The following is a 123360-nucleotide window of genomic DNA, read 5'->3' as shown; positions in this document are numbered from 1 at the left end:
TCCGAGCCTTTTAAAAGTTCTCTCTTTTTACAGAAATGGACCTGAAATGGTCATGTTTTGTTGGTGCTTTTCAGTTACAGATCTGTGTGTACTACACATGTGCTAGTTACGATATAAATTGTGTTTTTTACTGTTGATCCAAATCACAAGAGTCTGAAAGGCTCTGATCTAACAGTAACAGAATGTTACTCAAGTTTGCTTGCAGGCGGTTTGGTTTGGGGGTCTGAAAATCAGGCTTCTCATTTATCAAAATCCCTCCCTCAGGCTTGGGTATGCCTGTCGAGGGACTTGGATACTGGATGATGACTGCCTGCAACTCAAGAAAGCAGACTCTTGACAGGAGAACTGGTGCTTCATTCAAACAAACATGCGGAGTGCCTACTCTGGGCCAAGGCCCAGGGTGGGTCCTGGGGATAAAAAACCAGTTCAAAAGCCCCTGCCTTCAAGGAGCTCCCCCATTTCACTGGGAAGGTAGATATACCCATTTTTGTGAGTGAGGTGAGTTATGTAAGAATTAAGAGTGGAGGGTGCCTGGGTGGCTCAGTTGGTTAAGCTCAGTTGGTTACGCAACTGCCTTCGGCTCAGCTCATGATCCCGGAGTACCGGGATCGAGTCCCACGTCGGGCTCCCTGCTCAGCAGGGAGTCTGCTTCTCCCTCTGACCCTACCCCCTCTTGTGCTCGCTCTCTCTCAAATAAATAAAATTAAAAAAAAAAAAAGAGTAGACACGATTTGGAAATGTGGAGAGTGAGATGGCTAGCATCTGGGTGGGGTCCAAAATGCTTCACCTTTGACATTGGGTATTGAAGGATGAATAGGAGTTTGCCAGGCAAAGAGAAGAGAGGACATATCTGGCAGAGGGGTCCACGTGTGCAAAGGGGGTTCGTGAATAGGCAGGGGGTGTTGTGGGACTTAAGGGTCACTCAGGGTGGCTAGAAAGCAGGAGGCACTGGGGAGACTTAAGGGAGACAAGATGAGAGGCATTTCTCTCAGATCCCCCCTGCCCTCCATACCGCCCACCTCGTTCCCCTGTCAGCCTCGACTGCAAGGCCCCCTTGCCCCCAGAGCCCCCAGTAGCAGCATGGGGAGCCAGCAGGGAGCTTGCTGGAACGATGTTTCCCTGCATGTATGTATTCTTGTCTCTCCATGCTCCTGGCCTGGGCCCGGCAGAGCTGGTGGCAGGCAACTCTTTTGCATTTGTTTTGGCAGCTCTCTCTCCCAGCCTATTTGTTGTTTCTACTCCATTTCTCTCACTGCTTGCCAGTGGGGCTTCCCTCAGGGGCAGGTCCGCCGAAACAGCCCCTAGACCTCGCTGCTGAAGGAAGTGAGGGTCCGGGAGCTCACCCTTTTGCGTGTGTGGGCAGGTAGGGGGCGTGGGGAAGGCTCCTGCATCTGCTGGAGTCCCGGCACGGTGGGCAGGGCTGGGAACTCCGAGTCCCTCCCGTAGGGAGGCCAACTACCACTGGTCCCCTGCCTCCTATTGACTGAAGTGTCTTCCATCAGGGCTGGGGATAGGGGAAGAAGGTGTGTCCACATGAGTGCCCCCCCTTCTTTTTACTCAACAGTGGCAGAAGCCACAGTGAGTTTGAAGTGACCCCCAACTTCAGATCCGCAGAGGCCAGAATTGAAATGCTTTGTTGTGGAGGAGGATGCAGACATCTGCTCATCACCCATAGCATTATTGAGCACGCGTTAGTTGTAGGGATCTGTGTTAAGCGCCTGGCCTTCCCAGAAAGGTATAAACTGGTCCTCAAAAGTCAATAGGGCGGGGCGCCTGGGTGGCTCAGTCGTTATGCGTCTGCCTTCGGCTCAGGTCATGGTCCCAGGGTCCTGGGATCGAGCCCCGCATCGGGCTTCTTGCTCAGTGGGAAGCCTGCTTCTCCCTCTCCCACTCCCCCTGCTTGTGTTCCCTCTCTTGCTGTGTCTCTCTCTGTCAAATAAAATCTTTTTAAAAAAAAGTCAATAGGGAGTATGGCAGGATTTTAAGAAGACAAGTAATTGGCATAGTGCTTGGAACTGTCCCTGGCATTAGTATAGGGCTCTTTAAGCTGTAAAAGCTGCTATGGTTGGGCGCCTGGGTGGCTCAGTTGGTTAAGCGACTGCCTTCAGCTCAGGTCATGATCCTGGAGTCCCGGGATCGAGTCCCGCATCAGGCTCTCTGCTCAGCAGGGAGTCTGCTTCTCCCTCTGACCCTCTTCCCTCTCATGCTCTCTATCTCTCATTCTCTCCCTCTCAAATAAATAAATAAAATCTTTAAAAAAAAAAAAGCTGCTATGGTTAGTATGAGTCATTTTGTGAAAAAATGGTTTCAGGCCTCTTCGTGGGAATAGGGAGAGGGGAAGAAAGGTGATTTGTGTGTGTTTGATTTACAAGGCCAGGCTACTAGTTCTGTTAGCTTTTATGTTTGTGGTTTGCCCGGCAGGGAAGAAGACAGGCCCTCAGGACACATGAACTGGTTTGGATGGGGTGATGACCCACCTAGGGAGGTCCTTGTACTCTGTCTCAGGTGAGTTCCTGGTGTTTGGTCAGGAGCTGGCAAAAGAATGGCATGTTCTGTAAACTCCTGAACCTCTGGAGAAGTTGGACTAAAAGTCTGCGCTCAACGTAGTGCCCCAGGGAGCAGATGTCCAACTGCATGGAGGTTTGGGGTGAAGTGAAAGTGATCCCACCAAGAAAGATGTCTGGACACGACCATTTAAGACTCTGCCTTCCTGGGGCGCCTGGGTGGCGTGATCCCGGGGTCCCAGGATTGAGCCCTGCTTTGGGCTCCCTGCTCAGGGGGCAGTCTGCTTCTCCTTCTGCCCCTCACCCCGCTCATGTTCTCTCTCACTCTCAAATAAATAAAATCTTAAAAAAAAAAAAAAGACTCTGCCTTCCTAATGGCATTATGGGTGCTTTTTTTTTTTAAACCTGTTGTGACTCTTTTTTTTTTTTTAAGATTTTATTTATTTATTAGAGATCGAGCGAGGGAGAAACAGCATGAGAGGGGAGAGAGTCAGAGGGAGAAGCAGGCTCCCCACTGAGCTGGGAGCCCGATGTGGGACTCGATCCCAGGACTCCGGGATCATGACCCAAGCCGAAGGCAGTCGCCCAACCAACTGAGCCACCCAGGCGCCCTATGGGTGCTTTTTTTTTCCTTTTCTTTATTTTTTAAGAGATTTTATTTATTTTTTTGAGAGAGAGACACAGTGAGAGAGGGAACACAAGCAGGGGGAGTGGAAGAGGGAGAAGCAGGCTTCCCGCGGAGCAGGGAGCCCGATGCGGGGCTTGATCCCAGGACCCTGGGATCATGACCTGAGCCGAAGGCAGATGCTTAACGACTGAACCATCCAGGCACCCCTATGGGTGCTTTTCATTCTTATGTTTTGGTTTAGCCATATTTCCTAATTCTCAATGATAACAGATCATTTTTGTAATAAACAGTAATTTTTTACAAAGCTTGTTCCTTTGCTCTGTTCTCTAGGTGGGGTGATCAGGGCAGTTAGTTATCAGACTGATGAGATAATCTCAAGGAGAAGTGATTTCATTGCCCAATCCAGTAACTAATAAATATCGCCGCGCGGACGGATGCAGCTTGCTGTCCACTCTATAACAAGCCTCTGCTCTAACGAGAAACACCGTATGTCTTGCTACTGCAAGCCGAGGGTGGACCTTCGCTTTCATGGGACCTCCTCGATCCTTTCCAGTTCAGAGTCTGTGAATTTTGTTCGCTGCAAGAAAAATACACTTTCCTGAAAGTATTAAACTCATTTTCTGGTTCATGAAATAAGACAGAAGCAGAAAAGCTCCCTTATATACAGATCAGGGGATGCCTATGGGGTCAAGCAATAGGTTCTGGGTATTTGTTGGTTCTCAGTGAACCATGAACCATTTGGGAAAGTATTCACTAAATTTGGATGCTTACGAGTATGTCTAAGGCCTCTATAAACTTCCCTTGAGGAGATCTTGGCCTGTATTCTTCTAAGTAGAAAGAGCCTATAGGCTTGGGCGCCTGGGTGGCTCAGTCGTTAAGCGTCTGCCTTCGGCTCAGGTCGTGGTCCCGGGGTCCTGGGATCGAGCCCCGCATCGGGCTCCCCGCTTTGCGGGAAGCCTGCTTCTCCCTCTCCACTCCCCCTGCTTGTGTTCCCTCTCTCTCTGTCAAATAAATTAAAAAACTTAAAAAAAAAAAAAAAAAGAGCCTATAGGCTTGATACCTGCCTCTTAACCCACCAGCAACTCCCACAGACTCCATTTCATGCAGTTGTGTTCAGGGGCAAGTTTCTCCAAAGTGCAGTCAGCGCATATACCCAGAGATACCTCCATTCACACCCCACTATTCTTGTGATGTCTTCGGGCGAGTTGCTTGGCGGGGCAGCTACAAAGGCAGAGACGGTGCCATGAGCCTGTGCCCAGCTCCCCAGAGGGAACAGGGGAGGGTGCTGGAGGGGGTCTGGAGAATATGCCGGAGATTTGGTCTCTAGGCCTCCAAAGTGAAGACAAGTAGGAGGTATACTAAAGCAGAGTGAGTGCAGTAATAACAACCAGAATTTATTGATCACCCTCCTCCAGGTGTTACATAACCCACGACAGCCGTGGGAAGCAGTTACTACCGTCTGCCATCCGTAGGCTCAGAAGTCAAGTCACACGTCCAAGCCGGCTGCTAGCAAGTGGCAGAGCTCAGGCCACTAATCTGGGCTCCCCTGTTTACAGGACAACCCCCTTTAAGCTGCTGGGCTACAGAGCCAATGCTTGTTGAGAGAAGACACCTGGATGTCCGGTTCTCCTGGCTACTTTATGGCCCAGCAAGCAGCCCTTGCCTCAGTTTCTCCAAATCGGCCTTTGGACAGGACTTTCTTCGGTTCTCCAGCAGGAATCTGTTCTCCAGTATTCTTGCTCCCTTCCCAATTCCCCAAGGGCCAGGAAGCCCTCCCCCACCACACCCTCCCCAGTCCCTGGCCACCTCACTTCCCAGCACAGAAGGTCTTGTGGGCCACTGGCTGAACTCTCCAGCCAAGCCGGGAGCCACTGAAGGGAGGCCCAGAGGCCCCCCTTTGTCCCCAACACGACTCCAGGCAGCTGGGGCTTCGTGCTGCCTCGGGGTCTGGGGCAGCTCAGGGGAGCTGTAAATTTGCTTCTCCTTGGACTTTCAGTCTGAACTGGCTGCCAGGAAGACTCCGTGGAGCAGAGCCTGCCTCCACCCCCGCCACCCTCCTGTCACAGCCATCCCTTTTCAGACCCTGCCTCAGTGGCTGTGCTCAGGAAGCAGATGGAGGCTTCACAGGCCCCCGAGATCCCAGAGCTGGGCTGTCCAGGCTGGCTCCCGCAAGCACTCAGAGGATGAATGGCTCACTTCCCCACTCTACATCTCCCATTCTCTGGCTGAGGTGCCTGGAGTGGAGGGACCACCTCATACCAGCCACACATAACCATAAATAGGCAACTGCTGCGTCCCTGGGGGGTCCCAAGGTGAACGAGTCCCGCCATACACTGTCCTCTGCTCATTTTGATGAAGAGGTCACCTGTGCTGCATGACTTCAGAGAGTACCATTCCTAGCGAGTCTGTGTGAATGGCGCCCCCTGGAGTTGTGCAGTGCTCCATCTTGAAAGCTGTGTGTGGTGGCCCAGCCCGTAGGAGGCCTAAGCCACATCCCTAAATGATGGCAGTGCAGAAGGAGAGAACTTTCTGCAGGGGCGATCAGGGAAGCCTTCACAGAAGAGCTTAAGGCTTGGGGTTGGGCTTTGAGGAACGGGGAGGGGGGGAGATAGTGTGAGAAGGTGATGCAGGTGGAAAGCACAGAGTGAGCAAAAGGCAGGAAGCATCTAACCGAGTTCATGCCATGGAAGGATTGGGAATGAGCAAAGTGGGAGAATAGGCTGCAGAGGTAGGTGGATGGCAGAACACAGAGGGTCTTAGTTCTGGGGCCACTGGGAGCCATGGCAGGCTCCTGCTCAGGAGCATGACACGAACGAGTCTATTCAATGGGAAAGCTGATGGGGATTGACTGGAGCGGTCAGGGAGGAGACCCTCTGCAGTGGCCAGCACCATGCCAGAGGCACACAAGGAGGCAGATGGAGGGGGCACTGGCAGGGGGTGGGAGGTGTTAGAGGGGGAGCCCCAAGGAGCTTCCTGTTTTTTCTCTGTTTTTCAGGGTCCTGATATCAAGGGCAGGTAGCTGGACCCTGCTGGGCAGTAGCCAAGAGCACCTGGGTTGAAGATGGCCCCCAAACTGCCCTCTGGTAGGATTACTACAACTTCGGGGGTGGGTGTGGGGTGGACCAAGATCCTCTCCTGCCCCTTCTCTCCCAAGCTGCGACCAAAGGGCTCTCTCCAAAAGTCCCAGAGGATGAGCCAGCACCAGCCCTGTCCATCAGGCCCTAGCACCTAGGCTCTGGTGCTTATGGCCCATCTCCCCTCCTTCCTTGAAGGCAGGGGTGAAGGCAGGCCTCCAAGTTGCTATGAGGGAAGCAGCAGGTCCCACAGCCCACAAGGCTCCTCCTCTCCTCCGTCTCCTTAGGCGGTGTCTACCCACCCACCCCCAATCTGTCCCCGGCCCCTCTCCATGGTCAGGTCAGGGCAGTGACGCAGGAGTCAGGGGACCAGAGAGCAGAGGCTGGGGGGGGGGGTCGGGACAGAACGCATGTGTGGACGTGTGTGGACGTGAGTGTGTGTGCGCTTGTCCCACAGCTGGGATCTGGGAGGGAAGCAGAATCGGGCTCCAAAGGCCAAGCAGGGCTGGGAAGCTGCCTGGGTGCTGAGAGGGAAACTAGGACCCGGGGCATAGCGGGGTGTGCAGACTGAGAGTCAGTATGCCAGGGCTGAGGAGGGACCCCAGAGCAGGGCCTGGAGGTGGGCAGAGGGCAGAGGAGCAGGATCGGAACAAGTCAGGCCCTCGTGACTTTCCACGGAAAGCACACCAGCCTCTGCATCTTGCTTCTCCCTCTCCTGACCCCCTCTTTAATCATGCCCTCCCCACCTTAGGGTTCCCTCCCTCACCTCCATCCGCCTTTATTCAAGTCACCCTCAGCACGGCTTCCCCGACTGCCCCATCAAAATGTGCAGCCTCCTCCAACACTCCTGGTCCCTTCCACGCCTGTTCTCCTTGGTCCTTTATTGCCGTGGTCTTTTATTTTTCATTTTTGGGGTCATCCCACCTCGCCACTAGAATGTCAGCTCCACCAGGGCAGGCCCTCTTGTCTGTTTCATTCCATCCCCAGATCCCGGCCACCATGAGGTACTCATATATATTTCTTAGATGAATATTCATTTCTCAAATGAATGAATGAATGAGTGCTCCCCACTCTTTACACTCTTTCCTTTTTTAGAAAAATTTTTAAAAGATTTCTTTATTTATTTTAGAGTGCGAGAGCATGCCTGCACACATTGGGGGGAGGGTCAGAGGGAGAAAATCTTCCCAGCAGACTCCCCACTGAGCTTGGGGCCCATGCGAGGCTCTAGCTCAATGACCCAGGAGATCACGACGTGCTGAAACCAAGAGCTGGATGCTCAACTGACTGAGCCACCCGGGCGCCCCAAATCCAAATTCTTGAGTGTCATTCAAGGCCCTTCACAGCCTGACCACTTCCTAACCAGCCCTCTGGCCTAGTCTCCTCCACCTCTGCAGTCCACACCCTCCATCCTGACACACCTGACCCCCCCCCCTTTCCCCTTGCTGAACCAGCTTCATCCCCATCTCACATCTCTTCCTATTAAAATCCTACGGGCCCTTTAAGGCTGAGCTCATGTCACCTTCTGCATCAAATCTTCCTTGATTCCCCCAGCTAACAGTGAGCTCTGCCTCTTCCAAACTCTTCCGGCTAGGCTCTGAACACTCCGGTCCTCACACACCACCACACTGTGTACCCATCTTATCTCTGCTGAAAGCTATAAACTCCAGGAGGCAGGAACTCTCAAACACATCTTTTCGTCTTGCAAAGTGTGTAGTCAGCTGACCTGCACAAAGAAGGCACCGATCATTGTGTGAATAAAATATCTTTAATCTCATGGAACTGGGAAGAAAGTGAGGGAAGACACATAACCACCTGTATTTGTAGGACTTTGGAACTGGGACTTCATCACCCCCCTTTGACAGGTCAGGGCACTGAGGCTCAGGACTGAGACCACTGTCCAAGGTTGGAGAGGCCAGCCAGCCTCAGACTTCTGCTCTAGGGAGCTTGCCCCCCTGCTTCCTAGAAGCCCTGAAGGCTTCGCTGCAAATCTGAACCACCTCAGTCTGGGGGATAGCTCTCTTTTAGAGTTCTAACGAATTTTGCCATGCAGGCTAACCTATATCACAGGTCAAAACCAGAAACAACAAAAAACAAGAAGGATGTCAAAGTGCATGCAGGTCCTGCACACATATCCTGTGCCCTAAACGTTCAATTTCTGGGTTTTTGGAGTCCTAGAAAAGTAAAGAGTGGGGGCTAGAAGACCCCCAAGTTTCTTACTCCGTGTGCCCCCATCAGATTCCTCAACACGAACAAAACCGGCTTCTAGAACAAGTACTGGGATTGTGAGAAGGCAGGCAACTTGCCTCCGCCAGCCCCTTCCCGGCGTCCAAAGCCAGCTGCCTCGCAGGAACCGGTGCTCTCAGCTCTGAACCCCCGCCCAAGACTGGGACGCGCCCCCCCTCCCCCACCGGGCGGAGGGAGCGTCGGGTCCCCAGCCTTTCCCACAATGGTACTCCTCCCGCGGGTGCGCACCCAGCCGCGCCTCCCAGAACCCGGGGTCGGCGGGGCAGACCCGTGCCCTTAGCTCCGCGCCTGCGGCCGCTCTGCTCCCGCCCCAGCGAGCCCCCGACCCAGGCGTCCTGCCCCGGTCTGACCCCTCTGGCCCTTACCTCTGGCGACCCCTCACGCACGCAGCCTGCCCCCCACCCCCACACACGCACGCACACATGCTGATAACAGCCCCGACCCCCCGGCGGAGCCGCAGTCCCCGGGCCAACCCCGGCCGCTCGCCGCGCACCAGTCCTCGCGGACCCTGGCCAAGAGCCTTGCGCTCGCTCTGTGCGACCCCGGCTCGGCAGCCCCCTCCTTCGGGCCGTGGGGACGGCCCTGCTCCACCGCGCTTCCCGGGATGAGGGCTCCCGGCAAGGGCGCCGGCCGAGCCCCTGGTCGCTGAGGGGCCGGGGGAGGCGCGGAGATGGGGGCGTGCGGTGAGTACTCGCCGGCTGGAGGAGCCCCCGCCCGCCCGGGCCCCTGTTTGAGCAGGAATTTACCGCTGGGGCTAGTGGCCCCGAGGTGGCTGGGTTCAAGGACCGACAACTTGCCAAGGACCCCGGAAGGGCAAGGGGGGTGGGGCAGCCTCCACGTGCCGGCAGGGCTTAGGGAGCCCCTGGGAAAGGTGAAATCTGACCTGGACACTGGGACGCAGTTTCGGGGTTCGGGGAAAAGAGGGGGCTGCTACGTGCGTGGGGAGAAAGCTGACACCTGGGTCTTGGAGCAATCACCGGGATCTGCGAGAGGGGAAGCCTCTGTCACACCGGGATTGAAGTTTGGCCGGGAGAAGTGGATGCCGGTAGTTTGGGGAGGGGGTGGGGGGTGCGCGTCGCAGCGGGATTGAATGAAGGCAGAGGAGGCAGAACCTGAGCGCTGGGAAGGTGGGGGGTCGGGAGCGCCTCGCTGGGGGCAGAGGAGCGGGATGTGTGAACCTGCCCCTCCAAACCCACACACTCAGCCCGGCACTCTTTTCTAGAATGTCCTGCTCTGCTGCTTCTGCTGTCCTTGCTGCTGCTTCCTCTGGGCCTCCCAGTCCTGGGCGCCCCCCCTCGCCTCATTTGTGACAGCCGAGTCCTGGAGAGGTACATCCTGGAGGCCAGGGAGGCCGAAAATGTCACGGTGAGGCCCCCTCCTCAGGACATTCCACAGAACTCACTCTCAAGAGCCCAGGGGTTTCCTCCAAGATCCAGGAACTGGAGTCCCTTCCTGGCACTTGGTTCAGGGATGGGGGTGGGAAGCCAGAGCCCCCAGGAAAAGTGATACAAGTGGTAGCCCCCAGTGCATACCTGGAAGCTAGGTAAGGGGCAAAGGTGGAGGGAGCTTTTGGGGAGGCTGAAGCCCCTTACCCCAGGTCGTGCATTTCAGATGGGCTGTGCTCAAGGCTGCAGCTTCAGTGAGAATATCACCGTCCCAGACACCAAGGTTAACTTCTATACCTGGAAGAGGATGGACGTGAGTTTGTTTTTTCCCTCTTCTTGGGGAGTCTCATCTTGGGGAACCTGAGGGGATGCTCGGGAGAACGACAGAAGAAGATGAGGGCTGGACGCAATATGTTCGTTCATTTGTTCTCTGTTCTTTGTTCATTCATTCATTCAACCAAACTGATTCTAAGTCTTCACTTTGCTCAGCTTGGTGCTTGGGGCTGCTGAGAGGGAGGGGCTTGTTTGGGCCACTAACCCCGAGTCTCCATTTCCTTTAGGTCAGGCAGCAGGCCGTGGAAGTCTGGCAGGGCCTGGCCCTGCTCTCAGAAGCCATCCTGCGGGGCCAGGCCCTGTTGGCCAACTCCTCGCAGCCATCTGAGACCCTCCGGCTGCATGTGGACAAAGCCATCAGCAGCCTGCGCAGCCTCACCTCCCTGCTTCGGGCGCTGGGAGCCCAGGTGGGTGGGAGCCTCCCTCACACGCACTTTCGTTGGAAGGGCCCTGCTCATCCCCCCTCCGGTTCTGTCCCGAATCCCTTCTCCCTCCAGGGTTCCCCCGGTGCTGCACGGCACTGCGATAACTTTTTTGTTCTCTCCTTGGCAGAAGGAGGCCATCTCCCTTCCAGAGGAAGCCTCTGTTGCTCCACTCCAAACATTCACTGTTGATACTTTGTGCAAATTTTTCCGAATCTACTCCAATTTCCTGCGGGGAAAGCTGACGCTGTACACGGGGGAGGCCTGCAGGAGAGGGGACAGGTGACCAGGTGCTCCCACCCCGGGCACGTCCACCACCTCCCTCACCACCACTGCCTGTACCACGCCTCTGCACCACCACTCCTGACCCATCGAGGGGTGAGCAGCTCAGCACCAGCCTGTCCCATGGACACTCCACGGCCACGGGTGACATCTCAAGGGCCAGAGGAACTGTCCAGAGCTCAACTCAGATCTAAGGATGTCACAGGGCCAGCCTGAGGCCCCAAAGCAGGAGGAAGTCGGAGGAAATCAGCTTAAGCTTGGGGACAGAGCCCTGCTGGGGAGACACCCAAACTCACCTTGGTGCCCTGCCGAGCAGTGATGCCAGGACAAACTGGAGGGCAAATATCTCTTTTTGCACCTATGAGGCAGGGACAGGAGGGACTGGAGAATTTAGGTGGCAAGCCATGAATTCTCCAGGTCTCATGGATACTCCCACGACAGCGAGAGCCACTGGACGAAGGGTGGTGGGAGCCATGAAGATGGGATGGGGGCTGGCCCCTGGCTCTCATTGGGCCCAAGTTTTGTGTATTTTTCAATCTCACTGGCAAGAACTGAAATCACAACATGGCTCTTGACTTTTCTGTTTCCCCGGGAGCTCCCTACTTCCCTGGCCCTGCTCCCATGCTGGCAGCAGGCCACAGTCCTGGAAAACTAGAGGTGGAGGGGGTCGGGCCCTACGTGCTGCCTCGCATAGCCTGGCTGACCTCTTGACCCCACTGGGCCTGAGGCCACAAACTCTGCCCACGCTGGTCAATAAGGTGGTTCCATTCAAGGCTATTCCTCAGTAGGCAGCTGGTAACCCTCTTTCGTGAGCTACAGCTGCCATCAAGGAACCAGGAGCCCCCAGAGGGGCTGGTGGTAGCTTCCAGTCCTGGCCACTGGGCCCTTATTTATTTCTCGCTTCTTCTCTGTGGTGCCTCTGGCTAAAGCCACATTCCCGCATCAGCCTTTGCCACCTCTCAATCCAGCTGACCCCTTTCCTTGCCTGGGGATGGTCACCATTAATGCTCTCCCCTGGAACTTGCAGAAGGAGCCATGGTCCCCGACAGCGGTCTCGCTGAACACTCACTCTGTGCCCAGGGCTATTCTAGGTGGTTTGCTTACATGACCTCATTTTATTCCTTGCACAACTCTATGAGAAAGTTTCCACTGTCATTCCCATGGAACAGATGAAGAAATAAACTAACTGCCCAAAGCCAAGACAGCAGGAACCCCCAGTGCCCCCAGCTCTTACCCCTTTCCTCTTCTGCTTATCCTTCCTCATAATCCCTGCCTGTGCCCTGTTCCCCTGGGATGCGGGACACGGAACAAACTAACTGAGCTTCCGCTCTCCATCCCTACTTCTAATTTCACCCATTACTCCAACAATCCACCTCAAATTCCTTCTCAGAAATAATGCTTCAGCTGCAGCGTACCACCCGACAGCAGTCCTGACCATTCTCATGTATGTGGGGATCAGTCTTTCTGCTCCTATCACAAAACTTAGAGAAGTCAGCCTGCACCCCTGAAAATATGCAAAAGAGAGAATTTCTGCCATCTGCAGCAGGGCAAATTATGGGTAGGCTTGGAGGGTATTTGCCATGTATATGTGGGTGCTGGGAGCCGTGGTGAAGCGCGGTGGGAGGAATCAACGGAGAGGTGGACCCAAAGGAGAATTTTCACCCTGGCCAACCCAGCTCCTGGGGTACAGTGCCCTCTTCAGGCCCTACTGGGAAATGTTAGCAAAATCTACAAGGGAAAGAACTCTTAGGGCTCTGATCTTTGCACATTCCAATAAAAATTTGTATTGCGGTTTCCACAGATGGCATCTGGTTCTTGTCCCACTGCTGTGAATCAGGAAGGGAGGAATCTGTCTTTCTCGATAGCAACGTCAAAACTAAGACAGGTATCCTGAAACCCAAGGCATGCTGCTAATACCCGCAGCTAGGACCCAAACACAAGGTTTAGGACTCATAACCCCCAAGCACACCTTAGCCTGATGGGCCACCTAGACATCCCCAGGCCCACCTAGTACCTGGATCTTTTTTCCCCACAAGTCAGGGCCACCTACCTTATTCCTTGACTTCTCTTCAGACTACTTACTGCTTTCTATTACAAAAAAAAAAAAAAAAAAAGTCAATGGAACCTGAACTATATGCCCCGGGCCAGTATGTTAAAACATTAAAAACATAACTCATTTATTCCACATTTACGGAGTGCCAACTATGTGGCAGCTTTTGCACCAAGTGTTAGGAAAACATGAAATGACAGTCTATGCCTTTCGCAGCCCAGGGTCCTCCCGGGATTCCCCTGGAGGCGAAAAGACACGAGCTCATTAAGGGTATAGCCAGCTTGGTATGTGACTGCATGTGGACAGGCCCGGGACGGGAAGGACCTGGTGAGGGCCCATGTCCCTGCAGAGAGACACACATACACAAGGAGGGTGTTGTCAGATTTCAGAGGGTCTTCAAGTGTGGGCTGGGAATGTGAACTTTCTTCTGTGCTATTATTATGATGATCAACAACATATTAAACTCTGGTGCCTGCATGATCTGCTGCGATTCTCACCACAAGTCCACGAAACGGGGGGCCCTTAGGTATCATCAGGTATCATCCCCATTTGCCAGATGGGGAAAAATACAACCAAGTTCCACCAGGGAAATGGCGGAGCCAGCTCTTCTAACTTCCTGGCAGGACGGGAGCCAGGGCGGCCCAGTTCTGAGTCAGCGGGTTACATAATTGTTTAATGGAGATGTCTTCTGTTGGTAGAGCGCTTTGCGATTGTAATGTAAGATGTATGTAAGATCATGGGTGCTTTCCTGGGCATTTTCTTATTTATTCTCCTAACTGCACGAGGAGGGCAGAGATGGTAGAGGATCTCCATTTTGCAGAGGAAGAAACCGAGACCCGGAGAGATTATGGGCCTGGCCCAGGCCGTAAGACACTGAGGAAGATAAAGACCAGGAGCCAGGCTCTCTGACTTCTGTTCCCTCTTCTAGCAGAAGCAGGGATCAGAGGGAAAGGAGAGTAGAGGGAGTGGCTGGAGGGGAGAAAGAAGGAGGCCCATCCATCTCAGCATCAACGCCTCCCCAAGGGGCGTCTGGCTGGCTCAGTTGGTTGAGTGTCTGACTCTCGGTTTTGGCTCAGGTTATGATCTCATGGGTCATGGGATCAAGACCCTCGTTCAGCAGGAAGTCTGCTTGAGATTCTCTCCCTCTGCCCCTCCTCAAATAAATAAACAAACAAACAAACAAACAAACAAATAAATAAATAAATCTTTAAAAAAAAACAAACAAACCTCCCCCCCACATCATCTACTGCCTTGGGCTCCCACTTTTTTCCCCTCCTACCCTCCCCACCACCCAAGTCTCCCAGTGCTCGGGACCAACTCAGCCACCTCCTGCAGCCCTAGCTCCCACCCTGACTGCCGCCTATTGGCCCAAACTCCCTCCCTGGGCCTGAGCATCAGGCTGACCAAATGCACCGATCTGACCCCAGCCCACAGACCACCTAAGATTTTCCTGGAACTACTCAGAATCCTCTAAGCATCACAGCAGACAAGTGTTGCTGGATTTGAATTAGCTAAATGGGGCCTCTTAGACATTGGAATCTAAGCTGAATGTTAACTACGTTTTTCCCAGCTGGTTGAGGCTAATTCCTCTAAAATTCCATCATAAAATGATGTTAGGAAAGATGATTGGCAACAGAAAAGCAGACAGTAGTATGGTTTCCCAACTTATGTGAGTCATGCCCAAATGTCCATGAACTCTCACTTCTTGATTTTTAAAAATTGATTAGTAAAAAGAATTACATGACCCGCACGCAATTTCCGCTTTAAAAAAAAACAACAACAAACTTAGCTATGCTAGTCTCTCCATTTTGCAGAAGAGCAAACTAAGGCCTGGAGAGGGTGAGTGAAGGGTCCAAGGATACATCGCGAAGCCAAGACTGGCGTAAATTCTCTGGAGCACTTCCGGGGGTTTTTATTCCACATGCCGGGGTCCCTCACACTATGCCTGCAGCTGCTAGGCTTGACAAGTGACAAACTCTCGGGGGCCTTGCGCATTCCCGACCCCTCAAAATGCAGGGCCCCGTGGTGCCTTTCCACGCCGCCATCCTGTTCTGTCCTGCCTTGCACACCAACCCCCGCCCCAGACAGGTTGGAAGCTGGAACTGTCCATGGCGCCAAAGGGAGGTCAGCGGAAGCAGCCCTCAGAGGACTTATTGCCCAACCAGGAGGGGCTGTGGATCAATTGGCTTTGGTGGTTCTTCCCTGGGTTAACCATTTCCTGGCTCTTTCCCTCTTTTTTTTTTTTTAAAGATTTTATTTATTTATTTGACAGAGAGAGACATAGCGAGAGAGGGAACACAAGCAGGGGGAGTGGGAGAGGGAGAGGCAGGCTTCCCCGCGGAGCAGGGAGCCCGATGTGAGGCTCGATCCCAGGACCCTGGGATCATGACCTGAGCTGAAGGCAGACGCTTAACGACTGAGCCACCCAGGCGCCCTCTTTCCCTCTTTTGATTGCTCTCCTAACCTGGTATGGAGGAAAGGTCGATCAGGGTCGCGGCTGGGCATCCTTTACATGTCCCGCTCTGATGTCAAGAGGCAGAGGATCTCTCTCTCTCCCCAGGTCTGACCCCTCCGTGGTCCTATTGGTGCTCATTTGAGCAGGAGTCCCCAGGACTGTGAGGGGGTTTGGGACTTTCGTCTTCAATGCCTGGTGCAAGACCCTGCTGGCCCCTCCCTGACAGCTCGTGAGAATGGCTGCCCCAGGCATCACCGTCACTTGCCAGGGGCAAAGGCCCGGTGCCCTGGGCATCGATTTGATGGCAAAGAGTAGGGGTCTGCCGAGGTGAAGGGAGGGAAACCGAAGGTTTCTAGGAACACCTGGGTGTGCTGGGATATGAAAATCTGGATTCGTTTCTCCGGAGCTCAGTTTCTACACATGGAAAATGGGGACAACAATTTCGCAGTGAGGAGGACATGAGGTCCAGTGAGGTTAGCCTGCAAGAATGGCTGTTTCTGGCTCCCGGAAAGTTCTCGATCCACTCATGTCCACACTCCTGCTGTCTCAATGTTAGCGTCCAACTACACCATCATCTCTCACCCTTGACAGCCTCCTCTCCTGTGTCCCCAGCTCCAACCAGGTCCCCTTGGGTCCACAGCTGCTCAGGCTGCCCGAGCTGCCAGTCAGATCAAGTCACCCTGGTTGTTTAAAAACTTTTGGTGGCTCCTCAAAGGTTCTCCAAGACAGAGCCCCTGCCTCCTCCCAGTGTTACACACACACACACACACACACACACACACACACACACAGGCCATTCCTTTCTTTTTTTAAGATTTTATTTATTTAGAGAGAGCACGTGTGTGTGTGTGTGCGTGCGTGCGTGTGTGCATGGTCTGGCTGGGCAGGGTGCAATAGGGATAGAGGGAAAGGGAGAGAGTCTCAAGCAGACTCCACATTGAGCTCTGAGCCCCACGCAGGGCTTGATCTCAAGACCCAGAGATCAGGACCTGAGCTGAAATCAAGAATCAGATGCTTAGCCAACTGAGCCACCCAGGCGCCCTCCCCTCCCCCCACCAGACCATTCTTCAAAAATGTCATTCTTCCTCTAAGCCTGGAACGTTCTCTCTTCCTGGATGTGCCTTTCCAACTTCTTTGCCTCATTACCATGTCTTTGTGGTTTAGAAAGCCTCTCAAGTGTCACCTCTTTCCAAAAGCCTTCCCTTCCTGTCTCCAGTGACCTGGGGCAGGGACCCCCTCCACACTCTCTCTACCAGAGTGTTTATCTGCCTGGCCACCGGCCAGCCCCTTAGGGGGTGTGTGTGGAGAGAAGCCCTGATGATTGTAAAGTGTGCTGCGGCAAGGTGGGAAGGAAGGCCTGGGCCAGAGGAGGGCGGCCCGCATGAGCGCGAGCTGGAAGGTAGGGGTGAGTTGGCTGTGGGCAGGACTGGCATGGAGCCCCCCCGAGAGGGGTACTGCTGTGGCCTGCTTGCCACCAGAGCCTTCTCCACTCGCCTCCTATTTCACAGACAGAACAGAGACCGCTATGGGCTCCTGGCTGGCTTAGTCAGTGGCACCTGCGACCCTTGATCTTAGGGTTATGAGTTTGAGTCCCACCTTGGGTGTAGAGATTACTAAAAATAAAATCTTCAGGGGTGCCTGGGTGGCTCAGTTCGCTGAGTGTCTGCCTTTGGCTCAGGTCATGATCCCAAGGTCCTGAATTCGAGCCCCGCGTCAGGCTCCCTGCTCAGCGGGGAGCCTGCTTCTTAGTCTCCCTCTGCTGCTCCCCCCGCTTATTCCTTCTCTCCCTCTGTCAAATAAATAAATCAAATCTTTCAAAAAACAAACAAAAAACAGAGGCTGCTAAACATGCCTCAGCGAGGTCCCCTCCCCACTCCCTCCCTTCCCAGAGCTGGCTTGTCCCTCCTGTTGTCTGTGTTCTGGACTCTTTGGGCTCTTTCATTTGATAACATGCAGCTCCTCTTTCCACCATCAGAACATACGGATCTACCATCTACCATCCTATCTTTCTTAAGTCAGGAATGAACTTTAACAAACAGTGTTAGAACGTCAAGTGATATTTTTGAAAAAAAAATTTTAACTGTGGAAATAGACTCATAACATAAAATTTATCTTCTTAACCATTTTTAAATCTTAAAATCTTTTAATCAAAGTAATCTCTATCCCCAACATGGGGTCGAACTCACGACCCCAAGATCAAGAGTCTTGTGCTCCTCCCGCTGAGCCGGCCAGGCGCCCCTCGTCTTAACCATTTTTAAGTGTTCCGTTCAGCATCATTAAGTACATTCACATTGTGCAACCATCACCGCAGGCCATCCACGGAACCTTTCATCTCCCCAAACTGAAATTCTGTCCCAGTTTGGGACAGAATAGGGAGCACTAGCTCCCTATTCCCGGCAAACGCCGTTCTACTTCTCGTCTCTATGAGTTTCACTGCTGTAGGTACCTTGGATAGGTGGAATCCTATGCTATTTGTCCTTCTGTGTCAGGCTTGTTTCACTCAGCATTGTGTCCTCCAGGTTGTAGCCTGTGTGAGAATTTCCTTCACTTCAAAGATGGAATGATATCCCATTGTATGAATACACCCTATTTTGTTTGTTTTGTGGACTCTTGGGTTGCTCTCACCTTCTGGCAATGGTGAGTACTGCCACTATCAACATGGGTGTCCAGGCATCTCTTCAAGTCTTTGCTTTCAATTCTTTTGGGTCTACGCACCCAGAAGTGCAATTGCTGGACCCTATGATAAGCCTATTTTTAATTTTTGGAGGAGCGCCATTCTTTTTAATACCTCCATAATATTCCTTCATATGAAAAATATTCCTTGACTATGATCCAACTGCCTATCTGCTGGTAAACATTTAAGTAATCTCGATTTTTTTTCCCCATTATAACCCATGCCACAGTGATCATCTTTGAGGTGTGCCCAGATTTGGGCAAATACACACGGATTTCTGTGGGGAGATTCCTAGAAAGGTAAGGCGGGGTCAAAACCATGCACGCTAGAAAGTTTGAGAGTCACTGTCGCATTACCTTCCAAGAAGTTTTCCCCACCCTACAGTCTTAGCGTCAGAGTGTTTGAGTGTGTCTACCTACATCCTGGCCAACGCGCAACGCTTTCAGTCTCTTAAATGGTGGTCACCATCACAGTTGTAGTTTTGATTAGCATTTTCCTTAGTACAAGTGAAGCACAACATCTTTTCTGATGTTTACTGGCTGGTGGCTCGTCTGGCACTCTGGGACTTGTGTTTTTCTGTTCTTTGCCATTAAGTGTTTCCAGTTCCACCTTATTTGACCAGCCAATCGTTTATGCCGCTGTTGCCCCCTATAGAATTTTAGGTTTGAAGTGATTTTCTGTTGGAATTCTGCAGACAATGTTCCACGGCCTCTTAGAACCCATGGTTGCTATTGAAAAGCCTGACGCTGCTTCCTGATCCTTTAGTATGTGACTTGCTTTTTTCTATCTGAAAGTGGTTAGGGTCTTCTCTTGCCCCCTGCTACTCTCAAATCTTATGACATGCCTTCCGTGGGTGTCCTTGCATTCATCATGCGAGACCCCTTCTAATCAAGAGACTTGTATCTCGGTCCCGAGAAATCTTCTTGTGTGGTTTCTCTTAAGCCTTTTCTTCTCCTTGGTTCTATTTTGAACTCTTTTGGTTGGATGTTAGACTTCCCGGACGGATTCTCCGAGTGTCTTTCTTGCTTTCCTTCTCTCCTGCTCTCATTTCATTTCTCTCCGTTGGATTTTTACATTTCCACCCTTGTAGTTTCCATTTCCCAGAGCGCTCCCGTGTTCTCTGTCTGGTTTTCACGGCATCCTCCGAAGGCTGTCAAGTGAGGAGGGTCAAGGGGTGGATAAAGTGGTCTGGGCTTACTGTGCCTTCCCCTCTCCCCTGAGAGCCGCCTCTGAGGTCCCGCATGGCTCCTCCAGTCTGGACTCTGGTGCTGCTGGTGGGGGCTGCCTGGGGCCGGGGCCACATTCCTGCCCCTGTCCGGTAAGCTGGGCTCAGGGGGGATTAGGGGTGGCTCCGAGGGAGAGCGAGGGGCAAAGCTGGAGGGGGCAAGCAGGGTAACCACAAAGGGCATAGCCCTGGGAAGAGAATGATAAACAGGAATGGTGGGGGGAGCCCTGCAGCCCAAGAGCCTGGAACTGAGGGGTGTGAGCAGCTCAGCGGGAACGGGACAGAGCCCAGACGTGAGAGAGAGGGAGGAGGCACGGAGCTGGGGAGACAGAGAGGAGAGAGAGCTGGGGCTCTCAGAAAATGGGCCGAACCCAGAGCAAATTCAGCAGATAGGACACTTCAAGTAGAGGCAGCGAGACATGATGGATGGCTTGGTATCCTGGAGCTTGTCTGGGGGGATTTGAGCAAGTAGAACTTGAACAAGTAAAGGGGAGCGCTGTTGGGTTTGGCCCGTGCCACCTGGGGAGGGGAAGCTGGCTTCTCTGCGGGGTTCAGAGGGCTCGGAGGGGCCATCCCTCTGTAACTCATCTATATGTTCAGTGGCCTGTAACTGAGGCAGGACCACCTGCCACCCACCGGGCAGCCTGGGACCCACAGAATCCCCACTCTCAGTCTGAAGGAAGGAGCTTCCCCAGGTGCCAACATTTAAGTACTGCTGTAGGATCTCCAAACACAGGAACTGGTTCCTCCTTGAGCGAGCCTCTACCACTCATGGTACCTCGGGCACAGAGGAGCCGAGGGAAACCGCGGGGATGGGAGGAGCTCGGAGGAGCTCGGAGGGGAGACGCTTTTTCTTTTCTTTAGGAGATAGATGAGAATTTAACATGAGGAGGCTGGGTGGCCTTTTGAAAACCTTAAAGAAGACAAGTAAATATACGCTCACTGCCTACACTTTGGTACAATTCGGCGAACACGAAAGGAAGTCTTCCATGAGTGACCGCTCAGAAAGCTCACGCTCATCAAGGTTTATGATTCTTGATAATGACAAGTATTCCCCCTTTTTTTTCTTTTTCTTTTTTCTTTCTGCAAACCAACCCCAAGGAAAGAGAAGCCTGCGGACTGGAAGGCAGTTGCTCGCAGCTCTAGGGATAACTGTGAGTTGGAAACCAGCACCGTTCAGATCTCTCTCTGCCCTCAGGGGTGGCCACCTCCAGTACCCTTGGGGCTGAGTGGTGGCACAGACATGTAGTGAATGTTAGAGGGTGGAGGAAACATGGAGGAGTAGAGGCCAAGCCCTACCTGGGACAGTCACGTTCAAATTGACAACAAAATGTATGCACCCAGACAAAGCCTGTCCCCCCCCCGGGGAGAATCCAGCCCCTGGCACCTCAGTTTGTGACCCCTGTCCCAGAAGTCATTCTGCCCTGACCCCCACCCTGAATTTCTCCTAAGAGATTCTTATTTCTCAGATTCTCTTTTAAGAAGCTCTGCTCTGGACCCTAAATCTCCTAGTGGCTGCCTTCTCTGCACTTAGCAGCTCGGCCAACCCCCAGACCCCAGTTTGGCCCTCTCCCCCATCCTGGCCTCAGGGCGGTCTTTTCTTCCCAGCTATTCTCACCCAGTGTGACTTTGAGGATGACTCCAAACCCCTCTGTGATTGGACCCAAGTGTCCACAGATGACGGGGACTGGATTCGAACCAGTGGGCCTTCCCCCACCGGCAGCACTGGTCCCCCCGGGGGGTACCCTAATGGAGGTGAGGAAGCCTAAGGTTTAGGGAGACAGCTGGGAGCTGGGGTCGGGCAGACCTGGGCATAGGGAGAAGGGAGGCAGCTGGAAGGGGGTGCCTGGACTCTGGATGGGGGTGGGAGAGGCAGTCGTCAGGGGTGGCAGGGCCTCCTCACCATCCTGGGCTCTGCCTCCCCCAGAGGGATACTACCTGCACATGAACTCAAGCACCTTCCACCGGGGCGGGGTGGCCCGCCTACGCAGCCCCCCCATATGGGAGCAAGGCCCCCTCTGCGTGCACTTCGCCTACCACATGTTCGGGCTGTCGTGGGGCGCCCAGCTCAGACTGCTACTGTTCAGGGACACCAAGAAAAAGCACCCCAGCCTGCTCTGGAAGCATATTAACACCCAGAGCCCCTCCTGGATGCCCATCGCTGTCACCGTGCCTATGGGGCTTGTCCTGCCCAGCCGGGTGAGGCTGAGGCCAGAGCCTTGGGTCCCGGGGGGGGGGGGGAACCTGGGTGTGTGGGGGTGTGGGCAGGAGGGCCCGGAGCAAGGAGGGGGTGCGGGGCTGAGCCATCTGAATTCAGGCAGGAAAACTGGGAGCCTGAGGCAAAGGACCTTACAGGGTGGGTGGTCCCCTGCTTTCTCCCACAGGTGGTGTTTGAGGGAGTGAGGGGCAGCACGGCTTACCTGGACATCTCTCTGGATGCCATCTCTATCCATCGGGGCTCCTGCAATCGCAGTAAGCCCCTGTCCCTCTTCCTCTCTGCCTCCACCAGCTGCCCAGCGTGGCAGAAGTAGCTCAGGGATCACGGTCCTGCTTTCTCCCAGAGTTGGGGCTACATGCTTCCCTCTGCCTCTACATCTCACATCTCTGAATCCTGAAGCAGCCACACCTAAAGAGAGGTTCTCTTTTAACGGGGTTGTGGTAATACCTTTCCTAGAGTGACCAACCATTCCAGTTTGCCCTGGGTTGTCCCTTTTTTTGCACTGAAAATCCTGCATCTCAGGAAACCCTCAGTTCCTGGCCCAAACTGGATGTCTGGTCACCCTAGCTATTACCCCAGATTCACCCAGGATCAGCCCTCTAAGCTGAGGGCTTTAGAGACTCAAGGGGAGCAAATTCAAGTGAAGGAAAATTCCAGAACCTGAGTGCAAGGAACTAACACTGAGCACAGGATTATGCCAGTTGCTCTCCACATACGATCTAACTTACGACAGGTGGGTACTGTTGTTCCCAGTTATAGATGAGGAAACTAACAGGCAGCTTAAATAATCTGTCCCAGGAATGAACTGCTAAGGGCTGGGACTGTATCTGCTTCAAGAGCCCACCATGGCTGGCAGTAGGACACAGACTGGAACTCAGAATTCTGACCCCAGGCTGAGGCATGCTTTTTGGAGCTGCATCCTCCTAGAAAAAGCTAAATCCTCCCCGCTCTTCTTCCCTTCAGTCTGCATGATGCAGACGTGCAGCTTCGATGTTCCAAATGATCTCTGTGGCTGGAGCTGGATCCCAACAGCCTCTGGGGCCAAGTGGGTCCAGAAGAAGGGGTCGTCCGGGGTGCCGAACGTGTGGCCTGAGGATTTCTCTAGCCCTGGTAGTGAGTAAAGGCCATATTTCCATCCTTTGCCTTTCTGGGCTTCTAGTGACCTCTGCAGGAGTTTACGATGTTTGCCTAACAGTAACTGCCCAGGGATGGCCTGGGGTGAACGCCAGCAACCTCAAAACTCTGTCAGCTCAAGTTACTCAGCAGAAAGCAAACTCCACACACTCAGCTTCCCCCCCTACCGTCCCACAAACTAATCCTAACCCACGCTCCCTAATTTCTTTTCTAAATTCCCACTTCTTTGTTCTCCGTCCCTTTGCATTTTTCCATTCTCAATCATCCCCCTTCGTTTTCCTGTTCTTCCCTCTTCCCCTCCGTCTCCCCCCACCGCCCATAAGCCCTTTCGGCTCACTCCAAGGGCATGCTCTCCTTCCCGTGCCCTTTCCCGCTCCCTGAGGTCTGCCTTCTAGAAAGACCTGGAGAACCACCTCTCCCCTTCACTCAGACGCCCTGGAAAGCAGGGCGGGCCAGCCCATCTCTGCATCACCCCGCCCCGCAGCATCAGCACCCCAGGCCAAGCCCAGTAAATGTTGGCGGTTGTTTTAATTTTCTCTCTCTTGCTTTTCCCCTCTTGCTTCGCATTTTTCCATCTTCCCTTTCTTTTTCTCCTGCTTCTTTCCACCAACCAGATATCCCAGCGTCGCCCTCCTTGCGTTTTCTTTCACCACTTACCATTTCCTTCCTTCCCCTTCCTCCTCCTTCCCTGCTGTTTCCTCTCTTTTCTCTTCTCTCCCACTCCCTACCCCCCACTCCCTCCCCTCAAACCCTCTTTTCTGCTTCCCTGAAGCCCGCCTTTCCAGGCCGGGTGCGAGCGCGCTCACCCGGCAGGAACGCGAGGGAGTCAGGGACCAGCACGCCTGCGCAGCCTTATTCTCCTCCCCGGCTACCAGTTGCGTCACGGAGCGAGGGAGCGAGTTCCAAGCTGATTGGCTGCCTGAGCTGCTGGGGTCGGTAGGGTGGGGAGATGCTCGGTTCTGGGCCTTGGACCGGCCCTCTCTCGCTAGTCTGTGAATCAACTATATCCAGTGGGTCAAGAAAAGGAAGAGGGCATGACTCTCGGGGACCTAAAGCATCAGAACCCAAAGGGCAGGGTTCTGGCTGCTGCTTTTGAGAGGATGCCGCATTTCGTAAGCCACTCTTTTTTTTTTTTAAGATTTTTATTTATTTATTTATTTGAGACAGAATGAGAGAGAGAGAGCACATGAGAGGGGGGAGGGTCAGAGGGAGAAGCAGACTCTCCGCCAAGCAGGGAGCCCGATGCGGGACTCGATCCAGGGACTCCTGGATCATGACCTGAGCCAAAGGCAGCCGCCCAACCAACTGAGCCACCCAGGCGCCCTCGTAAGCCACTCTTGCTAAGCGTTTCCGGAAGGCTCGAAGGCCTTGGCCAGATGTAGGCCCACCTCAGCGCTGGCTGATCCTAGGCAGCTGTTGGGGCTTCCCAGGCCCAGGACCCCTGCCGGCACAGGGCCCTATCCCTGTGCGGGACTCCCCCAATTTCAGCCACCCCACCTTACTGGCCTTTTACTTCGTAGGTGGCTTCTACATGCTCCTGGACCCCAAGAATGCAAAACCGGGGCAGAAATCTGTCCTCCTGAGCCCCCTGAGCCATTCCTCTGGCTGTCTGAGTCTGTCCTTCCACTACATCCTCCATGGACTGTCACCTGGTGCAGCCCTCACCGTCTATGCTTCCGTCTTGGGTAAGACTGGCAGTCGCTGGCTTTACACGGACCTGAGGCTCATCTCCCAGGGTTGGGTTGACGGGAAACTATGGGGCATCCCTCAGAGTCTAGGGAAATCTAGGATATATGCAAGGTTACTCCATGGAGTGGAATCAGGGAGCCAGGAGAGCACCGGCTTCTGGAACAACAGATACAAGTGTCAGGAGAGTGAGAGAGAAGGTTGTGTTTGCATTTGGGAGAGAAGAATACACTCCCAAGTAGTCTCTGTGCTACTCATCTTTCTGAGTATAGGTTTTGTTTTTTTTTTAAGATTTTATTTATTTATTTGACAGAGACAGAGAGAGAGAGAGAAAGCACAAGCAGGGGGAGTGGCGGGCAGAGGCAGAGGGAGAAGCAGGCTCCCCACAGAGCAGGGGGAGCCTGATGTGGGACTCGATCCCAGGACCCTGGGATCATGACCTGAGCCGAAGGCAGTCGCTTAACCAACTGAGCCACCCAGGCGTCCCTGAGTATAGGTTTGAAGTCATTTTTCAGTCCCCTTAATAAGTCAGTTATTTCTCGGATTCCTTCCATTGCAGGCAGCATCCGGAAACACACTCTCTTCTCAGGACAACCTGGACCCAACTGGCAGCCTGTTTCTGTCAATTACACAGGCCAGGGACAAATTCAGGTACAGACGAGCAAAGAGGTCAGCATTCCTTGCACATGGTAGGCACCTCTGATATTGAAAGGGATTGAGGGTCTGGGCCCTGGGAGCAGGGTGCCTGGGTTCCTGAATAGAATAAAATTAGGTGGGGGGAGGGTTGGGGCTTTTGGGCTGGTTCTTCACTCCCAGCACCCTTTCTCTCTCTCTTCAGTTCACCTTGGTGGGTGTGTTTGGAGAGACCCCAGAGCCAGCTGTGGCAGTGGATGCAATCAGCACTGCTCCCTGTGGGGGTGAGAACAAGGCCCGGGAGGACCAGATCGCTCAGAACTGGGGCTGGGACGGGGCGGGGGGGGGGGGGAGAGGAATAGAGAGCATGGCCCACGTTGCTCACATCTCCCATTTTGACCCCCTAGAGAGCTTTCCTCAGTGTGACTTTGAAGATGATGCCCATCCCTTCTGTGACTGGGCCCAGGCATTAGGGGATGGCGGACGCTGGACCCGGGGAAATAAAAGTATGCACATCCAGGGTGCAGGCGCTTTTGAAGGTGAGGAGATTTAGGACCCCTCAAGCCAACAAATTACTGAGTTTTGTCTCAGCTGGGGGGTTGGCTGGATTGATGGGAGAAGATATTGTAGGTGGTGAAGATCAGCCTGCAGGTATTTCCTGGGAAGCTGCCATGGGGCCCAAGCTGTGGAGATGACAGAAGTAGAGTGAGTTAAAGATTCTCTTGGCTGTGGGGTCCCTGAACTACCCCTCCCCCCCCAGAAAATGCAGGCATCTCACTTCGCTGAGCCCAAGGCTTCAAAATCCACACTCTCATTTTCAGTCAAGACATTTACTGATGCAGCCAGCAAAGGAGTCTGGGCTGCTGGCTTGGTTTTCCCTTTCTTTCTGATCTTGCCTTCTTCAGTTAGAAGTCCAAAACAAGCAGGGAAAAAAACAAAACAAAACAAAAAAACCCAACCCTGCTACAATGTAGGGAGTTTGCGTGTTTGCATCAGACCCTCTTTGGAAAGCACGGTGTTGTGAGAGAAAACACTAGGCTGTCCTGTGGAGGTTTGTCATCTTACCCTTTCGATTCCCTTCTTTTCCGCCTGGAAGGTCACTATATTTACGTGGAGGCCGACAAGTTCTCTAAGGCGGGCCAGTCTTTCAGACTGGTGAGCCGGCCCTTCTGTGCCCCGGCTGCGATCTGTGTGGAGTTTCCCTACCACATGTATGGCCCCGGAGAGGGTACTAAGCTCAGTCTCCTGCTGGAGAGTCCTGCGGGCAGTGCCCCATCCACTCTCTGGCACCGCGTTGGGTCTCAGAGTCCCAGCTGGCTGAACACCTCTGTCACCATCCCTTCGGGGCATCAACAGCCCATGCAGGTGAGAGAGAGAGAGCGCCCTGTCAGCGTCTGTGTGGAACGTGGTGACGGGAGGTGGAGGGGGGACATAATGTTTGGGTACAACCAGGGCTGACAAGATGGGCCACTGGAAAGAGAGCAGAGGTGAACTTGGTGTCCCCAAGAGGGATACCTGGCTCCTGAAAAGGAGTGGGGGCAGAGTTGGACTGTCGAGGCTAGAACAAGGTGGCCTTTTGGCAGAGGACAGACTGACCGGGAGAGTCCCTGAGCTGCCGGGGATTCACTTGCATTTCTCTCTTCTCTGTCCCTCATTACCTTCAGCTGATCCTGGAGGCCATCAGGGGTACCCACAGTGCCTTTGTCGTTGCTGTGGGTTTTATCTTGATCAATCACGGGACTTGTCGAGGTAAGACAAAATCCAGGGCCCCAGAAAGGGGGCCATGTTCTGAGATGACCATCTCTGGGACTGTTGAAAATCAAGTTCTCGGTCATGCTTGAGTTTTCACACAGCTTTGTGTTCCATGTTCTGCCCACCTCTACCTTCCTGGTCTTACCAGGATGCTTGCTGGAGTGAGTGTGACTTTGATGCTCTGGATTTCTGTGGCTGGATCCACAACCCCTTACCTAGTGGACGGTGATCCTGAAGGGAGGACCGACATCCTGTTCCTGTTGTGTTTCCCGTATCTGGGGAAGACAGTGGACATTTCTGAGGGGCAGTGTTTGTTGAGTGTTTGTTAAGTGAGTGAAGGTTGGGGTTGGAAATGGGAGCAGTGTTTGTTGAGTGTTTGTTAAGTGAGTGAAGGTTGGGGTTGGAAATGGGAGAGGTGTCAGTTACTCTTTGAGCCTACCCACTCCAACTCGAAGTGAGTGAAGAAGGTGATGGTATGATTTTCACTAAACTCCGGGATTTGTTTGTTTCTTTGTTTTTCTTTGCAGGAACAGTGCCAACAGAGCTTCCTTCCAAATCTCCAGTTTCCCTCCCTGGCCCTTCTGAAACCCCTGTCTCCACAGGAAAACCTATGACTCCCACAGAAAAATCTATGGCCCCCACAGAAAAACCCATGGCTCCCACAGAAAAACCCACTGTCCCCACAGAAAGATCCATGGCTTTCACAGAAAAACACACTGTCCCCAGTGAAATAGCCACTGTCCCCACAAAAAGACCCATGGCCCCCCCAGAAAAACTCACTGTGCCCACAGAAAGACCCATGGTCCCCCCAGAAAAACTCACTGTGCCCACAGAAAGACCCATGGTCCCCCCAGAAAAACACACTGTCCCCAGTGAAATAGCCACTGTCCCCACAGAAAGACCCCTGGCTCTCCCAGAAAAACTCACTGTCCCCAGTGAAATAGCCACTGTCCCCACAGAAAAACCCACTGGTCCCAGTGAAATAGCCACTGTCCCCACAGAAAGACCCATGGTCCCCAAAGAAAAACACCCTGTCCCCAGTGAAATAGCCACTGTCCCCACAGAAAAACCCGTGGCTCTCACAGAAAAACCTATAACTGCCACAGAAAAACCCATAACTGCCACAGAAAAACCCACTGTCCCCAGTGAAATAGCCACTGTCTCCACAAAAAAGCCCATAGTCCCCTCAGAAATGTCCACTGTCTCGCCAGAAAAATCCACCTTCCCCACAGAAAAACTCACCATCCCTACTCAAAAGCCCACCATCCCCACAGAAAAGCCCAAAGTTCCCACAGAAAAGCCCACTATTCCCACTGAAAAACCGACTTTCCCCACTGAAGAGAACACTGTGCCTCCTGAAGAGACCACTGTCCCCCCTGAAGAGACCACTCTTCCTCCTGAAGAGCCCACTGTCTTCACTGAAGAGTCTACCATCCCCGCTGAAGAATCCACTGCCTCTGCTGAAGAGTCTGTTGTCCCCATTGAAGAGACTACTGTACCCCTTGAAGAGCCCACTATCCCCACAGAAAAACCCACCATGCCCACTGAAAGGACCACCATCTCCACAGAAAAGCCTACTATCCCTGCAGAAAAGCCCACAGTCCACACTGAGAGAACCACCATCCCCACAGAAAAACCCACCATTCCCACGGAAAAACCTGTCATCCCTATGGAAAAATCCATCATCCCCACAGAAAAGCCCGCCGTCCCCACAGCAAAACCCGCCATCCCCACAGCAAAACCCGCCATCCCCACAGGAAAACCCACCGTCCCCACAGGAAAACCCACCGTCCCCACAGGAAAACCCGCCGTCCCCACAGGAAAACCCGCCGTCCCCACAGGAAAACCCGCCATCCCCACAGCAAAACCCGCCATCCCCACAGGAAAACCCACCGTCCCCACAGGAAAACCCACCGTCCCCACAGGAAAATCTACCATCCCCACTGAAAGGCACACTGTCCCCACAGCAAAACCTACCATTGCCAAAGAAAAACCCACTGTCCCCACAGGAAAACCCACCATCCCCACTGAAAGGCCTACCATCCCCACTGAAAAGACCACCATCTCCACAAAAATACCCACTGTCCCCACTAAAAGCCCCACCATCCCCACAGAAAAGCCCACTGTCCCTACAGAAAAAACTACCATCCTCGCAGAAAGACCCACCATCCCCACTGGAAAGACCACCATCCCCACAGAAAAACCCACCGTCTCCACTGAAAAACCCATCATCCCCACAGAAAAATCCACTGTCCCCACAGAAAAACTCACCATCCCCGCAGAAAAATCTACTGTCCCCACTGAAAGGCACACAGTTCCTATGACACCCCAGCCCAGCCCAACACTTGTACCAATTGGGCCAACAGTCTTGGTGATGCCTCCTACAAGTACTCCAAGTACCTCCATGACCACTACAACCCCTAGACGTACTCCAGGTATGTGATGGAGCGTTGGACAAACAGCTGAAAGTAAGAGACTGTGAATAGGAACGAGAATTAGATAAATGGATGCGTCTAATAGAGAACTGCGATCTTAGAGGAGAGATGAATGGGACATGGTAACTTTAGAAAAAATGAGGACCACCCTGACCAAGAGGGAAGCAGGGCATAGGTGGGGTGGAGGTTGTTGGGAGCCAAGCACTAGGCTTACAACATCTTTTTAAAAAAAATAGGTATATAATTCATATACCGTAAAATCCGTTCTTCTAAAGTGTATAATTCAGTGGTTTTAGTGTATCCACAAGATTGTGCAAACATCAGTTTCTAAATACAGAACATTTTTTTAAAGATTTTTTTTATTTATTTGACACACACAGAGAGAGAGTGAGAGCAGGAACACAAGCAGGGGGAGCGGGAGAGGGAGAAGCAGGCTTCCCGCGGAGCAGGGAGCCCGGTGCGGGGCTCGATCCCAGGACCCCGGGATCATGACCTGAGCCAAAGGCAGACGCTTAATGACTGAGCCACCCAGGCGCCCCAAACCAGAACATTTTTATCAGCCCCAAAGAAACCCCCTACCCATTAGCAGTCACCACCTTCTCCCCAACCCCCACTGTGCCCCATCCCCCGGCAACCCCTAATCTATGTTCTGTCTCTGTCACTTTGCCGGTTCTGGACATTGCACACACGTAGAGTGATGTAACATGTGGTCTTTTGTGACTGGCTCCTTGCACTCAGCATCACGTTTTAAAGCTTCGTCCGTGTGCTAGAACTTCAAGTTCATCCACACGTCAGATCTTCGTTCCTTTTTATGGCTGAATCATAGGGACCTCCTTCTTAGAGAACCTGAGGGTGGGGGTAGAGGAGACAGGAAATCTCCCTGAGAAAAGCACTAGAGTGAAGGTTTGACGCAGGCCGTTCTCCCCTTAGCGAGGTGCCCCCCAAATGCCCACTATGAGCCCTGCGCCTGCCCAGCATCCTGCGAGAGACCCAAGCCCAACTGTGGGCCCCCCTGCAACCCCGGCTGTGTCTGCAATTCTGGCTTTTTGTTTCATGAGTCCCGCTGCATCCATCCCTCTTCCTGCAATTGCTTCTACAACAACAATTACTATAAGGTAAGACCACTGGGAGGCCAGAGCCCGTAAGGGAGATGGGGAGTGGGTTCTGGCTCCATCTGCTCCCCAGGGGAGAGGACTTTGGATCTGTGGAACAGTCCCACAGGGCCAGCTCTCAAGCTGGTGGAGTTACACAATGGTGGAGTGATTCTTTGCAAATGTGGCTTTTCATTGTCCTCTCTGTTCATGCAGTAAATATTTGCTAAGTACCCACTTGGGCCCAGCTAGGACCCACTGGGCCAGCCAGGTGGTCCAAGGCCTTCCTCATCTCCTTCTTAAGGAAAGCTGGGGGTCCCTGCATATGCAGAGAGTCCTGGATGCTGAGTAGAGCTTCGGGCGTGTTCAGGGCAAAACACAGCATTCCAGGATCTTCCAAAGGAACTTGCAAATCCTGTCAAAACATGGCAGTTACTGTCTCCTGGAATTGGTAGCCCCCCCGACCTGGGAAGACTCGACGCATGCAGAGGCTCTGAAGGGGCACAGGCTCTGGGCCATTGCTGTCCAAAAGGGCTAGCATGCAAGCCTCAAAGTTATTTTACGTTTGCTAATAGCCACATTTTTAAAAAAGTAAAAGGAAACAGGTTAAATGAATTCCAATAATGTACTTGATCTCTATTCTCATCTCAACATGTGATGAATAGTTATTAATGAGATCGCTTACATTCCTTTTTTCCCCCCATACCAATTCTTTGAAATCCAGTGTGTATTTTTACACTTAGGGCATATCTCAGTTTGGACCAGCCACATTTCAAGAGCTCAATAGCCACAAGGGGCTGGTGGCGGCTATTTGGGACAGAGCCACCCTAGAGTCAAGCAGATCAGAGCTTTAAATCTGGGCTCCAGCATTCACTTGCTGGGTGACCTTGGGCAAGATTCTTTCCCTCTTCAGATCTGTTTCTGTGTCTACAAAATGTGCCCATAATTTCTACTTACCTCATAAGATTGTTGTGAAGATGAAATTAGATCCCGATGCAGACCGAGTACTTAATAAATGTTACTACTATTAGCTAATTATGATAAATATCACATGTAATTTATTAAAAGTGATTTAAGCTATTCACTACCGTCCAGTGGCTCTTCTCAGAACAGGTGTTCTTCCCATCTGTCATCTGAGTTCCTATTTGTCTCTTTGGGGACCACTTTCTCCCCCACCTCCCTTTAACCAGTCTCCTGGGTGTCCCTGTGTCAGGGTTAGGATTAGCTTCAGCCTCAGAAAGAACCATCAGCATTCAGCATGTCTTGCCAGCCCCAGGAGACATGTATGCATGTCTTATAAAGATTCATTTATGCATCCAACAAATGTTTCTTGAGTACTTTCAACCCTCCTGGAATTGGGGCCACCACAAATAGGGCATGGTCCTTGCTCTCCTAATGCTCTCAGACCCTGGGGGACACCCTGGGTCTTGGGTCACTCTGATACAGCAAGCGTTTCTTGAATGAGAACTCCTGCCAAGCACTGTGCTTTGTGTTGAGGCTACGATAGTGAATAAAGAGACATGGTCCCTCACAGAGTGCTTGCAATCAAACAACGGCAGAAATTAACACGAAGGTGCAATTGTGGTAAGTCCTGGGAAAGAAAGGTACCCAGGGCTGTGAGGATGACCTAGTCAGGGGGGTCTGAGAAGTCTTCCCGAGAAAGTTGTGACCCTTGAGCTGAACTCTGCTTGCTGGTTGCATAAGAACGATTTGGAAAGGAACAGAAGAGCATTCCAGGGTGAGAGAGCAGCGTGTGCCAATGTCCTGTGGTAGACAGGAGTATCTGGTAGGGGGTGGGAAGAGGAAGAGTATGAGCAAGGTTAGGTCTGCAAGGTGTGGTGGGGAAGGGAGATGGGCCCCAGGAGCTAGAGTGTTGTGACTCTGGATCCCCTGCTCCCAGCCTGGGGCGGAGTGGTTCAGCTCCAACTGCACAGAACGTTGCCGCTGCAAGCCTGGCAGTCGGATGGAGTGTCAGATCTTCCAGTGCGGGACTCACACGGTGTGCCAGCTGAAAAACGGCCAGTACGGATGCCAGCCCTACGGTGAGACCCTCCCATCATGCTACCCCCGCCCGCCAGCCTCTCCGAGTGGGTACGACACCAGTGTCCCAATCCCTCCCTTGACCAGAGGAACTGGGGCATGCCACCGGGTGGGTGAGGTGGCTGTGGGGCTTAGCCTGCTGCTTCATGTGCTCTCCACCCCCTCCCTTCGGCAGGCCGTGCCACCTGCGTCGTCTATGGAGACCCTCATCAAATCACCTTTGATGGGAGGCACTTCAACTTCATGGGCAAATGCACCTACATCTTGGCCCAACCCTGTGGCAACTCGACAGGTGGGGCCCTGGAGATGTCTGGGCCAGGGTCTAAGGTCAGAACAGCTGCTGTGGGAGCACAGTGGAAGGCAGGAAAGGGCCGGGGGCGGGGGCAGATGCGGGAGACGCAAGGAGGGAACAAGGCCTTCTGTAGAGTAAGGGTTGACACGTCCACCCCAGAAACAGGACTTTCGCAGGACTGGCAAGAATGCACTGTAGGACATTTCCCTTTATCAGCCATTTTCTGGGCCCACGTTCAGCGAGGGGCCGCCTGGAATAATGGCCATAGCGGGAGGAGTGAACTATTATAAATGCCTTGCCCTGGAGGATGTTCCAGTCCCTTAGGGGAGACAGAGTTTCAACAGAGTTACAGGCGCTCCGACAGTCACATCTGCCCCCCCCCCCCCAAACTGCAGAGCCAGGGCCTGGAGAGGTCTTTATCCCTGCGGCGCCAGGTGTAGGCGCCATCCTCAGTGGACCCTCAGAAATGCTTGTTGAGGGGCGCCTGGGTGGCTCAGTTGGTTAAGCGTCTGCCTTCTGCTCAGGTCTTGATCCCAGGGTCCTGGGATTGAGTCCTGCATCGGGCTCCCTGCGCAGCTGGTAGTCTGCTTCTCCCTCTGCCCCTGCTCACCCCCAGTGCTCGCACATGTGCACTCTCTCTCAGATGGATAAATAAAATCTTTTTTTTTAAAGATTTTATTTATTTGACAGAGAGAGACATAGTGAGAGCAGGAACACAAGCAGGGCGAGTGGGAGAGAGAGAGGCAGGCCTCCTGCGGAGCAGGGAGCCCGATGCGGGGCTCGATCCCAGGACCCCGGGATCATGACCTGAGCCGAAGGCAGACGCTTAACGACTGAGCCACCCAGGCGCCCATGGGTAAATAAAATCTTTAAAAAAAGAAAGAAAGAAATGCTTGTTGAATGAGCCCCTGGATGCTCTTCACCCCTCTTCCCACCCAGAGCCATTCTTCAAGGTGGCGGCGAAGAATGAGGGCGGAGGACAGCAAAGCATCTCCAGCCTGAGCAAAATCTACGTGACACTACCCAAGGTCACCATCACGCTGCTCAGGGGCAGGCGCGTGCTGGTGAGTGTCCTTTCCTCTTCAGTTGTACCGGGGCCTCCAGGCCTGGCTGTGGCTTGTCCTGTGGGCTGCCAGGTCCTGGCCGGCACCTGCAGCCTCCGACCTTCTCAGGGACAGCTTCCAGAGCATTCCGTGCGTTACCAAGGATTGCTGTGGAGGGCTGTCCTGCCTTCCAGCATGGACGTGGTAGTCTGCTGGGGTGGGAGGGTTCTCCTTGACCCCCCCATCTGTGTCTCCGTCTCCTCCCTTTACCCACCTTCCAGGTTGGGGGTCAGCAAGTCACCCTCCCCGCCATACCTTCGAAAGGCATTTTCCTGGCTTCAAGTGGGCGATTTGTGGAGCTGCAGACAGTGTTTGGTTTGCGGGTGAGATGGGATGGTGACCAGCAGCTGTATATGAGTGTGCCCAGGTGAGGGGTGCACAGGCGGCTGCCACTCGTGCTCTGCCCCTCCCTCCCTCTCCCAGCACTTTCCCCTCCCCCGCCCCTTCCCTCGCAGGCACTAACTCTTAATCCGGGTGTAGGAAGTACCTCCACTGGCCGACCTCCCTCCCTCCAGAGGGAGAGACAAGGGGACATGGCTTCAGGGCAGTGTGATAATAGCAGGATATACACACAATGCTTTGAGAATGTGCTAGAAGGAGTCGATAATGGGCCTTGGGAGCTTTCTGAAGAGTGGTCCCTTGACCCCAGTCTTCCAGAGAGAGTGGTTCCCCAGAGGAACCAACCAGGGAAAGAATGCCTTTGCAGGTGGTGAATGCCAACGCAAGGAAAAAAAAACGGGAATGTGGGGAGATGGCGTGTGAGTGGAAGGGAGCAGTAAGGATGGCTCCGGGGTGAGGGGTGGGAGGTCCTTGTGCACTTGGTGCCTGGCACGTCCCCTGGCTCGCCGCTGCACCCTGTTAATCCTCCGCTCTGCCCTTCTCTGCCCTGATCCCTCGGGCGACCGGAGCCCCTTCTCTCCGTTAACGCCGCCGCCACTCCCCATGGCTCCAGCACCTACTCTAGGAAACTCTGTGGCCTCTGTGGCAACTACGACGGGGACGGCAGCAACGACAACCAGAAGCCGGACGGCAGCCCAGCGCAGGACGTGGAGGAGCTGGGCAAAAGTTGGCAGACAGCGGGGGGCGAGGACAAGGAGTGAGGACACCCCCACGCCCGCCGCGGCCCTCTGCTCCTTCTCCCTTCTGAGAAGCACGCCCCCCGACCGGCACCACCCCTTTTCTTCTTTCTCCTCTCCTGCATGCAACCCCCCCCCCACATCTGTCGTTCTTCTCCCTGCTCCCATTGCGGCCAAGTTCACGAGCTTGTGGCCACCACGCTCGCCCCCACCTCGGCCGCGCTAGGGGGACACTGAGCAGCCTCCCCCGCTGGCTCAGCCCCAGGTCTTCCTGGCTCCTTTCGGGCTCGGCGTTCAGACGCTGTCCACTAGGGGCAGCCGTGAGCCGCGACACTGCTGGGGCCGGGGCCGGGGCCGGGGCCGGGGCGGGGCCGGGGCGGGGCCGGGGCCGGGGCCGGGGCGGGGCCGGGGCGGGGCCGGGGCGGGGCCGGGGCGGGGCCGGGGCGGGGCCGGGGCCGGGATGCGAGCCTCCAGGGCATGTGGGGTGGGTCCCTTCTAGGTGCCAGAGGAACCCGGCAAATCCTCCGTCTTGCAACCGGGGCTTTCTGAACAGTCTGTCGGCACTAGAGTTGTGTGGACGGCTCGTGAACACCCACGGAGCCTTTGAGTATGAAGGGCGACCGACGGTAGGGCTGTGAGAGGGGGTCCCTTGGCCCCTGGGGTCGTTCCCTCTGACCTGGCCTCTCTCCTCAGGGCATGTCTGCCTCACCTCGAGGCCTCTCTGTTCCTCAAGAACTGCGTGTTTGACATGTGTAAATTCCAGCGGCTGCAGTCAGTGCTGTGTGCCCACATGGCAGCTTTGACCGAGATCTGCCAGGATGCCGGCTACGCAGTGAAGCCCTGGAGGGGACCCCAGTTCTGCCGTGAGTTGTGCCGAGCGTCGGGGCCCGTTCCTTCACAGGCAGGTGCGAGCAGAGGGCGGGCATCCGAGTGTTCGCACAGGCTGGGGGACCCCTGGTGGAACCCCTTTGCTTCCACGCCTGCACAGGGAAAGCTGCAGTCAGAAACCTCCACCAAGAAAAATCATAGTCCCTGGCAAACTCGGAGCCCTCCCAGCCGCTCGAGGCTATGCGGAGCAACGCACGTCTGTGTAGACGCATGCCCAGGTCGTCCTCCGCAAACAGAACACAGACTCCCAGCGTGATTGGGTGCACCGTGACTGGCTCACAGCCCCCTCATGGCCTCCGGGGAGCCTGCTTTAGGGCACGGCCATGCCCTTGATCGAGGCCCCATGGGTGTTCTCCCCTGCTCTCCTTCACCCTGACTTCTCACTTGGGCATGTCTATACAGCAGCTGAGACGCTTGGATCTGTCTGCGCTCTCAGACCTGCCTCTTGGTAGCTCCCTGCAGGTCACTCTCTTTGGTCCCGCTTCTCCTGGTCGCTCTCTGCTTCTTGGGATTGGGCAGAAGCCTCTAGCTGTGGGCCCTCCGAACGCTGGCCTCCGAATGGACTTCGTTCCCTTTCCCTGTCCCGCCCTCTGCTCTTCTCACGTCTGCTTCTCCCTCCCCTAGCTCTGACCTGCCCGCCCAACAGCAGGTACACTCTGTGCGCCGGGCTGTGCCCAGCCACCTGCCATTCCAGCTTCTCTGGGATGTCCTGCCAGAACCGATGCGTGGAGGGCTGTGAGTGCAACCCGGGCTTCGTGCTCAGCGGTCTCCAGTGTGTCCCTCGGTCCCAGTGCGGGTGCTTCGACCCCATGGTGGGCTACTTCAAGGTGAGCCTCTGGGCCTGGGTCGCTCCGCTCTGCCGCCTCGGGTTCTGAAGTCTGGGCGAGGCCGTGTGTAGGACAGAAGGCCGGGAAGCCATGCGGTGCGTGGATGGCTGGGGGAAGGGATGCTTGGGCCCGGATCTGCTTCCCCATTTCTTTCTCCAGCTCTGGGAGGGAGCCCTAGCAGCTTTTGCCCACGCTGCCGGCAGAGCTGAGACCCCTGCCTCTCTCCCTTCCATGCCCCTGAATCATTTTTCCTGGAGTTTTTCGTCCTCTGAGGGCCCAGGCACTTCTGTGTCATCTGCACAAACGCAGACATCTTTCCAAACACCATGTCCTCCCTGTCACGGGCCCCTTTCCCTGATGAACGACTTTGGCCCCAGCCTGGGCCCCTGTCTGCACACTCCCTCAGAAGCAGTGTTTGGAGCCAGACCCTCGTCTGCGGTGCTTCTCTTTTCCTTGTTTGCCTGTCCCTCACCCTGTCCCTGGGAATGGTGTCCGTCACAGCCCTCAGCCCCGCTCCGGGCTGGCCCACCAAACACTATCCCTGCCTTGCTCTCCTATCAGTTTCACCTTCTCTGCAGCCGCTTTGTCTCTGCTCTGCCCCCAGCCACTGTGCCTGCCGGAGTCCTTCACCTTGCTGTGAAGAGAGGCTCTGTTCACAGCCACCTCCTCCTTGAAGCCTCCCTGATAAGCAGAGTCAGAAGGCTTCCCTCAAAACTTCCGTTGCAAGTGCTTGTTGTCTGTGTGGATGGCAGGAAACTCTCGTTGGGTCCCCTGATTGTCTTCTTCGGGTGCATATTGTGTGGGAGCCCCTGATCTATTAGTTTACTTGTTTACTGCCCCCACCATCCCCCCGACTGGGTTGTGAGCTGTTAGGGCAGGGACATGGTCCATCCAGTTCATTCCTGAATCCCTAACACCTGTCTAGTGCAGAGAGATAACTATCTGTTGAAACAGCAAAGGAGCAAACAAGTGAATGACTAAATAAGGGCGAATCCCAGGCTTTTGTAGCTAAGCCCGGAGCTTCAGGATGACGGGAACAGCTCCCTGGCCAGCAAACCAGGGATCTGAGTAGCCGTGGGCCGGCAGTCAGACCTGGGAATGACCTCTTTCCCTCCCTCCCTCCTTCCCTTCCTTCCTTCCTTCCTTCCTTCCTTCCTTCCTTCCTTCCTTCCTTCCTTCCGTCCCCCAGGTAGGGGAGCAGTGGCTCAAGCCAGGCTGCAGACAGCTCTGTGTCTGCGCGGGCAACGGTAAAGTTCACTGCATGCAGTGGAGGTGCCAGGCCCAGGAGATCTGTCGTCAGCAGGATGGCACCTATGGCTGCCATGCCCAAGGTGAGCAGCCAGGTGGAAGGTGAGCTGGGACGGGGGCAGGGGGGCTGCCCACGTGGCCTTGAGCGGGGACATGGCTCTGCCCTAAAGCAGGCACCCCAGAGAGCTGGGGCCTGACTGGGGGCTGGAAGGTATTGGCCCAAGCCTGAGCAACCTCTTCACGGACCCAGTGAGGTTGGGGCAGTCCCTGTGCCTGACCTTTCCAGGCCAAGCCAACCCCACAGAGGAGCCTTGGGTCCCAATCCAACATGGACTGGCTGGGATGGCAGCTCAGCGTTCGGGGTGGGGGGGTGGTCTCTGAATTCCATCTCCTCCACCCCAGGGACTGCCACCTGCAGTGTCTCAGGGGACCCCCACTACCTGACATTCGACGGAGCCCTGCACCACTTCATGGGCACCTGCGCCTATATCCTGACCCGACCTTGCCAGTCTAGGTACCTAGAGAACTACTTCATTGTGAGCACCACCAATGAGTTTCGCGGCGGGAACTTGGAGGCCTCCTACGTCAGAGCCGTCAATGTGCAGGTCTTCGACCTGAGAATCTCACTGATCAAAGGGCACAAGGTCATGGTGCGTGCCTCCGCCCGCCTCCCAGGGCCCCACACCCCCAGCCCGGTCAGCGGTTCTTCTATGCCCGTCCTCATGTTGCGGGGGGCAGACCCACCTGTCCGGCTTCTAGAGCCCCTGGGGGTAGCTCACAGCAGATCCAGCCCCGATTCCAGAGACGCATCGCCATCCCTGTCTGCTCCCTGGTCCTGGCCCCCCCCCCCATTGTCCTTGTCCCAAGCGCCTTTCACTACTGCATCCTCCCTGCTTCTGTAGCTGAACGGTCGCCGGGTGGCCCTGCCTCTGTGGCCCGCACAAGGCCGGGTGAGCATAAGGCCCAGTGGCTCCTTTACCCTCCTCTACACGGACTTCGGGCTTCAAGTTCGCTATGATGGGAATCACCTGGTCGAAGTGACAGTGCCGTCTTCCTACACCGGGCAGCTCTGCGGGTTGTGTGGTGAGTTCCCTGAGCATCTGCGGGCAAAGTGGGGACAACGGGCAGGAGTCTGTCCTGGTCGTGCTCATCCATACATTTAATTAGGTGCCCTAAGTGCTTGTCTGCCCGTTCATTGTTTGAGGGCGCTGTGCATGAGGGTAGGTGTGAAGGGACGCCAAGGTGAAGAGAAAGAAGAGAGGAACCTTGGTCTGTTGAGGGCAGAGTGAGCGTTGACTCTTCTGGGAGGCAGGTGGTGGTCCCGGGCTGGGTCGCCTGGTAGCGTGCCTCAGTGGCCTCTAACTGGCCCCTCCTCCAGGCAACTACAACAACAATAGCCTGGATGATAGTCTGTTCCCCAGTAAAAGGCCTACGGCCAGCTCTGTCCACCTGGGGGTCGCCTGGAAGTTACCGGAGTACTCTGAACCGGGGTGAGCTGGGAATGTGGTGGAGCCGGACCTGGGGAGGAGCCTCGGTGGGCAGCCTGGGGGGTTCCTCCGGGCACCCCTGATCTCCCCAAGGCTGGCCTGGACCTCCTTTGCTCCCGTTTGCTCCTGTGCTTACCAATCTGTCTTTGGAGAGACCACTTGGGAAGTCCATCCTGAAAGCTAACCTGGTTCCTTCCTGCTACATCTTCTGACCTTCCTACTTGAGGGACCACTTTGTTCTCTCCTCCAGTCCTTATCCCTCTCCACTCTTGCATCAGTGTTTGGGGAGTTTCCTCCAATCCTAAATTCTTATCCCTTCCCCTCTCCTTGTTTAGCTGCTTTGTTGAGGGTGGCAAGCCCTCCAGATGCCTGGAGAACAAAGAGGCAAACAACTGGGAAAAGCATTGTGATATCTTAATGAACCCTCGGGGTAAGCATCCCTTGATAGCTGCTCCCCCCCCCCACATCCCGGGGGAGGTTGAGGAGGGGGACTGGTCACGGAGGGAGGAAGGATGAGACATGAAATAGAGGGAAAGTCAGGAGGAAGGCAAGCAAAGGGAAGGCAGAGGTGGTGCTCACCTCGGGAGCTCAGATGGATCAGTCACTTTTCTTTTTTGCATTTCAAACCGTAGGTTCTCAATAATTACGGGTTTTTAAAAATTTTATTTATTTATTTTGAAAGAGAGAGAGAGTGCGAGCAAGGGGAGGAACAGAGGGGTAGAGAGGGAGGGGAGAGAATCTCAAGGAGACTCCGCACGCTGAGCGCAGAGCCTGACGCAGGGCTCGATCTCACAACCCTGAGATCATGCTCTGAGCCGAAACCAAGAGTCGAGTGCTTAACCGACTGAGCCCCCCAAGCACCCCAATAATTACTGGGTTTTGATTGAATTGGATGTTGAATTCACCCTAAAGGAGTTAGGTGGTTCTTTTCCTTTCCAAGCCGACGCTCGGTACATTGTTTCATCCTCCAGGACCCTTCTCCCAGTGCCACGGGGTGGTGCCCCCCCAGTCCAGCTTCGCCAGCTGTGTGTATGGCCAGTGTGAGACCACGGGTGACTCCCTGACCCTGTGCCGCTCCCTGCAGGCCTATGCATCCCTGTGCGCGCATGCCGGCCAGGCCCTCACCTGGCGAAATAGCAGCTTCTGCCGTGAGTGACCCGACCACCTGCTCCCAAAGCTGCCAGATCCCTCTCTCTCTTCCTCTCCTTCAAGTCTGCTTCTCTGCTCTCCCTTCACAGCCTGGCCCTCAGCCCCACGGGGAACCTTCCTCCCTTGCCCTCTTTCCAGTCTCTCCAAGACCAATCCCCCTTCTCAACTTGTCTGCTAGCCCTGGGAGCCTCCTCCATCTGACTCCCTCCTCGCCAAGACATTCCACCCCCATTTGGTTTCTGCCTTCTTCCTGTCTGACCTAGGCCAGCGCTGTTCCCTTCCTTTCTTACTCTCTTTTCCAGAAACTTTGTTTTTTTAATTGTGGTAAAATATACATAACACAAAATTTCCCATTTTAATGATTTTTAAGTATCCAGTTCTGCGGTATAAAGTATGTTCACACTGCTGTGCACCCGGGACCACTACCCATTTCTAGAACTTTTTCATCTTCCAAACTTAAACTCTGCACCCATGAAACACGAACCCCCCATTCTCCCCTCCCCGGCCCCCGGCAACCACCATTCTGCTGGGTGTCTATGAATTTGACAACTCCAGGGACCTCACATAAGAGAAATCATACAGTATTTCTCTTTTGGTGAGCAGCTTGTCTCACCTAGCATGTCTTCAAGGTTCATCCATGTTGGAGCGTGGGCCAGAGTATCTTTTTTTCAAGGCTGAAAATTATTCCACTCTATGCATAGGCCTCGTTTTGTGTATCCATTCATCTGACGAACATTCTCGGGAACTCTCGATGCCCCGAGGTCAGGGAGCTGGAAATCACTGCTCTTCCTCACCCTGGTTTCTTCTTAGCTCTGAAGTGCCCCCCCGGAAGCAGCTACAGCCCCTGTGCCAATCCCTGCCCGGTCACCTGCCTCAGCCTGAACACCCCAAAAGACTGCCCAGCAGGGCTGCCCTGTACCGAAGGCTGTGAGTGCCAGAAAGGCCACATCCTGAGCGGAACCTCCTGTGTGCCCTTCAGCCAGTGTGGCTGCACCCACCAGGACGGTTCCTACCATCCGGTGAGGGGCTAGACCGCAGCGCCCCATGTTTGAGGGCAAGAGGGCTCAGAGCCTGTGAAGGGGTAGTGGGGGAGGCGGGGAGGCCCGTGTAGGGGGCCGAGCAGCCAGTCCAGAAGCCAAAAGGTTGAGGAAGGCTAGGGATGGAGACAAAGAGTCAAGGGCAGCGAGCCCGGGGGCGGGGGCGCAGGGAGGGGGGTTTCCGTCCATCGTCGGCTTCCAAACTGCCCTTGGCTCTGCCGATGCCCCCGTCCCACAGGTCGGGGAGAGCTGGTACACAGACAACACGTGTTCCAGTCTCTGCACCTGTTCCGCGAACAGCAACATCTCCTGCCACCAGAGCACCTGCAAGCCGGGCCGGCTGTGCTGGCCCCTGGACGGCCTGCTGCGCTGCCGCCAAGCGGGTAGGAGGCCCTTGAAGTCACCGTGCCTGCTCTCCCCGACTCCCCCTCCCGGTCTCCTGCCACCTGTAGCACTCCGGCTCCCCTCCATGCTGTCCCGAAGAGCTTCTGGTGGGGAACGATGACCCCTGTGCCATCAAGAAGGGCTCCTCCTCGGGTTACCTCATGGTTCTCCCAGCCATGAGCTTTGACGGGACAATAATCCCCACTCGGCCTCCAAGCCTCATCCTGGTGGGGGCCAGACGGCTCTTCAGCCACCCTTGCCTCTCTGCCAGGCATGGGAGTGTGCCATACCTCGGACCGCTCCCTGTATGTGACGTTCGATGGCGCTCGCCATACCATCCGGGACACCTGCACTTATGTCCTGGTGAAAGTGTGCCACTCCACCATGGACCTGCCTTTCTTCAAGATCAGTGGCAAGCACGGGAAGCTGAGAGGCCGCTCCACTGCTTTCTACCTCCGCCGGGTCAATATGGACATCTCTGACACCCGGGTCACCTTGGGAAAGAACCACCACGTGCTGGTGGGCTGGGTGGCGGCGTGGGTGGGGAAGGGAGGACGCCAGCCCCGCTCTGGGGAGGGGGCTCCGGTCCTTCTTCCCACTCACCTGCCCTGCCCGCCTCTGTAGATCAACGGCACACGGGTCACTCTTCCCTCGACCACCCAGATCCGGGGGGTCAGAATCATAGCCAGCGGCATCTACACCGTACTCAATGTTAACATCGGGCTGCAGGTCAAGTTTGACGGCAAGGGCTTCTTAGAGGTTCAGCTCCCTACGGCCTATTACCAAAAGGTGGGGGAAACCCCTAGCTCTTTTCCAGGGGAGTCCGCCTCCAGAGGGCGCTGAGCCCTCTCCAGACCCAAGGGGTCATTCCCCGGAAAGGAGGAGGGCCGGGAGGGCGCCTTTTTCTTAGGAGTGGAAATGCGAGCACCTAGGAGAAAGACTCTTCTGCCTGCCCCCAGCCACTGAGAGCACCTTCGCGCCCCCCCCAGGTCTGCGGCTTGTGTGGGAACTTCAATGATGAGGAAGAAGATGAGCTCATGATGCCCAGTGATGAACTAGCCCAGAATGACACTGAATTGGTGGACAGTTGGCAAGATAGGGCGAATGACCCAAAGTAATTGTCCCCAAAGCCTTTATATCTTCATAGGAACGCGAGTTGGGATCCCAGACTATATGGCAGGGGGTAGGAGGACCGGAGCGTTCCCATATGTGTGTACCTTGACAGAGCATGGCCTCTGGGTCCCGGGAACCTACCTGGGGAAACATGAAAGTCTTCCCTTTTTTGGCTTCAAAACGTGGGAGGGGACGGAGGCTGCAGGGAACGTGGCCAGGTCTCAGACCGGCTTCCTGCTGAAGACAAGCAGGGGTGGGGGGTGTCTTCTGAGTCACTTGGGAGTGCCAAGTCATTTTCATGGGGGGGGGCAGTGGCCGTCCCTCTGATGATCCTTTTCTCCTGCAGATGCCAACCAGATGACCAGAAGATCCAAACAGAAACGCAGGAGAAGCCGAATACAAACTGCAGGAAGGCTGACCTAGCCAGAGCCCAGGAACGGTGCCAGAAGGCCTTTCAGGCTCCAGCCTGGGCTAAGTGTGCCAGCCACATGGTCCTCAGGCCCTTCCTGCTCAGCTGTACCAACAACCTCTGTCAGTTTGGAGGCCTGAACCGCACCCTCTGTGAATCTTTGGAAAGCTTCGGGGCCGCCTGCCGGGCCCAGGGGCTCAAGCCCCCGATCTGGAGAAACAGCAGCTTCTGCCGTGAGTGTCCCCTACGGTCACCGCAGGCCCTCCCGCACCTCGTTTCTGTCTCTGTACTCCTTAAAGCTCCCTGTCCTCCTTTCTCCTTGTTCCTGACCTATGCCTGGCCTCGTTGTTCTGACGTGGCTCGTTCACAATACACTGTCAGCCGGCGCTCCTACCACCGGGACAGCACGGGCTGCTTCTCATCCGCTTCTTCACCAGCGCCATTTTCCCAAAGGAAATGTGACTGTTACTTCTCTGCATGGCTCCTGCCTGCAAGGTTAAGTCCAAGCTCCTTTCGGAGACGGCTGAGACCCTGCCGGCTGTCCTGGCCTGTCCTCTCTCGACCCTTTCCCTGTGTGCCTGCCCACCCCCTGCACCAGATTACCCTGTTCCCCCCCCTCCCCCCGCCGCCGACAGGCCTTGCTTTTCCACACCCCTCCCTGCCTCTATCCATGCTGCTCCCGGCACTTGGAAAGTTCTTTCTTCTTGTCTCCTGGCAGACACCTGGGCATTCTTCTGTAGCTCTTAAAACATTTTTTTTCAAATTAGAATTCACATACCATGATATTCACCACTTTAAAAGTATATACAATTCACTGTTTTGTAGGATCTTTACAAGGTTCTGCAACCAACACATTATGTAATTCCAGAACCTTTTAAACTTTAAGACAGTGGTTAACGTGTTTTTAGTATGTGATGCATTCACATGGTTCAGGAACTTTTTTATTTTGTTTTGTTTTTTTAAAGATTTTATTTATTTCACAGAGAGAGAGACACAGCGAGAGAGGGAACACAAGCAGGGGGAGTGGGAGAGGAAGAAGCAGGCTTCCTGCTGAGCAGGGAGCCCGATGTGGGGCTCGATCCCAGGACCCCAAGATCATGACCTGAGCCGAAGGCAGACGCTTAACAACTGAGCCACCCAGGCGCCCTAAAGATTTTATTTTATTTATTTATTTATTTTAAGATTTTATTTATTTATTTGAGAGAGAGAGAGTGAGAGAGAGAGAGAGAGAGCCCAAGACGGGGTAGGGTCAGAGGGAGAAGCAGACTCCCCGCCGAGCAGGGAGCCCGATGTGGGACTTGATCCCGGGTCTCCAGGATCATGACCTGAGCCGAAGGCAGTCCCTCAGCCAACTGAGCCACCCAGGCGCCCTAAAGATTTTATTTTTAAGTTATCTCTACACCCATCGTGGGGCTCAAACTTAGAACCCTGAGACCAAGAGTCACACGCTCCTCCAACTGAGCCTGCCAGGTGTCCCTCATTTGTCATAATTTAACTAGTCTCCTTTGGTGAGCTTTCTAGTTGTTTCCAATTGTTACTGCAAACAGTGCTGCAGTGGATAGCCTTCCACAATTATGATTTCGTATGCACGCGTCTGTCTGTAGGATAAATTCCTGGATGAGGACCGTGTGCATTCGTTCTTCTGAGCAATGTTGCCAGTTGGCTTTCCATAGGGGGTAAGGAATTTACATTGCCACCAGAAGCACACGAGAGAGTGCCTGATTCCCCACACCCTCGCCCACACAGAGCATTGTCACACCTTCGGATTTTTGCCAATTGGATATGTGAAAAATACAAAGAGTCTTAATTTGCATTTTCCCTGTTACGAGTGAGGTGATGCATTCTTTCATATGTTTGGGAGTTGTCCGATCTCCTTTGCCGTGAGCTCTGTCTCTGTTCCCCTTCACCATTTTTGACACCGGCTGGTTGGAATTATCAAACTCTCTTATGGAGGTCCTTTATCTATCACGGTCCGATAGATTTTTTTTTTTAAGATTTTATTTATTTATTTGACAGAGAGACAGTGAGAGAGGGAACACAAGCAGGGGGAGTGGGAGAGGGAGAAGCAGGCTTCCCACTGAGCCCCCGATATGGGACTCGATCCCAGGACCCTGAGATCATGACCTGAGCCGAAGGCAGACGCCCAACGACTGACCCAACCAGGCACCCCTCCTGGCAGACACCTGGGTGTCTTAAATGACCAGTCTCTTCTCCCACTTAAATGACTAGTCTCTTCTCCCACTGACCGAGATGCCATGATTTATCCTATACTGAGTTCCCGTCCGTATTTGGGTCCCTGTGTGGGCTTCCTCTCCCCTCCATTGATCCATCTGTCTTCACTTACCAGTAACCCAGTGTTGTGATTGTTGAGAGTTTCAACTGTGTTTCATGTCTGGTAGGGACATTCACTACTCACTACTCACTGCTCTTTTCTTTTCTTTTTTCTTTTTTAGCGTTTTCCTGGCTTTTCTGGTTTGTTCATATCTTCCTCTCCACTTTAATACCTTCTCGCCCTACTAAAAACCCAAACAAAATCCTGCCGGTGTATTTTATTGGGATCATCTGAAACGAATACGCTAACTTAGGGACAACTGACTTCTTTATGTTGCAGACTCTTGCTATCCGTGAACATTTCCATGTGATCACAGGTACTTCACTTAAAGGGTTTTATTGAACTCCTCCAGCAGCCCTGCTCTGTGAGCCTGTCACCTGCGCACGCCTGTCCCACGCTCACTGACCATACATATCAAGGATGCTGTGGCTGCTGGCTGACCTCGGTCTCCCACACTGGACTGGGAGGGCCATTCTTACTCCTTTCTTTCCTTGGAGCCTGGCCTGGAGCCCACGCTCAGTACACATTTCCCCCCTTCCTCCCCCAGCTCTGGAATGTCCTGCCCACAGCAGCTACTCAACCTGCCTTCCCTCCTGCCCACCTTCCTGCTTGGACCTGACGGGCCGGTGCAGTGGCCCCAAAGTCCCCTCCACCTGCAAGGAGGGCTGCCTTTGTCGGCCTGGCTACATGCTCAGTGGGCAACAGTGCGTGCGCAGGACTCAGTGTGGTTGCACGGACGACTACGGCAGCTATTTCCCCGTGAGTGGGGACAGGAAATAGGGGTGGGGACACCTCGAGGTTGGCGTTTTCTCCTTCCCTGTGGCTCTGTCAGCCTGGGGCACCCGTGTGTCCGCGGCTGGCCCTGGGGGATGCAGGCTGGGGACCGGGCCGGGTGCTGTCCGTCCAGGCCTGGGCTGGGGGTGCGTGGTGGTTTGGGGTTTCCTGAGGGATCCACATAACGGGGATGGGGCATGGCATAGCGGAAGGAGCGTGGCCTTGGCTCAAATCCTGCGGGTACCACTCCCGAGTCTGTTACCTCAGTTTTGTCATCTGTAAGATGGGTACTTCCTGAACAACGTATGTAAGACACCAGACACGATGCCTCTAGGATGTGGTACAGGGACATCAGGGCGCAGGTGTCCCGTAACTGCCTCCGGCCTGGGCCAACGAAGCCATTCAGACCATGGGCCTAGGCTGACCGGGCGGGAGGAAGGGGAACTGGCCCTTCCCTCCTCACTCCCTGGTCCTCCCCGTGGCTTCTCTAGGACGGTAAGACCTGGATCTCCATTCGCTGCACGAAGAGCTGTGCCTGCACCACAGGAACCATTCACTGCCAGCCCTTCAGGTGCCCCCCTGGCTCCCATTGCGAGCCCCAGCCCGGGGACACTGGTGGCTGTGAAATTAACAGTAAGAGGGCTCATCGGGGAGGCAGAGCAAGAGACGGGACAAGAGGGGCTCAGGCTGGGCAGGTCTGGAGACGGAAGGGGCCCCAGCTCGGGCGCAGGGTGGGCCTGGGGCCTCATTCGGGCTCTCACCAGCTCTGTGGCCGACTCTGGGACTCACTCTCTTAAGTGCAGAAAGAGGGGATGGAACCAGGTTTGTAATTGGGGCTGGGAAAGGGAGAAGTTTGAAGATCAAGGAGCCAGGGACCCCAGGGCTAAGAGAGAGGGTGACCAGAGACATCAGGGCCGTAGAGGGATTCGGGGGGGGTGTTGTTATATCTGGGCAGGGTCCCTTCTCAGGGTCGGCCCTTCTTGGCAGAGTCCAAACAATGCTCCATTTATGGGGACCCCCATTACCGTACATTTGATGGCCTCACCTACCTCTTCCGGGGCCGCATGACCTACACTCTGATAAAGACCATTGGTAAGCTCCCTGCTGGGGTGGTGCCTCTGGTCGTGGAGGGGCGCAACAAAGTGTATTCGTCCTGGAGACCCATCTACCTGCACGAGATCATCGTGATCATCTACGGCTACACAGTCCAGCTCAAGGCTCATCTGGAGCTGGTGGTAAGAGCCAGGCCAGGCCAGGAGGGGCTGGGGAGGCAGGCTGGGCTGTGGGAGGCCACTGAACACAGTAAAGCCGGGAAGTTCCTGGCCCAGGCTGCCTCGTCATCGAGGTCATTGAGGTCAGAATCGGTGCCACACTCACATCCTGGGGAGAGGCAGCGGAGAGCAGTTGGCTGGAGCGAAAGGTTGGAGAGAGACAGGGAGAGAGAGGGAAGGAGAGAACATGGGGTGCAAAGGGGAAGCCGGGCTGAGTAGTATGGGGGGCGTCCTCTCTGTCAAGTGTTTTGCAAGGAAGAGGCTATGGCTGCAAAGGGCGTAGACCTTGGGGAAGCCTTTGCCACGCGGGGCAGCAGGGCCTACGGGGGTACCTCGTTCCGTGGAATGATGGCACCCAGATACCGAGGCGTGCGGAGAGGCAGTGGAGGGTCAGGTCGACCCCGGACTCTCTGTGGCTCCTGGCTGCCTTCTCCAGGTCAACAACCAGAAGATGGGCATCCCCTACAAGCCCAGCGACCGTCTGCAGGTTGCCCTGCGGGGCCATCGCCTGTATCTGATCACCGACTTCGAGATGGTTGTCACCTTCGATGGAGGCAAAAACGCAGGTATCTGAGAGTGGGGAGGGGGAGAGCAGAGGGGGTGTTTCTGGGCCGGGGGGCCAGCCACGGTGAGGAGCCCCGAGTGGGTCCAGGGCCCCGAGCGCCAGGGGAGCAGCCGGGAGGGGTGGAGAGGAGGTGGGGGCGCCTCACTTCTGGACACCCCTTCCTCCTGCAGTGATCATGCTGCCCAACCAGTATAAGGGGCTCGTGCGCGGCCTGTGTGGGAATTATGACGGGAACAAGAGGAATGACTTTATGCTGCCCAACGGCACCGTCACCCAGAACCTCGTCGGCTTTGGCAACAGCTGGGAGGTACAGAGGATCAAGGGAGGTGACCTCGCCCGCTTCTCAAGGTGAGAGGGCTGGGGCTCGGAGCAGGGAGGCCTGGCCCCTGGGGAGGCGAGTAGCAGCCCGGTCTCTGTCCACGCCCGCTCACCCCGTACCCTCAGCAGAGAAGGACTCCCGAGGGCGAGAGCCCAGACAGATCTGTCTGACCTTCTCATCCTGCCGTTGCCTCTCAGACTGACTGTGGGGGCACCGGCCCTCCGGGTCCCAGGCTGTGCCGCGTGCCTCCCCACCCCTCCTCCCCAGTTCTTCTCAAGGTCACGATCCTCAGGGGCCTCACCTGGCCCCATCTTGCTCTCCGCCGCAGGGCCATACAAGAGGAGGAGGGGAAGGAGTCAGGCTTCCCTGTGTCGGAATGCAGCCCAGAGCAGCTGGAGCTCATCAACAGCACCCAGGCGTGTGGGGTGCTGGTGGACCCCCAGGGCCCCTTTGCCGCCTGTCACCAGACCGTGGCCCCAGAGCCCTTCCAGGAGTGAGTCAAGGGCCCAGGCCCCACGGGAGTGGCCTTTCTCCGGGTCCTGCTGCCAGTTCTGGGATCCGAGCTCTGTATGGCTCACTTCTTTCTCTTTGTGGCTTCAGGTCCTTGCGATACCCCGCCCCCCAAGTGCTCACACTCACACACACGCGCGCACACCCTGCCTGATGTCTTTGGGCTGGGTCTCCTTGCCTCCCCACCTCCGACAGCCCCCTGACCGCCCTGCTGCCCCCAGGCACTGTGTGCTGGATCTGTGTGCCGCCGGGAGCCCCAGAGAGCAGGAGGAGTTGCGCTGCCAGGTCCTCAGCGGGTACGCCATCATCTGCCAGGAGGCGGGCGCCACCCTGACCAGCTGGCGGGACCACACCCGCTGCGGTGAGGCTCTGACCTTCCCCAGAAGCTGCTTCCCGACCTGCTCGGCCATTTCTGCCCTCTGCTCAGCTCTGAGCCCCAACCCTTGCCCGCCTTGGCCTTCCCGCCCTGCCCTTGACTCCTCGACTCCCCGACGCCCCACGTCAGCGTGCTCCCCAGCCAGCCTCCCTCTCTGCCGCGCCCAGGAAGCCGCACCGCACCCCTGTCAGCCCATCCCGCTCCTTCTCCTTCTTGCCAGTCAGTGCCCAGCTTTCTCCTCCGCGTCCTTAGCACGCTTTAATGCCAGACCATTAGGCACCCGAAGCCGGCCCACTCTTCCGGCCTCCCGGGCCTATACCAAGCTCTGTGTTCTGGTGGGTGACCTTGTTCCCCCACCAGCTGCCAGCTCCACGGTCCCCATACCTGCTGGCCCCACCCCTGCCCGGCCACCCACTCATGCTCACTCCGACTTTCCCGTCAGCCTTGGCATGTCCGGCCAACACCGTCTACCAGAGCTGTATGACACCCTGCCCGGCCTCCTGTGCCCACCCGACGGCCCCTAGGGACTGCGAGGGCCCCTGTGTGGAGGGCTGTGCCAGCCTCCCGGGCTACATCTACAGTGGGGCCCGGAGCCTCCCCCTGGCCCACTGTGGCTGCACCAACCACGGCGTCTACTACCAGGTCCGCGCTGGGAGGGGGAGGCCCTGCGGAGGGCAGGAGAGCCCGAGGAGCGGGGGGAAAGCCAGACCGTCTCCTCCCGGCCCTTCTCCCCTCTCCAGCGGGGTGACAGCTTTGTGACTGAGGACTGCTCCCAGCGCTGCACCTGTGCCCGCTCAGGGGTGCTGGTGTGTGAGCCCCTCAGCTGCCGTGCTGGGGAGACCTGCACCCTGGGGAACCTCACTCGTGGCTGCTTCCGAGGTGAGCCTAGACCTCCCCGGGGCTTCAAGCTGCCCCCGTATGTGGGGTGGGGGTGCTGGATGGAGGATCATCCCTCCCGGTCCTGTGCCTGAGACCCTCCTGCTCGCCGTCAGGAAGTCGGGCCGCGTAATCCCGCTCTTTCCTCCTTTCTGCGGAGGGGCCGAGGGACTGAACAGTTGCTGTCTGCCAGGCCCGGTGCTGAAGGCTTCTCCTGGCGTTGGCCCTCTGTGACCTCCCCTCTCTGTGGTTGTGGGTGTCCTCCTAGAACTTTCCATAACCCCATTTATCCTCACAGAAAGCCCATGTCTACGGAACCCCTGTCAGAATGGTGGGCGGTGCTGGGAGCAGGGAACCCACTTCGCCTGTGAGTGCGAACCTGGTTATGGGGGACACCTCTGCACGGAGCCTCGGGATGTGCCACCCCCTGGAGAGGCCGGTGAGAACTCCATCCCGGGCCCTGTAGCCTCACAGCCCCTTCCCTACCACCAGCTGCTCTAGTATTATTCCATAGATAGAATATTATCGTTTAATAGATATCTATTATAGACCTATAACAGATAGCATATTATTAATATAATGTGTATCCTATAAAATATAATGATCTCGGGGCACCTGGGTGGCTCAGTCGTTAAGCGTCTGCCTTCAGCTCAGGTCACGGTCCCAGGGTCCTGGGATCGAGCCCCGCATCGGGCTCCCTGCTCCGCGGGAAGCCTGCTTCTCCCTCTCCCGCTCCCCCTGCTGGTGTTCCCTCTCTCGCTGTCTCCTCTCCGTCAAATAGATAAAAATCTTTAAAACAATAAAATATAACTCTCCCTTTAAAAAAAATATAATGATCTAATATGAGCCCTAGATATTAGCAGAATGAGGGCTCTCAAAGAATCTGAGTCCCTGTGCCCAGCCCCTACCAACATGCAGTAGCCCCCGCTAATCTGTGGTCCGAGACCCCTATCCGAGTGGATGCCTGGGACCACAGACAGTACCAAACCCTGTGTTTCTTCCTACGTGTACATACTAATGATGAAGTTTTATTCATAAATTAGGCACAATAAGAGATTAACAACAACAAAATAGAACAATTATAACAATACACTGTAGTCAAAGTTACGTGACCGTGGTTTGTCTCTCAAACTGTCGGGTTGTATTGTACTCACCCTTCTCGTGATGATGGAAAATGATAAGGTGCCTAAGGGAGGGGATGAGGTGAGGGGAATGACGTGGGCCGTGTGAGGTCGCCTTAGGCTGCTATTGACCTTCTGATGCTACGTCAGAAGGAGCACCATCTGCTTCTGGACCGCGGGTGACTGTGGGTGGCTGAAACTGTGGAAAGCCAAGCACTCCATGAGGGGGGTACTGGCCGTAGTCTGGGATCCTCTCTCTGAAGCCTCGCTCCTTTCTCTGGTCTTGCCTCACCCTGCTCTTATTTGCCCACCTTGTGTCCCTCCTGAGCCTCCCCAGTACCTCTCCCCATCCCAAACTAGACTTCCCTTGAGCCTCTGGGTCAGTAGTTCTCACCAAATTTATCTCCCCTCAGATCGGGCCAGGGTGGGGAAAGGGTGGCTTTTTCAAACGGTTCGTTTCAGGACTTCCCCCCGCACCCCGCCCCGAGATTTGGATTAGGTGGGTCTGGAGTAGGCCCAGACATCTGCATTTTTACCAAGCTCCCAGGTGACTGAGGGAAGTGATTCCAAGTCTGCTCTTTGAGAAGCACTGGCCAAGATGGTACCCCCTAGATGGTACTCTAGGGGACCAGCAGGATGAACATCTCCCTTAACAAGGCTGATGGGCGTTGTGTGTCCAGAAACTCAAAGGGATCCTAGGGGTATGGTGCCAAGGTCTTGCAGCAACAGCCTTCTGGAGGGAGACCTAGCCACACCCAGCGAGTTAGGGGCCGCTGTCCTTTCTAGGTGGCAATTTAGGATCCAAAGGGAGTGTCTCAAACAAACAAACAAACAAACAAAGGGAGTGTCTTCTCCCCCCATGCTTTCCTGACCTGTGTCCCTACGTTCGGTCTCGTGCACCCCGGAAGCATCCAACTTTGGGGCCGTCCTGTTGGGGACGCTTGTGCTTGTGGTGGTCCTAGTGCCCACAGTGACCAGAGAATGTGTTTCCAGGAAGAGGAGGAGGAGGTGAGTTCTGGGAAACGGGAAGAGCAGGGGTGGGTGGGGATGAGTCAGCAGGGGAGCGGGCACCTACCCTCCTCTGTTCCCCACAACCCCCAGGGAGAAAACGCAGAGCCAGAACAGAGGCAGGCTGGCAGACGCTGGTGAGAACAATTCCCACCCCAGAACCTTGGCAACCGGGAGCTGAGTCCACCTCTGATACAGGTTTTCTCGCTTACTCCTCAGATTTTGTTCCGGAGCATGCCCTTCAAGTCCCTCAGTTTTGAGTTGTCCTCAGAAAGGGAGAGAGAAAATAAAATTTATTTTTGAAATGTGAATTTCCACATGATTGTGGTGGAGGAAGGGTCTGTGAGGTGGGTCTTGTGAGGGGGGTGAAATGGGACAGAGGGACACAGTGTGCGGGCGGTGGGGGAGGCTAGGGCTGGGTGCCCTGCAAAACGTCCAGAGGGGAGGGGACCGGAGGGGGACCGAAGTCTGGCTGTTCTTTGGACAAAGCCATTTGGGGGGTGGGGCGTCCAGCCCTCTGGCTTCTGGGGAACAGGAGAAAAGACTGCACTGTCCGTCTTCACAGGAATCCATGGCTTGTGGAAGGCGATCCTGAGGACTCTGACATTTCTAACGATGAGATTCATCACTGGGTGCAGGCTAAAGATGGGGAATGTGGCTTTTTCCAAAGGGCCAACCGCCTGTGACCCTCGGCGGCGGTGGGGGGGCTCCACCTTCTGCACCGGTCCACTTCCCAAAAGGGCCTAGGGGTTACTATGGCAACTGAGGGTGGGGTCTGGGGGCCCAGGAGTTCAGAGCCCCATCCTAGGAGGAGTGGCTGGCTCACCTCAGCCTGAGGCCAAAGGGCAAACTTCTGACCCCTCCCCCAGGGTCCCGTGCCTCCCATCAGGCAGGTCCTTGCTTGGGGGTGGGGGCTGGGACATCCTGTTTGGGTCCCAAGAAGGAAAGGAAGACCACCAGCTGGGGTAGGAGTGGTCAGGATGGAAGACCCCAAGGGACAGGGGGGTGCCCAACCAGACAGGACACTGGGTCCTATGCTTATTCTCTGAGATGACCCCAGCAGCCACCTATGTTTAAGGAATTGAGATCCCAGCTGGGTGGGGAAGGGCCCTGGGGAGGGAGGGATGGCCCCCCACCAGGCTAGCCATCGGGGAGCAGCTCCCACTCTGGAGCTGGGCATGGCAGGAGCGCTCAGGGGATTCCATGAACTGCTGATGCTTTAGCCTGGGCATGGTGGGGCTCCCTGCTGCACACCTGCCCCCCCCAGCTCCCTTCACCTCATCTTTGCCCTTTGGCCGGTTATTCATTTGTGCCCTGTCCTCTTGACTTCAGCTCCTCCCCTCAACAACTAAGGTCACTTATCTAGCCCGGATGTCTGGTTGGCAGAGGAAAGGGTTGGCCTGGGTGGGCATCCTCCGGATAGACCTCCTCCTCCAGGACCCAGATCCCCTCCATCTGTGGCGGGATAGAGTCCCTCCCACAGACCCCTTGGGTGTACAAAACATGGGTGATGGGTCATCGAGGGAAGGGACAGAGGATTCCAGAGTATTAGGGACTCTGGTAGGTAGGAACTTGTAGACAGGATCACCACCCAAGGTTCCCTGGGCTGGGAAGGGCAGAAGCTGTTATTTGGGGTCCTGCACAGACCCGAGCACAACAGGGGGCAACGAGGCAGAAACAGCAAGGCTGCCCCAGGTAAACAGCGCTGGCCCCTGCAGGTGTCCCCGGGGGTGGGCAGACTAGGAGGGAAGGAACAGAAGACAGCCACAAAGACTCGCAGGGGCTTGACCCCATTCCCGTCTTCCTGTTTGGGAGACAGAAGTTGGGAGAAGACACTCAGGTGGTTTCCCCTCCCCTTCCCAAGAGGCTGGGAGAACCTGCCTGGGCAGCATCTTGAAAGGGGAAATTGTCTTCCCAATGACTCAGCCCAGCGTGTGTGTGTGTGTGTGTGTGTGTGTGTGTGTGTGTGTGTGTGTGTGTGTGTGTGTGTGTGTGTACATCTACATACCGCGGGGGGTCCACATCCCTCACTCCAGCTCTCTGCCCCTCCCCCACAGCCCATGCAGACTCTTCCCCCCCTTGCCTCTGAACCAACCCCAGCTGTCAACATCTGGCCCACATCTGTCTCCATCTGAGTGGACCCCCACCCCAGCCAATGCCCCCCTCTTCCCCGTCAGGGGGCTGGGCAGGGCTATAAGCTCAAGGCCTCCCCGGCCTCCCGTGGCCCCCTACCAGGGCTGGGGAACCAGGACAGGGGAGGGATGGGGCAGCCCCACCCCGGAGGAGCCCCAGGCTCTTGGCAGAGCCATCTGGAGCCGTTAGAAGCAGCTGCCAATGACTCATCTCCCACTGCCCCCACCCCACCACCTCAAACACATCCTGGGACGGGGAAGCATGCCCGCAGCCCCCCACAGCCCTGTCTCCAGACCTCCGACACCTCCTCCATACCCAGGCCCCAGTCTCCGCAGGAACCCAGTCCATCCCCCGCCCCCAATCACCCCCAGGACTGCTTCGCTTCCCATTTTCTTTTATTTATACAAAAAAAATGTTTTAAATATAATTTAAGAACCCCTCCAAGCACCAGTGTCTGTCTCTGGTTTCCACCACCACATCACCCCCCCACACCCCCTCACGGACACAGCTTGGGGCTACTTGGGGGCAGGAAAGTGTCTGGGAGTTGCGGTGCGACCAAGGCACTGTTCCGGAAACAGGACGATGAGCCCCTGTTTCACCCTAGGCAAAGGAGGCAATACCGAAACAGGTTCCCCCCCCAACACAGAAAGTTATGACAAGGACAGTAGAAAAACAAAACGACAAGAAACAACGACAAAAAATGGGGGGGGGGGAGGAAAAAATAAGACAGAAACAAAAAATAAAACTCAAAAACCTTCAATATGAAGGCAGCAGATGGGGGAGGGGCATTTACAAGGGAAAACTGAGTTCGGGAAGACAGCAGCAAGGTTGGGGACATCTGGGTCCAATGATTTTGTCACTGGGCCACAACGCCCCTTCCCGCCTCCCGCCACGACGGGTGCGCTCCACTCCCGAGCTCACAGGCTAGTCACCCTCTTCTCTTTGGTCTGTAGGGCAGTGCATCGGCCCTTCCAGGTGAGGAGGGGCACGTGGGGCCCTAACTGGGGATCAGAGGGAGGCTGTGGGATTCGAGCCCAACCACCCCTGGGAAGCTGGCAGATTAGAGGCGCTCCCTTTCCCTCTGGTCACACCCAATCCTGAGGGAAGGGCTTCCCGCCTGGGGGGCATGTGATGATTTCTACACTCCTATGGCAGAATCCTCAAATCCTGTCTCTCCAAATTGCCAGCTCCCCACCCCCACGGGTTCAAAGTGCTATCCAGTGGGGCCCAGGTACGGCGGCCTCTTGGGTCCCCATCCGACTCTGCCCCAGGAAGAAGGGGAGCTGTGTCCCCAGCCAGGAGTTCCTGCCGCTCCGGAGCGGTGGGGCCAGACAAGCAGGTGCAGGTCAGTACTGGGGGGCTGGTGCTCCCGCCCCGCCACCTGGGGCTCCAGGCTTGGCCTGGGATTTCATGTGCTGGACACTGGCCAGGATTTTCTTCTGGTGTCCCGCCAGAGTGACTCCAATTCGGAGCAGGTCCCTGGGGAAGAAGGGAGAGCTAGGTGAGGCCACAGGGACTCCTGGGGAGGGTCACTTAGCTCGAGACCACGCCCCGCCCTGGACTGTCAGCCAATCAGGAAGGCCAGCAGGGGAGGGGTACACGTCAACAGTTGCCAATAGTTGAGGGCAGTTTCCAGAGGCTTTCAGGAGACGGCTGCAGTCCTTCTGCGCAGCCGCAGTACAGGGTGGAGCAGGGCTGGCCAGAGATGGGAGGTGGGGGGGTGCAGCTTGGGGCTCCGACAAGGATTAGGAAAAGGCAGAGAATCAGCGAAGGGGAGGAATGAAAGAGAGAAAAGCGCACAAAATGAGGGTGGGGGAAGGGCTGCACAGATTGCTCTAGAAGAGAAGTCAGAAGGAAAAGGCCTGAGAGAGGAAGAGCGGGTGGGGAGGAAGGGGCGGGGTGGGGCGAAAACGAGCTGCCCGCCCCCCCCCCCCCCCCCCCCCCGCCCCGGCCCCCATCCTGAGGCCTGGAGCCTGAGATAAGGGAAAACAGCAGAGGTGGGAAATGGAGAGCAGGGACCTGGGTCAGGGCGGCTCTGGAACAAGTCAGGGAGCAGGGGGGCGGGTGTATGAGCTGCCCTGCCGGGAGGCTGCCTCCCGCCCTCTGGTTCCAGATTTCTCTTCCTTCCATGTGTTATTCAAACCTGGGCTGCGAAGAGAGCTGGGAGGGAAACGGGCAGGCAGAAAGGTGGAGAACCAGAGAGGCCAACGAGGGGAACACAGTGTTCGGGAGGTGCTGGAACCATAAAACCATTTAACATTAAAGCTGGAAATGATCTCCAAAACCCAGTCCAACCTTCTCGTTTTACGGGTGAGGAAGCAGCCAGAGTTGACACTTTGTTAATGTGGGAACAGGGTCTGGAATGTAGAGAGATGCACAAGGATAGGTAACCATGGCAGGACAGGGGCAAGATGGCCCGGGGGTGAGGGGGGTGAGGGGGGTGAGGCGGGCACTGCGGGGCTGGAAGATTCCCTGGGCTCTCAGCCCCCGGAGCTGCTACTTTGGGGGTGTTCTAGATAACGGAGTTGGCACCAGGAGTTGCCCCCAAAGGTCCCTGCTAAACCGGCGGGCCTGATTCTGGTCCCCAGGTGCCCCGACACTGTTTAGCTCTCAACCGCCACCTCCAGCACCTGCCACGACTTACTCAGCAGAGATCTGGCTGACCAGTTCGAAGGAGCCAAAGCCAGCGGCTGCGAAACTTTCTTCGTATCGTCCCATCTTGATGGCTCTAAGCCACTCACCCACTGAGCCAAAAGCTGAGTAGTGAGGCTGCCGCTGATCCAGGAGCGGGTGTGAGGCCCTGGACAAGGCAAGGATGGGGAGGGGTGGGCTGAGTTCCGGGGCTACGTCAGGGTGGGGACTTTGAGCCCAGCCCTGGAGCAGCGGACGGGGACAATGGACAATCCCACGTACCACCAGAGGGCCGGATACTTCTGAGGGGGAAGGAGGGGGTTCTCAGGCGGTGGCAGAGTGCAGGAAGGAGGCCCACCCTCTGGGGTCCTCACCCGCCATTCTCCCTGGCCACGATTTTGAGACTGGCCGGGTTCCGGATCATCTTGTCGAGGGCGCTGACCACCTGGGGGAAGCGGGGCCGTGCATTCCGGTCCTTCTGCCAACAGTCCAGCATGAGCTGGTGCAGGGAAGTGGGGCAGTCTGGGGGCGGGGGCAGCCGGTAGTCCTGTTCAATGGCATTGATCACCTGGAATGACAGGTAGAAGCACTGGGTGAGGATCTCCCGGGAGAACAAGGGTGCCAAAGGACCCCCAGAAGAAGGTGACTCAGCAGATGCTGGAAGAGGTGCCATAGGCCCCGAGAATGGCAGACTCGGGGTCCTCCTGGCCGGGGCCGAAGCTGGCTGTGGCTGGATGCCCCAGTGGCTCCTGGGCCAAGATCTAGATGAGTAACTTCCCAACCCTGCCCTCCTCCTCCATGTCCTTCTGTGACCAGACGTGCTGTATCAAAGTCTTGGATGCAAAGATTAACTCTCCTTTCTGCCACCCTCAAGGACCCAACAGTGATGAGCTCTCTGGGGACCCCACTCCCCCCGACCTCCATGTCCCTGGTGAGAGAACATTCCAGGAAAGCTTGGTAGGACCACGGGACACTCACATCCTGATTGCTCATGTCCCAATATGGCCGTTCCCCAAATGACATGACCTCCCACATCACAATCCCGTAGCTCCAGGCGTCACTAGCAGATGTGAACTTCCGGAAGGCAATGGCCTCAGGGGCTGTCCATCGGATGGGAATCTTTCCACCCTAAAGATGGGAGAGGAAAAGGTGAGCTGAGGGACTCACAGGACCCAGGCATTCCAGCCCCCCCACGCCTTTCCCCCGGGCCTCCTTTCTTTCTGGGACTCAGACACACAGCTCCTCAACTCTGTTCTTTTCCTGGACACTGGAAGTCGGGTTCCCTAAGCTGACCGCCCCCTCCATGGTCTGTGCCTATGTCCAGTCCCTGAATTGGAACTGTCAAACTCTCCGCCTCCCACCTTTCCAACCTTCCCTCCCCACCTGGCCCTAAGAACTGAGTTCAGACGCGGGTCCCCTGGCCTCACCAGAGAGCTCGTGTAGGTGGGATCAGAAGAGTTCTCCTCCAGGAACCGGGAAAGCCCAAAGTCGGACACCTTGCAGACAAGGTTGCTGTTGACCAGGATGTTGCGGGCGGCCAGGTCTCGGTGGACGTAGCTCATCTCAGCAAGGTACCGCATGCCCGAGGCGATGCCCCGCAGCATGCCCACCAGCTGGATGACGGTGAACTGCCCATCGTTCAGCTGGAGATTGGACAAGGGAGAGGACACGGCTCAGGACAGCTCACCCGCCCTTGCCCACGCCTTCCGCGCTCTGAACCAGATCTGCCACTCGCAGATCCATGTGCTGCTCCCCTGCCAGGCAGGCCTGCTCACCCCCCAGGTAAGCCCTCTTCCTTTCTCTTACTCTGAGCCCTCTCAGCTCTCACCGCACTAACCCGACACAATGCTTAAGATTCTAAGGAGGGGCTCCTGGCTGGCTTAGTCAATTCGGAGTCCGACTCTTGATTTTGGCTCAGGTCATGATCTCAGGGTCGTGAGATCGAGCCCCGCAACAGGCTCCGTGCTCAGCACAGAGTCTGAAGGTTGTCTCTCTCCCTCTGCCTCTGCCTCTGCCCATTACCTGCTGTGCGTGCTCTCCCTCAAATAAATAAATAAATCTTAAAGATTTAAAAAAAAATGTTGTAAGGAGATCACTTCAACGTTTTCTTCTATTTAGTCTAATACAGAGCTTTACATCCAGGGCATACTCAACAAATGCTTTTGATTGAACATGTTCATTTTATGGGACAGCCACAGAGTTCTGATAGTCGGCGTGGGCTCGGAGCCACCTGTCTACAGGTGCAGATGCATCCGTGCTGAACCAAAGCAATCTTGCTCAGCTCTCTTGGGCCAGCTGTGTGTAGCTTGCAAGAAAGCAGTGAAAAACTGGGTGTGATCAATGACCACAGCCCCCAAACCAAGACCTAAAGCTTGACCTTGATCTTGACAGAGTCTGCTCTTACCAGATTAGCTAGCCAGTCACAGTAAAAGAATCCCATACTCTGGGTTCAGCAAGCACGCAGGGGACCCTTGGCGGCCAAGCAGGGCCAGGGCCAGAGTCCAAAACCTGAAAATTCTGAACCCATCCTCCAAGCCTGCACACCGTAGGCCTTGAATGTCAGCTTGTGGAAACACTGCTGGCGAGATGCTCAGGGCAGACCCCGGAGTCTGTGATTCCTCTTTTGCTCACCCGCCACTTACGATCCATCAGCAGGTTCTGCCTCCAAAACATGTCCCGAATCTAGCCACTTCTCCCCACCCTGCTACAACCCTCACACCCCAAAGGACTGCAAGTCTCCCCACTGGCTCCTGGCTCTTACTCCCCAGCACCACCAAAGGGAGCTCTGAAAATCATCCCTCTCCAGCTGAAAACCCTCCAAAGGCTTCCCCTGGAACTTCTAATCAAATCCAAACTCCTTACTAAGGCCACGAGGCTCACGTGGTGTGACCACCACGTACACTGAGATCTACCACTGCTCCTCTGCCCCGGCCTTTTGTTTTGTTTGTAAAGATTATTTATTTATTTATTAGAGCGCGCACGTGCATGCACGAGCAGGGGGAGGAGCAGAGGCAGAGGGAGAAGCAGACTCCCCGCTGAGCAGGGAGCCCGACGTGGGTCTCAATCCCAGGACCCTGGGATCATGACCTAAGCTGAAAGCAGATGCTTAACCAACTGAGCCACCCAGGAGCCCCTGACCTTTCTGCTTCTTGAACATGCCGGGTTCCTGCCCACTCTGGTTTCCCCCAATGTGCTTCTCCTCCATCTGCTCATGGTTGGCTCTTTCTCTACCCAAAAGCCATCTCCTCTAAAATAAATCCCCTTTCCTCCCAGGCAACCGGACCTTTGTCTGGTACCAACGGAACAGACCCTTGTGTCGACGGTGGAGGGTCCGGCTGTCATCACACTACCTGGGGTCTGCCCTGGCATCTCTCCCGATGACAGCCAGGTAGCCTGTCTCCGGATGGGGTGCCATGCAAGGTACACAGCACCCCCGATGGAGGCTGGCCACGGATATTGATTTTTGGACTTATCAAAACATTAGATCTATTTTCTCTTAATTACAGAAACAAGCTAACCGACCCCACAGGGAAGAGAAATTCAGGGGGATAAGAGGCCCAGCTTTTCAGCATGTCAGTGTCATAACAAGGGACTGTCCTGGATGTTGAAGAGGCTCAAAGAAATAACCACCGGGTACCATGCTTGATCCTGAACTGGATCCTGGTTTGGAGAAACCAGGAGGAAGAGACATGTAGGGGGACAACCAGGGAAATGTGAATAGTGACCGGGTACTGGATGATCCCATGAAAGTGTCACAATTCTGTCCAATGCAATGTTTTGCTCTGTAGGAAAACGTTTTGGTTTTTTAAAAAGGATGTACAGTAAAGTGGAAAAATAAAATAATACCCAGTAAAACCTGTTCAAGTGACAAAAATAAAATAAGGTCTTCCCCAGCATCTCAAGCCACTTCTCCAAACTGTTTCTTAAAAGCTTGTTTGTTTCCTGTCTCCTCCATTACACTGTCAAGGGCAGAGATGTTCACGGCTTTATTCCGAGGGCCTAAGACAGTGACTGACACACCAGATGGCGCTCAGGAAGCATTTGTCAAGAGGACGAATGACCACCCCTCCAAGTCCTGGGTCCGCTGGCCCCACAGACGGGCCATTTCCACTCGCGGCCGCAGGAAAGGCGAGTCCTGGGAACTCTAGCTGTCCTGGAGGGAGAACGAGGGGCACAGGAGGTGGGATGTGCACCCCACCATCCTGGTCCTGAGCTCCTTGGCTGTGCTGGGGGAGGACGGGAGGCCGCGGGAGGCTGGGGTGCAGGGGGCTCACCCGCAGGAAGGAGTCCAGGGCGCCGTTCTCCATGAACTCGGTGAGGATCATGACGGGCACGCTGTTGGTGACCACGCCCTCCAGGCGGATGATGTTGGGGTGCTCGAACTGGCCCATGATGGAGGCCTCACTTAGGAACTCCCGCCGCTGTCGCTCCGTGTAGCCCCCTTTCAGGGTCTTGATGGCCACACAGCTCTCTTTCTTCCCCGGGGCCTTGAGCCGCCCCCGGCACACCTCGCCAAACTCGCCTTCGGGAAGGATGCTGAGGGTCAGCCCTCCTCTGCCTGTTGTCTGGCCCTACTCCCCCCGCACCCCGCACCCCTACCCCGGGCGCCCATCTTCCCTCTCACCTGCGCCGATCACCTCCTCGATCTTGACATAGGAGACATCGATCTCTTTTGCAAATTCCCTCACAGCCTCATTAGGGTCCTCGTAAGTGAAGGGGTCAATGTAGACCTTAGTCCCTGAGGAACCATGCGGGGTCCCGTTAAGCGAGAGGCAACCTCCCCTGCACTCCGAGGCCCGGATTCTGGGCTCACCGCCCCTGCCCCAACCCCGTGTCCCTCAGCATAGGCCTACCCACCGTGCCCGATGAGATACTGTCCGTGTTTGTCCGAGTACTCAGCCTCTCTCCCATTGCTCTGCTTCCTGTGGCCGATGGGAAAGAAAAGGTAAACGGAATCACCCATCTCTGCGTTTCCAGAGGGACAGGACCGAGGGGAGGAGGAGCGGGGATCAGAGAAGCTTCCAAGAGAAAACAAGTATCCTGGGGCATTGAGGGAGGCTTGCCTGGAGCAAGAGGGCAGGTGGCCATCTACACGGGCCCTCCTCCCAAGGGCCTCCAGGTGCCCCAGAGTGCTCACCTGAGGCAGAGAACAGCAATGACAATGACCACCAGGACCAGCACCACACCCACAACTGCCGTGCCTGCGATCAGGGCCAGTTGCTCCCGCCAGCTCTCGGTCTCTAGGGGAGAAAAGCTGCGATCAAAAGAAGCCGACGGGCCCCGGGGACCCTACACCAGCCTCAAGGCATGAGCTGTGTTCCCCTGAGAACAGGCCCCCGGCGGTGTGGCAGGTGCGGGAAAGCACAGTGGTTTCCAAACTGCTTTCCACCGGCGCGGGCTCCCCCGAAGTCCCTCAGGGCAAGGGAGGAAGTTTCCCAACCTCGTTCGTTACAGCAAGAGCGGGTTTGGTTTTGTTCACTTATACATACTGGTGGCCCACAGAAGGCCCCAAGGGCTAAAAATGGAAAGGTCTGTAGCCAAAATGTGGAAATAATCCAGATGTCTGTCAACAGATGAATGGATGAATAAAACATGCTATCGCCATAAAATGGACTATCTTCCAGCCATAAACAACACAGATACGCACCCCAACATGGATGAACCTTGCGAACATTGTGCCGACTGAAGGGAGAAGCCAGTCACAAGAGGCCACATAACGTAAGACTCTGTATGAATGTCCAGAATAGGCAAATCCATAGAGACAGAAAGTAAGGTAGTGTTTGCTGGGGGCTGGGGGTGACTGAAGGGGTGTCTCTTTTTGGAGGCTGAAATGGTCTACAATGAATCGTGGTGATGGTTGCACAACTCTGGACATATACTAAAAGCCACTGAACTGTACTCTCTTTAAAGGGTGAATCATATGGTATGTGAATCGTCTCAAACCGTTAAAAGGCTTAGAAAGTCACCGGGCCAACAAGCGTATTACAATGAACAGGTGTTGGGCGCCTGGGTGGCTCAGATGGTTAAGCGTCTGTCTTCAGCTCAGGTCATGATCCCGGGGTCCGGGGATCGAGGCCCACATCGGGCTTCCTGCTCGGCAGGGAGTCTGCTTCTCTCCTCTCTCTCTGCTCCTCCCCCCTGCTCATGCTTGCACTCTCTCTCTAATGAATTAAAAAAAAAAAGATTTTTTTAAAGATTTTATTTTTTTTTAAAGATGTTATTTATTTATTTGAGAGAGAGAGAGAATGAGAGATAGAGAGCACAAGACGGAAGAGGGTCAGAGAGAGAAGCAGACTCCCTGCTGAGCAAGGAGCCCGACGTGGGACTCGATCCCGGGACTCTAGGATCATGACCTGAGCCAAAGGCAGTCGCTTAACCAACTGAGCCGCCGAGGCGCCCAAAGATTTTATTTATTTATTTGAGAGAGAGAGAATGAGAAACACAGCAAGAGAGGGAAGAGGGTCAGAGGGAGAAACAGACTGCCCACTGAGCAGGGAGCCCGACAGGAGGCTCGATCCCAGGACCCCAGGATCATGACCTGAGCCAAAGGCAGTCGCTTAACCAACTGAGCCACCCAGGCGCCCCCCAAAAAAAATCTTAAAAAAAAAAATGAACAGGTGTCACCTCAGTTAATCCTTGGAGCCCTGGGAGAAAGGCCTCGTGATATCTCCAATTTGGGGAGGAGAGATGGGGCTTAAGGGTCAGGCTTTTGAGGGTCACACAGCTGGAAAGCCACTGGGCAGGCCTTCTCTCCCAGCTGTTGGGTTTTGGCTTCTGCAGCCTATGCTCTCCTCACTAGGCCAAAAATGCCTCGTGGCTGATAGAGAGAGGAGCATGCGAATGTGACTTTAGGGGTCCTTCGAGGGCACAGGCAAGGCCTCCCGCGTGATGGAGGGGCAGCACCCCTGCCCATGCCCTGCTCCCCAGACTCACCGTCCAGCTGGGTCTGGCTGTGGTGCTCCTGGCCGAAGGGCCCGTAGCCGGCCTCGGAGCGTGCCCGCACCTGGACCAGGTAGCTGGCTCCGCGTTTCAGCCCCCGCAGCTCTGCCCGGTTTTCCGACGTCTTCAGGAACCGCACGCTGCTGGGGCCCTCTGTACCCTGTCAGGGTGGGGAGGGGTGGGGGGGCGGGGGAGGCTGGCCATAAGCCAGGGCTCCCTGGTTTCCACTGCTCTTCCCACGTCTCTCCCCCAACCCTGTGCCCCCATGACTTGCATCTTGGTTCCACGGTGTGGCAGGTGGGGCCTCTGTGCTCATTTACGAATGCACTGTGCTGTGTGTTTGGCTTTCGTTAACGGCATTTAATCCTCGCCGCAATTCTGTGGGACCGGTACCATTATTGTAACTGTCCTACGTTGGGGATATTGAACTCAGAGAGGCCAAGGGGCTGGCCCAAGGTCACACAGCTAGTACTCAGCACAGCTGGACCTCAGACGCCTCTCAGGTGCCTGGAATTCAGCCAGCCCCCAGAACACGTCCCACTATCCACCCCAAGCCCCTAGGGGTGCGTCCTGGTCTCACCTTCTCGTGGTACTTGACCTCGTAGTCCAGCACGGCCCCGCTGGGTGCCCGGGGGACAGCCCACGCCAGGCTCAAGCTGCTGGGTGATGACCGTGTCACCCGGATGTCGGACACGGGGGGCGGTACTGTGAGGGGGAGGACACGTTAGGGGATTTGCACGTGGCAGATCTGCCCCGATCTTTTCCAGCTCTGCTTCTGCCGGCTACACTCGTCTCAGCGCCCCTGCTGTTTCAAGAGTTCCCTCTGACCCTCTCTGCCCCGTCCTGAAGTCTGCACCTGTTTTCACTCTTCTGTCTGCCTCTCACCCTGCAAGTCCTGGCCTTCCATGCTTCCTGGGGACCCCAGGGCCCCACCACTGCCTCTTCCCCTTCGGGCCCGTAGGCTATCCGCCTCCCTCCCGGCCAACCACCGGCTCCCCGCCTCACCCTCACGGTCAGTGGTGACATTCACAGCCTCAAACGGGACCGGCCCGGTGGCTAAAGAGGACACCCCGTTCAAGGCGGTGACCTCGAAGGTATAGGTGAAATCTGGGCGCAGCCCGCGCACTGCCACCCAGGGCTCCACAAGGTCCCGGGGGCCAGGGTCGAAGGTCAGGTCTCCTCCGCAGGGTGTGCAGGACCCCCCGGGGCGGCACTCCCGGCAGCGCAGCGCGTAGGTGAGATCCTCTCGGCCCCCGGACTCGAGGGGGGCACTCCACTCCAGGCGCAGGGAGGAGCCGTTCAGACGGGGAACCACACTTCTGGGAGCAGAGGGTGGTGCTGCGAGACATCAGGGAGTCAGAGGCTGACCCGATCGTCGCAGGGGGCAGGGGGGACAGCGGAGCACCCAGGCAGCCCCGCTGGCTTCTTGTCTTGGCTGGGCACCAGCAGGCCAGGGCCAAGCGGAGGAAGGCCAGGGAGGCTGGGGGCTGCCGTGGGTGCCCGCCCGCCACCCCGGGGGCCACCGGTCACTTACTGGTACAGGGCGCACCCCGGAAGTCCGTGCGGGCCCGGAAGTACCCATTGCGGCACTGGCAGATGGGTGAGCCAATGGTGTTGGAGTGGCTGTTGGCTGGACACGGCTGGCAGGACCCCTCGCCAGACAAGGGCTTGAAGGTGCCTTGGGCACATGCTGAAAGAGAAACTGCGTTCATCAAGAACACGCATCAAAAACATTCAGCTGCTCCCAAGGTTGCATGGAGCGCAAAGTGGGGAGCAGAGAGGAAAGAGCTCAAAAACTGAACATCTACGAGAAGGAGACCCTCCCTTCAGATCAGGGACTCTAAGCTTTGTTAACCTCAACACACCCTCCCACCATCACCAAACACCCTGTGGCGGTCTGGGGAACCTACAGATCCCTGCTCAGAAGTATGTTTTTGTTTTTTAAAGATTTTATTTATTTATTTGAGAGAGAGAGAGTGAGAGAGAGCATGAGAGGGGAGAGGATCAGAGGGAGAAGCAGCCTCCCCACTGAGCGCCCCATGTGGGACTCGATCCCAGGACTCCAGGATCATGACCCGAGCTGAAGACAGTCGCTTAACCAATTGAGCCACCCAGGTGCCCCAGAAGTATGTTTTTAAATGCACACCACAGGGACGCCTGGCTCAGTCACTGAACATCTGCCTTCGGCTCGGGTCATGATCCCGGGGTCCTGGGATCGAGCCCCGCATCGGGCTCCCTGCTCAACGGGAAGCCTGCTTCTCCGTCTCCCTCTGCCCCTCCCCATGCCTGTGCTCTCGCTCTCTCTCATATAAACAAATCATTTTACTTTTTTTTAAGATTTTATTTATTTATTTGAGAGAAAGAACGAGAGAGAGAGAGCACATGAGAGGGGGGAGGGTCAGAGGGAGAAGCAGACTCCCCGCCGAGCAGGGAGCCCGATGCGGGACTCGATCCTGGGACTCCAGGATCATGACCTGAGCCGAAGGCAGTCGCTTAACCAACTGAGCCACCCAGGCGCCCCTAAGTAGATCATTTTAAAAAATAATTAAAAAAATAAATGCACAGCACAAAACACACAGGATCACAAAGGAAACCCAGTGAATCAAAATACAATGATCAAAGGATGCCTGGGTGGTTCAGTCGTTAAGCGCCCGCCTTCAGCTCAGGTCATGATCCCAGGGTCCTGGGATCGAGCCCCATATTGGGCTCCCTGCTCAGTGGGGAGTCTGCTTCTCCCTCTCCCACTCCCCCTGCTTGAGAGAGAGACAGCGAGAGAGGGAACACAGCAGGGGGAGTGGGAGAGGGAGAAGCAGACTCCCCACTGAGCAGGGAGCCCGATGCGGGGTTCGATCCCAGGACCCTGGGATCAGGACCTGAGCCGAAGGCAGATGCTTAACGACTAAGCCACCCAGGCGCCCCTAAATAAATAAAATCTTAAAAAAAAAATACAGTGGGGATGCCTGGGTGCCTCAGTCGGTTAAGCGTCTGTCTTCAGCTCAGGTCATGATCCCAGGGTCCTGGGATCGAGTCCCACATCGGGGTCCTTGGTCAGTGAGGAGCCTGCTTCTCCCTCTCCCTCTACTGCTCCCCCTGCTTGTGCTCTCTCTCTCTCTCTGACAAATAAATAAAAATCTTTAAAAAAAAATAAAATAAATACAACGATCAAAACATGAAGAAAGCAGGTTTGTGCCACACGAACGCGTGCATTTCTCTATTTACAAGATAGAGGGGCAGGTCTAACGGCCACTGTAGTACTGAAGACATCATGGGCCAAGAAGAGCATTTTGATATTCTTGCATCATCTGTAGCAGGCTGGGAAAATAGCCAGGGTTTGAAGGATGTGCAAGTGACCGCTGGGCCCTGTCACTGTGATTCCACACACAAGGCCAATTTCGGGCAGAGACGAGGGACAATAACGTCATTTTCTTTCTCTATAGAAGTTCACAGATCCCTTACGTTCTATCTGCAAAGCCCGGGTTTTGAACGCCCACTCTAGAGAAACAGCTGAGTGAGAATTCAGTATCAGGGAGTCAGAGGAAACCCAAAGTGAGCAAGAAATAGAGACCATGATGCCTTTGTCCTCAGAGCCCAACAAGGCCCCGCCATCCTGAGGACAGCCCTGCATCCCTCGTCCAGAAAGGGGTTAGAAAGAGGGTGCAAGAGCTCAGACCTTTGCCCGGGGCTTTGGAAACAGGCCTTCCGAGCGCCCCCGAGAACCAAGAATGTTCCCAATGGAAATGTAAGTGGGTGCAAGAGCCGGGTATAGGACCCTCCCCGCCTGGATGGCCAAGCTATCCAGAAAAGACGCCAGCCCTTACCTCGGCACCGGGTGTTCCCCTCGGCGGCCTCAAACCCGGGAGCACAGCTGCACCCTGTGACCGGCTGCTCGGCCCACTGGCCATCCTCCCGGCAGTAGAGGCTGGGGCTGGGGCCGGGAGTAGGGACGGCGTCAGCCACACAGCTCCCTGCCACGGGCACCACGAGCTCCCGAGGCACAGTCTCCGGGAAGTGGGTGAGGTTCACGGTCAGCTGGGCGCACTTCTTGTAGAAGAGATGCAGGGACAGCAGGGCCATGCAGGCTCCCTGGTCCTGGAAGGCCAGGTAGAAGCCAGCCTTGGTGAGTGGGCCCAGACGCAGTGTCTTGACGTTCACCTTGCCAGTTGCCTCGGCCCCAGGGCGCTTCCGGGTCAGGTGCTCAGCGGCCACTGTGTCCACCTGCCGGGCGAGGGAAGGGACTTGTTGCTGTGGTCCTCCACTCCCCAAGGACCAGGCAGGCGAACTGTTTCCTTCTTCCCAGCTCACCCTCTCCCTGACCGCCTCAGCTCCTATTCCAGAGCCTTCTCTCCACCTTTCCCAGCGTGCGCTTTCCTGCAGGCCCCAACATTACCCATTAATGCTTGCTGAGCTCCTACCACGTGCCCAGCCTCTGTCCCGTACCCCCTTTCTGTTCATTCACTCATCCCACAGACATTTATCAACACCTACTCTGTGCCAGGCCCAGGACTTGAAGCCAAGGGAACCGAAATGAAGGAAATAGCTATGTTTAAAGCATGATGAGACCTAGGACAGGTGAGACCCCAGGGTGGGCACCGCAGCAGAGGCGTCCCAGGGGAGTTGAAGCTTCCAAGACAAGTAGGAATTGGGTAGAAGACCCAGAGAGACAGCATTCCGGGGTGAGGCATCAGCTGACACAAAGGAGGGGTCTCTGAAGGGCAAGGTGGTACTCAGATCAGAGAATGTGGGAAGCGGCAGAGGGTGGCCCAGACGACCGCCCCTGGGGGCCAGAGAGGCCCTGGCCATGACCGCTCCACATAGCAGACCACCTTCTTCCCTCCCTGGACTGGAGCCTCCTGCTTCTAGGGCGCAGTGCCCCTGCCCAGGGCCTTGGAAGCTCATCCACTGCTCCTAGGCCATGCTGGCCGGCGGCGGGCCCCAGGTGCCTGGGTACCTTGATGTAGGGGTTCTCCATCCAGGCCGGCGTGAAGGCTGTGGCCGTGTCAGCATCGCTCTCGAAGTAGAAGACGGTGAAGGTCTCCTTGCAAGAGCGCCCGGCCCGCGACAGGGAGAGGCACTCGAGCATGGTGAAGCGGAGTGTCGCGTATACGTGCACGGCTCCTCGGCGCGGGACCCAGCCGGTGCGCAGCCAGTGGGCCAGGCCCGGCGCCCGCTGCACATCACACACCTCATAGGTCCGGACACTATGCTGCTCCTCATCCAGGCCGCTCAGCTCCTCCCACTGTGGGGAGAAGGGGGTCAGCTTGGGGGTGAAGGTCAGTGGGAGGATGTCCGTCCTGTAGCAAGGAGCGGCTAGAGGGAGGCGACCCCTGAGAGCAAGGGCTAGGAGGTCATATGCCCCAGCTGCTGGGATGTGGGGGGTTGGTGGCGTGCCTTGTCCCTCCTCCCTGGGTGTCCCTCCAGGCCCCGGCTCCTGGGCCCAGCTCTTACCTGCCCTTCCACCTGAGGGAACGTGACCCACTTCAGATCGGCAGTTTCCAGTTTTGTGTTCAATAGGGTCTCTAACACAGACAGACAGACAGACAGACAGACGGTCAGCACTGGGGGAGACACCAGGAAGACCAGGTCCCTGGGAACTGACTGAGACAGGTGGGTCCTCTTAGCTCCAAGCTGGGAACTGGGGCCGACTGGGCCGAGAGATGAAGAGGGGGGCAAGTCCTGCCCTCTGCTGTCCCCTTTCTCGTCCTTCTGTTTCTGAGCGCCAACCCCACCCCCCACGGCGGGCAGGCACCGGGCTGCCTCCCCGCCCCATGGCTCCCAGATCTAGGCCTCCGAGAACCGCTGTGCGCTGTGCCCTGAGGAGAGGGGAGGAAGGCCAAATGGCTCAGACAGGGTTAAAGTAGAGCCCCCACCTGGTCTGACCTGAGGAGGGCAAAGAACAGCAGGTGCGGGGCTACCCCTTCCTTACAGGGCCTGCCTCCCCGCCACTCCACAGTCCCTGCACCAGATCAGAAGCCGCTGCCTCCCTCTCCCCAACTCCACTCCCCTCTTCCAGGCCCACACCCCCTTCTCAGACCAAACCCTCCAGTCCTTCAGATCCCGGAGGGTGGTACTCCGCTCCTGAGGCCCAGCCCTGCTGCCCCCCACCCCCTGCCGCCCCCCACGAGCTCTCCCTGCTGTCAGAGGAGGAAATGCTGGAGGCCAGGACGCTTGGGTTCCTGCCCAGGCCCCCGCCTGCAGAGGCCTCACATCTGGGTTTGGTTACGGGAAGGAAAAGGGGAGGAGATTTTAGGGGTGTGTGTAGGGAGGGGTGAACACACCTGGCTCCGCCCTGGCCTCAGGGGAGGGGCATGGAGGGAGGGGTGGGGCTCTGGTGGAAGGGGGGGATTAGGAGAAACATCAGAGCCCCTTGGCAGTGGAGGGTGGAGGGAGGGTAGGGGAATCCCCCGGGAGGCCAGTGCCATGTGGGGGGCCCCCAGGAGAGCCAGCAGCACACCTGGGACCAGGTTCCCCCAGCCTCCCTCCCCGCTCCCACCCCTGCTCTGTGGGGGCCACAGGAGAGAAGGGAAGGGAAGGTGGGTGGGTGGGGCAGCCTCCTCCCAGGGACCAAGTGATGTCCACTCAAGGGCAAGGGGTCAGGCAGGACCCCAGCCAGGCCGAGGTGAGGCCTGGGCCCCCCGGGGGTGGCAGGAGCCAGCCCTGCACGCTGGGGACAGGATGCCGGGGTTCTGGGAAGGGAGTGGAGAGAGGCTGCCGTCCCCACCCTCCATTGTTCCAGCCTGGATAGTGTTTTCCTGTCTCCAATTTACACACTGTCTGTTTCAGGGCTGTCCTCCCCACGCTCGCAGCGACTCACTTTCTCTCCTCCTATCTCGGGCTCAGAGAGCCTGTCTTGATCTGTCAGTTCTTCTGCCTCTCCCCTCTCTCCCCAGTTCTGTCCACCTCCCTTTCAGACTGTCGCCGTCTCTCTTCCATTTTCCACCTCCCGCCTTTTGCCTTCACGGGGCGCGAGGCCGTGGGCAGGTTACTTAACGCCTCTTTAAGCCTCAGTTTCCCCATCCGTAAAATGGGGGTGACAATCCCTCCTACTGCAGGGCTGTTGGGAAGGTGAAAATGTAAAGCGCTTAGTGCGCGCCTCGGGCTTGGAAAGCACTTAGGTGGCAGGCCCTTTCTCTTCGCCTCTTTCCCTCCCTCTCACCACACTTTGCCCTGGAGGGGGGGACTCTCCCCACTTTGCCTGCCTTCCTCCCAGTTATTTCCCCTTCTGCCTCGGAGCCGGGCAAGGGTCTCCTCTCCCCATCCCCAGCCTTTGATCCTCGGCCCAGAGCAGCACTGCCCAGCCTCGGGGAGAGGGGTTTCTAACTGCCTTTGATTACTCCTCCTCAGCAGCGCCCCCCCGGCCCACCCCCCAGAGACCCCTTTGATTCCAGGCAGTGAAGGGGGGGGAAGGAGACAGCTCACTGAGAGGAGATTAGGGCTGTAGGAGGAGGGTTTATAGGGCTCTTGGCTCCCCCTCTAAGGGGTGAGGGGAGGGAAGTGCCTCATGGATGAAGAAACGTTTGGGGGGGGGAGACACAGAAAAATCAGAAATTTAGAGAGGTGGGTAGTTAGGCTAAGTTCAGGTGCCCCGGGGGGGCTGTGAAGGTCAGTTTCTGCTGGCCTCTAGGGTTGGAGAAAGGAACTCGGGCAGGGCTGGGGGTCTAGACAGCATTTAAGGGGCGGGGGGGGGCAGCCTGGGGAAACCAGGGAGGGGGACTCACTGCAGCAGAGGCAGTGGCTTTGGGAGAGATCTGGGCGTTTGGAGAGTGAGCGCAGAAGGCGGCCGTCCTACCAGAGGCCCCGGGGAACAGCAGGATCAAGGTGTGAACGCTGAGGAATGGGGGGTGGGGGCAGTTTTCTGGCCCAGCACGAAGTTCTGCCCTGTCTGCAGTTCCTCCTCCAGAAACGTTTCCTCATGTTTGCCAGAGGTGGGAAAAGGGACAGAAACTTCGGAGAGATTGGAGTAGGGAGAAAAGGAAAGGCTGCCAAAAGCGCGTACAGAATCAGGGCTCAGAGTCTGGGAAGCTGCGGCAGGGACACATCCCGGGACGGAGCTCCACTCCTTCTCTTTCCCAAACAAAAGAAAACTCCACTCCCCGCTGGGCCGCCTCCTCCCCGCCCCCCGCCCGGTCTAGCACCATTGGTCCGAAGTGTTCGGGGTTAGGGTGCCGGGCCAGGGGCAGAGAGACCGGCCCCTTCACTCCGAGGCCCAACTTTAGGGGCCCCTCGAGTGCCAGGGTGCCCCCTGGGAAACTCACCTTCTAAGGCGGCGGCGAGCGAAGCCCAGCAAAGCAGAGCCCGGAGTTCCATGGCGCCGTCTCTCTCGGGTTGGATCCGATCCGAGTTTGGGGGGCACTAGCCCCCCCAGGTCTGAACCCGCCCTGAGAGGGCAGACGCCGACTCCCCGCGCGGGACTCTCGGTCGGGGCCCTCAGCGTGGGCCCATGCGGGCGCGCCCGGCACCGACACCGGGCGGCAGCGCCCAGGTGTGGCCCCGCGTCCCCGCCGCGCGCGCGGGCGGGCGGGGAGCGTCTTCACACTGGCTGCGCCGGGTGGGCGCAGAGCGAGACGTGGCTGGAGGTCCCGCCGGGGCCTCGGGGTCCCGCCCCGGCTGGCTGGGGGTGGGCCGGCCGCTCGCGGTCTCCCCCCCTCCCTGGAGCGGTGCTGCTCGCGCCACCGGGCCGATTGCGCTCCGCGCCGGCCGGGAGGGTGGGAGCGGAGCGGGAACGGAGCGGGAGGGAGGGAGACTGCGGCGCGGGGCCGGGCGGGCCGGGGCTGGGCCGGGCTGGGACTGGGCCGGGCGGCGCCTGGCGGGGGAGGGAGGGGCGCGCGGGGGGGGCGGGGGAGCTCCCCCCTCCCCCAGCCCGGGCTCGGCGTGGGGGCCGGGGCGCGCTGATTGGAGCGCGCGCTGCTGAATAATTCATGAGAGAAGCAGAGCGGGGCGCCGAGCGGAGCAGGTCGGGAAGTTGGGAGAAAGTTTGGAGAAGGGGGAGGGGCGGCGGCCTCGGAGGCCGGGGATCGCCCAGACGTGCACAGTGGCCGTGCGCCCCGACGGGGACCGCGCGTGTCGGGGCCGGGGCCCAGCGACCCCCGGGGCAGGTCCGAACCCAGCACGCAGCAGGCAGCAGAGAAACACATCCAGCAGCACTGAGGTCCTCCCCCGAGGTGCGCGTAAACGCGCACCACGCACTCTAAGGCCGCTCCAACCTTACTGCGGACTTCGGATTCTATTTCTGGATGCGCCCACCATCCCACAGTTGGCGCAGGGGACCATGTTTGGGGGAAGTTTTTGAGGATGGAGGGTGGCGCGTTGGGCCCCGAGGCAGCGACCCCAGCTTAGATGACCCTGGAGCGAACGTTCACACAATCTTTCAACAAACATTAGGTATTGGGGACCTACTGTGCGCGCAACATAGCGCAGGAAACTGTGGAAAGTGGGGCACCTGGCTTGAGATGGGGAGGAGTATAGAAACAAGGGAAGCAGAGTAAATAAAAGGTAGGTGGGACCGAGAGAGTAAAGGGTCTGGATGGATTCCCAAAATCACCGTCTTCACTCTCGCTGGGAGAGCTCCCGGCCGCCGCAGTCCTGACCCCTGGGGCTGGGCCGGAGCCGCTGCTGTCTTTCCCGAGGCTGTTTCCTGTCTGGCTCCTGGGGGCCCTCGGGATGTCTGGGAGGGCCCTTCCTCTCATTGCCGCCACCTCCCTCCCCCCCATCCCATCAGTTAGAGGGGAGGGTCCAGGAAAGCAGCGCTCCTCCCACCAACCCCCCTCTAGGTCAGGGCACCTATAGTGTGGGTAGCAGTTTGGATGGGGGATGCTGCCTGGAGTCCGCCAGTGAAGAGCTGGAAGGAAAGGGTTTAGACTCAGAAATTTAAGGGAGACAGAGTCTGGAGTTCCCTAGGAGCCGAGAGAGGGAAGGAGGAATCCTTGATGCCCTGAAGGGTTGGGGAGGGTGCCGGGGGGGGGGGGGGGGTAGGGGACGGCCAAGCGTCTCTAACCCCGCAGAGAGGACAGCCAGACCTGCAGTGACCTCTTGTCCCAGCGCACTTATCTCCCTGCCACAAGTGGTGCTCCCCACACCCCTGCCCTTCCTCGTCGCCCTGCCTGGGTCCTGCACCGGGGTGGGGGGTCACAGAGGGCAGGAAACAGCCGGCTTGGCTGGAGCCAGGCAGACCAGCCCCTGGCCGGGAATTCCCTCCTCCCTCCCTGATTCAAGCCCTGTCTCCCTTCTCTTATTCAGCTTCTCCTCCAGGTTATCCACCCACCTCCTCACTCAGAACACACACGCACTTGTGCTTGTTCTCACTATGCACTCGAGATTCTTTCCTCTAAAAATTATGTCTCTATCTCCCCCTGAGCTCTGTGCTCAACCTCCCTTGGCCCTTGATTGTTTGAATTGTCTCATTTGGTGGGGGATACAGTTCATGCTTATGGGGGGTGTGTGTGGGTTGCATGACCTGGATGGTAGAGAGAGACCCACCCAGATGCACAGGGAAATGAGGCGGGGGTGGTGGGGATGAGGGCTGATGAGACAGAGGGGTGCAGAGGTCTAACAGCTCACCGCAGATTCGAACCTTAGATTTCTGAGAACCAGGCCCCCTCAGCTAGAGGGAAGGGAACAAGTTAGGTAAGAAAATACCCAGTCGATCCTGTGTCATGGGTCCTCAGCCCCCACCTCCCAGCATGTAATCCAATTCCCAATATCTAATGTAAATGTATACCAACCAATAAAAGAATGAAGAAATGAAGAAAAAGAATAAAGAACCTGTGACTCTTGATCTCAGGGTCATGGGTTCAAGCCCCATGTCGGGGGCTTGATAAGTAAATAAGTAAATAAACTTTAAAATTTTTTTAAAAAGTAGAAGAATGAATAAAACAAAACCTTTATTAAACATCTACTGTGTGCCAAGTGATCACTGCTAGTTTGAAGATTTTTAAGGCATGGCTCCTGGTCTCAAAGATCTTATGATGGGGCAGAAATCCCATTATTTCCCCTTTTCATGGAGATGGTATCTGAGAGTTGCACTCCAATGCGCAGGAGTGTCTATCCTGTGGGTGTGAGGTCATTTCCTCCACCCTCCGTCCACCCAGGACCACTTCCTAGGGAAGCTAATTCATTATCCCACAGTATTATGTTACATGGGTGAGCAGCCATGTCACTACCTGGATGGATGCTTGTTCCATAGACCCGAACAAAGCTCAAGCCCTCCTTTCCTTATTATTGGAGCACTTTCCCTGTCCTCCGACCCCAATATTAGGCAATCACCCCATTCCCTGCCCATGATCAGTATGCTGCTATCACTCATTGCCATGGGAGTACCTGTGTGGAGCATCCACCCCCCACCTCCAACAGCTGGTTGGGCTTTTTTTTTTTTAAAGATTTTAAAAAATTTATTTATTTGAGAGAGTGAGCGAGCGAGCATGAGTGGGGGGTGGAGGGGCAGAGGGAGAGGGAGAAGCAGACTCCTCGCTGAGCAGGGAGCCTGACGGGTGCCATCCCAGGACCCTGGGATCACGACCTGAGCCCAAGGCAGACGCTTAACCGATTGAGACAGTCAGGGACCCAAGATTTTTTTTATTTTTAAGTAATCTCTATACCCAATGTGGGGTTTGAACTTACAACCCTGAGATCAAGAGTCCCATGCTCTACCGACTGAGCCAGCCAGGGGTCCTGGGCTTTCTTTTTGCTCTCCACACCATGAGTTATTTGGAGCAGCATCGGTGTTAGGATTTTTCCTATATGTAGTAAACAACAAATCATCCCCGTTCACCATAAATTACAGAAACTGTCACTCCTTTTCCCATATCCCAGCCCCCCTCTCTTTGGGTCTGCCTCACCCTGTCACATCTAGAGTTAAGTTTACTGGAAGCCGGTGAAGTTTAAGCTTTTACACCCCTCACCCACCTGGCCCCTCCCACCGCCCTGGTTAATGAGTGCCATCAATTTAAACAGTTTTTAAGGTGAATCCCAGCACAAGAATGTTTGCAGTGGCCTGAAATCTTCCGGCTCTTACACAAAAGGAATTTGGTAGAGCTTTCCACATTGCCAAGAATGAGTTGTAAAGCTCAGTGAGATCTTTGTAAACTTTCAATAATGAAAGAAAAAAATTTCAACCGGCCGTAATAGCAGGGAGACAGAGATGTAGAGAAATAGGAAATATCACAGTCATTGTCATATGAAGAGGTAGTCTGGGTACACATGTAAGAAAGAGGTAGGACATGAAAGTATGATTACAGGGGTGTTGGGCAATTATTTACCATACCTATCGTGTTGTTTTTCCAGATTTGGTACTATTTATAGAATTTGTCACCTTAACTTTTGCAACTGGCTGTGATTTCTACGTTTAAATAAACGTGAGGGGCGCCTGGGTGGCTTAGTCATTAGGCGTCTGCCTTCGGCTCAGGTCATGATCCTGGGGTCCTGGGATGGAGCCCCACATCGGGCTCCCTGCTCAGCGGGAGGCCAGCTTCTCCCTCTCCCACTCCCTCTGCTTGTGTTCCCTCTCTCGCTGTGTCTCTGTGAAATAAATAAATAATCTTTAAAAAAATAAATAAATGTGAAATTCTTATACCTAATTTCATGTTCATAATTTTGTTTTTCTTAGGATGGGTTCCCCAAATCGTAATAACTTCAGGACTCACGAAACCTGAATCCATTCCTTATCTGACCACCACAAATCTTGCTGAACTCATCATACATGAAGCTGTAATAGACACACATGTCAAAGCTTTCATTAATTTACTAGTGATTGTATTTTGATTGTTTGTGGCCCCAAGTTTCATGAAAGCAGGTACAACATATGTTGTGCTCACTGCTGAGTCCAGTGTAGGTCTGGCCCGTAATAAATACTCAGTAAATGTGTTAACTACTTATTCCTTTAAATCATTATTTTTTAATTCACTTGGCAATTCCTTTAAGATTTATTTTAGAGAAAGAGAGTGAGCGAGGGGAGGGACAGAGAACCCCAAGTTGACTCCCCACTGAGCGCAGAGCCCCACACAGGGTTCCATCTCACGACCCATGAGATCATGACCTGAGCTGAAATCATGAGTCAGACGTCCCTCACTCAGCAATTCTTTTTTTTTTTAAGATTTTATTTATTTATTTGAGAGAGAGAGAATGAGAGACAGAGAGCACAAGAGGGAAGAGGGTCAGAGGGAGAAGCAGACTCCCCGCCGAGCAGGGAGCCCGATATGGGACTCGATCCCAGGACTCCAGGATCATGACCTGAGCCGAAGGCAGTCGCTTAACCAACTGAGCCACCCAGGCGCCCCACTCAGCAATTCTTTATTGAAGTTTTGCTATGGACCAGGACTGGGGACCCAAAGTCATCCTTCACAGCCCAGGGGAGTAAGTAGGCATGAAACTTCAATAGAACACAGGAGGCTATGTGTGGAGCATCAGTGGTGGCGTCCAGAGGGTCCTATGGGATTACCGGGGGAAGCACACCTAATCCAACCTGCAGGTTCAAGGTGAACTTTCTGGGGGGATGCCTACGTAGCTCCGTCGGTTTAAGCGTCTGCCTTCAGTTCAGGTCATGATCCCAGGGTTCTGGGATCAAGTCCCACATCAGCCTCCCTGCTTAGCAGGGAGCCTGCTTCTCCCTCTGCCTGACATTCCCCCTGCTTGTGCTCTCTCTGACAAATAAATAAAAAAAAATTTTTTTTTTTAAAGTGAGCTTTCTGAAGATGACGCTGTCTGAATGAGCCCTAGAGGAGACTGGTGGGAGAGGGTGTTTTAAAGGCAGAAGGAACAGTTGGGGCACCTGGGTGGCTCAGATGGTTAAGCATCTGACTCTTGATTTTGGCTCAGACTCAGGGTCGTGAGACTGAGTCTCGAGTCAGGCTCCGTGCTGGCGTGGAGCCTGCGTAAGATTCTCCCTCTCTCTCTCCCCCTGCCCATCCCCTCCCAGTGTGCTCTCTCTTCAAAAAAAAAAAAAAAAAAAAAAAAAAAGGCAGAAGGACCAGCAAATACAAGAGTATGGATATGGTGAGATTGTCCCTGAGCTGCCAGAGTTTGGGACACCAGGGTGTAGACTGCTAGGATTGTGACAATGAATGAGCTAGAGAGGAGAGCAGGGGCCAGCCTCTGTCATCAAAGAACATTCCAGGAGTGCAGGCTTGTCCTGAACACCTTGGGAACCACTTAAGGGTTTTAGGCAATCCCATCAGATTTGTAGAGAAAGATCCCACTTGTACCACTTTGGAGAAAAGACTGAAAGGGATCAGGACCGAAGGCAGAGAAACCTTATGGAGTTTTTCCAAACGACAGTGAGGGCTCGAAAGGACAGAGTGTTCATGGGCACGCTAGAGCAGGTAGGTCTTGGAGCCTAGCTATGGGAATGGTTCAAGTTTCAGACCTGGGTAACTAGGTAGGAGCGAGGGAACCAGGGGCCACAAGGGGAGGAAGATAGGCAGGCAACCAGAACTGAGCTCAATGGGTCTGGAGCTCATGGGCAGCTTTTTGGCTGGAGATAAAGTTTCAGGAGTTACTGGTATATGGTGGTGATGGAGGCTGCCCCGTGGTGTGGGGGCCGGGGGGGTAGGGTGGAAGGAGACTATAGGTTGGGAAGGCTGAGGAAAGTCTTACACTTCACCTTTATTTATTTACTTATTTTTAGAAGCAAGTATTATCATATTTAATTCATCATAAGAACCTTGTTAGAAGGGCACCTGCGTGGCTCAGTCAGTTAAGCATCTGCCTTCAGCTCAGGTCATGATCTCAGGGTCCTGGGATCGAGCCCCGCATCGGCTCCCTGCTCAGCGAGGAGTCTGCTTCTCCCTCTGCCCCTCCTCCTGCTCATGCTCTAACAACAACAACAAAAAATAATAAAATAATAGGGCCACCTGGGTGGCTCAGTCGTTAAGCGTCTGCCTTCGGCTCAGGTCATGACCCCAGGGTCCTGGGATTGAGCCCTGCATTGGGCTCTCTGCTCCGCGGGAAGCCTGCGTCTCCCTCTCCCACTCCCCCTGCTTGTGTTCCCTCTCTCGCTGTCAAAAAATAAATAAAACCTTAAATAAAATAAGATAAAATAAAATCTTAGGAAAAAAAGAACTTTGTTAGGGAGGCAGGTTGGGCTGTATTCTGACATCCACCTTATTTATTTATTTTTTTAATGTTTTATTCATTTATTCATGAAAGAGAGAGAGAGAGAGAGACAGAGAGAGGCAGAGGGAGAAGCAGGCTCCCCGCCTAGCAGGGAGCCCGATGTGGGACTCGATCCCAGGACCCTGGGATCATGACCTGAGCCGAAGGCAGACGCTTAACCATCTGAGCCACCCAGGCGCCCTATTTATTTCTTTTCTAAAGATTTATTTATTTGAGAGAGAGCATGTGTGAACAAGGGCAGGGAGGGGCGGAGGGAGGGAGAGAGAATCCTCAAGCTGACTCCCTGCTGAGCATGGAGCCGGGACACTGGGCTTGATCCCAGGACCCCGAGATCACGACCTGGGCTGAAATCAAGAGTCAGCCACTCAACTGACTGAGCCACCCAGGCGCCCCCGACATCAACTTTAAAGATGAGACAGGCTCAGGTTAAGTGGCTGGTCCAGTGCACTCAGCCGGTAGTCAGCAGGTTGGCCGACTCCACTGTGGCGCTCAGGACACAAAGGCAGGCCTCCCAGCCCCACCCCAAGGACCTGTAGGACACCGCACCGCCTTTTCTTTCTTCTCTTGCCCAGTCCAGCCAGAGGGCATTTCCCGTCCTTTGCTTTGGCCCCTTTCTCTTGTGTAGCCCCTAGCTTGAAAGGGATGTGATTTACACTCACTAGAGCTTTGCCCACCCAGCCCCCCGATCTTGGCGCTGGAGACAGAAGGGAGGGAATTGCAGGCAGACTGAAACAGCTAGGACTGGGAGCAAGCTTAACAGGCAGGTGGGAAGGGGACCAGCAGAGCTTACAGCAGAAGCCAAGGCTACCAGCGGGCAACGAGAGAAGGGAGAGTGAAGGGGCTGAAGACCAGAGCTAAAAGGGAGAGGTGGAGGAGTGGGAGTAGGGGAGGAGAGGTATGGGAGGCTCATTGTCCTAGCAGGGGGAAGTCTTTTGTTTCCTCTCTTCCCTTGGCAGCCTGACAGGATATGAGGCCAAGCCCCCCCTCCATGCCAGCATCCCCCCACCCACTGGATGTGGCCCTTCCCTTACCATTGTGTCCTTGACAGGAATGGGGGCAGGGGCCTTGGCTCTAGGAGGGAATATAAGGACTATTCGTGGCTGGGGGCTAGACTACCAGGGTCCAGAAAGGACCAGAAGACCCCAGGGGGGCTGGTTCATGGGGTTTAGCAGAAAAAGCTTTGTGCCTCCGGAGGAGCAGGAAGCCAGACCTGGGTGGGGCCAGCACAGAGGGTAGCAGGTCGGGCCAGGGGGAGGTAGGTTGGGCCCCAGAGGAGATGACGCAGGGCTTCAGGCTTTTCCCAACCCCCCCCATTCCAGGCTGTGGGCCTGAGAGCTCACCTGAACTCCAGTGTCCCCCCCCCACACACCCCACCCCCTCCATTCCCAAAAGTTGACATCAACCCCACCAGGGCAGTTGGGATCTGGCGGAGCCCAGCAAACTCCGATGTCCTGCCTGGGCCCTCCACATCCACTTCGCTGGAATCCCTCCCTCCGCGGGATCCAGAGTCTGGCCTCCCACTCTGGTCCTCCAGGAATCCTGGAATTTCATCCCTCCCCTCCGCTCCCTCCTGGACCATTTTGCTCCATCAGCTGTTCCTGCAGGAAGGGCGCCCAGCTCAGCCTCGCCTCTCTTCCCGAGCCTTTGTTTGCTGGGTCTGCAGGAAATTGCAGGGGCGGTGGCCAAGGGCTCATCTGCCCCTGGGGCCTGGGGGAGGGGGTCCGGATTCACCAGACAATACTGGGGAGCTCACGGCGGGGGTGGGAACGGTGGGTCGCCCGGGAATTCCCATTTGGGGCCTAAAATCGGAGTGGGGCACCTGCGGGCTGGATTGGACGTCCTTGTCCCCAGGGGCGGTTCGGGTGTGTTCGGGGGTGCCCAGAACTGGAGGCTGGACTGACACTCTAAGGTCACTTCATAGGTTGATCCAGGAGGCAGTACCAGGGGAGAAAAACCCATATATTGAATCCCAGAACCTCGTCCAACAAGCCTCGGATGCCGGGGATCCCAAGCGGCGGGCAAGCAGTAGGCAGGTCACACCAAGCGTCTCAGAGAACGAGCTAATTCCTTCCTCCTTAAAAAAATGGTGAGGAGGAAGACCAGCACGTAGCCCCAGAATTCGCGCCTTCCCAGGACGCAACCGCAGAGCTAGGCGAGGCGTGGACGCTCTAGCGGGCAGGCGCCCTCTCGTTGGTTGCCCTCTCTCTCCGAGGCCACCCTGGGCGCAGCCATCTTCCCTTCCCAGCAGGCGGGTCGGGGGCCGCTGCAGTGACGTGAGGAGCCACCCCCCCGCCGCCCGAGCCCGGGTCTGTTAGAAGCAGCGGAGCTAGGGGTGCGAAGCTATGGCAGAAGTTCCTGTTTCGTGGAGCTTAACTTTCTGTTGGGACTAGGCAGTCAGGGAACGAGATAAACAAGTGCATGACATAGATGGTGTTAGTGCCATAGAGAAAAAATAGGAAAGGGGCATGGGGTGAAGGCTGTGGTTCAATTTAAATGGGATTGGTGGAGGAGATTTCACTATGAAGTCAGTATCTGCGTCCAGAACACAAAGGGAGCTCATGCCTTCTGGGCCACAGCGCGTTTTTGGAGGCTGGGGCAAGGAAACGAGGAGAGGTGAGGGTGGGTTGCCTATTGTGTAGGGCTTGGGGCGGGGGTAGAGAGTGGCCATGTAATATATAGACCACCCTGGGTCGCTTCTGAGCAAAGGGATTTGTTAACAATTGAACTCAGGCAACAGGCGTAAGCCACTGTAGTGGGACTGTAGTTGAGGAATCATGAGGTAAGTGTGGTTATCCTAATTATTAAGGCTTTTCGGCTTTTACATTGAGGAAAATGGGAAACTGTTGGAGAGTTTTGAAAAGAGAAGCATCAGGGCGCCTGGGTGGCTCAGTCGTTAAGCGTCTGCCTACCGCTCGGGTCATGCTGGGATCGAGCCCCGTGACTTCTCCCTCTCCCACTCCCCCTGCTTGTGTTCCCTCTCTCGCTGTGTCTCTCTCTGTCAAATAAAATCTTTTTTTTTTTTAAAGAAGCATCATGAACTGATTCTTGCTTTAATAGCATCATTAAAAAAAATTTTATTTTGTTATTTTTTAGAGAGGGAGAGGTGGGGAGGGGCAGAGAGAGAATCCCAAGCAGGCTCCATACCCACTGTGGAGTCCCGGTGCGGGGCTCGATCCCACAATCCTGAAATCATGACCTGAGCTGAAATCAAGAGTCGGATGCTTAACCGACTGAGCCACCCAGGTGCCCCAAGGTTTTATTTTTAAGTAATGTCACACCTAAGGTGGGGCTCAAACTTACCACCCTGAGAGCGAGTCACATGCTCCACTGCCTGAGCCAGCCAGGCGCCCCTTAATAGCATCCTTCCAACTGCTCTGTTGAGAAGAGACGGCAGGGGCAAGAGCAGAAGCAGGAGACCAGTTAGGGGGTTGTTGCCATATTGCAGGTAAGAGCTGATGGTGGCTTGGACTAAGGTGATAAGATATGGTTGGATACTGGTTACATATATATTTTTAAAGATTTTATTTATTTATTTGAGAGAGAGAGAGAATGAGAGATAGCACGAGAGGGAAGAGGGTCAGAGGGAGAAGCAGACTCCCTGCCGAGCAGGGAGCCCGATGCGGGACGGGAGCCCGATGCGGGACTCGATCCCGGGACTCCAGGATCATGACCTGAGCCGAAGGCAGTCAGTCGCTCAACCAACTGAGCCACCCAGGTGCCCAATACTGGTTATATTTTAAAAGGAGGGGCAAGGGGCGCCTGGGTGGCTCGGTTGGTTAAGTGACTGCCTTCGGCTCAGGTCATGATCCTGGAGTCCCGGAATCGAGTCCCGCATCGGGCTCCCTGCTCGGCAGGGAGTCTGCTTCTCCCTCTGACCCTCATGATCTCTCTCTCTATCTCATTCTCTCTCTCAAATAAATAAAAAAATAAAACCTTAAAAAAAATAAAAGGAGGGGCAAAAGGAATTGCTAATGGGTTGGATGTGGGCTGTGAGAGGGTATTTCAAGCATAACTCCAAGGTTTTTTACTTAAGGAAATGGAAAGGTGGGAAGACCATGAAAGGAGTAGGTTGTGGGAGTAAGTTTAGGCGATTTTGGCCATGCCAAGCTTGAGCTGCCTGTTTGAAGTCCAAGCAGAGGTGTTAATACGTTGTTGGACATATAGTGTGGAGCTCAGGTCTGGGCTGGAGATACACCCTCGGGGCGCCATCATAGAGATGGTGTTTAAGACTATGAGATTGGAAGAGATCACCAAGGGAGTCGGTGTAAATGGTGAAAAGAAGTCTGAGGACTGAGCTCTCAGTCTTCCATGGAGCCTCCAGTTCACAGTGGCATCTTGGCTGTTTCTCTGAGACCTAGGAGTTAAGATGAGGAAGCAAAAGAGAATGAGCAGGAGGAAATCCACGAGTGTGCTCTAGAAGACAAGTGAGGAAAGTGGTGGAGGAGAAGGTAGGAATCAAGCGCAGGCATACCTCAGAGGTATTACAGGTTTGGTTCCAGATCACCGCAATAAAGTGAATATTACAATAAAGCCTGTCAAATCAGTTTTTTGGTTCCCAGTGCCCATAAAAGTCATGTGTATGCTGCACTGTAGTCTATTGTATACAATACCATTATGTCTAAAAGCCATGTACATACCTTCATCAAAAAATACTTTTATTGTTTAGGGGCGCCTGGGTGGCTCAGTCGTTAAGCGTCTGCCTTCGGCTCAGGTCATGATCCCAGGGTCCTGGGATCGAGCCCTGCATCGGGCTCCCTGCTCAGCAGGAAGCCTGCTTCTCCCTCTCCCACTCCCCCTGCTTGTGTTCCGGATCTCGCTATCTCTGTCAAATAAATAAAATCTTAAAAAAATATGTTGTTTAAAAATGCTAATCATTTGGGGCACCTGAGTGGCTCAGTTGGTTAAGCGTCAGACTTCAGCTCAGGTCGTGATTTCAGGGACCTGGGATTGAGCCCCGCTCAACTGGGAGTCTGTTCTCCCTCTGCTTCCCCCGCCCCTGCTCATGCTCTCTCTCACTCACTCTCTCAAATAAAATAAATGAAATCTTAAAAAAAAAAAAAAAAAAGTTTTGCTATAAAGAACCACAAAGAGGGGCACCTGGGTGGCTCAGTCGGTTAAGCATCCAACTCTTGAATTCAGCTCAGGTTATGATCTCAGGGTTGTGAGATCGAGCCCGGCAGCTCCACGTGGAGCCCACGCAAGATTCTTTCTCTCTCTCTCCCTCCCTCCCTCCCTCCACTTGGCCCTTGCTTGTGCACGCGCATGTGCTGTCTCTCTCAAAAACAAAGAAGTGAAGCAATAATGGGAGGAGTATAGTGTATTCAAAAGATCTTTTTTTTTTCCTTTTTAAGACAAGAAGGGGAAAAATCATATTTATATACTAATGGTAGTGATCCAACCAAAAAGAAAACAAGATGATGAAATGGGAAGTAGTGGCAGGTTGACCTTAGCTGGAAGCATGGTTAGTTCAGCCCTAATAACAAGAGGAAGGCACAGCGAAGTGTGGTGGGAGGAGAGGAGCTTTTTGTCTCTTCTGATGGCTTCTCTTTTCTCACTGAATTGGGAAGCACAGTTCTCACTGAATTGGGAGATGCTGAGCTGAGAGTGAGAGCAGTATAGGAAGCACAGAGGGTTGAACAGGGGTGAGGATTTAGGTCATCTAGAAGTGCAGGAGAGTGAACAGACTAGAGAAATCTTGTCGGAATGCTGGGTGGTGTTAGGGCCCACTTGAGGTTCATGGTCATGAATTTGAGAGGAGCTCCCACAGTTGGGTGTTTTCTTCAACCATATTCAGCTGCTTTGGGCAGGCTCGGGGCAGATGGGGAGTTGCATCTAGCAGGGCTGTGGTTTTGCCAGGAGGTTAATAAAGTGAGAGAGGGACAAGGGAGTGCTTTTCACTGACCATGAACTTTAAGCTGGGTAAGATGGGAAGTGAGTGGGCGACAGTGGAAAGAGGGCAGGATCAATGGATTGGACTCCAGTGAGGTGGAGGGTTGTTGGGGTCAGGGCACCTTTCCTTGACCAAACTTCAGTCAGCCTTCTCTGAGCCCTCTTCGGACTTGGCCTCTACCTTGGCCCCCGTCCTTGCTGGGCCTGCCTAGCCCAGTTTAGGGAGCATCTTCCCCACCCTTGATATCTGATCACCCTAGCCTGCCCTCAGCAAGAATCCTAAGTTAGAATCCCCCTAGTCTTGGTATTTCCTCTTGGTAATTACTCATCACTGACTCCCTCATTCTGCTTGTTGGCTATAAATCCCCAGCTGCATTTGCTGTATTTGGAGAAGAGCCCCATCTCTCTCCCCTATTGTGATAGTCTGGACACCTATTACAAGAGTCCTGAATAAAGTCTTCCTTACCATTTTAACCAGTGTCAGATTAATTTTTTCCTTGGCAGGCATACCAGAAAAGGGGAACAGAAAGGAGGAGGGGCTGCAGTCATTTACTGGCAAGGACAAAGTCTGGGCATAACCATTGGGGATTGTGGAGGGTGAAATCTGTGCTGATCTATGGAGTTCAAGCAACTGCCACACCAGGGTGTTGAAAGTCTCATCGGTATGGATATTGAAATCATCAAAAGCCATGACAGGATGGTGTGGGAAAGATCCACGAACCAAACTCCGTCGTGGGCAGCACAGATGACCACTGAAAATGCCACAGTTCAGCTGTTCATGAGACCTCTCCCTGGCAAAGCCACATTTGGGCCGCTTTGATCCGGTTCTCCTACGGGAATGTTGCAGATAATCTACAGCCAAAGACCAGAGGCAGTAATAACGGTGTTCGTTTCCTGAGGCTCAAGTGACATTGTAGCCACAAAGGACTTTATCGAGATTAGAAACTGATTAAGGAAGCCCTCCCAGCTTCAGTTTCCTAATGAAGCATCTACCTCACAAAGTGCTTATGCATATATAGTGTATGCAAACGACTTACTGTACGTTTAGCCAGTGTTTTCAAGTGCCCATTAGTTCATCGAACCCTCTCATAGCAACCTTATGCAGGGTTCTAGTTAATCCCCATTTTACAGATGAGGAAACGGTGCCAGGTGGTGCTCATGTTGATGGTACCCGTAAAGAGTGAGGAGGGGGGGAAAATCCCATCTTCCGGAAGCTCACAAGTCCTGTCATCTCTGCTCGAGGGGACAACACCTAGCAGGGAGGCATGAAAGCCGCAGGAGGACGTTGCGGACTGACGGTGGCCTGTGCAGCCAGAGCTCGCCGGGATCAGCGGCCGATGGCTCCCTCCGATGGCGGACGCGGAGAGCGCAGCCGGTGGGAGGAACCGGCCGCGAGGGGCGGACCTCCTTGGGGGTGAGGGCTGAGGCTCTAGGGTTAGAGACGTTCCCGGGATTCGAGAGGCTGGAGGAAGAGGACTTCGGAAGGCGCCGAGCGACGCGGCCCTGCGTTCCCGACGACGCACCTGGGCCAGGTGTCACGGCCCCGCCCACCTGCAGTGGCCTTCCGCGGTCACCGCACGCCCCTTTCAGTGGTGGCTCCTCCGGGCGCCTCCGCGAGCTCGGATTGGGGTCCACCCGCACAGCGGGCACTTGTTTGCATCGGGGTGATGGGCGCCTTAGGAGCGGTGGCCTACACCGTGCCCTCAGGGGCGACCTAGGGAAGCATCCCGGGTGCACGTGGAGTGGGAGCCGGCGCCTCGCCGGACCCCCGAGCCCGAAGGGGGCGGGGCTTCATGGGCGCGCCCACGGGGCGGGGCTGGGCCCGGGGACCAATGGGGTGCGTGGGCTGGGGGGGCGGGCTCCGGGCCTGGCATCCCGGTAGCTGCAGCTGGCTTTTCCGGCACCCGCGCCCCCTCGGCCCGTAGCAGACCCCCTCCGGCTCTCGGGGATCGCCCCCGGGCGGCTGCGTCCTCCGGGTGGGTGAGTGAGCGCCCTGCCTCTCCCGAGCTGTGGGGATGCGCCTGGCCGGAGAGAAGCGGATCTCGGCCCCCTCCAACCCTCCCGGGGAGAAAGTGGGCAGGAACCGGGGCGGGGTGGGGGGAGGAGGACCCACCTTCTGTTGCTGGCCTGAGTCTTTGTTTTGGTAGTCGAGTGGGTGGTCGAGATTGCAGGGCGCCTCGTGTTGGTGGGAGGAATCTGGTGAGGCTAGGGGGAGAGGAGCTGGTTTGAGATGGGTTGAGAGAGAGAATTGATGGAGGACGGGGCTTTGGAAGATTTGGAAATTTCTCGTTGCCATGGGTGAGGTGATTGCTTGAGGGAGTTGGGAGGGGGACAGCTCAGGACACCGGAGGAGGGAGTGAGGAGGGCCTCCTGCCCAGAACTCACTTCCCTTTTTGGGGGATTTGTTTCCTCTTGCACTGCTAGTTGAAAAGGGAGAGTAGCTTTGCCCCTTCTCAGAGCCATTGCCATCCTTAGTCTCAGGGATATTGGGGGGGGGTCCCCGGGAGCTGGGAGGGGATTTGGTACCCAAATGCTAAGGGTGTGGAGTCTGCCATTGTCCTGAGAAGTGGCAAGGACCAGTGTGCCCCTCACGAACTCTCTGAGTTGCTGGTGAGTTCTTGCTGCTCTCCCTTTTGGGGAAGTTTCCAGGTGTTTGGTTAGAGATGTTTTTGAGGGGCTCCGTGGAGCTGCTTTCCATGAAGGAAACTGTCTTTTGCAGGCCTCATAACCCACTGGTGGCTTCTGCCTGCTCTCTGCCATGGCCAGTGAGAACTCTCCTCTGCTGGCCTACCGGCTCCTGGGGGATGAGGGGGCTGCCTTCTCTGCCAATGGGGCCGGGGGTCCTGGAGGGGCATCTGCCCGGAAGCTCTCCACTTTCCTGGGTGTGGTGGTGCCCACGGTCCTGTCCATGTTCAGTATAGTTGTCTTTTTGAGGATTGGTGAGTGGCGTGTGGGGCCTCCTCAGGGGTGCAGTGGGGTGAGGGAGGGGTGGGGCTGGGATGAGGTGGGGGAAGGGTCCTGGGAAAAGTGGGTGGATGAAGAGCTTGGGGAGAGGGCTCCCCATGGCCTTGTGTTTAGCTCTGCCCTGCAGGTAACTGATGCTGATGACCAGTGTGGTGGTGGGATGCATGAGCCACCCTCTGACCTGCTTTGCCACTCCTGTCCCAGGGTTCGTGGTGGGCCATGCTGGGCTGCTACAGGCTTTGGCCATGCTCCTGGTCGCCTACTTCATCCTGGCGCTCACCGTCCTCTCTGTCTGTGCCATCGCCACCAACGGAGCTGTGCGGGGGGGTGGCGCCTACTGTATCCTCCAACAGTGATGGACTGGGGTCTGGGCTTTTCTGTCTTGTAGGGAGGAGATGGGGCCGGGACAGGGCAAGAGAGAGGCAAGTTCTAATGAATGTTCAGCAGGCAGGCCGATATAGGGAAGGTGACCAACATGGCCTTACATGTATGTTAGTGCTAGTCTCCTGTCCACCAGGTGCTTCCCAGCTGTCATTGTGGTTCTCCCAACAGTCTTTGTCAATTCGGTCGTTCATTTTACAGTTGAGGAACTTGGAGCTCAAGAGTATTAATGACTTGTGTAAAGCCACGTGGCTTGGGAGTGGCTGCGCTGGGCCAACTTGACACTGGGGACGGTCCTGGTGTGTGCAGGGAGACAGGGCTGCAGAGTGCTTTGTGCCCAGACCCTTCTTCCTGCTCCATTTCGCTCTCTTTTCCCTTAACACTCACCCCCTCCTTCCACTTTTAGTTATGATCAGCAGGACCCTGGGGCCTGAGGTTGGGGGCAGCATTGGCCTCATGTTCTACCTGGCTAACGTCTGTGGCTGTGCCGTCTCCCTCCTGGGGCTGGTGGAGGCCGTGCTCGATGTCTTCGGGGCTGGTCTGTGCTCCAGGCGGCTCTGCGGGTTTGCGGGGTCTGGGATTCCAGGGTCACAAAGGAGAGAGCCCTCTCTAGAAGAAGGGCTGCGTGGTCCATTAGCTTGGCTTTCTTGGGTGCCTCCTGTGTTTCCCGCCTCCTGGGGACATCTGAAAGATGGTCCTGGCCCACAGGCAGCTTACCGTCTGGTTGGGGAAGCCCAGGCTAGCACCCCTAAAATCAACAGAGCAAGACTGGTGCTATCCAGCAGGGAGGGGTAGGATGCCGGAGGACAGTGGGGCCAAAGAGGGGGTTTGTTCCTGCTTTGATTCATGGTTGGGATCCCTCCTGGGGGTCTGGTCTTCTAACTCTCTTCCTTCCTCTTTGTAGACTCCACGGGGTCCAGTGGACTTCAGGTTCTGCCCCAGGGCTATGGCTGGAGCCTGCTCTATGGCTCCCTGTTGCTGGGCCTTGTGGGTGGGGTCTGCACACTGGGGGCTGGCCTCTATGCCCGCGCCTCCTTCCTCACGTTCCTGCTGGTCTCTGGATCCCTGGCCTCCGTGCTCGTCAGCTTTGTGGCTGTGGGGCCCAGGAGCATCCCCTTGACCCCTTGGCCCGGCCCCAATGGCTCCTCCCTGCCGCCCCAGGTCGGCCACTTCACTGGCTTCAACAGCAGCACTCTGAAGGCCAACTTGGGTGGTGAGCTGGGCACAGGGGCGACAGGGTCCTTGGGGCAAGGGGCAAGCCTGTGAGGGAGCTGGGCCCTTGGAATCCCTGGATAAGAACAGACGTCAGAGAGACTCAGGGGCAGGAGGTCAGATCTCTGAACAGTGCAGGTCATTTAGCATCTGGCCAGTGTGTCTGGCCCAGTGGGGCGCCAGCACGACCACGAGACCGATCCTGCCTTAGAGGAATTTTTTTAGTTAGAGAGATAAAAAGGGCATTCAGGAAACAATTAAATCACACAATAAGACCAAGAATGATTCAAGTGGATGAGAGTCAGGTGAGGGGTCATCTGGGGATGGTCCCGGTGTGTGCAGGGAGACAGGGAGGGGGGAGGCTGGGGATTTCAGGTAGGAGCCAGAGGGAAGGTGTCTCAGGAAGGAGCAAGGACGAAGGCCTGGAGGGAGGAATGAGGAGAATGGGGGCAGGGGTAGGGGAATGGAGGTGATGAGGCCAGCTGAGCCAGGGCCTGTGGCCGGTCAGGGCTGGGGTCTTGGGGAGGGTAGTGGGGGAGGCGCGGGGGTTTGGGGCATGTGGCGAGAGGCTGGCAGGGCCAAGATGCCCGGATCCCTGTGAGGGATACCGACGCCCTCTTCTTCCTGGGAACCATCCCTCAGCTGGCTACGCCAAGGACTACACCACGGGGGCCATGATGACCTTTGCCAGCGTCTTTGCTGTCCTTTTTAACGGCTGCACGGGCATCATGGCGGGGGCGAACATGTCAGGTGAGAGCCTCTGCCCGCCGCCCCCTGGGGTGTGGGGCGGCCACCCTGTGTGCCCCTGTGGGAGTGCTGAGGGCTCCGGGATGTAGGGGATGGTGGAGGGCTGACCTCTGCCCTTCTGCTCCTCTCCCTCCAGGGGAGCTGAAGGACCCCAGCCGGGCCATTCCTCTGGGCACCATCGTCGCTGTCACCTACACCTTCTTCATCTACACTCTGCTTTTCTTCCTCTCCAGCTTCACCTGTGACAGGTGCCAGGGGAGGGGGCCAGCCTGGCCCTCGAGGGGGTGGAGGGGGTCATGGAACAAGGCTGCCACACCGGGATCACCCAGCGCATCCCAGGCTGGCGGGGCAGGTACCCCTGTTGTCGGGATGCAGGGAACACGAAGACTGTTTCTCCCACAGGGAGAGAGAAGGAAGTGCCGCCACCACCGATGGGGATAGCTGGCTAAATGCCGATCGCCAGCCTGTAGCCAGTATTCGCTGTGTTCCTGGGACTGTTGTAGCGTTTGGTTTGGGGGTGGTGGGGGATGGTTTTCTAATCAATTTGTATTTCTGTAAATATTTGGATTCTTGTGCAGATACTGTTAGGAATGTCTACCATGTGATTAAACCCAAAGCAGCGCAATGAGAACCAGGGAATACCATGTCTTTCCCCTCCGGGCACACATGATGTATTACAATGGGCTTTGAGATCAGGGCTGGGTCAGTTGAGAATACCCAGGACTACCCAGCTCCTCACCCTCACGTAGAGTCAGAGCACTTTTCTCACGGCGGCCCTGGGAAGGATGCAAGTGTGGTATCTACGTCCTGCTCTCCCCCCCCCCAGGACCCTGCTGCAGGAGGACTACGGGTTCTTTCGCGCCATCAGCCTGTGGCCCCCACTGGTGCTGATTGGGATCTACGCCACGGCGCTCTCAGCCTCCATGAGCTCACTCATCGGGGCCTCTCGCATTCTCCACGCTCTGGCTCAGGATGACCTCTTTGGTGCGCCGTCCCCTGCTCCTTGCCCGGTTCTGAGCACACACCTTCCCTGCTCCCCCGTGTCTGTCTTGGTCTCCACTTGGCCCAGGCTGATGTGTCCGTTGCGTTTCTGTTTGCACAGGAGTGATCTTGGCGCCGGCCAAGGTTGTGTCCCGAACAGGGAACCCCTGGGGAGCTGTGCTTTATTCTTGGGGCCTAGTGCAGGTAAGCCTTCCTTTCAAGCTGTCCTTCCCCTTCCCCTAAGCCCCGCCTGGTTCTGCTCCCAGGACCAGGAGGGGCTTAGCCTTGGGCTGGGAGAGTGAATGACAAAGGCAGGATGCGTTGGTGTTTAGCGGGGGATGCACGAACGCCCAGCCTCTGGGTCCTTGTCTAGCTGGTGCTCTTGGCCGGGAAGCTGAACACATTGGCCGCTGTGGTCACTGTCTTCTACTTGGTGGCCTATGCTGCGGTGGACCTGTCCTGCCTGAGCCTGGAGTGGGCCTCGGCCCCCAACTTCCGGTGAGAGAAGATGCCTGTGTCCCCAGAGACAAAGAGGGAGGAATCGGAAGGACTCAGGCCCCGGGGGGAGGGGGGGGAGGGGGGCTGAGGCTGGAGGGGGGCTGAGGCTGGAGGCGGGGGTTGCTGAGGCTGGAGACGGAGTGGAGCGGTCGCCCCTGAGTGCCCTTCCTTCTCTCCCCCACCCCCAGCCCCACCTTCAGCCTGTTCTCCTGGCATACCTGCTTGCTGGGGGTGGCCTCCTGCCTGCTCATGATGTTCCTCATCAGCCCTGGGGCCGCCGGTGGTTCCCTGCTTCTCATGGGCCTGCTTTCCGCCCTGCTCACAGCTCGAGGAGGCCCCAGCAGCTGGGGCTACGTCAGCCAGGCCTTGCTTTTCCACCAGGTTGGGGGGCTCGGAGGAGGGTGGGGAGTGGGGGAGGCAGTCTGGGAACCCCCCGCCCCCCACCAAATAGGCCTCCTTGTGCCGTGGCTGGAGTCAGGGTTCTTGTCCAAGAGGTGGTGAGTGGGGCTGCCCGCTTGAGCCCTTCCTCTCCACACCTTACCCCTGCTCCCAGGTGCGAAAGTACCTGCTCCGGCTGGATGTCCGGAAGGATCACGTGAAGTTCTGGCGGCCCCAGCTGCTGCTCCTGGTGGGGAACCCCCGGGGTGCACTGCCTCTGCTGCGGCTGGCCAACCAGCTCAAGAAGGGGGGCCTCTACGTACTGGGCCACGTCACCCTGGGAGACCTTGGTGAGTCGCGCCCCCCACGTCCCCCCCCGCCCCCCCTCCCGTTCCCTCCCCAGCTTCCTTCTCCCTCTCTCCTCAGATGCTCTTTGTGTTCTTTGGGTCCAGAGGCCTCATGCTTCTTCCCCGATGACGCTTCCAACCAGCCAGAGCCCTGCTCAGACCTCTTTCTTTGGCCCATTGGGGATTTGGATTCTAGGAGAAAAGTACATGGGTTTGGCTCTCATCTGCTGCCTCCCTTCTCTGCAGACTGCCTGCCCTCTGACCCTGTGCAGCCCCAGTATGGGGCATGGCTGAGCCTGGTGGACAGAGCCCAAGTGAAGGCCTTTGTGGACCTTACCCTCTCGTCCTCTGTGCGCCAGGGGGCTCAGCATCTGCTGCGGATCTCTGGTCTTGGTGAGCTACTCCTCCCTGGGTCCCCTCAGCTCCCTCTGTGGCCCCTTTCAATCTCTGCTACCGTCCCCCAGAGAGTAAACCACAAACTGCAAACTCCGAAAGGAACTCAGGGTCTAGTCCAGATAAGATGCAGCGCTCAAGTTCAAAGATAACAGATGGTGTGAAAGTCCTGACACCCGGGGACTCATCTGATTCTTGGATGGACTGGAGATGGGTGCCACTGACATTGTTTTTTTTTTTTTTTCCCTGTCCCCAACATTAGGGCACAGGCTCTGAAGACCACGTTGTGTGTCTGGGGACAGTGGGAGAATTATTTGAGGCTGGGGGGCTGCTCCATCAAATCTAGGGCAGATGGTTTCCAGACATCCGACTTCATGACCGCTATGCACTGATGTGGCCGGTGACAAGATGGTATCTCAGCTGGGGCTTGGAAGGGGCGGAGAAGGAAGGGGTGGTGTGACATTGGCCTCCAGAGACTTCAGAGGATGCAGAGGGTGTGTGGGGCTGATGCTTTCTGAGTGAGTGTTCGATTCCCTGCTTTGTTACCCTGCCTTAGTGCCGAGGCCTCCAGCCTCGCACCCCAGCTTCCTGCAAACCCGTGCTGAGCTGCCATCTTCTTTCTCAATCCGAGGCGGGTGTCAGCCCCCTCCCTGAGTGCATACTCCCTTCTCCACTTAGCTCTGGCTCAGGTTCAAGTGTTGGACAATATCCTGTTCAGTGTAAATCAGAACCCTGGATGATGCTCAGGAAGGGGTGACTAGTTTCATTTGCAAGATCGGCTGGAGTTCACACCTGCACAGGTGTTTTGGGCTGTTGTCAAGCATTGTTAGAGAGCTTGGTGTCTCCTCAGCCCCACCCTCTGTGGGGGAAACCATGCCGGGAGACCACTACTTTCTGCCACATTTATCCTCAGAAAAATGATTCAAATGAAGGGAAAGGATTTCCTCCAAATAGTAAGTCCTCCTGGAGTGCAGAACTTGATTTACTGGTGGATTTTGAGCAACCCGTCTGTTTCACGAGAAATAAGCCTTAGACACGATCTCAGAGTTTTTCTGTAAATTCAGCCCTGTTAAAGTGGGCATGGGGGGGAGGCTATCCAATTTCACATTGGTTGTTCAAAAATTTAAAAGCCAGGAACTGTCAGTAGGGACTTGGGGCATTGTGTTTGCTACACGCGTGCACACACACACACACACACACACACACACACACACACACACACACACACACGGGTCAGAGGCTCAGAGAATAGGCTCTGGTGCTGGGTACCTTGTGTTTACCTGCGGACCCCAGTATCTTCTGACTGTGAGCCTTGGGGCAAGTGACTTCACTGCTTTGTGCCTCAGGTTGCTTATCTGTGAAAAGGATGAGTAAAGAGTCCCTACCTCATAGTGTTGCTTCAAGAATCAGATGAGTTAAAACACAAAGTGTTTTCAACAGGACCTCGCCCTTGGTTAGTGTGTGCAGATGGTAGCTGTTTCTTCCCCGGGGACCAGGCTTTGGACCTGCCATCATTAGGGCCCTGCAGTGGTAGGAACAGATCAGGCCAGTTCTCATCCTCCCCCAGCAGAGGCTGGGGTGCCCTTTCCCTGGGGATTGAGGCCATGAGCTTGACTGTTGCCTACTCAGGGGGTCTGGTCTGCCAGTGCAGTCAGACCCTCATCTCCATCACGAAAAAGGTGTGCAGCTAGGAGCTTGGAGCGGAGGCATCCTACTGCCGTGGACAGGAAGTGCTCATTAGTTAAGAAGAATCGCTGCTGAGGCGAACTTTCGCCTTGTATTTAAGTGGGGGAGATTAGTCATGTAGATGCAACAAATAAATGCATGCAAAAGCATTTGGGAAAACTAAAAGTCATTATGCAAACGTGCGAAACGTTGCCGGGAGAGCCCAAGCATGGTGCGAAGGCCATACCTGATGGCTGACGTGTGTCGCTGTCAGCGTGTCTGAGTGGGTGCATATTAGCGTGGGGTAAACTTGGCCTGCGAGTCTGATTCCTGTTGGTTCCTTCCCACCTCCCCTTCTCTGCCCCCAGGTGGCATGAAGCCCAACACGTTGGTCCTGGGTTTCTACGATGATGCTGCACCCCAGGACCACTTCCTGACAGACCCGGCTTTCTCTGAGGCTGCTGATGGCATCCAGGAGGGCGGGTCCCCAGCCCTGAGCTCCCTGTTTCCTCCACCCCGGGCTCCTGGGAGCCCCCGGGCTCTGAGTCCCCAGGACTATGTGGCCACGGTGGCAGATGCCCTCAAGATGAACAAGAATGTGGTCCTGGCCCGGGCTTGTGGAGCGCTGCCCCCTGAGCGGCTGAGCCGGGGGTCTGGGGGCACCTCTCCGCCACATCATGTGGACGTTTGGCCCCTCAACCTGCTGCGGCCCCGGGGTGGGCCTGGCTATGTGGATGTGTGTGGCCTTTTCCTGCTGCAGATGGCAACCATCTTGGGCATGGTGCCTGCTTGGCATAGCGCCCGGCTCCGGATCTTCTTGTGCCTGGGGCCTCGAGAGGCCCCCGGGGCGGCTGAGGGGCGGCTTCGGGCACTGCTGAGCCAGCTGAGGATCAGGGCCGAAGTGCAGGAGGTGGTGTGGGGCGAGGGGGCTGGGTCTGGGGAGCCCGAGGAGGAGGAGGAGGAAGGGGACTTTGTGAACGGCAGGCGGGGAGAGGCCGAGGCAGAGGCCCTGGCGAGCAGTGCCAACGCCCTAGTTCGGGCCCAGCAGGGGTGCAGCCGAGGAGGAGGGCCTGGGGGGCCTGAGGGTGGGGATGGCGAGGGTGGGCCTGCCACGGCCCTCACTTTCCTGTACCTGCCTCGGCCGCCAGCCGATGCTGCCCGCTATACTCGCTACCTGGCGCTGCTGGAGACTCTGACCCGTGATCTGGGCCCCACGCTGCTCATTCATGGTGTCACCCCCGTCACTTGCACTGATCTCTGATGCCCGGGGCCTGAAGCAGAGGGTGCCTGGGTCTAGGGACCCACCTTGATTAGTGGATGTGGAAGGGAAGGGCAGCCTCCCGCCTGCGCTGCATGTGGGGTGTGGAGCCTGGTGGAAGGACTAGGGGATCCTGGGCTGGGCATCCATCTGTCCCTGGGAGAGGGGCTTCAGGGCACTCATGCAGGACAGCGGTCCCGTCCCCACCACGCTGGGGGAGGAAGCCAGCAGCCCTCCCCACTGGCCTCCCTCCCTTCACTGGTGCCTTGATGGAGGCTGGGTCTCTGCTTTGACTCTCAGCTACCTCAGTCTCCCCTCGCCCAACAGATTCGCAGACCCCTGAGGTTGTGATGTTTTTGTTGTTTTATTTTTCTAACCGCTGAACGTGAATAAAAGACCGAAACACTAAGGGCTGACTGAGCACTGCTGGCGGGGAGGGGTAGGTGGGGCAGGAAGAGGGAGAGACCTTGTATGGGGGAGTGTGGGAAGGAGCGGAGCTGGAGCGTCCCAGCGGCGAGGTGGCCATGTGCAGGACTTGGGGCGCCAGTCTGGGGGGACGGGTAGAAACGGAGGCGGCCGTGGAAAGCACTCCCTGCTCGGTAGGAGGGGGCTGACTGGGGGAGGGACGGCGGTTTAGGGCCTAGGGGGCCACGTGACCCTCCCCCAGGAATGCGGTGACGTCACCGGGGGCGTGGCTGTCCCCAAAATTGGGGAGGAAGGGGAAAAAAAAAAGCCAGAAAAAGTTTCTTTCCCGGAGTTCCAAACGAGGTGTGGGGCGGAAGAAGGGGTCAAGACTACAGGCTTGGGGCTACACGGGGCCTGACCGCTGTCTGGAGACCCCTGTTCCAGGCCATGTCGGGGCCCACTTGGCTCCCCCCAAGGCAGCTGGAGCCTGCAAGAGCCCCTCAGGGGAGAGCACTCCCTCGAGGCGCCCCGGGGCCGCCGCCAGCCCACGGAGCAGGTAAGGCAGCCCCAGTGCCGCCAAGGAGGCCACTGGCCATTCTGCGCTCACCTCTGCCTTCTGGCTCCTGCCTCCCGCCTGTCCCTGCCACCCCTTCCCTGAAGCCCTTCTGGCTTCCTGCCCCTCCTGCTCTGTTCTCGGACCCCAGGTGTGTGGGGGAGGGGAGAAGAGGGACCCAAGAGGGCAGCCTCCACACGTGCCACCCTCCTCTCCTTCCCCATCCCCACCTTGGCTCTCTCTTCCCTCACCTCAGCACTTCAGCCCCACCCCAGGGTCAATTTTTGCCCCCTCCCATCTGAGCAGTGTTACCAGGCCCCCGGGGGACCGGATGATCGGGGGCTCGCCTGGGTGGGGTGCCATGGAGCACCCCAGCGCTCACAGGTAAGAACTGGAATTGGGGGGGTGGGAGGTGGGGGCACCCGGGGCAAGTGATTTGAATTCTCCCTGCTTTTGCTTCATCCCCAGGGGCTCCCCCCAGATAGGGGGGCCTTGCGTCCAGGGAGCCTGGATGCTGAGATAGACTCACTGACCAGCATGCTGGCTGAGCTGGATGGAGGTCGTGGGCATGCCCCACGGCGGTCGGACCGGCAGGTGACGCCGTCCCCCCACCCCCCCCCGCCCCCGCTCCTTATCTCCTGCTCTCCTCCCTACTCCCCAGCCTGGTCCCTCTCTAGATTCTCAACCTAGGCCCCCCACCCCCACCCCCAGTGGGAGTGACACACACAGGAGCATGGAAGAAGCTGGACCACCAGAGCTTACTAGGTTGTCAGCCTCTTGAGTGTGAGCCCTTGTCAAAGACCAGCGCTTACTTTGGGGTCACACACACGGGGGGTTCCCACAGGTGTGTGTCCTGGAATGGGCCTGCTCACTCCTGATCTGTGTTTCTCCCCAGGCTTATGAGCCCCCTCAGCCCCATGCCTACCGCACGGGCTCAGGCTCCCTGAAGCCGAATGGAGGGGGTGTTCCTATTCCTCCCCAACAGCTCTCAGCATCCCCCTATGGGGGCCCCACTCCGGCCTCCTATGCTACAGCCAGCACCCCTGCTGGCCCTGCCTTCCCTGTGCAAGTGAAAGTGGCACAACCAGTGAGAGGCTGCGGCCCTCCCAGGCGGGGGGCCTCTCAGGCCTCCGGGGCCCTCCCGGGCGCCCACTTCCCTCTCCCAGGCCGAGGTGACGTCTGGGGGGCTGGCTATAGGAGCCACCGTGAGCCAGGGCCAGGGGGTAAAGAGGAGGCTGCAGGAGGAGGAAGAGAACGCGGGTACGGGCCCCAGGTAAGCCCAGGTACTGGGATTTGGGGGTCCTCACAGACACTGATTGGGTGGGGCAGGGGTGGTGTTCAGTGTCCTGGTTGTCAGAGGCCTGGGGTGTTGGAGCTCTGGATTCCCCCAGGGATGTGTCAGGAGATACAAGAGGGAGGTGTTGGAGCTGTATGGGCTCCTGGCGGTGCGCCCCTGGGCCCTGGGCTGAGACCTCCTCAATCAAGCTTTCCAGGTGGAACTGCCTGGTCCCCTTCAGGAAGTTTGACAGCACAGGCAGCTAGAGGTAGGACCGACCCCCTGATTCCACCCTCACAGGTTCCCCTGAGCCAGCCTCCTGAGGAGGAGCTGGAGAGGCTGACCAAGAAGCTGGTGCACGACATGAACCACCCTCCCACCGGGGAGTACTTCGGTGAGCTGACCTGAGGTGGGAAGAGGTGGCAGGGACAGGGGACTGGAGAGTCAGTGGGACCGCGACTCCGTCCTCCTGATCTGCGCCGATTGACCCTGTCCATCCGTCCCCAGGGCGCTGTGGGGGCTGCGGAGAAGACGTGGTTGGGGACGGGGCTGGCGTTGTGGCCCTGGACCGCGTCTTTCACGTTGGATGCTTTGTGTGCTCTACATGCCGGGCCCAGCTTCGGGGCCAGCATTTCTATGCCGTGGAGAGGAGAGCGTACTGTGAGAGCTGTTACGTGGTGAGTGGACGTGCTTGGGGGGGGGGTGCTGGAATCAGCAGCTGGAGGCAGGGGGCTTCCAGCTGAGGTGGGGACTAGATGTCCAAGCCCCAAAGAGGAACGGAGCTCTACGCCGGGGGACTAAACTGAAAGGAAGGAAGGGAGGAAAGTAGCTAAATGACCGGCTGCCAGAGGGAAAGGACAATAGTCCCTTACAAACGTGAGATGTTTATTTCAGAGTTAAGGGGATATATGTTAAATTCCCACACTGCCACCCCTGTGAAGCAGCTATTCCTACTGAAGGAAACCGAAGCTCAGACACTAAATCACTTCCCTAGGAAGCTGCGGTGCTGGGACTCATACTCAGATCTGTTCAAGGCCACTTTTCACTGAATCCCTTGCAGGGAGCTACAAAAACAGATGGGTGGGCCAGCAGGGTGCCTGCCTGGCCTGGGCTGCTTGAGCCCTGAACTTCCCACCCTCCTTTCTAATAGGCCACTCTGGAGAAGTGCTCCACGTGCTCCCAACCCATCCTGGACCGGATCCTGCGGGCTATGGGGAAGGCCTACCATCCTAGCTGCTTCACCTGTGTGGTGTGTCACCGTGGCCTCGATGGCATCCCTTTCACAGTGGATGCCACCAGCCAGATCCACTGCATCGAGGACTTCCACAGGTCGGGCCGAGTCTCCCATCTTTGTCTCAGGATGTCTGACCCTCCCCAATTTCCTCATTTCTCCTTCATACCCCAGTACCAACCTCTCCAGTTTCCCACCCCTGGCTTTGTCTCTTTCTTGTTACCCATCACTCTCCCTTCTAAGATCCAAGACCATACCTCTGGCCTCTCCTGTTCCCTCGAATATCTCACCTTCTCTGGGCTCCATTGTTAGTCTCCTCCAACTCGGGTTTGACAACCTCCTTGGTTCCCTTCTGCCCGCCCCCCCCCCAGGAAGTTTGCCCCACGATGCTCAGTGTGCGGTGGGGCCATCATGCCTGAGCCAGGTCAGGAGGAGACTGTACGAATCGTTGCTCTGGATCGCAGTTTTCACATTGGCTGTTATAAGTGCGAGGTCAGGGGGCCTGGGCAAGGGGAAGGGGAGGTTCTTGGGGTCTGGGGTGCTGGGTATGGTAGAACCCAGGGCTCCGGGCCTGATAGAAATTTGTTGCTTCCGTCTTAACAGGAGTGTGGGCTGCTGCTCTCCTCTGAGGGCGAGTGTCAGGGCTGCTACCCACTGGATGGGCACATCTTGTGCAAGGCGTGCAGTGCCTGGCGCATCCAGGAGCTCTCTGCCACCGTCACCACCGACTGCTGAGTCTTCCCAGAAGCACCTGTTACATTCCCCCTTCCCATCAGCTACCCTCCCTGACAGCCACCTTTACAACTTTGTCACCAAATGCTGTCTCCTCTTCCTCCAATCATGAAATAATAACCCCTTAGGAGTATACAAAAACACTTTCAAGTGTATTGTTTCATCTGATTCTCACAGCAGCCTCACGCAAGCACAACTGTTGCGACTGTCTGCGTTTTTGTAGGAGAAGTGATCTCAGATTGCATGCTTCCCAAATGGCAGTACCAAGATCAGAACCTGGCTGGGTCTTCTTAGACCTAGTTTTTTGTAACTCCACTATATACTCTTGCAAACGTAGTTTGGTGTAAAGACACCCCTCCTCTCCGTGCTTGGAGTAAAGCTGCAGCATGCTTCAAGGAGGCAGCGTTTCCTATTAAGCCTTCACACCCCACTCCCTGAACAAGGACTTGGGTGTTATCTCCGGGGTGGTGGTGCATTTAATCCGGCACAAGCCATACTCCGCCTGTTGATCAAGACCTCAACCTGTAACAGCCCGACCAAGTACTGGTTGGGGATAAGACAGATTTGCCGGTTTCGCCTACAAGACGGGGCGCCTCTGTTGAAGGACAGCAGTAACGGGTTTGCAGGTGGTAAATACTGAGGCGGCAATAAAGCCTGGCTCTCTGGTGCAGCACAAAATGGTGGGAGATACTTTAAAATGGTTGCTCTATCCTGCTAAAGGCCTGCATTCCCCAACTCCGTGCCCTGCGCCAGAAAGGGAAAACAGCCCTGGATGAGGGCAGGAGGCTCCCCGAGCAGGGTGGTTGGGGGTCAACAACTGGACACGAACTGGTTCAGGCCCCGGACACATCCGAGGGGCCGCGACCTTCGACCTCAGCCAGACGAAACTCTCCTTCGCGCCCAGAGGGCCCTACCACCCTCCCGAGGCCTGGCTCGGTCCACCTCGGCTCCCGTAATTCCCCTCGTCCGTGCAGTTCTCGTCCCGGAAAGCGCGCGAGACTTCCGGGTTCCCGCCCCTTCCCATCATCCCCGGGGGCTCCCAGCCTCTGTCTCTGTGCTTTAAGTTCCAGTTAAGGCCGCGGGGGAGTACTTTGTGGCCGGGGCCCCGTTCCGTCGGTGACGCAGGCGCAGCGCGAGGGGCGCGCGCCGACCGCCCATTCCCGGCTGTCCCACTTTCTCTTCGTCTCCTTGGCCCCCTCGCTTAGAGCCGCGCGTCTCCTTCTCATCGTCCGCGTCGTCCTCGTCGCGCGCCCGAAGCAAGAGGCGGGCCCAGGTCTCCCGGAAAACTAGCCCGCCGGAGCGCGAGGCTAACGGCCGCGACCGCGACCGCTCCCAGGTGGGGGAGGGGCGGGGCCTGGAGAGCCGGGGCTGCGGTGGGCGGGAGCGGGTTCGGGCGGCCGGCGGCCATGGGCAGGGAGACCCACTGGGGCCCGTACAGTGTAGGAGCCGTCCACCTGCGCGGGGAGAGGGCTTAGGATGGCGGGGACAGCGGAAGGCTGGCCTTTGCGGAGGGAGGCGGGCGTGCTGCTCCGGGGCAGCTCTGGAGCCTTTCCTCCCCTCGTCGTTGTTTTGCACCCTGACCACCCCTGTCCGGGCTCCAGGCCCCCTCAGACCGCGCCATGGGTGACAGCGATGACGAGTATGACCGAAGGCGCAGGGACAAGTTCAGAAGGGAGCGCAGCGACTATGACCGTTCCCGGGAAAGAGATGAAAGACGTCGAGGGGACGATTGGAATGACCGGTAAGACTTCTTTTCCTCATTTTTGTCCCCCTGCCTCATTCTGTGGCACTCCGCCCTCATTGCATTGCTTTTATTTATTAGTTTTATAGGGTGAACCACAGGAAGTCGCTTATACTTGACCGTTTCTGGTCGGGAAACCTATTCGCTGTTGGCCAGAGATTTTTTTTCCGCTATGGCTCGATTTTTGACATGTCCACATGGTCAAAGCAATAGACCTAAGAGAGTTTGAGAAGGAAGACGTAATATTTATGCACGTACCTTAAGATGCATGAGTTTTATTGTTTGTAAGTTACTCCTGAAAAATTTGATTCACAGAAAGTAATGTTTTAGAATTGAGTCAACTGGAGAGCTTGTCAGACCAGACCTGTTCCCAAAGAGAATATGGTTAAATTTCTTGTAGTTGTCTTCCCTAAAATCAGAAAGAGTGCTTTGGACAGTGAGGGTTAGGTTAATTGATTAGGTTTGACTCAGCTAGTCATTAGCATTTTGGGATGTCCTTGAGTTAAATATCATTAAGGTGTTTCCATTGAGAGAAATATGTCGTTTCCAATAAACTAATCGAGAGAAATGATTTTTTTAAATCTAAAGGACATCACAAAACATTATGGGAGGGTGTTTGAGGTGACTTACTGTAATAGCATTTATTCATTCAGTGTTATTTTTTTATTTTTTTTTTAAAGATTTTATTTATTTGACAGAGACACGGTGAAAGAGGGAACATAAGCAGGGGGAGTGGGAGAGGGAGAAGCAGGCTTCCCGCGGAGGAGGGAGCCCGATGTGGGGCTCAGTCCCAGGACTCTGGGATCATGACCTGAGCCGAAGGCAGGCGCTTACCGACTGAGCCACCCAGGCGCCCGCATTCAGTGTTATTTTGAAAAATGAGCTTAAGTAAAGCCATTAGTCTGTAGTCAGTGTATTTCTTCAGTGGGGAGACCATATGGCGCTTTTTTCCGTTAGTGTTTTGTAAGAAAAGAAAACCAAAGGTGTTCTGAATTCTGGAAATGGGTAAGAAGTAGTTACTGTGATTAAGTAATTTATAGTCTGGGGCTTGGAGTGGAGGACAAAATGGCCTTGGGTGAGTATATATGAGAAATCATCATAAAGATGGTGAAGTGTTGAAGGAGCAGATCTAAGGTAGGGTAGTAGTGGTGGAGGTGATAATGTTGGAGAGAAGCACAGGAAAGTGACACATAGCAGGACTTGGAAAGATGAATGGGAATTCCTGAGGCACAGGTGGAGTCAACAGTTTGGACTTGGGGACATAAAATTGTATGTAGAAAAGAGCCCATATTCTAGTTTGTTTTTTTTTTAAGTAGTGGTTGTCAGGGGTGCCTGGGTGGCTCAGTTGGTTAAGCGTCAGACTATTGATTTCAGCTCAGGTCATGATCTCACGGTGTCGAGATCTGTCCTGCACTGGGCTCCTTGCTGGACATGGAGCCTGCTTAAGAATCTCTCTCCCTCTCCCGCTGCCCCTCCCCTCCTCTAAAAAAACAGTAATAAAGTAGTGGTTCTCAGAGTGTGGTCCGCACACCCTAGGGATCTAGGGATCTGTGGTGTTAGAAGTATTTTTATAGCAACTTTAAGGTAGGATTGTCCTTTTCACTGTATTGATGTTTGCATTGTTGGTGCTATAGCATTGGTGGGAAAACTGCTGGTGTCTTAGTGCAAATCAAGGCAGTGGCACCAAGTAGTTTAAAAAAAAAAAAAAAGCCAGTTTCACTTAATGTCCTTAATGAAGCAGCAAAATTTTTTAAATTTTATTAAGTTGGATTCTTGTCTATACATCTTTGTAATAGGCATGATGAGTGGGAAGTATGCATAAAGCACTTATATTGCATATAGGAGTACAGTGGTTATCTTTTTTTGTTTTTTAAGATTTTATTTATTTATTTGACAGAGAGACAGCGAGAGAGGGAACACAAGCAGGGGGAGTGGGAGAGGGAGAAACAGGCTTCCCACCAAGCAGGGAGCCCGATGCGGGGCTTGATCCCAGGACCCTGGGATCATGACCTGAGCCGAAGGCAGTCACTTAACCGACTGAGCCACCCAGGCGCCCCAGTACAGTGGTTATCTTAAGAGTGTGGGATTGAATTTTGAGTTGAGCTAACAGGGTTGTTTTTTTTGTTTGTTTGTTTGTTTTTTTGGTGGGATGCCATTTTTACCTGAATGAAAGATTGTCAAACGGTAGTTAATCCTACTTGGGTATTTGATACTGTCTTGAAAACAGACTAAGAATCTATTACATCAAGGAAAATTGTTAGCTTTGTTGCTAGTGAGGAAGTGGAACTTTCCAGTAAAAACTAAAATTTTGGAAAACTTGTACTACTAGTGTGAGTTTGACAGTTTCCCATTTAAGATTTCTCTGACGAGATAGGTAGTGATGCTAATGAATGTGATATTTTGATATTGTATAATGAGATATGTCAAGATCCACTCAGATTGAGGTAGAACAATGGATTTAAATGTAGCAGAGTATAAAATGTTCATTAATATGGTTTCAGATTCAATGCTGCAACTTAGCTTTAAGACACTCTCTCTTGTCAGGTTTTGGGTAGTATCAAAGAATATCCCCAGTTACCTGAAAAGACTACTTATTAAAGTATTTCTTTTTCCAACTACGTATCTGTGAGGCTAGATTTTCTTCATATTTTTCAACCAAACAACATATACAACAGATTGAATGTAGCAGTAAATATGAGGCGGTGCCTGGGTGGCTCAGTCAGTTAAGTGTCTGTCTTCATCTCAGGTCATGATCCCAGGGTGCTGGGATCTGGCCCTGCCAGGCTCCCTGCTCAGTTGGGAGTCTGCTTCTCCCTCTCTCTGCTCGTTCCGCCCCCCCACACCTCGTGTGCACTCTGTCTCTCAAAAAAATAAAAGTAAAAAATAAATAAATATGAGACTCTAGCTGTCTGGATTAGCCAGGCCTTGAAAAGATTTGTTAGGGGCACCTAGGTGGTGCAGTCGTTAGACCAAGTCTTTGGCTTGGGTCATGATCCCAGGGTCCTGGGATCAAGCCCCACATCGGGCTCCCTGCTCAGCGGAAAGCCTGCTTCTCCCTCTCCCACTCTCCTTGCTTGTGTTCTCTCTCTCCCTGTGTCTCTCTCTGTCAAATAAATAAAAATCTTAAAAAAAAAAAAAGATTTGTTACATGCAAAAATAAAGGCACTTTTTTTTTTTACTTTTCTTTTTTTTTTTAAGATTTTATTTATTTATTTGTCAGAGACAGAGCATGCGCACAAGCAGGGGGAGTGGCAGGCAGAGGGAGAAGCAGGTTTCCCCACTGAGCAGGGAGCCTGATGTGGGGCTTGATCCCAGGACCCTGAGATCATGACCTGAACCGAAGGCAGACGCTTAACCAACTGAGCCACCCAGGCACCCCAATGACACTTTTCTCATTAAAGATTTTTTTTTTGAAAATAGCTATTTTTTTTTTTTTAAAGATTTTATTTATTTATTTGAGAGAGAGAATGAAAGGGGGCAGGGTCAGAGGGAGAAGCAGACTCCCGGCTGAGCAGGGAGCCTGATGCGGGGACTTGATCTTGGGACTCCGGGATCATGACCTGAGCCAAAGGCAGTCGCTGAGCCAACTGAGCCACCCAGGTGCCCAAAAATAGCTATTTTTCATAAAAATGCAAGTTATGTTTATGTATCAAAATTAATAGATATTGTTTCTGTTTTGAGTATAGTAAGTATTGATGTCATCCACATAAGCAAAAACTCTTTAATCTGCTATAATTTTATTTTTTAAAAAATTCACTTATTTTGAAGATCTTATTTGAGAGAGAGCATACGCACTTGCATGTTTGCGAATGAGCGGGGAGGGGGGTGGGACACAGAGGAAGAAGCAGACTCCCCACTGAACAGGGAGCCAGATCCCAGCACCCTGGGATCATGACCTGAGCTGAAGGCAGATGCTTAACTGAGCCACCGAGGCGCCCTGCAGTAATTTTAGAGTGTGAGGTGGGGGTGGCGGTCCCAAGACCGAAAGTTTGAAAACCACTGGGCTAGATAGAGCAAAGGATGTTGTTACTTGGTTAAGGTTGGGATGGAGGTGGCTGGTAACTGGTGGAGAGACTGGAATGACAGCAGGAACCAAGGTTTTGAACAGTGTTGTGTACTGGTATTTAGTAAGGAAGGGCATGGCATGGTCGCATTTGTGTTTGAGAAAGATCACTTTGACAGGAGAGAAGTGGGCGGGACCAGAGATCGGTACACCGGATGCTGCAGTTACGGGGAAATGATCAGGGTCAGGGCACATGGACAGGGGCAAGGAAGAGGCAGCTTTGATAGGCTCTGAGGCAGAGGATTAGCAAGCCAGTAGCTCGAGTGAGCAGTGAGGGTGACCCTTGATAAGTTGGATACCTGCTGATGGTTGATATCCCCGCTCTCGGGGAAACAGGAGGAGGGAAGCAAGCATGGTCTTGAAGTGGTAGAAATAACAGCTCAGTTCTGACATGTCACATTTGAGGTGGCCATGGCCATCTAGTCGGGGATTGTTAATGCTGGTCTGGAGGAACAGTTGGAGAGCCATCTGCTTGAGGGTGATGGCTGAAGTGATGGCAGTAGGCAAAGTCTTTTTCTGTTTAGAGAATAATTTTATAATTGTAGGCTTTTAGTCTGGTGTCTCAGGATAGGAAGGACCTGTCTAGGAGCATGCCCGGCTGTGTCCCATTACTGTTACTCATTCTTATCGCCAGAGAGTGGGACCGTGGCCGGGAGCGCCGCAGTCGGGGTGAATATCGGGACTATGACCGGAATCGGCGAGAGCGCTTCTCTCCTCCCCGCCACGAGCTCAGCCCCCCACAGAAGCGCATGAGGCGAGACTGGTGAGGTGGCAACAGTTTCTCTGGCTTCTCTCCTTAGCCTCAATTCCACCTGGCCTCGGCTGTGTTCTTCATTTTTGCTGAGGACTTTGTCACTTCCTTTTCTCAGACTTGTTATAAACCCATCTTTTTTTTATCCCCTTAAACCCTTGGGTGAGAGACCACATTCCATATGCCCCTTCCTCTGTCCCATCCTCCTTCGTCCTCTGGAGACATGATTCTCTTCTCTGTCTGACTTTTGTGTCCCCCACCCTCAGGGATGAGCACAGCTCTGACCCATACCACAGTGGCTATGAGATGCCCTATGCTGGGGGGGGTGGGGGCCCTACTTATGGCCCCCCTCAGCCCTGGGGCCACCCAGACGTCCACATCATGCAGCACCATGTTCTGCCTATCCAGGCCAGGTAAAGACCTGGGGTTCTGGGGTTCTTGGGGAAAGGGAGCTGTTAGGTTTGGGGGATGGATTGGGGTTGCCAAAGACCGTGGCTGGAGTCAGGAAGTGGGTTAGGTACAGAGAGGAGTGCCTGTGGGGGTTGGTAGCAGTTGGTGCCTGGGGTGGTGTCCATGGTGGGCAAAGGAAGGGGGCAGCTGGCTACCTTGGCCCCCCCCATCCCCCCCACCCTCTTCCCCCCACAACCAAGACTTCCTGACCGGGCCCCCCCCAGGCTGGGCAGCATCGCAGAGATTGACTTGGGTGTGCCGCCACCGGTGATGAAAACCTTCAAGGAGTTTCTCCTGTCATTGGATGACTCTGTGGATGAGACAGAGGCTGTGAAGCGCTATAATGACTATAAGCTGGATTTTCGAAGGCAGCAGATGCAAGATTTCTTTTTGGCTCATAAAGATGAGGAGTGGTGAGTGCCCCTGTTTCCCTGCTCTCTGTTCCCTAGCATGTTTCCCCTGGCCCCGCCAGTGGAGCCTGCAGCCCTGTCCTCTTCCCGTTTTCCCCGATCCAGAACTTCCTGGGGGTGGGGGATGGGAAGCACAACAGCATTGGCTGATGGGTTCTCCTCCTCACTTCAGCGTCTGCCACGGCCTCCCACCCCACCTCGCTTCCCCTCTGTCCTCAGTGAGTGGGACACCTCCAGGCAGCTGGCCAGAGCCACCTGTTCCCTTGGGGCAGCAGACAGACTGCTTCCCACTTGCTGGTATTGGGTCATTGTCGTCCCTGATCGCCGGGACCCTGTGTGGCTGTGGTGTTCTCCCAAAAGCAACGAGTGAATCCAGACAAGAAAAAGATCTCAGGGTCGTTTGACAGAAAAAGAATTTTAATTTTTTTCCTTTTGTGGATGTTTTAATTTTAATCAACCATCTTTTCCCCCCTTCCTGCTCCTCCTCCTCCTCATCCTCTTTCTGCTCCTCCTCCCTGAAAAGAGCCAGAACTGGGAACTACACCCGCTCATCGACGGAGCTCGGAGCAAACCCACCTCCACCCCCACCATACCCAGCCCATACATGAGCCCCCTGGGCTGAGCTGCGCTGCCCCGGCCAGGCAGACAGGCAGGGCACCGCTGTGCACAATGCAGCGGTTTAGCTGAATGTGATTGCTCAGGCAGCTAGTCAGTCAGGGCCCCCACCGCGGAGTCCCGCGGGGGTGGGGCATCTGGGCCGGGACGCCCCAGCCAGGAGCCAGCCGGTGGCCCACCTGCCAGCATGGGCCCTGGGCGCGGCTAGTTAAATCTTGAGCTCTGTTTGACCAAGCGGCCAAGGTAAAGATCCTGGAGGTGATGCCTGCGGCTTTCCTTTCCTCTCACGCTCAACTTGTGGTTCTGTTTTGTCTGTCGTCGTTTCTTCCTTCTTTATCCGTGTCTTGGTCTCATTCTCTCATGTACTTTTCATTCTCGGTCCCTGTCCTTGCTCCTTGCCTAACCACTTGTTTGCTCTGTTTGGTTTTTTTTTTTCCCCCAGTTTCTCTGGTCTTTAGTTATTCCCTTTGTTTTCGATTTCTGGGACTTTCTCACACTTTCCCTTTCTGCTTTTCTCATACACCTTATTTCTTCTGTTCCCCCCCCCCCCCCACCAAGGTCCTATTTTAAATGTTTCCTTTCCATGCTCCACCCCACCCTAATCCTCCACCCCTTCTCCTCTCTCTCTCTCTCTCTCTCTCTCTCTCTCTCTCTCTCTCTCTCTCTCTCTCTCCCTCTCCCTGTGGGCAGTACCTGAGGTTATAAGGGCACTTCACTTTCTCCCTTTGGTCTTTCCCTGTCCCTCCACCATCTGCTTTTCTTCCCAAGTGGGGAGAAAGCTTTTCTGCCTTTTTTGGCTTTTCCTATCTGGTGCATTTCAGGTTTCCCTCTGTCTTCCACCTAGGGATGGAGGGAGTTGGTGGGAACAGTCCTTTTAATGACTAGTTCGGGGTTGGCAAGGAGAGGGAGGTTCTTTGGGGCCTGCTATTTCCTTAGCCTTCCTCTTGGAAGCTTTGGGAAACTACACTTTTTTAAGTTAGTGTTTCCCAGAGACTCAGGGCCATCATGCTGCCTCTCTAACCCTGGCCTCCCCCTGTAGTCATTGCTTTTCCCAAATCCAGAGCTCTTAGTTCCTGGCTTTCCCCCAGATCTTCTCAGAGCATAACCTCTGGTTCCTTTTGGGGGTATTGGGTGGTTCTGGTGCACCCCTCTCCCCAGTCTTTCTGCTTTCATGGTTTATTGTGGGTGTGAGAGGACTTGCCTGGGCCCCTCCCCATGTCCCGGCCCTGGCGTCCAGTGACTATTTTGTCTCTTCCCTCCCCACTTCCTTCCCAGGTTTCGGTCTAAGTACCACCCAGATGAGGTGGGGAAGCGGCGGCAGGAGGCCCGGGGGGCCCTGCAAAACCGACTGAGGGTATTCCTGTCCCTCATGGAGAGTGGCTGGTTTGATAATCTTCTCCTGGACATAGACAAAGCTGATGCCATCGTCAAGATGCTGGATGCAGGTGTGTGGTTTGGGAGGGGAAGAGGGTGTCTGGTGACCAAGGTCTTGGTTGGGAAATAGATGTCAGTTGATAAGCCAGAAGTTGAAGGCCAGGGCCATTGTGACCTCTGTCCCGTCTGTTGGTAGCTGTGATTAAGATGGAAGGAGGGACAGAGAACGATCTGCGCATCCTGGAGCAGGAGGAGGAGGAGGAGCAGGCCGGAAAGCCTGGGGAACCCAGCAAGAAAGACGAGGGCCGGGCTGGACCAGGCCTGGGGGATGGGGAGCGCAAGGCCAATGATAAGGATGACAAGAAAGAAGATGGCAAACAGGTCAGAGTGTTGGGCTTGGCGGCGTGGCGGTGGTGGGGGCGGTGCTGCCCGCTGGCTGCTGCCTGTGAGCCCCTGGGGAGGAGGAGGGAGCAGCTTCAGTGGTCAGGGCGGGGCTGGAGGGTTGTGTGCTGGGTCCAGGAGAGGTGGGGGGCCAGGGAGGGGCCGGGCCCTCTGATAAAGGTTGAAGGGGATCATCTGTGCCTGCAGGCCGAAAACGACAGTTCTAACGATGACAAAACTAAGAAGTCTGAGGGCGATGGGGACAAGGAAGAGAAGAAAGACGACTCTGAGAAAGATGCCAAAAAGGTAGGGTATCTCTTGCCAGGGGATCAGTGTCCAGTCCAGTGGCCTGCTTATCTGACTCACTTCCTCTTGCTGTGGCTCTCACAGAGTAGCAAGAAGCGGAATAGAAAGCACAGTGGTGATGACAGCTTTGACGAAGGCAGTGTGTCCGAGTCGGAATCGGAGTCGGAGAGCGGCCAAGCTGAGGAAGAGAAGGAGGAGGCTGGTAGGTTTTATTTTCTGCTTCTAGTCCATTCTCTTCCCACTGAATAGGGGTAGGGGAGGTGGGAGTGTGACTGCTTCTCTGTCTTCCCCTCCAAAATCAACAATAAAAAATCACGAACTCCGACCACTTTCTGCATAGAAGAGGCACTCAAGGAAAAGGAGAAGCCCAAAGAAGAAGAAAGGGAGAAGCCTAAGGACACTCCTGGGTTGGAATGTAAACCTCGGCCCCTCCATAAGACTTGCTCCCTCTTCATGCGCAACATTGCACCCAACATCTCTCGGGCAGAGATCATTTCTGTGAGTGGGGGAAAGTGGTGTTGGGGGCAGGAATGGCACCCAGGCTCCATCTTTGGTGGCAGGGAGGGGGAGCTGGTGAGGCGGGGAGGGGATAATGTGACTCTGCTTCTAACATATACTCCTCCTTCTCGAACAGGGAAACCCCTTCCCATGGGCCCATGCCTTTTGTGGGCTGGCTCCAGTCGCACCATTTGCTTTTAAGTGCTCTTATTCTTACGCCCTTTATTGGTTTTTCCTTACTTGAGTAAAGATTCAAAGGCAGTTCCTAGGGTTCTGAGGACATGGGGATTGGAGGAAGAAGTGAAACGTTGAATTGCTCAGTGGGGTTTCTGTTCTTGTTTTTCCAGCTTTGTAAAAGATACCCAGGCTTCATGCGTGTGGCACTGTCAGAGCCCCAGCCTGAGAGGAGGTGAGGAATGGAGAGAAGAGTGACCCTGGAAACCCTGGAGATATGGTACAGGGGGAGGCAAATGGCCGGTATCCCTTCCACCCCAGGGTTATGCTGATCTTTTCTTCTGTAGGTTTTTCCGTCGTGGCTGGGTGACCTTTGACCGCAGTGTTAACATCAAAGAGATCTGTTGGAACCTGCAGAATATCCGGGTAAGTGCTGGGAGTGGGCTCTCTGTGCTACACAAAACCGGATTCCTTTGTTCTTTTGACTCACTTGTTCTGCCCCTTATCCATCCATTCGGTCTGCTCACATTAAGTATATACCGGGGTCCATAATAAGACCCTCCTGATCCCTGTTCTCAGGGAGCTCACGGTCCAGTTGCTGGTCCTGTCAGTAAGGCCAGTCCCTGGAGCTGCTGCTGCTTGGGCAAGTGTTGGTGAGCTTTGTGTTCGTTCCCTCTAGCTCCGGGAGTGTGAGCTGAGCCCTGGTGTGAACAGAGACCTGACCCGCCGAGTCCGCAACATCAATGGCATTACCCAGCACAAGCAGATAGTGCGCAATGACATCAAGCTGGCCGCCAAGCTGATCCATACGCTGGATGACAGGACCCAGCTCTGGGCCTCTGAGCCTGGGACACCGCCTCTGCCAACAGTCAGTGACTCCCTGTGGAACTTTTCCAAAAGCAGCCGATACCATGTCGACTGCTGTGGGCACCTCTGGTCTTGTCTGTAGCATTGACCCCTTGTTCCTATCCTCTCTATCTGGGCAGCACCTCCAGCTTTTCCGATAGAATAGACTGGCATTAGTGATGATGTATTGGCTAGGATAGAATAAGAAAAAGACAAAGAGTGAAGCAGTGGTAACAGGCCAAGTGAACCCTGGATTCCTTTCTGCTTCAGATGAGGAGCTTCCGGGACTACCTACCTCAGAGTTTTCTCTTGTCATCTCACTTGCCCTTCTTTTTCCTCCCTACCAGAGTCTGCCCTCCCAGAATCCAATCTTGAAGAATATCACTGACTATCTGATTGAGGAAGTGAGTGCAGAGGAGGAGGAGCTGCTGGGGAGCAGTGGGGGCGCTCCCCCTGAGGAGCCCCCTAAGGAAGGGAACCCTGCAGAGATCAACGTGGAGCGGGATGAAAAACTGATCAAGGTGCCAGCAAGGGCAGGCGGACAAGGTCCTAGCTTGGGGCAGCAAAGGGGCAAGAAAAGTATGGTGAACTCAAAAGATTTTCATTTCCCTCAGGTTTTGGACAAACTCCTCCTCTATTTGCGCATTGTGCATTCCCTGGATTATTATAACACTTGCGAGTACCCCAATGAGGATGAAATGCCCAACCGCTGTGGCATTATCCATGTTCGGGGGCCCATGCCACCCAACCGCATCAGTCATGGAGAAGGTGGGCTCCCAGCTTCCCCACTCCCGATTCCCCTTTGGTTTCCCTTTCTCCTCAGCTGCCTCTGGTCTTAGATCTGTTCTGGTAGCAGTGCCTTCCCACACTTTCTGTTACCCTCTCCTTTTTCTTTTTTTCTTTAAATATTTTATTTTTAAATAATCTTTATGCCCAACGTAGGGCTCAGAATCAGGACCCTGAGATCAAGAGTCACATGCTCTGACTGAGCCAGCCAGGCGCCCTTATCCCTTCCTTTTTATTCCTTGCTTCTGGCTCCCTTCTTCAGCCCGCTGTCTGTTCCCAAACCACAGTGCTAGAGTGGCAGAAGACATTTGAGGAGAAGCTGACTCCGCTGCTGAGTGTACGGGAATCTCTTTCCGAGGAAGAGGCTCAGAAGATGGGTCGCAAAGACCCTGAGCAGGAAGTGGAAAAGTTTGTCACCTCTAACACCCAGGAACTGGGCAAGGATAAGTGGCTATGCCCTCTCAGTGGCAAGAAATTCAAGGTCTGGGATGTTAGAGAGTTGTGTGTTAGAACTGTGGGCCGAGGGGGTTGATCCAGGAAGCCTCCTCCGGCCTGGGGAGGAATTGGCTCTGGAATTGGTGGGCGGGGAGGTTGATTATCCTTCCACATTGCTTGCTGTGTTCTGACCCTCTCTTTCTTTACCCAGGGCCCTGAGTTTGTACGCAAACATATCTTCAACAAGCATGCAGAGAAGATTGAGGAAGTGAAGAAGGAGGTGGCATTTTTTAACAACTTTCTCACAGATGCCAAGCGCCCAGCTCTGCCAGAGATCAAGCCAGCTCAGCCACCTGGCCCTGCCCAGAGTAAGATACGATCTGAGAGAGTCTGGCACATTCCCTCTCCCTTGACTATTCAGGGATTCCTGGTTCTCTCCTCCTGTCATCCTCTGAAAACTTTCTATCCCACTCTCAGGCAGTACTCCTAAAAGCCAGTGTCATTCCCCATCCTGTCGTCCTCCCCTCCCCCGCCCCCCCTCCCCGCAGTAATTCATGTTCCTGTCCATGTTGTACTCCCCCCAGGCCTGACCCCGGGACTCCCCTACCCGCACCAGACTCCCCAGGGCCTGATGCCCTATGGTCAGCCCCGGCCCCCCATCTTGGGTTATGGAGGTAAGTATAGGGGGAGCTTGAAAGGGTTTAGTGGCTGTGAGGGCTGGGAGAAAGGAAGCTTAACCAAGGTGTAGTTGAGGTCACAGGTTTTCAACTGAGCACTGATCTCTTGTGTAGCTGGTGCTGTCCGCCCTGCAGTCCCCACGGGAGGGCCTCCATACCCTCATGCCCCCTATGGTGCTGGCCGAGGGAACTATGATGCCTTCCGAGGCCAAGGAGGTTATCCTGGGAAGCCTCGGAACAGGTGAGAATGAGCTGAGACTTCCCAAGCTTGCTGTTTTCAAGCTCCCTTTCAGGGACCCTCAGCTGTCTTCCCATCTTACCGGATCTTCCATCTCTCACAGGATGGTCCGAGGAGACCCACGGGCCATTGTGGAATACCGTGACCTGGATGCTCCAGATGATGTGGACTTCTTCTGAGCCATCTACTTTTCCTCACTCCTGGTATGGTCTATAATTGACTGCCTCGTCCCAGCCAGCTGAGAATTGTTTTTTTGTACGTTTAACCCTACTGCCAATAAAAGCACTTCCATAGTGATTGATTATCATGTACCTCCCCACATTCTCCCAAAGATTGGCTGGGGCCATAATTAGCTGAGCCTCACCAATTTATTGACTCCAAAGGCCCAGGCAGCTTTTGCCTTGGAGTAAAGGGTTTAGGTGTGTTTGGGGCCAGAGACAAGTCTCCATTCTGGGACCTGAGCCTCAGCCCAGGGCGTGTTGCTGCTTCTGGGAGTTGCAGCTGGTCAAGCACAGGTTGTAGAAGGAGTTGCGGTCAAAGGCTGTGCGTACGTCTCTCCACCCTACCCACCCAGCTGCCTGTAGTTCCCTGGGATTTTTCGGAGCGCCCCAGAAGTGAGGGTCCAATACCAGAACATAGGCCTCTGTGCCTGGACCCAGGCAGACTCCCAGCAAGGCCTTGGACTGGGCATCTGCATCCCCCCCAACCATTACAGGCCCCCCACCCCCTGCGAAGTGGGAGTAAAGCCTCTCCAGTTCCCCCTGAAGCCCTGCTCCACGGGGTACGTGACACAGGCGCCCCTGGGGCCCTCCGAAGTGGTCGAGGCACAGACTGGCTTCTACACAACCGATCCAGCTCCGGGAGCCCCGGAACCCGGGGGGCTTGTCGCCCATGTCCTCCAGGGCCGCCTGCACGGCGGCCAGCCCGGGCACGCCCGCGGGCCGGCCCTCTGGCCACGAGCACAGCGTCTGCAGAGTGCGGTAGCCGCAGCCCCAGCCCCGGTCGTCCAGGCCGTCGCAGCCGTAGTGATAGTAAAGGTAGTGGCCCGAGAGGAGGGCCAGGCGAGCGGGGCCGCGGCCGGGCGGGGCCAGGCCCAGGTGGACGTCCTCCAGCAGCTCCAGGGCGGGCGGCGGGGGGCCGGGCAGACGCGTCCTGGCGGGGCGGACGGAACTCCGGCTCCAGCGTTTCCTCTCGGTCCCGGGTCTTGAGCTAGCCGCAGGCAGAACCGACGGGCGGGCTCCGGGGAGCTTCTCTCGCTGGTCCCCGGCAGCCGCTGAGGGCGAGCCGTAGCCGCGGGGAAGGCGCCACCCGTGGAGCTCCCACAATGCACCGCCGGGCTGCCGTCGCTACTGCGCAGGCGCGAGCCCCGCCTCGTGAGGCGGCGGGGCGGGGCGGGGCGGGGCGAGCACAGGCACGCTCCGCCCGGCTACTGAGATCCGCAAGTTCGGAGGGCTCTCGTACCCGCCCCTCTGTCTACTCAGCCCCGGTGTTTGAGGCCCGCTCCCTAGTCGCGCACACTGCTGTAGCTGTAACAGTTTATTGGCAGCCCAGAGGGGCGAAGGCACCGCGGGGGAGGGGCTCGGCCCGAGACATGCAGAGGACGGGGAGCCTCCGGGGATAGTCGGGGGGGAGTTGGGTGGGCACGGTCTAGGGCTCCTCCGTGTTATACCCCAGCCCTTAGATAAGTATATACAGCTAGGGGGCCGGGCGGGGCGAGCAGGGCGGGGAGACGTGGGGGTCCCGTCTGGGTCACAGGTCTGAGCAGCGATCCTGCTTGCTGTAATGGTCAAACTGGTTCTTCCAGTGCACCATGTAGGAGCTCCAGCGGTGGAACTCGGCCTTCCACTGGCGCTCCGCCTCGTCCAGCGTGTCTGCGGCGAGGGCGCCCGGCAAGTGGGTTGGAGGAGGACAAGGGGAAGGTCAGGGAACGTATATGGTGGGGGGCGTGAGTGCAGGAGGATACAAGAATGCAGGAGGGCACGCAGGACGGTGGAAAGAGGATCAGAAGAATATGCGAAAGACGGAAGACCAGAGGAAGGATGAGAGTGGAGGCGGGGCCGGAGAAGGATGGCGGGAAGGAAAGGGTGGGGGGAGGAGAAAATAACCGTTAGACAGGGGGACAGAAAGGATCAGAAGAGGGAGGACCCGTGGGTTGGTGGGGAAAAGAGAAGAGACAGAAATGTTGACTGTTACAGCCCCACTAGGGGGTGCTATCTAGCTCCCGGCCTTCCCTCTCCCCCCAACACCAGGCTCCGGCTCCAAATAATTTTATAAAAAAAGAAAATTGGCTTTTTCATTTCCATTTAAACAACAAAGGCGTGTGGATCCCTGAGACGGGTCATAGGTCACCATCCCCTCCCAGCCCTGGCCAGTTTGAGTCTCTCGGTTTGAGAAGGGAGGGTGCGCTGGGTCGGAGATCCCTGAGTGGGGCCCTTCCCCACTGTCCGACCACTCATTAGAGGAGGGGGGCCCCCTGAGGCCGGAGGGGTAAGTGGCCGTGGTCAGAGCCGCAGGAGCCGGGCGAGGTGGAGGAAGAGGAGGAGAAGGGGCAGGGGAAGGCCGGGCCTCGGCCTCTGGGCGGCCTCCCCGTGGGCGGGGCCTGAGCAGGTGCTGGGAGCCTTCGAGGCTGGGGGGGTGGAGAAGAGAGGGGTTACACCCGGCCGGCTTCCACTCCCCTCTCTCTCTTCGCGCCCCTTTTCTGCCCTCCTCCGCCCAGCCCCTGCCCGCTGGCCCCTGCATACCGGTGGCGCTGAGCAATTTGGGTAGGAAGCGGTTCCAGAAGGCGCAGGCCTGGGCGCGCAGCCCCCGCCGCACCTCCAGCGGCCGCAGGTTCAGGCTCACGTACTGCTGCGCTCCCGCCGTGTACGGTGGCCACTGCGGGACTTTGGGGTCCCGGGGGTCATTGGGGTCCCTTCGGAAGGAAAGGGAAGGCTCAGCCTCAGGCTAGCCTGCCCCGCCCGCCCTTGGGACTGTGGACCGGAGATGGAGAGCAGGAGGAAGGCTGCTTCCGACCCGTGCGCTCTTCGGCTCCCTGGAGAACACATTCCCTCCTTCCCACCACCTCTTTAACCCCTCTTTCTGGTCTCCCGGATCCCCCATCATCTGGAGCCATCCCCTTCCTCCTGCCCTCCCTCTTTCTGCCTTTCCCTCGGCTTTACTGCTCCACCTTTGTCTTTGTTTCTCCCATTTAAAACATCCCTACGATTTATGAGCCCTCACTATGCAAGCAGGCTCAGTCCTAGCTCTACAAATATCTTGTTTTTGCTTTTGACAACACCCATGTGATGTCGGATTTAGGGTCCCCTTCTTCGGACAGGTAAACTGGTGTGTGAGTACATATGCATGTGCGCATGTCACAGCTAATAAAATCACCACTGGCCCAATTGAATCCAGCTCTCTCCAGTTCAAGCTCCTAAGTACTATGGTAATTCCTTTGTCTCCCTGTCTCTCTGCTGCTCTTCGCTTCCCTCCCCCTTGGTCCCCGATTCTTCAGGACCTGCCATCCTGTTTTCCTCTCCAGTCTCCTTTGTCATTCTGTCTCCGTCTTTGTCTCCTTCCTTTTGTGAACTTTTCCCTCCCTCTCCGGCCCTTTCTGTCTGTTAGTCTTCCTCTCTCTCTGTCCCCTGCTCCTGCTTCTCTGGCTCCTGGAGGCCCTCCTCCCCTCAGTACTGCTGACCCTGTGCGGGCGAAGTTGGCCCAGTATCTCATCAGTCGCTGGGCAAAGGTTCTCTCCTCGGCGGTATAGTTTAGCGAGGGTTCCAGAGGGAGCCCAAAGATGAACTCGATCTCGTAGCCATGGGGCACCCCCATCCAGAGGGGCCAGGAGAGCGTAGACGCGCGGTGTTCAAAGATGTAGGCATAGACCCGAGCACCCTGGGCAGCCAGTCGCCCAGCCAGCTGGGCCACGGGGCACACGACGTTGTGGTCGCCCACGACATCACTCATGGCCTCTCTCAGGCGTGCCGGGTCCTCAGGGTGCAGCCAGTCTGTGTAATGCAGGACCACAGCCTCGGCAGCTAGGTCACTCGCCTGGGGGACCCCGACCCGCACCCCGGCCAAGAACTGGGCCCGGCTGATGAGAGATTCGTTGTCTTTGCTGAAGCCTGGGGCCCCGTAAACCAGAAAATAGGAGCCCTCATCCTTCACCACACCCACCAGCACCTGGGGGGACAGGATGGAGGGATGGGGGGGTACAGACAGACAGGCAGACAGAAACAGATGGACAAAGAGCCAGAGAGATCAATAGTTATAGACCCCAGAACCATGGAGGAAGAGAGTATGAGGTTGGGGAAGGGACAGAGAGAAAGAGAAAATGTACCCATGTTTCCTTTTCTCTCTGCCCCACTGACCACCCTGGGATCTGAGCTCTCAGGGAGGAGGGGGCAGCCCTGGGGCCAGAAGCCCAGGCCTTTGGGAGTTGGATCTTGAGGAGCCTTCATGCCTGGGTCCCCGGGGGTGGGGGGTGGGGCGGGCAGGAGAACAGGCCTAGAGGAACCAGCTCCACCCCTTCTAGCCACTAGTCACCTGCAGACCGTGGAAGTCTCCGGCATTGATGAGGGCCTCGGGTGTGTCACTGAGGAAGTCTCCATCCACCACAGGCACAAAAGAGAAGCGGAAGACACTTTCCTGAGGCAGCACATGCCACTCGTGGTCCACCAGGTCCTGAGCTGGCCGTGTCCTCAGGCAGGCGACCAGCTCTGTGTCATTGCCACCAGCACCCCCCGGGGGACAGCCTATGAGGCGGGCCAGCAGTGTGGCCCTGCGGCGGGCCTCTCCCACACCCACTGTGGCCCAGGGGCCGTTGGGTGCGCCGCTCTGCAGCACAGCCCTGTGGAACAGGCCCCGGCTTGGGGGGGACAGCAGGTGCATGCCCACTGAGGCAGCACCGGCACTTTCCCCAAACAGAGTCACTGACATTGGGTCGCCCCCAAAGGTTGCCACATTCTCCTGCACCCACTGTAGTGCCAGCCTCTGATCCAGTAGACCCACGTTGCCTGGGGCCTCCCGGCTCCCTGGCAGGGCCAAGAAGCCAAAGGCTCCTACCCGGTAGTTCATGGACACCAGCACGGTCCCCTCAGCCTGGGCCAGGAAGCGGCCGTCATACACGTCCAGGGAGGAGGCCCCACTGTAGAAGCCACCCCCGTAGATCCAGACGAGGACAGGGGTAGGGGACGCAGGCCGGGGGTATGGTGTCCACACATTGAGGTAGAGGCAGTCCTCACTCAGCTCTCGGTTCGGGTTCCACATCTCGGTGCCCTCAAAGCCGGGGTACAAGGTGTCCACATATTGGTAGCAGACACTTTGGAAGGCTGTGGCGTCCAGCACCCCTGGCCAGGGCCGCTTGGGCTCCGGTGGCAGAAAGCGACGGGGGCCCACAGGTGGCTCTGCGAAGGGGATGCCCAGGAAAGCGGAGACAGGGCCCCCAGGGGCCATTAGGCGAATGCCCCGCAGCCGGCCCCCACGCACAGTCACCAGCAGCTCTGGGTCCTCAGCCTCTGCCCCTCCTCCCAGGAGGAAGAGGAAGAGGAGAAGGATTGGGGAAGCCAGGGAGGGCGTGTGCAGGGGACACCAGGGGGGCCTCATGACTGCCAGGGCAGGCAGGCGTCTGCTGGGAGAAAGAAAGGCAGAGGGTGAAGGCCTAAGGCTGCCAGGAGGGAGGAGATTAGGTAACACTCTTGCCCAGGGGTTATCACTGAGCTGCAGAGGAGGTGGGGCAGGTTGGTAGAGAGGAGAGAAATGGAGGGAGGGAGACAGGCACAGACAAGGACACAGGCAGACAGGGAGAAGCAAGAGGGGACAGAGATCAGGCACACTACACAACACCCAGACAGACGGACGGAAGGAACAGAGATGAGGCCTGCCAGGCAATCCCTTCCCCTGCCCCACAGAGCGCCCAGCACCCTCACCTCCTTCCCCTAGCTGGGTGTACTGGGTTGGGCCCAGCCCGAGCAGTGCGGGCACCCGCACCAGAGGCCGCAATCCACACACAGGCCATCCGACAGGGGCGGGGCCCTCACTGACGGGAGGCGCCCCTGGGGAAGCTTGGGGTGGCGTGAAGGCGCAGCCTGTCCTGAGTTGGCCAGGGTCGGGGGCCCTGGGGGGGTGGGTTGGGCGTTCAAGGGTTGTGGGAGCTACAGGTCTCGGGGCACCCCAAATCCTGCTTACTCCACACCCTGCCCCACCCTGCCCCTCCTCGTCCACTGTCTGGCACGGGGCGCTGGTACCCGCGGGTGCCGGTCAGCTGCGCACTCGCCTCGCCTAGCCTCAGAGATCAGGCTCGCCAGCCCGGGTCCCCCAGGACTCGAGTCCCCCATCCGTCCGATGCTGCGGGGAACGCTGCCGCCAGTGGGGGGCAGTAGAGACCGAGAAAAGGACGGCACTCCCCGCCCCGAGTCCGGGAGCCGGGAACTTGGGGCGGGGGTCTGGAGGCTCGCGGGCATTGCGGAGGGGTCTGAAGGGCGAACCGGGACGCCTGTGTTCTCGGAGCTCCGGAGATCCCCGGCTGCAGGGGCGAGGGCGCTATTTTGGGGCAGCAGCTGCTGTGGTTCCGGCATCTCCAGCCAAGGGATCAAAATTCCCCGGGTCGGAACTCCCCCCTCCCGCGGCGGTCACCTCTCACCCAGCCAACCCCCGCCGCCCTGAGGTTGGGGTGGTGGTGGTGGTGCGGGGGATTAACTAGGAAACCCGAGTGGGGCTAATTATAACTCGGGGCTTCCGCTGAGCCTCCCCTTTCCCCAAAATAGAGACGGAGTCCCCGTGGGAGGGGGACGCCTGGGCCTCGGAGGGGGCTTCGGCTGGGCGCTGCGCAGGGGCGCCGGGATTGCGGGATCTGGGGGGGGGGGAGTCAGCCCGGCGCCAGCAACCTGCGCAGCTCGGGTTCCGCCCCAAGCAGGGGGCGTCTTCCAGTGGCCCCACACTTGGGGGCAGGCGGGGGAAGGGGCGTTCGGGGGTCCCCACAGGAATTCGAGAACAGAGGAGGCGGCCGGCCCTGCGGGGTGCCGGCTCCCGCGCGGACGACAGTAAGTATGCGGCGGCGAGGGAAGAGTTAAGGATGAGTGTGGGGCGGCGGGGGGCGTCGCTGGGCAGGCCCGGGGGCGCGGTGGGCGTCCCGTTTGGGGGCCCGGATCCCTCCGGGAGCGCACATTTTCCCGGACGCGGAATGGCATGCGGGCCGGGGGAGGGTCCCGGCCGGGGCGGGAGACTCACCTGAGGCGGCCGAGCCGGGCCGGGCCGGGCCGCACCGGGAGCTGGAGGCGGCCGATGTTCCCCGGCGCAGGCTGAGCCGACTCTGACAGCCGCCGCCTCCGGCCCCCCGCACACACCCCCTCCGGGCCGCACGGCGCCCCCGCCCGCCCCCGCCCACTGTCTCCGCCCCCGCCCCTCCCCGCCTCCCCCGGCTGCCACCTCCCCTCCCTCTTCCTCCTTCGGAGCCGAGACCCAGAGACCCCCGGGGCCCGGACGGATTCCAGTGACAGACGCCGACAGACGGACAGACACATGGTGACACGACCGAAAGACCCGCAGCGGCGGAGCAGGCAGACATCCACAGTGACAGACAGAAGCCGCGGAGACAGACGCAGACGGACAGTCGCAGGCAGTGACAGCTCCAGACAAACGGTGACCGACATTCACAGACGGACGGACACACACTCGGACACACTGACAGCCTCAGTCAGGACTGGGGGCCGAATAAATGAACATCCTTGGCCAGGACACAGCAGGGGTGGCATGGGAGGACTGGCACGTGAAAGTGTGGCTGTGGACCCCGTTAGGGGTCCGGGTGGTACTGGCGGAGAAAAGGTGACGTGGGACACTCCTGGGGGATGAGGGCACACCTGTGGGAATGAAGGTGAGAACATGAGATCACGAGTGGAAATGAAGGGGGGGCCCACGGAAGAAGACCCCCGGGGCAAGGGAGAGGTGACTCGGGGACACCCCAGAAGGCAAAACGTGGTGGCACGCGCAAGGCTGCGGGGCGAGGCCGCACTCCGCTGCCGCAGTGGAAACTTCCGGAACCCCCGCGGGTGGGTTTGCACTGGTTCCCTGACGGGTGACCTGGGACTTTCGTCACCAGGGTCCGGTCGGGGCATGACATCACCAGACCAGGCTTTCATTGGCCGCCGCGGCCAGCAGGTGGGAGCGGCCTGGCCCGGCAGCCCCCAGGCTGCTCTGAGGGGCCTGGGCCGCACGGGCCCCCACGACCCCCCGCTCCAGGGGATCACCCATAGGAACAGTGCGGCCGCGTCCCCACGCCCGAGGTGAGGGTGCAAAAAGCGTGCATCGGTGTGGCCGCAGGAGCGCGCCCCTCGGAAAGGCCTTCCACGCCCGAACAGTGGGCTCCGGCGCCCACGGCCCGCTCGCTGCGTGTGAGACCGGCCGGCGCGGGCAAGCGTCGGGGTGTGCGTGCGCGCACGCGGCGGTGCGGGATGCTGCGTGGGGCGTGCGTGGGGCGTGCGGGCGCGCGCACGTTGACTCGGGCGCCCAGCGCCCCGCAGCGACCTGGCCTGCGGCCCCGGGTGTACGGTGGTTGGGGGCCGGCGTTCCCGGGTCTTCTCGGGGCCTGGTGGGGTTCATGGAGTCCGTCCAAATCCAGAGACGTTCCCCGCCCCGGGCCGCGCGGTCCCGGCTCTCCAAGCTGGGCGCCCCCCAGCCCATACGCCCCGCGGGAACCGGCCCCCGCAGGCCCGGGGACCCGCGCTGCGTCCACTCTCCGCTCGCGCGCGACGGCCGCCAGATGGCGCCGAAGGGAGCCGCTTCGGGCCTCGGAGACTGGTATGGGGTTTGGGCGTGCTGAGATTAACCTCACACAGTCTGTTCTCACCATTTCCACTTTCCGCCCTTCGCTCTTCAGGCACCCCAAATACCCCGCGTGAACACCGAGGTTTTCTGCATCCTCCTTTCAACGTCCTGGCCGCACTGGTTGAGAGCTCCCCACTGATCAGACCACTTCCCCAGTACCACTCCCTCAAGAGCAGGCATAAGGCTTGTGGGTTTGGGTAGGGGACAGAAAAATGGACAGTTGGTGTTACTGCGGGAGAGAAGGACCTGAGGCAGGTTTCTGAGGGTGGTCATTATGAATTATTAGAATGATGAAAACAAACTGTGAGTGAATGAGCAGAGGCCTGCTCCAGGCCTGAAGCGGTAGGGATTTGGGGCCCGTAAAAGACCCTGGTAGTGATGGGGGCTTGTCTCCTTGTCACTTTCCAGAATGGGCTGTACCACGCGGGTGCCTCACCTGACTTTTTTTTTTTAAGATTTTATTTATTTATTTGACAGAGAGAGACACAGCGAGAGAGGAAACACAAGCAGAGGGAGTGGGAGAGGGAGAAGCAGGCTTCCTGCTGAGCAGGGCGCCCGATGCAGGGCTCTATCCCAGGACCCTGGGATCATGACCTGAGCCGAAGGCAGACGCTTCACGACTGAGCCACCCAGGCGCCCCTCACCTGACTTTAAATCATGAGCTCCTAGGG

At 56.1% G+C, this 123360-nt stretch overlaps 8 protein-coding genes across 12 annotated transcripts; 5 read left to right on the top strand and 3 right to left on the bottom strand.

Annotated features, from left to right (window-relative positions):
- Positions 1-9120: 9120 nt before the first annotated feature.
- EPO (erythropoietin) lies at positions 9121-10876 on the top strand. Its single transcript, XM_028110283.2, has 5 exons — positions 9121-9133; positions 9673-9815; positions 10062-10148; positions 10396-10575; positions 10721-10876. Exons 1-5 carry the CDS (start codon positions 9121-9123, stop codon positions 10874-10876), a joined length of 579 nt encoding a protein of 192 aa, XP_027966084.1.
- Positions 10877-19292: 8416 nt separating this feature from the next.
- Positions 19293-55542, top strand: ZAN (zonadhesin). Its single transcript, XM_088017074.1, is given in 47 exon segments — positions 19293-19369; positions 20378-20430; positions 20885-21031; positions 21204-21475; positions 21661-21748; positions 22458-22607; positions 24149-24313; positions 24874-24965; positions 25153-25231; positions 25355-25486; positions 26044-26312; positions 26612-26696; positions 27227-29134; positions 30065-30249; positions 32126-32267; positions 32441-32557; positions 33497-33621; positions 33882-34027; positions 34613-34756; positions 35236-35343; positions 35430-35599; positions 36249-36451; positions 37641-37782; positions 38102-38349; positions 38602-38782; positions 39078-39189; positions 39522-39616; positions 40158-40334; positions 41146-41354; positions 41611-41755; positions 42028-42275; positions 42381-42545; positions 42746-42870; positions 43216-43511; positions 46158-46369; positions 46876-47017; positions 47372-47619; positions 48092-48221; positions 48391-48568; positions 48868-49032; positions 49271-49410; positions 49868-50067; positions 50166-50304; positions 50600-50736; positions 52324-52438; positions 52517-52567; positions 55517-55542. Coding segments are annotated over 47 exon segments (8883 nt in total).
- On the bottom strand, positions 55028-72437 carry EPHB4 (EPH receptor B4). The gene is made up of 17 exons (XM_028110043.2): positions 72386-72437; positions 69579-69649; positions 69082-69369; positions 67952-68348; positions 65668-65823; positions 65139-65471; positions 64714-64838; positions 64128-64293; positions 62332-62434; positions 62052-62116; positions 61819-61932; positions 61469-61716; positions 58622-58837; positions 58173-58322; positions 57569-57762; positions 57208-57363; positions 55028-56042 (listed from the first exon to the last, which is right to left on the bottom strand). The coding sequence occupies exons 1-17, from the start codon at positions 72435-72437 to the stop codon at positions 55910-55912; spliced, it is 2967 nt and encodes a 988-aa protein (XP_027965844.1). The 3' UTR covers positions 55028-55909.
- A 14551-nt stretch (positions 72438-86988) lies between these two features.
- SLC12A9 (solute carrier family 12 member 9) lies at positions 86989-96357 on the top strand. Of its 2 annotated transcripts, none has more exons than XM_028110292.2 (14): positions 86989-87100; positions 87844-88063; positions 88293-88427; positions 88876-89007; positions 89374-89682; positions 90324-90431; positions 90565-90676; positions 91255-91412; positions 91531-91613; positions 91783-91907; positions 92096-92288; positions 92461-92635; positions 92879-93025; positions 95059-96357. In XM_028110292.2, the coding sequence occupies exons 2-14, from the start codon at positions 87883-87885 to the stop codon at positions 95949-95951; spliced, it is 2751 nt and encodes a 916-aa protein (XP_027966093.2). In that variant the 5' UTR covers positions 86989-87100; positions 87844-87882; the 3' UTR covers positions 95952-96357. The 2 variants fall into 2 exon arrangements, with proteins under 2 accessions (XP_027966093.2, XP_027966092.2); XM_028110291.2 differs by having other exon boundaries at positions 86989-87104.
- An 81-nt stretch (positions 96358-96438) lies between these two features.
- Positions 96439-100288, top strand: TRIP6 (thyroid hormone receptor interactor 6). Of its 2 annotated transcripts, none has more exons than XM_028110297.2 (9): positions 96439-96909; positions 97163-97290; positions 97375-97500; positions 97892-98179; positions 98483-98576; positions 98690-98859; positions 99333-99511; positions 99785-99905; positions 100017-100288. In XM_028110297.2, the coding sequence occupies exons 1-9, from the start codon at positions 96801-96803 to the stop codon at positions 100146-100148; spliced, it is 1347 nt and encodes a 448-aa protein (XP_027966098.1). In that variant the 5' UTR covers positions 96439-96800; the 3' UTR covers positions 100149-100288. The 2 variants fall into 2 exon arrangements, with proteins under 2 accessions (XP_027966098.1, XP_027966097.1); XM_028110296.2 differs by having other exon boundaries at positions 97802-98179.
- Positions 100289-101164: 876 nt separating this feature from the next.
- SRRT (serrate, RNA effector molecule) lies at positions 101165-114187 on the top strand. Of its 2 annotated transcripts, none has more exons than XM_028110294.2 (20): positions 101165-101481; positions 101747-101886; positions 106584-106712; positions 106967-107113; positions 107375-107563; positions 109451-109620; positions 109746-109930; positions 110138-110236; positions 110321-110438; positions 110577-110734; positions 111082-111143; positions 111256-111334; positions 111588-111776; positions 112102-112275; positions 112369-112522; positions 112828-113021; positions 113187-113343; positions 113560-113649; positions 113767-113893; positions 113994-114187. In XM_028110294.2, the coding sequence occupies exons 2-20, from the start codon at positions 101765-101767 to the stop codon at positions 114067-114069; spliced, it is 2619 nt and encodes an 872-aa protein (XP_027966095.1). In that variant the 5' UTR covers positions 101165-101481; positions 101747-101764; the 3' UTR covers positions 114070-114187. The 2 variants fall into 2 exon arrangements, with proteins under 2 accessions (XP_027966095.1, XP_027966094.1); XM_028110293.2 differs by having other exon boundaries at positions 113548-113649.
- Positions 114188-114239: 52 nt separating this feature from the next.
- On the bottom strand, positions 114240-115483 carry UFSP1 (UFM1 specific peptidase 1). The gene is made up of 2 exons (XM_028110298.2): positions 115475-115483; positions 114240-115236 (listed from the first exon to the last, which is right to left on the bottom strand). Exons 1-2 carry the CDS (start codon positions 115481-115483, stop codon positions 114355-114357), a joined length of 891 nt encoding a protein of 296 aa, XP_027966099.2. The 3' UTR covers positions 114240-114354.
- Positions 115484-115602: 119 nt separating this feature from the next.
- Positions 115603-121166, bottom strand: ACHE (acetylcholinesterase (Yt blood group)). 2 transcript variants are annotated; one of them, XM_028110114.2, is made up of 5 exons: positions 121097-121166; positions 118415-119495; positions 117567-118051; positions 116632-116801; positions 115603-115761 (listed from the first exon to the last, which is right to left on the bottom strand). In XM_028110114.2, exons 2-5 carry the CDS (start codon positions 119471-119473, stop codon positions 115640-115642), a joined length of 1836 nt encoding a protein of 611 aa, XP_027965915.1. In that variant the 5' UTR covers positions 119474-119495; positions 121097-121166; the 3' UTR covers positions 115603-115639. The 2 variants fall into 2 exon arrangements, with proteins under 2 accessions (XP_027965915.1, XP_027965913.1); XM_028110112.2 differs by lacking the exon at positions 115603-115761 and adding an exon at positions 116146-116516.
- Between the last annotated feature and the right edge of the window lie 2194 nt (positions 121167-123360).

Source organism: Eumetopias jubatus, unplaced genomic scaffold, assembly GCF_037043125.1.
Source record: "Eumetopias jubatus isolate StellerSeaLion01/CBP00866 unplaced genomic scaffold, mEumJub1_p1.0 scaffold_12, whole genome shotgun sequence".
NCBI classification, from domain to species: Eukaryota; Metazoa; Chordata; class Mammalia; order Carnivora; family Otariidae; genus Eumetopias; species Eumetopias jubatus.
The sequence above is the reverse complement of the archived record's forward strand: the minus strand, read 5'-3'. Positions and strand labels throughout refer to the sequence as shown.

Bases quoted from the DNA above. Each gene is read 5' to 3' on its own strand.
- SLC12A9 (XM_028110292.2), top strand. From the start codon at position 87,883: ATGGCCAGTGAGAACTCTCCTCTGCTGGCCTACCGGCTCCTGGGGGAT. The intron at 90,677-91,254 runs GTGCCAGGGGAG...CCCCCCCCCCAG, and splicing joins TCCAGCTTCACCTGTGACAG to GACCCTGCTGCAGGAGGACT. The intron at 92,289-92,460 runs GTTGGGGGGCTC...CCCTGCTCCCAG, and splicing joins AGGCCTTGCTTTTCCACCAG to GTGCGAAAGTACCTGCTCCG.
- EPO (XM_028110283.2), top strand. The intron at 10,149-10,395 runs GTGAGTTTGTTT...CATTTCCTTTAG, and splicing joins ATACCTGGAAGAGGATGGAC to GTCAGGCAGCAGGCCGTGGA. The intron at 10,576-10,720 runs GTGGGTGGGAGC...TCTCCTTGGCAG, and splicing joins TTCGGGCGCTGGGAGCCCAG to AAGGAGGCCATCTCCCTTCC.
- EPHB4 (XM_028110043.2), bottom strand. From the start codon at position 72,437: ATGGAACTCCGGGCTCTGCTTTGCTGGGCTTCGCTCGCCGCCGCCTTA. The intron at 62,117-62,331 runs GTGAGCACTCTG...CATCGGCCACAG, and splicing joins ATTGCTGTTCTCTGCCTCAG to GAAGCAGAGCAATGGGAGAG. The intron at 58,838-61,468 runs GTGAGCCCCCTG...TCCAATCTCCAG, and splicing joins CCCTGGACTCCTTCCTGCGG to CTGAACGATGGGCAGTTCAC.
- ACHE (XM_028110112.2), bottom strand. From the start codon at position 119,473: ATGAGGCCCCCCTGGTGTCCCCTGCACACGCCCTCCCTGGCTTCCCCA. The intron at 116,802-117,566 runs GTCAGCAGTACT...TTCCTTCCGAAG, and splicing joins GCCAACTTCGCCCGCACAGG to GGACCCCAATGACCCCCGGG. The intron at 116,517-116,631 runs GTATGCAGGGGC...CCACCCCCCCAG, and splicing joins CAAATTGCTCAGCGCCACCG to CCTCGAAGGCTCCCAGCACC.
- SRRT (XM_028110293.2), top strand. From the start codon at position 101,765: ATGGGTGACAGCGATGACGAGTATGACCGAAGGCGCAGGGACAAGTTC. The intron at 112,276-112,368 runs GTGCCAGCAAGG...CATTTCCCTCAG, and splicing joins GGGATGAAAAACTGATCAAG to GTTTTGGACAAACTCCTCCT. The intron at 112,523-112,827 runs GTGGGCTCCCAG...CCCAAACCACAG, and splicing joins CCGCATCAGTCATGGAGAAG to TGCTAGAGTGGCAGAAGACA.
- TRIP6 (XM_028110296.2), top strand. From the start codon at position 96,801: ATGTCGGGGCCCACTTGGCTCCCCCCAAGGCAGCTGGAGCCTGCAAGA. The intron at 96,910-97,162 runs GTAAGGCAGCCC...CCCTCACCTCAG, and splicing joins GCCGCCAGCCCACGGAGCAG to CACTTCAGCCCCACCCCAGG. The intron at 97,291-97,374 runs GTAAGAACTGGA...CTTCATCCCCAG, and splicing joins GAGCACCCCAGCGCTCACAG to GGGCTCCCCCCAGATAGGGG.